At 36.9% G+C, this 144,179-nt stretch overlaps 1 protein-coding gene across 5 annotated transcripts; it reads right to left on the bottom strand.

Moving 5' to 3' along the window:
* Positions 1–69,453: 69,453 nt before the first annotated feature.
* CEP120 (centrosomal protein 120) lies at positions 69,454–143,951 on the bottom strand. Of its 5 annotated transcripts, XM_044780388.2 has the most exons (21): positions 143,811–143,951; positions 143,512–143,589; positions 139,721–139,877; positions 137,984–138,098; positions 135,346–135,487; positions 129,173–129,321; positions 124,196–124,393; positions 122,319–122,546; positions 121,224–121,440; positions 120,058–120,235; positions 117,166–117,315; positions 116,246–116,428; positions 114,281–114,377; positions 114,027–114,179; positions 113,387–113,476; positions 104,931–105,023; positions 103,683–103,844; positions 100,130–100,252; positions 89,673–89,771; positions 75,953–76,098; positions 69,454–71,276 (listed from the first exon to the last, which is right to left on the bottom strand). In XM_044780388.2, the coding sequence occupies exons 2-21, from the start codon at positions 143,558–143,560 to the stop codon at positions 71,042–71,044; spliced, it is 2,964 nt and encodes a 987-aa protein (XP_044636323.1). In that variant the 5' UTR covers positions 143,561–143,589; positions 143,811–143,951; the 3' UTR covers positions 69,454–71,041. The 5 variants fall into 5 exon arrangements, with proteins under 5 accessions (XP_044636323.1, XP_044636322.1, XP_044636325.1 ...); XM_044780387.2 differs by having other exon boundaries at positions 143,512–143,875; XM_044780390.2 differs by lacking the exons at positions 143,512–143,589; positions 143,811–143,951 and adding an exon at positions 140,115–140,135.
* Between the last annotated feature and the right edge of the window lie 228 nt (positions 143,952–144,179).

Genomic DNA, 144,179 nt, shown 5'->3' with positions numbered 1-144,179 from the left:
TAAATTCACTTCTTTTAAAAAGATACACAGGGAAAGAGAGGTTGAATATATCAATCATGAGTAGTGTGGGGACATGGTGATGTTGAAATGCTATCTCCCGCAGAGCCCTTCTGTGGCCCCTCTGTCCACAGCAAGCCATGTGTGGCCCCCTCTCTGCCTCCTTCCGCCCCCTCAGTCAGTGCACTCAGCAGACTGTGTGGTTGGCATTGGTTTTCTTGTCTCTCTTGACTCCCAGGGTGCAAACTCCTTGAGAGCACATACCATATCCATCTCTTAGCACAGAGAAAGTATTAATGCCTGTAATTCCACACAAAAATGGATGGTCGGAAATTCAGGAGTGGATCTCAGGAGACTGGCCAGGGTAGAGACAAACTCAGAAGTCACACAAATGATGCCACCTTTCTCTAGAACATAATAATTAAACAACTGTTTTCATTTTAGTATATATTATCTCTTTTGAGCCTATGAGGTAAGCAAGCATCCTCATAAGCATTTTCTTAGGTACAGAGAGGTGAAGTGGCTTGTTTAATGACATCAGCTAGGAGGTAAAAATGCTGCTAGGAACAAACACATATGGAACACTTTTTATATGGTAGACACTGATCTAAGCAGGTTATTTACATCAACTCCTTTAATCTGCTCACAACTCAATGAGGTTTTACCCCCACTTAACTGCAGAGGGAATGGAGGGGAAGAATGATTAAACAGCTTTCCTCCGGGCCAGAGAACTGGCAGGTGGAATGCGCCTCCAGGGCAGCAGGCTGTGAGGCTTCCTGTAGCTGATTTTGAAGCTGTGCTACCCATGGAGCTGGAATTTTAATCAGGCTCTAAATCCAGTGCTATTTCCGCTAAAGTACGCCATTTTTCCCATCGATCACTTCTGTGCCATTATATGCACACCTCACGCGTTGGGATGAATAAATTCAATAAATGCAAATAAACGTAAAAATATATATAATGCATCATATGCATAGCTCATAGGTTTGGATAAATAAATTAGATAAATACATATAAAATGCTAAGTAGAATACTTTTTACATAGTAAACGCTCAAAAATGTTGGCTGTTGTTTCTGGAGTGTTAGTCATAGGAGTAGATGAGATCTCCAGGAACTTTGTCAATTTGAGAAGAAAGTCGAGAATCTCTTTGGTGGCCTGATTTTTAAATTAGTAATAATAAAAAGCAGCCTTCTTCCCATGATGGGTTGCTGGATGGATAAAACAAGATAATAATTTGGAAGCAATTTGCAAAGTTTGATCTTATATGCAAATATATTATTCAATTATGTCTTAAATGCAATCCAAATTTTCATACTGTGACTTCAGCTCACTTCCTCTTGCTCAATCTTCATAAAAACTGTAAAGTTGATGCTCTGCCCGCTGTTGGGGATCCTGCTCACCATTCTTACCTGGTCACTGGTGAGCAGAAGGGAATACACAAGCTGGGCCTTTGCTTTAGGATCTGTACCAAATGGGAGTTGATTCTCTTCTCTAGCTCGTCTGTGCTTTGGTTCTTTTCATTGCACAAGAAAGAAATTTCAGCAGATCAAGAGACACAGAGGAACTAGGTAAAGGGTTCCATCTGCTTTATTCCATATTAAATGCAACCTCCAAGCAATATTTAGTTATTACCCACATTCCTTTTGGTCCTCTGGCAGAAAGTGGTAAACTTCCCTAGGGCCTGATTCCATGTTTGGGTGAAGGTAGGAGGTAGGAGCTGCCTGATGCCTCCAGGTGAATCTATGCTGAAAGTTCTCACCTCAGCTCCAGCAACTGAGGGAGAGAAGAGAGCCCCATTACTTTATCTAACCGCTCTGGGCCTAGACTGAAATTGTGGCTTTATGAGAAATCAGTTTGGTACCTCCCGGGACTCAATCCTGTTAGACCTTTGAGCAAGTTGTTCCCTAGGAGATACTATTAGACCATAAACCAAAGGGCGTGTCTCTCTCTACATAGATAGAGAAACAGACATTCTCTTGTGCAAGCCAGTGAGAGTTCCAAAAACAAACTCTCCGTTCCGTCAGTATAAACCCACAGATATCTCTTTTGGAAAACTGATGTGCTGATGCCATATCTCACTTAGGAACAATTGCTGCAACATAATATTCTCTATTCAATAAGGAATATTGCATTGCTTGTCTGGCTAGAGGAACTTCAGGTCTCCTGGGGGGATTTTCCCGAAAATCCCCTATATCAGCCTTCCTTTTAAATAACATTTCTCTGTGGGAATTGTAGGCTCAGTCCCATGTCAGCAAATGGTCCCCTAACAAGCCTACATGGCAAAGTTATGACTTATCCCCAAAGAAAAATGCTGCCTAGTGAGCATGTTTTATCGAGGCTGGGAGTCAAGTCATAAAATATCAGCCCTCACATCTGAGTGCCTGTTCGCTAAAACACTATTTATTTGTACATAAATATTTGTCTTTTCTTTGCAGGGGTGCATCTACTTGCATATTCAAGTAGACCATATGTGTAAATTTAAAATGTCCAAAGTGTTATAATGGGAATGTAGATTAGGAGCTGATTATGTCGGCTGCTTGTTTTTCAAATATATTAAACAGCTTCTTGCTTTAACTAAAGAATACATACAAATACAGTTCTCACATTGAAAATCATGTACAACTATAAGTATTAAATTAAAAGATGACAGAGCACACAGCTCTTTATCTTTTTGGCATTTTATGCTGTAAAATAAAGCTTTATACAATATGTGTTAGATTTGTTCCATATAAAAGAAAACAATTAGCTTCTATTCACTTGATATCAGAAAAGCATTATAGTAAATTAAAACTCACATGTAAATATGTAGATTAAGCACTTTAAAATAATGCCTGCTGAAGTTACGAAAGATCCGTAAGTAGTCGTATGTGTCCATCTATCCATCTATCTGCTATCTCAAATGGCCTCTGAATCTCTGTGGTTTTTTTCTAATGCATCTTATAAAATTGTCTTCTCTTTAAATTACCAGAGAAAATAATCAAGCTTGTTCCTGACTCCCATTGATAGAGCCTATGTATTTCCCAAGTCGAAATGCGTCTTATTGCTTCGGCTGAGGACTCAGTTACTTCTTGCACAAAGCTGGAGTGGGTGTTTCCACTTCTCATTTCACTTCTTCTCTAAGGTGTCTGTAGAGTGGAGCTGTTTTTCTCAGGAACTCCTAGTATTGCTAAAGCACCAAGGTAGGTTATGAAAATGATATGCATAGAAAGTAGACGGAAATAATCTATCGTGTGCTTTCATAAGGAAAGATATAAGCCGTCCTGTCAAGAGGGTGTTTGAATATATTCATTCATTACGCTCTTTTCTGTCAGGTGTTGATAACAGGCTCATTACACTTAAGTTTGAGCTTAAACTTGGAATGTAGTATTTGAAAAGAAGGTGCTGAAAGCAATTTTAAAACTTCTTTATGTCTCTGCTAAAAATAATTAAATGGAAGAAAAGAAGAAAAGAAACGCTGTCACCTTTGCGTCAAGTCAGCTTACCGTGGGCTCTGACACAAAATGGAAACCGGAAAGGAAGTGCTGTTTAGCTCCTGAGAGCGAAATAAATTTGGTGTTGGTTCATTCTGCACCCTTTCCAGGGATGTTGACAGAAATTGTATGTGAGATTCTACTGACTAAATGTGAGCTGCAAATAGCTCTCGTTTGGAAAGCCACATGAAATCCACTTACACAAAAAGATGAGTAAATTAAAAGTAAATGTCACAAAATTTGGATTTGATACTTTGGGCCTGAAAATGAAATGAGCTCTCTATGACAAGAAATTATGTTACTGTTACTGTTTACTTATGATTGGTTTTAAAAATAAACAATGATATTGTGGGGCTGGCCTGGTGGCATAGTGGTTAAGTTCGCAAGCTCCGCTTTGGCAGCCCAGGGTTTGCAGGTTCAGATCCTGGGCACAGAACTATGCACCACTCATCAAACCATGCTGTGGCAGCATCCTATATACAAAATAGAGGAAGATGGGCACTAATGTTAGCTCAGAGTTAATCTTCCTCAGCAAAAAAGAGGAAGATTGGCAACAGATGTTAGCTCAGGGCCAATCTTCCTCACCAAAAAAAAAAAGAAGAAGAAGAAGAAGGAGAAAGAAAACAATGATATTGTGCTGAAAGAACAATAAGCACTTCTCACAATTAGAACCTAGGCAATAGAAGTAATCTGAAAGTAAAAATTATATCTAAGGAAGTGATATAATTAAAAATAATACTTAAAAATAATAATATTATTATATTATATACTATAGGGCAGACACAGATGAGTGGTTGCCAGGGGTTGAGGTGTGGGACCTGGGGTTTGACTACAAAAGGTGACACAACTGTTTTGTGTCTTGACTGTGGTGGTGGTTGCCGACTCTGCATTTGTCAAAACTCATTGACCTGTACATCCAGAAGAGTGACTTTTAGTGTATGTAAATTAAATTAGCGAAAAATTCAGCATTAAAATAATCACCTTAACCAAAAGTAGTTTTAAGTTAACATGAAGGTGCAAAAGTTCATCACGATTTCTTTTTTAATCTCTTGACATGATTTCTGATTCAAGGCAAATGGAGGCAAGAAAGATGAGACAGAGGGAAACCACTTGGTGCCTCGAGGTTTGTTTACCCTGAGTTCTTGGCAGAGCCTTTTTTATTATTTTGAAAAAAAGTTAAAGTATTTTGAAAGTAAGGAAAACAAATATAAGAAACATCAGAACAGTCACCACCCGCAATTAACAAACATCAACATTTTGTCATTTTTGCATCAGATTTATATATATAAATAAAATAGATCTTTACAGATAAAGGTGAAGTCCCCTTTATTCTCCTCTCCAGGCATGCTCTATTATCTCCAAAAACGATCTTGAAAAAGAATACAGTAGGCCAAAACTGTGGGGAAAATTATGAGTGCCTTCCTCAGTAAATGGAATGAGTTCGTCACATTTATCACATAATCACTGGGTTGTGTCTCCACAGTTGGTGCCCTTGGATAGTCAAGATTAACACACACACATTAACATATAAAAGGTACATAAACACATGGTGACTGGCTGCTTACACAGAGCTAAAAGCAATGCTGGGAATGTGCACATTTGCTTTAACAGCGAGGATGGATAAGATTAGTGATCCTGGGCACCCTTTACCAATATCCAGTTTGTTTCAACTTTCTTGGTCACTTCCCCCAAGAACTCTCGCAATAAACTCAGTCCAGTTGAGAAAGCAATAACAAGACACAGCAGGTCTGTACTTAACAGGATTAATAAAGCTTTTAGCTGTAAAGAGTATCAAACCAAAGAGACCACCAGAGAAAACAAATTTGGTGCTAATGCCGAATCTGCCATTTTAATTTAAAAGAAAATAACTGTAGATGGCTTTTCAAATTGCAAAAACTGCCTGAGCTGTCCAAATGTCTCCACTCCCTTTCTGCTGCATGCCGTTCTCTGACAAGAAAATTGCTCGTCTTAATCCGAAATAAAGCAATTACCAAACAGAGATGTGTCATATTTATAGTCTGCCCTGGGTTACAGGAATAACCGGCTTGCAGCATTGAGAAAGTCACTCAAAATTGCTTTCTTAAATGTTTTCAGGAATTAGCAGAGCCCCAGAGTAGCATATTAGCCTAACTTGTTTAATGTGACTCCATTTGTAAAGCACCAAGTAATGTGACTACATGTGGCTGATGTCATTTTGCCATCAGCTACATGAACTGCTGGATTCCCCCAAGACCATCAAGAACAAGGTTTCTTAAGCCCAAATTCTTTTTTTTTCTTTTTGAGGAAGATTAGCCCTGAGCTAACTACTGCCAATCCTCCTCTTTTTGCTGAGAAAGACTGGCCCTGAGCTAACATCCATGCCCATCGTCCTCTACTTTGTATATGGGATGCCTGCCACAGCATGGCATGCCACGCGGTGACATGTCCACACCCGGCATCCGAACCAGCAAACCCCGGGTCCGCTGAGAAGCAGAACGTGCAAACTTAACCGCTGCGCCACCGGGCCGGCCCCAAGCCCAAATTCTTTTAAGTGGCATTTGCAACCCTCTACAACCAGACTCCAACTCTGAGCTCCTACCTGTTTTTTACTATCCTCGAAAGGAGCCTTTGATCCAGCCAAAATTTTTCGTATGAAATGCATCATCAGCATCCTTGGTCTTCTCTCTCCATGTTCACTATCTTGGTGACTTCAGCCAGTCTCACAGCTTTCAGTGCAATCCATGTCTGTAACTCCCCAAATTCTATCTATACCTCTCTCCTGAACTCCAGACGCATATACCCAATTGTCTACTTGACTCCTCCACTCTGATGTCCAATGTCTCATTACTCACAGTGTGATTCTCAGATCAACACCATTGCATTACCTGGAAGCTTGTTAGAGATGCAGGATCTTGGGCTCCATCTTAGGCCGATTGAATCAGAATCCGCATTATAACAAGATCCCCAGATTCGTGTGCACATTAAAGTTTGAGAAGCACTGGTCTATCTCACGACCAGGGATTTAGCATATTCTATCCTTATGATGTTATTTATTTTAGGCAAGTATCAGATTGTAACCCCTGCATGTTTGAGACCAAGACTCATTTTGCTTTATACTTCTAGCACCTAGCAGAGGAGACCCTAACAGAGTAGATAAACAATGTGTTCAATTACACTAAAATGCAAATGAACAAATTTGCATGAAAGCCTACTGCATCTGAGTCTAGGATGGAGGAAAGGTGACTGACTCATGTTACCAGCCATTCACTGGCAGAGGCATCATTGCTTACCACTGTGGCTCTGTAAGCATGCCAAGTGGCACCTCATGGCTGGTTCTAGGAGGGACTATATTATGTTTTAGGACGTCAATTAAAGAATGCTTTTGCAAGAAGTTACGATTAAATGATGCTACAACAATCTCACTCTTTCTCTGGCATATTAAAAATTTGAATTTGTCCAAGGAGCCAATTAGAGTCGCTGCCCCATTTGTCCTGCTTTAACCTGGACATCTATACAATAATTGGGACATGTCTGAGGCTTTTCCTTAAAATATGTGTTTACCAACATCTGCCTGGGCTTACGCCGGATCACACTGGGCCTGTGTTTTTCAGCAGAACAGATGAACATTCGCACTGCGCTCTGAGCTGTGGTGTGTCCTATTCAATTTCCCAGTTTTGTTCCTGTATCTGCTACTCATTTAAGAGGATTTCACAGGACCCATAGGATTTGTGAAAATCAATAGGCAGTAAATTTACCTCTCAGACAACCTCAGAATGGCCCTCATTTACATCAGGAATTGATACAGGGAAATGGAAGTGGTAGCGATGTGACTGCTGAGGTCCGACAACCTCAAAAGGTGGGGCTGCAGGCCTCCTCGCAGCAGGCCAGAGTCAAATCACCTGGGGATGCGCTGCTGTGGAGAGGAAGGCTGGCTTGGAAACAGAACTTCTGCATAAATGGATATGAGCATCAGCTTATTTTTTAAAGTACGTTTTAGGTGCCAATACTTATGGTCCATACAAATAAAGTCTCCAACTAAAACATTATTCCTTATTTTCCAATTTATCTTCTATCTATATTGCTATGTTTTCTGTGGAGCAGTTTCCCAAATGTGCCTGATAATAAGAACCACCCAGGGAACTGGTTAAACACTTGCTTTCCTGAGACCCACCCTACACCTAATCAGGGTTTCCCGAGGACTATCAGGAATGAGCATTTAAAATCAACTCTCCGGGTGATTCTTAACTGAATTACCTTCTATGCAGTGTTTATCTCTGTAAGTATTTTTTCTGAGGCAAATTAGAGAAGCTCCTCTGTTGCTGTTCATTCATCTATTCAAGAATTTTTTGAGTAATTTCTGGATCCTGGGCTCTGGGCTAAGCCCTAGGGAGACAAAGATGAGTAAGATCCAGTCCCTGCCTTCAAGGGGATCAAATCATGAGGGAGACAAGACACAAAATAAGAGAAACAGCACGCAATGTGGTGAGGACTGTGGAGGAATGAGACACAAAGCAAACTCTATAGTTTTATCTGTTTGAAAGAAGTAATCTACATGTTTCAAAAAAGAGTCAAACAAAATTTTCATGGAATTAGCATGTTCCCATTCCACATTAAAATGAGATTTTTTTTTTTAAGACAGAGTCAGAAGAACCTTATGGCTTGCCCAGCACCTGGTACAAAGCTGGCACTGAATAAACGTTTTTTGAACAAATTAATGAATAGGAATGCCGCCAAAATTATGTACTACCGGCAAAGCAAAGGGATTTTTTTCAAACTAGCCGTAAGTGAATAGGACAGGCAGGGCCTCAGAGTGCTTGTTTCGAGTTCACCCGAGGGGTTTCTGACTCTTCACTCTCTCCTTTATGTTCCATCGCTGTCTAATTCCTTGGCTGCCATGGAAAGAAATATTGTCCTTCCCATGGGCCACTTTCTTCTGTTACCATCAGCATGACAGAGAGCAGTTGCCCTTACTCAAGACTTCTGGTTTTTTTGTTTCTTGCTATCCTTTTTTCTTCCAAATGCAAACTATTTAATATGAATGTTATTTTTTCCAAGGAGGGCATAATTTCTAATATTGGGCTTCTACCAGGGGAATACCTTACTAAATAGAGCTTAGTGACATATATTTTTTAGGCCTAGATTTAATTTTCCTGGAAAGAGTTTCTAATCTGCTCTGGAGGGACTTCAGGTTGAAAGCCTGCTTGACAAAAATAAATACATAAATAATAAAGTAAATCTAACTCCAGTTCCTCTGCTATCTACATTCCCATATTCAACCCCAGTTAAACCAGAAATGAATATATGAGTGATATTTGTGTCCTGTCGTATTCTTCCTATTTTTCTAAATAACTGTGTTCTAAGTGTCATCATTCTAGCTGGAAAGCAATTAAAGGGAATGCATGTGATTCCATGGCCAGCTTTGTGGAAGTTGAGATGTAGGTAAGCCGTTCTCACATCAAAGTTTTCTTTCCGTGTCTGAGGGCATCTGGCTCCACTACTCAGGCACTTTGTGAACCAGCATTTCTTAGGCAGGAATGTCATATAACAATTGCGCCCTGGCTCTCTAGGAAATCGTGATAAATTGCTTTAGTCAGTTTCACGGAGCTCTGGCCAGCAGTGTCTAAGTGGCAGCCATGCTGTAGTCAAGCAAATCAGCCATCTTGCATCTGATGTCTCAGGGTGTCCCTGACGTAGTCAGACCTTCCAACAGGAAGACTATCAGCCTGCAAAAAAGTATTTTCCCAGGCTGTGTGGTCATCATACTTATTACCATTATTTTTAAATATCAAAGAAAACCAAAATAATAATGAAAAATCTTGAGAGGATGAAATGACATTGATGATGATGATAGTGGCTGGTATTAAATGTGGCCCAGCACCATGCTACGTACTATACATTTATTATAGTACAAAATCTCATAGACGTGACATTGCACATAAGAAGCAAGACACAAGAGAGTATGACTCCAGCTTTAAACAAAGTTGTAGAACAGGCAAAACTAACCTATGGTGGTCAGAATCAGATCAGTATTGCCCGGGCAGGACATGAGGTAAGAGTGCACCGAGGTTTGAGGGATCTTTTTGGGAGGATGAAAATGTTCTGTGTCTTGGTGGGGATGGGTTGTTAGATGAATTCATTGGGAGACCCAAGTATCCGTGGTTTTCTGATGAACTTTCTGCCCTAACCGTCACACCTCTTACAAGAGTGGTTCTCAGCCTTTATTTTTGCACGGCACCCACCTGGAATGCTTGCTTAAAATGCAGATTTCTGGGCTCTTCTCAGCACCACCAAAAAGGACTCTTTAGGAATGGAACCCTGACACCTGGGCTCTAAACCGTCACCCCCAATTGCTTCTGAAGCAGAAATCAAGGCCTGCACCACCCTGCTAAAGGCAGTCAGGCTTCCTGCGTGTGGCTGGGGGGTGCTGAGGACTAGATGTGTCTATCAGTGGTGCTACAAAAATCCATCCCTGCTCCCAGAGAAACCACTCAGAGCACATGAGAACAATAAGTGGCTGCATTTTTGTGTTTGCAGGAAAGAGTTTTATCTAAAACAAAACAAAAAGAAAACTCCCATGCATCGAAGGGACTAGTAATCACCAGGCCTTTTCTTGAGCCGTGCCTCCTGCCACTTCATTTCATTATTAGTCCTCTTTTCAGGCCCTGGTGATGCTTTTTGTTTACCTGGGGCAACTGGTTTTTAATTGATTTTTTAATAAAGGTATTTCTTCCTCTCTTTCACTCTGATTAAGAACCATAGCATGATCTCATCAGCCAGGACAAGTATTGATGGGCTGGGTATCATGGGGCTAATAAAGAGTGTTATCCAGTATTTTTTAGTGACACATAAAAACTCCCTCATGAAAGATACAAGAGGCAGAGTATAATATAAATGTCATTCTAGAAACAGTGGTATTAGGGCATATATGGGCAGACATTAGTGATTTCATTAATGCACTAAGACAGGTCCCTCCCAGGGATAAGTGGTGGTGAGCGGGCACTGACGGGTCAGAAGAAATGCAAAGGGTAAGCCATCACGAGACAAAGAGTGAGCCCTATGGGTCTCTAGGTTTTTCTAGATAAGCTGCCACAATCTAATGAAATGCTTCAGATGAACAGGAAAAGAAGAACTGAATGCAGCTCTTCATTTATCTATCTTCACCTTTTCTTTTTCCCAAAGCACTGTTTTCAATATTTCAGAAGGAACGAGCTGTTGAAAGCCAGAAGTGCTTTTGGATTTATCTTCTTTTCCTCGTTAAATCTTTAAATTCAGTGTGATCAACTCTACTTCCTGGATTCCTGAGAGGAAGAAGGATGGAGGGTCTGTGAGAGAAATTATTTGGGGCATTCCCAGCTACTGCGTCCCATTCCAGTTAATAAGTATTTTGTGCAGCGAAAAGAAAACTGCCCAGCATTAGCACAGAGCCCCAGCCTCGCCATTAAATGACTGTCTGGCTTTGGAGGGTCCGGGAAACCACACTAGGCAAACAGGCAGGAGAGATTTTAAAGCTTTTATTTCCAGATTAAATATGTGGTTATGGGGCCGGCCGGTGGCGCAGCAGTTAAGTTTGCAAGTTCCACTTTGGTGGCCCGGGGTTCACCGATTTGGATCCCGCGTGCGGACATTGCACTGCTTGGCACGCCATGCTGTGGTAGGCATCCCAAATATAAAAAGTAGAGGAAGATGGGCACAGATGTTAGCTCAGGGCCAGTCTTCCTCAGCAAAAAGAGGAGGATTGGCAGCAGATGTTAGCTCAGGGCTAATCTTCCTCACAAAAAAAAAAAAAAAATGTGGTTATTCTGTGATATGTGCCCACTGCTGACCACCGGCCATGGAAGACAGAAAACATTTAAGACCATCCACCCCCTAACAGGAAGGACACAGATTACATAGGAAGGGAAGCACATTATGCACGTTCACATGCCCTCAGGTTTCAAAGAAGCAAATATGTAATAGCCTTTCCAAAGGATACATTTAGGAAGTTATTTTAAAAGGTTGATATGTTAAAAACCAACTGAGAAGAACTACTTTAAAGACAACAGAACATAATTTTCTTTTTACCTTTGTCTCTACTCTCTCATTGTCCATCGACTTCATTATTTTAAAGGGATTCTGTGTTAAGCAGATAGGGACAAGGGCTAGTGGAATCTGAGTTATTACTGTTACTGTAACTCTATTTGTTCTTACAGGCTGTTAAGGCCTGGGGAAACTCAGGGAGTGTGTGAGTGTGTGTGTATGTGCATGCCCGTGCACACTCATGAGTGTGTTTTCCCACAAAACTGGAATCATACCGTGAGTAGCATTAAGGAGCGTGGATCTTACTCCGTGTACTATCAGTTGCTATGTCATGGACATTCTACCTACAACATTATTTAATTCTTTCAATCACTCAGCAAATAATTTGTTATCATGTGTACCCTTTTCATGTTTCAATTTCTCCCTGACACTTCACTCCTTCAGTTTTCGTTTTATTTTGTATTGCAACTAGAAGCCCAGCTGTAAGAATAACTTGCAAATGGAGAGGTAAAAGTGAAAATCATTCAGGGTCCTAGGTGATGAATAACATAAATATAATAAAGCCATTGACAAAAATCTGATTTATTTTCTCCCTTTCCTCTGCCCTGAACATTAAAAAAAAATTGTTTTCAAAAAGTAATATATGTTTGACGAACAAATTTAGAAAACACAAATAAGAAATAAAATAGAAAATATGAGCGGATAGCCCCGTCATCTCCTCCCAGAGAGAATGGCTGCTCACGCTCTTTCATGTGCCTCCTTCCCGTCCCTTATCCGTACACGTACTATGGGTTTGTACGGAATTTTGCAAACATGAGATTGAGATGTGTGCACAGTTGGAGAACCTGCTTATGTATTTATGTCCTGAGCACCATTCTCTTTGATGGCATTTGAATCCGTCTGAGCAATTATATTTCTTCTACCCTGTGTAAGCGACCATGAGCCTTTGGCTCCTTGTGGTCCATGTCTTTTCTGGGCATGCTTTTCCTACATCAGAAGATAGCAATAGTAATGGCTAACATTTATCGAGTACTGATTATGTGCCAGCCACTTTAATAGAGTTACCCTTGTAATTTTCAAAACAACCCTATGAGGTCCATTTCACAGACGAAGAAATCGAGGCACAAAGATGCTCAGAGTATATAGCTAAAATGTGGTGAAGCCAAAACTGGAATCTAGGCAGTCTGGCTCCATGATCATACGCACTACCCCTACTGCCTGAACGTGTGTTCAGATCTGTCAGATTTGAACAGGATTCAAATCCTCGAACCCAGTCTTAAAGCTGGTGGACAGCTTGAACATCACCTGGTACAGCCCTGTCAGTTTCAGCGGAGGATCTTCAGACAGCGGGGTCCCAATTCACCTTCTGTTCTTTCGACTCTACCACACTGCCTCCAGGCCATCTCACTGTATTTTTCCTCTTCAAAACTCTGTGACTTGAGTGTTTTGGGACATGAAAGATTAATAACCTCGGTCTGGACCAGGCTGACTGTGGGCAGGTCTTGTGAGAACTTTTCCCACACTTTGGTGCCAACAGGTCTCCAGCCTGAACTGCACACCCCTTGTTATTCTTTCTAGCTGTGGGCCTCCCTGGAGCCAACCAGACTCACCGTGACAAACTGAAACGAGGTTTTGAGAGCGAGACCCATGGGACGCTGTTACCCAACTCGTCAAGGAGCCAGCTCTGGACGTCTTTACCTTTATTTGAAAACAAGTGTCAGACCAGAGACATGCTGGAACCTTACCAAGCTGACACTTTAATCTATGTAACTAAATCCATCAGTGAAATACTAATGCTGTCTACATTATTTTTCCTTTCCTAGTCAGTTATTAGCAGCCAGGAAAAGTGTGTCTCAAGGAATTCGTTTCCCCCAGGACCTTATTCAAGTGCCATAGAGTTCAGTGAGAAAAATGTGAGGGCCTATCTCTGGGTCCATGCTGGTGAGCTCAGTGACTGTGGACATGTGGCTTCTCCTCTCTGGCCCCGTCCTTCATCAATAAACCAATTGGCTTGGCTTAAATGAATTCCAAATCTCTTCCAACTTTAAAGTTTCTATGGTCATTGTCAGCCTCGGTCAAACTCTAAGCTTGCATCAATTTTCATTAATTTATGTATTTATTCATTTATTTAAAAATATTTTGGGGGCAGCATGGTGGTTAGTGGTTAAGTTTGGTGTGCTCCGCTTTGGCGGCCCAGCTTTGGTTCCTGGGCTCAGACCTACCTCACTCATCTGTTCATGGCCATGCCATGGCAGCAACTCACATACAAAAGAAAACCCAGGAAAATTGGCAGTGGATGTTAGCTCAGGGCAAAACTTCCTCAGCAAAAAAAATAGATAGATAGATAGATGTTCTTTTTCTTTTTTAAAGTACCTAGCTTGTGTCCAGTCCTTGGGATAGAGTGATTGACAGACATGTAATCAACTCATTTCTGTTGTAATAAGTGCCACCCATGAAAAACACAGGGAGATTTGAGAGAATGTGATAGGGCCTGCCCTCAGCTGGGAGGCCAGGCACGGCCATTGGGATGAAATGGCGTTTCAGCTGGGACCTGAAGGATGTATTGGCATCATCCAGATGACGAAAGATGAAATGAGCTTTTCAGGCAGAGAGAACGTCAGGTTTGGATGACCTTGAGCCAGGAAGGATGTAGAACCATTCAAAGTAACGGAAGAGCTCCAATGGGACTGGAATGTGTAACCAGGGAAGGGAATGTAGTTTCCTACTGCCCTGAGAATAAAGTCCTCCTTCCCTGATCATGGCTACAAAGCCCTGCCTAAATCTCCAACCTCATCTCATGCTACTCTACCTGTGACTCACTCCTCTCCAGCCACAGTGCCCTTCTCTTTCTCTACCATGTCACTTATTTTAGCCTCAAGACTTTGGAGGTACTAAACAGTCTTCCTTCTGCTCCGATAATGCCCAATTCCTCCTCCTACTTCTGGAATAAGTTTAACTGTTACTCTTCCCAGAGGCCTTTCCCAATCACCCCAACTCAGAGATGTTAGCTTTTCCCACCCCATTAGTTTCTATCTCAGAACCTGTTCCTTCTGTCATAGCACTTGTCATGATCCCGGTTATTTTGTTTCTTGTTTATTCCCCTTGGGCGGGTATGGTATGTGTCTTGGTCTCCTCATTAAATACTTGACCCTGGAGTGTAGGCAGATTACAAAAAGCCTTATAAAGCTGACTAAGGAACTTGGGCTTCATCTTGTGAGCAAAGGCATCTGAGGGGTCTCAAGGAGGATGTGATTGTATCTCCATGTTACACATGTAGGAGTGCTTTGTGGAGACCAGCTGGGAAGGAGGCATGAGAAGATATGGGGAGACCAGGTGGAGGTGATTGTGCTGGTCTACTTGAGAGATGAGAATGGCCTAGCCTGGGATCGTGGAATAAAGATGAGCAAGGTGACTGGACTCAAGGGGTATTTAGAAGACAAGAGTCCATAAAATTTGGCCGTGTTTTGGATACGGGAGTGAGGGAGAAGGAAGTGCTGAGGGGGCCTCAGGTTTTTGGCACAAATAGATCCTTTTACCAGGATGGAAAAAGCACTAGAGAGGAGAAGTGGGCTTGTGGAAAGATGAAGGATCAGATTTGGGATATTTTGTGTTTTAGGTGCCTAGGTGACATCCCAGTAGAAGAGCTGTTAAGGGGGTTGTGGAAGACATGGATCTGGAGCTCAGAAGAGAGGTCTGGGCTGGAAGACAAATATATTTGGAAGTCATAGCGGTTAGGAAGTGGCAGTGTCATGAGAGGCAGAGATAGATAGGCCTGATGGGTAGGATCCAAAGGAATAAACTTCCTCTTGGGAGCCCTGATGGGGAAGTCTGGCAAGACAGTCAGGTTTGAGTACAGCACAGAAGTGGAGAGGGCTAATGAGAGAAGACTTTGGGGGTGTAGGAAGCTGTAGGTCAGAGTGGGACAGTTCTGGATGGCAAGTGTAAAAATTTCAGGGGGTGTGGGGAAATGTAGGCGGCTGAGTTAAGGGCCAGAGAGAATTAGAAGAATGAGACTGTGGGAGAGAAAGATGAGCCATGGTTTACAGGGCTAACCTGAGAAATCAGAGGACAGCATGGATTTGAGGCAAGGAGAAATTACATCGTTTTCAAAATGGTCAAGATAAAAAGCTGTTCTTGACGTTTAGTCGAGGCCTCTCAGTGAGACGCCATGGCCAGGGTGCGAGCCCCTGAGAACCTTTGCCTCTTGATTTCAGGTTCTGGGTTAACGGCAGTCTTCATCCCTGGTCTGCTCTTCACTGACCCACCGCTGGTGCATATGTGGATTTTTGTTTTTTAGCTGAAGTCAACTGAGAAAATTTGTATGCTTATTTTATTTTGCTTCAATCGTTTTAAAATGGAAAAAGCCATGCAAGCAATTTGCAGAAAATTTAGATAATAAAGAAAAAACATCTCCCTATAATGCCATCACCAGGTCCCAAACTGTTATAATCTGAGAGCATTCTGCTCCTTTGACTTGTCATATACATTTTTATTATTTTGTAAATTCAGTTTTGTCCCCTGTTTATCACCCAGCATTCTGAACCTTTCCCAGGGTCCTCTAAAACTTTTATAACTGTCACTTTGAGTTTTTGTATTGTAAAAGGAAACATGCTTGTCTGAAGTTATCAGGGCATAAAATTATAGAAAGTAAAAGGTGACCTCCCCCTGACTCTCCCCGCACCACATTGGAGAGCCACGGCTGTCGCCCAGCGTGCCTCTTTCTTCACACCTTCTGAGTGTTTGCAGGCACAGATGAAGGTATTTCTTTTTGCTACACAAAAGAAAATCTTCTGAAAGCTTTTCCCCTTACTTACTACATCACGGACATTATCTCATGCCAGCAAACACAGAGCTATCTCATTTACATTTATGGCTGCATAGTATCCCATTATATAGACATGCCATAATTTATCCAACTAGACCCCAATGATGGTTATTCCCATAATAAGACTGCAGTAATAATCCTTGCACACATATCCTTACGTACCTGGAAAGGTAGCTCTTTCGAATCACCAGCAAAGGAACCCTTGACTGAAAGGGAATGTGCATTTTAAAATTTGAGGGAGATTGTCAAATTGTGCTCTCTAAAGATTTTATGCATTTATGCTTTTACCAAAAGTTCCTTTTTCTTCAAACCCTCTGCTCAGTCCTTGGATCTTTGCCTCCAGGTGAGTGAGACCTGCATCTCATGGTAATTGTAACAGGCGTTTCTTCAATTTTCAGCGCATTTGACATTGTTTCAGATGGTTAGCCATTTATATTTCATTTTCTGTGGATTGCTTTTCCTCCTTGCTCCTTCTTTTATTGAATTACTGGGGGCTTGCTGTTGTTGGTCTGTAAGAGTTTGCTGTATTAAAGAAATTAGCTTTTTGTGTACATGTCACAAAAATTTTATCCAGATTTGTCTGTATTCTGACCTTATGTTTTTCCCTTGTACCAGAATTTAAAACTTTCATGTAAAGAGATATTTCAAGGTTTTTCTTTCTGGTATTCTTGCTAAATGGTTGTAGAATTTTCTAGATGTGTTATAATTTAACTATTTTACCACTAAACATGTATCTGTTGCTTCCAATTTCTAGATACAAATACAATCATGATGAACAACTTTGTACATATAATTTTTTTCATTTTGGGGGCAATAGGATGTTTTTGAAGTGGGAATACAGGTCATGGCTCTGGATAGCACATTGTCAAAATAATTTTCCGAAAAGATAAGGCACCAGCAATTTGTGAGAATACCAGGAAAACTGTCTATGTTTCTAAAAGACTGACACCTGGAGGTCTGACATTCATTTGAAGCATAAAATTTATATAAATGGTCCTTGGGTTTACTTTGTAAGAGGTGGAGGGGAAAAAAGTGGAGGAGGGGGAACAAAAGAGTGGGTGGTAGGGTTAAAGGAGTCTGTTAAGGTTTATTTAAGAAAAACAGGAGCTAAACAGATATAACCAACTCGTATCATACACCACTCGGCCCCATATCCCAGGCTCTAAGGAAACAGCTTGGCTCCTCTCCTCCTGAAGTGTAAACGCTTCCTAAACTTGGAGTGATCTTTGCACATCATAAAACACATAATCCTCCAAAAGTGGGTTCTTAGAGTTTGAGGTCTGTTGTGTTTATCAAGTAACTGAAACAGCTCAGCTGATTTGGGCTGTGGTCAGTGGCTGTGTGAGTCTGTTGGAGAGGAGCAAGCAACAGGCACTCACCTGGCATTTCTGTGCATTAGCAGAAAAGCTGCTATGATCAACTGTCTCCTGTATAAGCTAACATGTCTTTTTTTATAAATTTTTTTTTTTCTTGCAGGGAAAGATTTGCCCTGAGCTGACATCTGTTGCTAATCTTCCCCCTCCCTTTTTTTTTTCTCCCCAAAGCCCCAGTGCGTGGTTGTATATCCTAGTTGTGAGTCCTTCTAGTTCTTCTATGTGAGCCGCTGCCACAGCATGGCAACTGACAGATGAGTGGTACGGTTCCACAACCGGGAAACAGACCAGGACTGCAGAAGTGGTGAAAGTGCTGAACTCTAACCACTAGGACATCAGGGCCGGCTCTATAAAATTTTTTATTATGCAGATGTTCATGGGCATCTATTATGGGCTGAATTGTGTCCGTCTCCCCAAATTCAGATGTTGAAGTCCTAACCCTCAATACCTCTGATGTGACTGTATTTGGAGACAGGGCCTTTGAGGAGGAAATTAAAGTTAGATCAGGTCATTAGGATGGGCTCTAACCCAATATGACTGGTGTGCTTATAAGAAAGGAAAAGACACACCCAAAAGAAAGACCATGTGAAGCTAAAAGGAGAAGACGGTCATCTACAAGCTGCGAGAGAGGCCTCAATGAGAAACCAGCTCTGCTGACACCTTGATCTTGGACTTCCACCTCCAGAACCGTAAGAAATTAAATCTCTATTGTTTAAGCCACTGAAATGTTTAAGCCACTTGTGGTACTTTGTTGTGGCAGCCCTCGGAAACTAATATAGTCCCCCAAAATGATAATAATAGCATAATGAAGCCCATGTACCCAACACTCAGCTTTAACAATGATCAATAGCTTGCTAATAGTGTTTCATTTATCTTCTCTGATGTTTTTTTCAAGAGTATTCTAAAACAAGTCTCAGACATCATATCATTTCACTGACAAATATTTCAGTATGCATCTCTGTTTAAGGACTGTTTTCTTTTTTAACGTATTCACCAGGCCATTACTTTACCTAATGAAACTAATGATAACTTATTATCTATCACACAGACTGTGTTCAAATCTTCCCAATTGCCTCAAAGAAGGTGTTAGTTCATTGATTGGTTTACAGATAGTTTGAATTCAAATCCAATTCGTGTATTTGGTTGTTAGCTGTAAATCTCTTTTATTCTAGAACAAACCTCAGTCTCTACCCTTTTCTGTAGTATAACCTTGTGGAAAAAGCTGGATCATTTGGCCTGTAGAACACCTCACCTTCTGATTTGGCTGATTCCTTCTTCATAGTGTAGTTTAACTCAATCCTTTCTCCTCGGTATTTTCTGTAATTTGGTAATTAGATTTAGAGACTTGATTAGATTCAGGTTCAAAATTTTAGGCAAGATCATTTCACTGAGGGTATAACTTTTAATTTAAAAATGCTGAAATTGGGGCCAGCCTGGTAGTGCAGCAGTTAAGTATGTATGTTCTGCTTCAGTGGCCTGGGGTCCGCCAGTTTGGATCCCAGGTGCGGACATGGCACTGCTTGGCAAGCCATGCTGTCCCAGGTGTCCCACGTATAAGGTAGAGGAGGATGGGCACGGATGTTAGCTCAGGGCCAGTCTTCCTCAGCAAAAAGAGGAGGATTGGCAGCAGATGTTAGCTCAGGGCTAAACTTCCCCAAAAATAAATAAATAAATAAATAAATAAATAACATTTAAAAATGCTGAAATAATTCATTTTCTGAACAACGCATAAAAATTGTCTTGGGTAACTAGTAGAGATAGTGATTTTGCATATTAAACACCAAATAAAAAAGGAAAATCAAATGAGAGAAACAAATGAAGGAGAGGCAAAGATTATCATTTTCACTAAAAATCTGTCCTGGAATAGAACTTCCTGACTCCAAGAATGACGACCACACATTTTTGAGGTCCCGAAGAGTCAAAATATTTTCTTTTTCTCATTTATTTTAAAACCATGCCGGTGTGGCAGCTGCATAGCTGTAAATATGAAGCCTGCAAACAGAAGCGTGCCTCGGCCCTTCCCCTTTCCAGGGCCGCCTCTTCCCATGAGCCTCTGGAAACAGCGCTGCCTCTCTGCTGTGTTACTGCTTTGCTCCCTGCTTTCAAAGGTCTGCCCCTCCCTGGAAATCGGGCTTCAATGAAGGGCTGTTTACAATAGCGGGAGACTGGAAATGCACAGCAAAGGGGGACTTGTTCAACACATTATGGAATACTAAGCAGCCTTTAAAAACATTCTGCAGAGCTGTATATGCTAATAAGACACTGTCCCCAAAATACATGGTGTGGTGAAGAAAGCAAGACTTTAAACTGCGTGTAGAGCTGTCTACCATATGTATAACACAATGTTTATTATGTGCATGGAAGACTATTAAAGAGAAGGCATAAGAAACTAGGAAATTGGAGGACCAAGGGGCTAGTGTAAAACATAAATTTGCTTTTTGTTATAGACCCTTTTGTGCTATTTGAATTTTTAGCTATATGTATAAATTACTTTTTCGAACGATAAATTAAATTAATTAATTCCTTGGAAATTGGGATGGTCTGAGCGGTTGTCAGTGACGTTCAGAGCTGAGGCAGTCGTTCTCAGTTCCCGTCTGTGTTTATCAAGCCCAGGAGATGACAGACAACAGTGGAGTTTTCATTTGAAACACTTTTCAGCTTGCATTTGACCACTTTGAAGAAGGAAACCAAACAGACTTTTGGCACAGTTTTCAAGTATCAAACGTGTTCTGTGTTTCAAAGGGTTTTAACTCACAAGTAGACCTTTCTCTGTGCTGACATTCACTACTTCGAGAAACTAAAACAAGTAGCTTGTACAAAAAAAAAAAATGTATAAATTATGATTGCTTCTGATCAAACATGTAATGTCAAGTCTGGAAGAAAGAAAAAGAAACTTCCAAAATAGAGTCTGTGTTAGTGTTTCCATCAAACATGCCATGTACTATACATTGCAGGGCACCAGCTAAGGAAGTCTATTAATAGAACTGAGAAAACAATAATAGGGGCCGTCAGGGCCTGGGCATTTTTAAAGATATGAGAATGAGCTCTTGGCTTTGTAATTCTAGGGCTGTTAAAACACCTGCCACAGGACTTCTTATTTGTGTGGATTTTTTTTCCATTACACTGTGTGTGGAAAGACATTTTCAAACAAAGTGTAAAAACCATTCAAGAAAACTCCAAGTCCCAGCTATGAAGCTTGATAAAATGGTCCAGAAAAACTGTTTTTACAAATTTGAAAACAGTAACTGACTGCTTTTGTTAACCCTCAAGCTGTGGGGAAGCCTAAGGATGGAGGTAATTTCTACAAAAAGAATTATCAGCAAGTACAAATCAAGTAGAGCAGAAAAAACAAAACACAGGTAGATTTCAAAATAGTTATCATAGATTTAGCTGATCAGAGTCTCAAACATCAACCATCAATGTGACAAAGGTGTGTGGTTACTGAAGGAAATGATTTCTGCCTCTAGGCTTCTGGAATCTCCATGATTTCAGGTACCACCGTCCAGGACTACCCTGGAAGAAGTGACCTCCACCTTGTTTGGCCCTTCATTCTAACGGCTAAGCCCATCCTATATCCCGCCCAAGGATGGGAACATGTTGGTGGTGGGACCTGGGAATCTTCTTGCAATTCTTTTTTTTTTTTAAAGATTTTTTTTATTTTTTCCTTTTTCTCCCCAAAGCCCCCCGGTACATAGTTGTGTATTCTTCGTTGTGGGTTCTTCTAGTTGTGGCATGTGGGACGCTGCCTCAGCGTGGTCTGATGAGCAGTGCCATGTCCGCGCCCAGGATTCGAACTAACGAAACACTGGGCCGCCTGCAGCAGAGCGCGCGAACTTAACCACTCGGCCACGGGGCCAGCCCCCTTCTTGCAATTCTTTTCCCTACTAGCTGATCAAATTCCTCATTCATTCTTTTGGATTCATTCTTTTGGATTCTTTTGGCAGCCTTTAACCACCAGGCTCAGCCCTCTTCCTCTATTCTGGGACACCTTTTACTCTTTTCTTCTCTGCCCATTTCCTGCTTCTTCTCTTCCCAAGAGGAGGAACTATTAATCTGGACAAATTGCAGGGTATTGATTAGGCAATAGTTATTTGGGGGCAGGACCACTGTGTATAAAATAATTACATACCTCTTTCCTGATTCTCAGGGATCCCTGCCCCGCCCCCCACCTCCATGTGTCCTAAAGCAGTGAATGCTTTCCGCTGAACACGCTGTGTGATTGTAGGGTCCCTCCTCTTAAAGTCCCTCTGAGGCCCCAGGTTCTACTACAGGCACTGCAGTGCATAGAAGTGCAATAAATGAAGGGCAGATTGAATAATGCTCTGGCCAGCAGAAACACCATCCTCTTGCTTAAACATGCTTCCACTTGGCATAATGCTAGATGCTGACACTAGCTTTGACATATTTATGATCAAATAGATGAATCGGATATCAGAGCTTTTACCACTTTACCATGTTTTGACATGATTGACCTATAGCAAACAATTAACCCTTTCCAGCAATAGTTTGCCCTTGTTTGAAGAACACGTCCAGGTCTGTTCAGAGGCACCTTGGAACTCAGAATACCTGCTTTTATCCAGGCTGACTGGGATTCAAAATAACAGTGTTTCCCCGTTCAGGGACTAGGGAAGATTACTGTCATCAAAGGCGGGTCCCGAGGTCAGCAAGGCACGTGAAGCAGAATAGCCACTTCACTGGTTGGAGCCAGCAACTGTGGCAGAGCCTCTCGGCTCCCAAGGCGGCTTCCTCCTCCTAGCAACATGCTACTGCTCTCCTGTGTGGCTTTGGGGCTCGTTTTTGCAAGGTCATCCCAGATTCTACTTTTTCAGCCCTCCCAATAGTTCCAAGGAAGCACATAAAAATGTATGCATTTTATAACTGAGAACATTAGCGAGCAGTGAAGAGAATTAGCCATGTCAAAAGACACAGGACAACTCAAAAGTGGAAGTGGCAAAGAGGGTGCAAGTTCTGGGGCTCCTACACTCATATCCTGGGACATGACTGACCTCAGCCTCTCTCTTTCAGTTTTCTTCCAGATTCCCACATGGCTCACCACCTTCCCTCAGGCAGGTCTCTGCTTACATATCAGAGACCTACCCTGACCTCTTATTGGCAATAACTCCTCTTCCCAACCAGCATCTCTCTCTCCTTCCCCAGCTTTGGTTTTCTTCCTAGCACTTCTCACCCCTTGACATGTTATATATTTATGTGCTTACTGCTTGAGAACTCCAACTAGAACACAGTCTCCATGAGAGCAGGGACTTCTCACTATTCTAGCTCAACACCTAAAACAATGCCTGGCACATAGTAGGCAATAAACACTTACTAGATAAAAGAACGACTAGCAGTTAACAATTAGAAACCCCTTCGTCTGTGCTACACATTTTATGTGCATTCATTCATCAAATTCTTATTCCAATCCAGTAAGACACACATTATCATTATCCACATTTTATGAATGAGAAAGCTGCCACTGAGAGAGGTTAAAGAACTTGTCCAAAGCCATACAGTTTATTAAGTGGTGAAACTTAAATACAATAGTGGGGGATTTAACCACAGGCCCCACATTCTTCACCACGCTCTAACGCACATTCAGATTTCACCTTCCCAGCCCTCCTCCTCCGAATCTGCAGCAAAGATAAGTGTAACACTGCCCTTACTTTTGGAAAATATTTAAAATTATCTTTTGCTGATATTTTTTAATTTAAAAATTGCCCCCAAATAAAATAAAAGGATAATATATTAAAATGCTCAAAGAAGCAAAGAGTAAGAAGAGAAATCAGTGACAAGATCTACAAGGTATAGGAGCAGAGCAAAGCTGCCTGAAGACTTTCATTCTTATTTTTGTATTCACTTAAATGACTGCTGAGAAAGGCTTTGAGATGGACAAGCTGACACCTTGAAAAAGCTCAAGCAATTTTAGAGAAATGTTAGATCTTTGATAAACCAGTACCTGTAGGTATATTTGCCCGGGGATGTGATTGCTGGGGTGAGAGGAGGGGAAGGCTCTCTGTACCCTACACCCCACCTCCTCACACCAAATTGCCTCCTGGGCAATATTGTTGGTCCCTGGAATTACAGCATTAGCTATGACTCTCTCTCCTGTTAAAACACATCTCCTGAGGGAGACAACCCTTGAGTCTTCTCAATCTTTTATGTGAATGTATCCAGTTGTTCATAAAACAATCTTTTAACAGGGAAAAAAGTAGAGAACACATGAGGACCTGCATTCCTGAGGGAGAACAGGGATCAAGAAGGAGGGAGAAGCGAAAACGAATCAGCAGGCGCCCCTTACTTGGCACATCTCAAGTAAGCGTTTAAATGCATCCGGTAACAAAAATAAAAATACTTAATTCTATTTAAAAGTGCGTCTTTGGGGGCTGGCCCCTTGGCCGAGTGGTTAAGTTCACGCGCTCCGCTGCAGGCGGCCCAGTGTTTCGTTGGTTCGAATCCTGGGCGCGGACATGGCACTGCTCATCAGACCACGCTGAGGCAGCGTCCCACATGCCACAACTAAAAGGACCCACAACAAAGAATATACAACTATGTACCAGGGGGCTTTGGGGAGAAAAAGGGGAAAAAATAAAATCTTAAAAAAAAAAAGTGCTTCTTTGTTAAAAGAAACTGTTAAAAGATAAACTGGGGCGTATTAAAAATTTTAAGAGTTTATTTGAGCGAAAATTGATTTGAATCAGGCATCATTCAATCTAGCAGATAGAAAGGCTCTCCGAGGAGACATACAAAATGAAAGACTTTTATGGGCAGAAGAGAGCAGGGACAACAAAGTTATACTGGGCAAGAAGGAGGGTTGATTATTGCATTCCTTTGGGGATGGTAGGGTTCTATCAGGCAGATTCCCTGACTCGTGCTGATAGGCCATTCCTGATTAACTGGTTTAAGAGTCCATTTCTGGGAGACCCGAAACTGTCATTAAGTCTCGGTTTGGTGACGTAGGGCTTAGCGTAAGTGACTCCATTTTGGGCCTGTTGTCTTGTTTTTAACAGCACTAAGAGGACGAGGACCGGACCCATTCATTCAGTCTAGACGCTAACACCTCGTAAATGAGCACAGTGCCTGGCATGTAGTCGAACCTCAATAAATATTTGCTGGATGAACACACAGTTCTTAAAGCATGCCTCAGGCTCTTACCTCCCCTCCTCCTGCCTTTCCATCCTTCACGCAAAGTCCTACCTTCTCTCTCCCACCAACCTTCTCCCCAGGAAGTGAATTTCTCCAGCAAATATTGTCCACAGTGAATTTTATGAAGAATTATTTATCTATAGACAGTAAAATCTCTTCAAAAGTTTAGTTGAAAAGTTATTTATATCATCTTTTGTAAAATGTTTCCTATGTTTATATCTTATCTCTGCCTTGGATTATAAGCCTCAGCAAAGCAGAGGCTTCACAGCCTTGCCTCATCAGTGCTTTTAACACAAATATAAATATTGATTGGGTTTTTATAAGAAAACTTCGCCTTTAAATTCAAGGAAACTAAAGGGAAGTGGAAAAACCAAGATACCAGGCACATTATCTTACTGCTTCAGTGTCTCAAAAACAAAATTTGAAAGTGCTGGGTTAGATGAGCATATTTATCATTAATGACACACTGATCTCAACTGAATAATGTAATTGATTTTTTTAAAAAATGAGTTGTTATTTATCTGGATAAGAAAGGTACATCATACACATATGCGCTATGACTTTACCTGGGAAAATTAAGAGAAAAGGTCCATTAACTACAAGTATATAGCATAGCATACTAATAGCCTCACCTGTCTGATGTGGAAGAGCCAATTTGATGGCAGTGAGATTATGAAACAACACCTTCCCTTTGGGTTACATTGACATTTTTATTAATATTCTTACAAAGTGCAGAATTTTAAGATTTTTTTAAGGTTGCATGATAGATTCTTCAGATCTATTTCCTTCCCAAGAATCAGTTCTCATAACTACTGATAAACTATGTTCTCTTCCTATGGACAATTCCTTAGAATGTCTTTGTATCCCTTTGAAACATGTGAGCACAGAGAGCCTGGCTCTGCATAGGCATCTACATAATTAAACTAATTCCCCCCAACACACTGCCTTCTCTACTGAGTTATTGTAGGGTTGACAGTTCATCAAGGTTCCCCCTACCACCCTTCACAATCAAATAAATCATTGAGGAAAAGAAGAAAATCCACCACATCAACCATCAGCAGGATATTGTGAGCTGATTAATGCAGCTTTTAAGATACCGCTGCAGGTCAGACTTTGAGCTCATCAGCGTTGGCAGTGTTCTGTCTGCTAAAGAAATCAGGCTTTATGTGTGGTGGAATGTGTGCCACCATCATGACAACCCACAGCATTAAAGCTCACAATGGCCAAGCTGGTTCCGTGTTGTCCTAAATAAAAGAGGAAAGAATGCACACCTTAAAAGACAGTGCAAACTTGTGAAATAGGGGCTTTCTCTGGCTTCATATATGATGGTTTTGAGGCAATGTGGGAATAGAAGTGTATTTACCCTTCACATTAGAAACAAGTTGAGAATAATTTCGTTCCCTCTCTCCAGGAAACCTGGTCTTCAGTGTCACAGAACAGGGCAACTCTCTTCTCGTCAATCCCTACACATCACCACCTTCTAGTGAAACCACAGCCAAGGTTTTCTTCATGCTGTGTTTGGAGACATGGGGGAGGTCTCTCGCTCCAAAAAGCCAACTCGTTCATTAGGCACCAGGCACTATTTAAGCCCTCCATATGTGTTTAATCTTTGCAACAATTCTCGGAGGCTGGGGCCTTTATCATCATCCCGCTTCACAGATGAGGAGACTGAGGGAAAGAGAGATCTTGCCGGGATTCAGCTGAGAAGTCACAGAGTCAGAATTTAAACCCAGGCAGCCTGAAGTCAGAGCCTGCCCTAGCTCTAAATCCGTGGACACATCCTCTTACTTCATACCTACGTAACAGCAGAGCGGAAGTGCCCCGCCCCCTACAACCAATCCCCACCCAACCCGCACGAATACTCTTATTCTCATTTCTCTTTGTTGGAAGCAAACTTAAGGATGATTTCAACTTGGGTTTTTCACTTCAACTCCAACAGAAAGAAGTCACATTCTTTTCCTCTCTTTAAAACCATCTTAGATTTTTGTGTAACCTGATACCTCAACAAAGAACTGTTAAAAAAATATATATATGTATGTATGTATATCTCAAAGCTGTGTGTTACTGTTGCATTATCCTCTTGGATGCTTTGGTTCTATTTAAGAGCTTATCCTTTCCCCATAAGCCAGTTTGGGGAGGAGGTAATATGTCTTTTGGCTCTTGAATGCTGCTTGCCTCCGAACCTCATTATGGCAAGTCACTTTCCGAAGCTGGGCTGTAGCTCTGGACAAATGATTGTATGAAGTTTTAAATAAACATACAACATTTACGTTATGCTCTTTCTTGAAATGATTTATCATCATTTTCTTCCTTTAGTCCTGCTCTCTGGACATAAAAGACATAAGTTTTTGCTGTTTATACAAACCAAATCCTCTGTTTGCTCTGATTAAGCAGTCCCGGCTCTTTAATACAGCACAGGCTTGAGATTTGGGATTATTCCTTTGGGAGTGATGGAATTAAATACATTAGCCAACAGAGATAAGCGAGGGCACCAGAGTTTAATTGCCATTGAAACAGATATGGTGGGTAACAAAAATAGAAGGAAGGAAAACAGCTTGTATTCTCCTTTTCTGCCATGGTGGATGAAGTTCTATGATCATGTGACTTGCAGCCTCTCAAAGTCCCCAAAGCTAATGGCCTGGAACATATAGGAAAAAGGTGAAAATTGTGCTGAGAGAGAAGTCCGTTCCTGAGTTCCTAAGAAACTTTGTGCCTAGGAAGACATTACTGTGAAGAGGGAACCTCAGCGTTGCCCACTGTGGAAAGACTTCTGCTCTACCTGGACTGGGCACTGTTGGCAATCAGTGGAATACAATTAAATTACCCAAAACTCTCCTGCCTCCCAGAAGGCGTTTTAGAAATGTGGAGAGAGAAGCCACCTTCTTCTGTGGCCCCAACTGGGGACTGGAAGAAAGGACATTTTCATAGGTAATTCTAACTGGCACCTTTTAATTTTTTACTATTTCATAATTGACTGGTCTGTTGGAATTTTCTTTTTTATTCTATTTGTGAATATGCAAATGGATCTTGTCACACTCCCACAGAAGCCAACAACAGTCAGCCGTGACCATGGGATTGGGCCACTTTTCCAGTTAACTCATATGGAACAGATATCATGGAGTGGTTTTTTAAGTATCACTTGAGTCATACGTATTTTCATTTCAATTTAGAAATCTTTAACTTTTCTGGCTTTTTAAGTTTAAAAGCAGAACAGAAGTGCTCCCTTTGAGGGCACATGTACAAAAATTGGAAAAACCAGTTGGGGAAGCAGGGGTGGTTGGACAAAACAAAATAAAGTCTTGCCATTTTGAGCAATGAGAATCAAGAGAAACTTCTCAGAAAATAGAAGTTTATCAGAATGGGGGAAACCTTGAATTAAAAGTATATTGACTGATTCCATTTTATTTAAAATTCTATAAATTTGGCAAATTCGATAAAATGGCAAAACTGATCCATAGTGACAGAAAACAAATCAGAAATTGCATGAGGCCAGGGGCGCAGGGGAACTTTTAGGGGTGTTGGAAATATTCTAGACATTAATTGTAGTAGTTACACAAATTAAACTCATAAAAACGTACACTTAAAGTGAATGCCTTTTATTGTATATAAATTGTACCTCAATAAAGTTTATTTTAAAAATATATACTGGCGTAAGTTACTGAGAAGCCATGGGAAACCCTTCTAAATCATCTTTTATTTTAATACAAAAGAAAATAGTTGAGCTAATACTCCAAGAGCCAATAATGGTAGAATGGATTTTTTTTGCCAAACAAAAATAATATATGTCCATCAGCTTTAAGTGCTGTAGCTGACAGGCTGAGATGTTATTGCCAACTGCTATCTGAGAAGAAGTTTCTGGCTGGCTCTGCCGGCCGAGCTGCGGGAGGCCTGCCGTTCCCGAACCTCACAGAGTTTTCCTTGCTGCACCCGGTGGTGTGTTTCATTCTTGATAATGGACAGAAAGACGCCGAAATTAATTGCAAGACGTGCTTTAATCTCCCACATGAACATGGAAATAAGTATCCATCAACTTTGTGCCCAGTATGTCTTTCTTTTTCACTGCCCACGTGGCAGTTCTAGAACGGTTCTGGAATACTATGTTCTCATTCACTGAGGCCAGTTAGATGTGGGAGCAGGAAGGTGTGCGTGGCAGTCTCAGCTCCTGAAATGCCGTGTAGCCTGCCAGACGAAGGAGGGGCCGCGGTGGGCCTGGCGGGTAGGACTGTGGGGCCGCTGCAGCTGGATCCGAGTTGCGGCCCTGCCCGGGATCCCAGGACCCGGGCGCACCGGCGAGACTGTCTGGGACCCAGCTTGGTGTCAGAGTCGAGCCCTCCCCCACACCCCCTCCTCGCCCTCCTCCTGCACCAGATACTCTCCCCACCGCAGGGCCGCCCCGCCCTTGATGGATGCGGAGAGTTTGGGTTTTGTGATTCAACAGTTGATAGTGAGCATTCCCCCCAGAGAAGCAGCAGCCAGAGCCAAGCCATTTCTCTCTCACTCTGTGGTCCCTCAGGCTCTTGGAGTGTTTACACTAAACTCCAGGCCCGGGAAGAGAATTTACAGCCTTATCGCAGAACGAAAGGCGCTGGCCCGGCGGCTGGGGGGATGTGTGTCTCGCTTGCTAGTTTTCCAGCGGAGACTTTTGGCTTGGTGTAGGGGAGTGGCTGTTTTATTCTCTCTCTCTTCCTCTGCCTGAAGTTCCTCTTTGAAGATTTTCTGTCATGTTTATTGAGATAATGAGGATTTATTTTTCACTTCTATTCCAATATTAATGTCAGGAAATGATCGCTATAGGAAAGTATTCTCTTAAAAACTGCAAATTAGATTTAATCAATATAAAAATTGCCACAGGTCAGTATTTTAAAAACTTAAACAACTATTAAGTTGATATAAAAGAATATTTAAAGTGTGTGTAAGGTATCAAGAATAGTAACACAACGAATACTTCGTGTAAGTTAGGAATGTAACAGTTTCCTCTTCAGATCTTTGAACTCCTCCCTGGTCCCCATCCCCTCCCGTCCTGAATTTTCAGTTAGCAGTCTCTTACCACTTTAATGTGTAATTTTACCATGTGTTTCCGTTTGTGAAAATATTTGTTTTAGATTTCTGCATGTTTTCGAACTTTATATACATAGAATCATATTATACATATTCTTTGCGGCTTGTTTTCAAGTAACATTAAGTTCCTAAGAGTCATTCATTTCCCTGTACGTAGCATACTTTTGTCACTCATATAAGTCACTCATGTTCATTGCCGTATTCATCCATTCTATTGTTGGTGGACATTTGGGCTATTTCCAATATCTTATTTTACAAATAGTGCTGTTGTGAATGTTTTTATACACTTTTCCTGGTCTCCTGATCACTCTAGAACTTTTCTAGTCCTAGGGTATATAGCTGGGAGTGGAATTACTGGGTCATGAGTGTGTGCATCTTTATTTACTGATAATGCCAAATTGTTTTCCCTATGGATTTACTCTCTTTCTAGCAAGATATGTACAGAAATTGTGCAAACCTTCACCGATATTTAATAGTGTCAGATTTTTATTTTTATTTTTTTGCCAATTTAGTGGTAACAAAATAGATGCTTGTTGTGATCTTTACTTACACTTCTCCAATAACTAACGATGTTGCACATCTTTTCATCAGCCATCTGGATCTCTTCTTCTGTGAAGGGCCTGTTCTCTATTGCCCATTTCCGCTTGTTAGTTATATATTTTGCAAATATCTTCTCTTGATTTGTAGCATGTTCTTTCACTGTATTAATGATAAATTTTGATGAACTGAGGTTCTTAGTATTACTCTGGCTTAATTTATCAATCCTTGTCGATATAGTTTGTGGAGTTTTTGTGTCTTATTTAAGAAACCTTCCCCTAATCCCAGGTTAAAAAGATAGTCTCCCGTGTTGTCTTCTAAGAGTTTTATAATTTTACTTTGCACATTTAAGTCTTTCATCCACCTGGAATTGATCTTTATGTGTGTGTGGTGTAAGGTACAGACTCAATTTCTTTTTTTCCATGTGAATATCCAATAATTCCAAGATCATTTATTGAAAAGTCCCTGAAATGCAATGGTTACTGTCATAAACTAAATGTGTGTGTGCGTGTGTGTGTGTGTTTTTTTTTTTGTCTCTCTATTCTGTTCCTTTGATCAATCTGTCTATCCCTAAATTGATACCGTACTGAATCAATTATTACAGTTTCATTATAAATGGTAATATCTATTCAATTAAACTTCTCCCTTGATCTCTTGATTTTCCACATAAATATTAGAATCAGCTTGTTAGTTTCATAGAAAAAAAATTATGGGGATTTTTTTTGGATTTTTATTGGAATCATGTTGAATCTAAATATCAATTTGGGAAACACTGACACCTTGATGTTGAACTTTTCAATCCATGAACATGGTATATGATTTAAGCTTTCTCTAACGTATTTCAAAGAAGCTTTACAGTTTTCTTTGTAGAAATTTTGCACATCTTTTCTTAAATTTATTTATAGAATCTTTTTACTTTTGATGGCATCTTTTTATAAACTATATTTAACTATTCAATGATGGAGTATAGAAATGCAGTTGATTTTTGTACATTGATTTTGTATCCAGCAACTTGTAATTCTTTATCTGTAGATTATTTTCTTCTACATAACGGTTTTTCTGGGAATATAGATAGTTTTGTTACTTTCCAATCCTTATGCTGTTTATTTACTTTTCTTAACTTCACTGGAGAAATGTTAAATAGAATTAATAATAGCACACAGACCTGTCTTATTACTGACTTTAAAGGGAATGCTCTCAACATTTCACCATTAAATGTGATGCTTACTGTAGATACCCTTTAGCAGTGTTCAGTAAGTATAGTTGTATTCCTTCTTTGTGAAGAGGCTTTTATTATGAATGTATATTCAGTTTTGTCGAACACGTTTTCGTTATTGAGATAATCACATGGTTTTTCTCTATTACTGTGATGAATTTCTGTAATTGATTTTCTAATGTTAAATTAACCTTGCAATCTAGAAAAGAATTCAACTTGATTGTGATATATAACTTATTTTACATTGACGGGTTTAGTTTGCTAATATTATTCTTAAAAGTTTTTCATCTAATGTTCCAAGTCCTTATTTCATAGAAGTGAAATAATTTCACCAATCTTTACCCAGTCTCAATGATATGGAATCTTAGAAGAGTTATTAAAACTATATTCCACCTTGTGACCTTGAACTGTATGCTTCCAAATAAAAATCTTTCATAAGCATCCTGGAAGCACCATATAAGGTTGATATTTCACTCCCCAAGTATATTTTACATCTTTTGAATTTTAAACTTTAAATTTATTATTTGAGCAACTTTCCAAGCAGCGTGAAAAGAAACTAAATTTCTTAGATGCCCTAGGGTGATATATGGAGGTATAGTATTTTTACGAGGCTCCTAAGTACAATTTAGTCATAAATAAGCTTCCAGATTTTGTATTTACACGTATGATACAGTCAGTTTATTTTTGTGCTTCCAAGTAACTGTTCTTATTAGATTGCTGTGCTTGCCTGGCCTGTCCTCACAGTTGAACCATAGTTTTTCTAGGACAGTCACTGCAGTGTCTAGTCCTCATGTGTCCTGCCCTAGTGCGCATGCTCTGGCTCTGCCCACAGAGCAGGGTGCACTCATAAATAGGGACCAATTCTGTGCTCCTGGATAAAGATGCCGTGTGGGTGAGTGGTTAAAACCAGAGTGTCTCAGGCCTTCATACTTCTCAACAGTCACTTAAGAATTCACAAACGTTTGCCTGGCTTTGCTGTCAGACTTCCCACAAGGGAGAAAACAACACTGGGTTAAAGATACGTGGTCTGGAAAACAAAGTAGCAGATGCCTCACGTGAATTCCTGAGATAACATGTAGCTCAGAAGATGCATTCAGTCTGAACGCTCCCCCACTGTCTCTCTTTCTACACCTTCTGGTTGACTTTTAAGAGGAATCAAACCTTTCATTTTGTTAGTGATTCCTTTTGGCCTGGGATCCCTTATATGGCAATAAGACTGAGACCCTCCATTTTATTAGAAGTGTCAGTAGACATGGTTGTTTGGAAATGAGAATGATTGAACAGGGCCATTATGTGGAAGAATTTTTGAAAAGTGAGGGCATAGCTAAAACAAACACTATTTTTAAGCCTGGATCTACTGACCTTGGGAACCACAAAATCATTATTTACTAAGTAATGCTTCACAGCTTGCCATTGTTCATCTGAATACTGATGGCAAAACGCAGTACTCACTAGGGACCCCTAATCGGCTTGGCTGGTAATGGGACCCACTGCTCCCAGTCTAAAACCCAGTTCCACGCTTTCTGGTTTCCCACTACAGGGACAGGGTGAACATGGGGGCGAGTGAAAACTCCTGGGCCTGAAAGCATCTCTTCAGGGCTCCATGAGAAGTTCATAGAGTGAGGGGAGAAGGCTATATGTTATTGACATTGTGATTTAAAATAATCTTCTAATAAATGAAAACCTCTAAGATTAGAGACACATATGGACACCCTATATTATGTTGAGTTTAATCAAGCATAAGTGATTATTCTAATATTTTGAGTTTGCTTTAACATACTCCAGCAGAGGTGAAAAAAAAATGTAGGAGTAGGGAATACATGAAATAAGAATGGCGGAATGTAGATCATCATTGAAGCTGGGGGATGGATAGGTGGGAGTTCATTATACAAGTCTCTCCACATTTATGAAGGTTTGAAAATTTCCATACTGAATTATTTTTTAATTCAGTGATTAAAATGGAGAGAAAGATACCAACCTTCATGTTGTTAACACCAGTAAACTTTGGTTCCTATCCATGGTGGATGCTGTGATGCACTACTCAGATCCCATTCAGGAATGAAAGCATGTTCTCCAGCTGCTGGGAGTGCTCCCCTCAGAAAGCTCTCAGCCTCCAGCCCCTCTCATGGGTTGTGTTTGCTGGAGAGAAAGACACTTCATCCAAGGTTACACATTCTTCCCGGGGCCACCTCCTGCAGTGACTCATCGATCTTGGGTGATAAGGTCCGGCCTCCTCACTCCAACATCCCAGCTTCAGCTTCCATCAGGATTGCATCGCAGAACTTTTTCTCCCTCTGGCCAGTCCTGCATCTGTCCCACCCCCTCCACAGATGATGATCCCAAGAGCAGTTCCTAATGAACCTCCTCCAAGCTTATCTCTGATTCACAGTCTACTCTGGGGAGGAACCCAGCCCTGACACTATTAAAAACACAGAATCAGAGCACATTAGTGACGAAAGGGACCTAAGCACTTTCTAAGACAAATCCTTCATTTTACAGGTAAGGAAATTGCACATGAAAGAGGGCCATATGACTTGTCTGGTACCAATCACTTAACTAGTTGATGCCAGAACTGAAATGTGGAAGCCACATGGTGAAACCCTACTGATAGAGTTAGGGGGAATTCCTAACTCCCACAGGCCAGTCCACTGCCCAGTTCCAAACATGTCACTGATTCACATGGGCCCACTTTGAAAATAAGTTAGTTGTTTAGTTGATGTTCTTAGTTAGTTGTTTAGTTGATGCTCTTTGGTCTTGCAGTGTGATGGCCAAGGGACACTAATATATTACATAGTTTTGACTCCTTGCAACTGATTAGTCAGCTAAACGTCATTAGCAGCAAGCACTTTTATTTTCTTGTACACCCAGAAGGTGAGCACAGAAAGATGTCATCAGAAGCCCAGACTCGTTTCATCTCTCTGCTATAATATGTTCAGTACATTGGCTTTTATCCTCAAATCCCAAGAAGGCTGCTATGGCTCCAGGCATCACATTCACCTGCAACAACATCAAGACAGAAAAAAGTATGTGTTAATTATTACTATTATTATTTGTAATTAGTGAGAAAAACCTTTCCCAGAAACCCCTCAGCACACTTCTTGTCAGATGCCTTTGGGTCTTATACCCATGCTCTAGCTATAGGAAGGATGAGGATCTAACTTTTTGGTGTTTGGGGCCTCTCTAGGGAGATGAGCTCTAACAAGGAAAACAGAAGATTGAAAGGTAATTGGTTAGGCAACACAGTGACTACTACATCGGGTTAATTTTCATCCTCTGAAACCACCTGCTCAGCCAAAGAAAGGTCTTTATTGGATATAATATCATCTAATCAGCACTTTTAAGATAGCTCCTCACCTAGGAGACTTAACTGGCCGGATGAAGTGGCCTACATTTAAACCACAAATTTGAAACATGCATTTTTATTTTTAAGACTCTATTTTTTTAGAGCAGTTTTAGGCTTACAACAAAAGTGAGAGTGAGGAGGGATGGGAAGGTTTCTCACTTACCCCCTGCCCCCCACATGCATAGCCTCCCCCATTATCAGCATCACTCACCAGAGTGGTACTTTTTTTTCTTTTCTTTTTTTTTACTAGGGATGAACTTACATTGACACATCATAATTGCCCAAAGTCCGTAGTTTACCTGAGGGCTCACTCTCGGTGCTGTACATTCTGTGGGTTTGGACAAGGGTACAATGACGTACAGCCATCATTCTAATATCACGCCAAGTATTTTCACTGCCCTGAGAATCCTGCGTGCTGCCTCTTCATCTCCTCCCAGCCCTGCCTCTGGCAAATACTGATCGTTTTATTGTCTCCATCATTTGGCTTTTCCAGAATATGCATTTCTTTTTTTACTTCACTGAAACAGAGACCCAATTACTTTAAAACAAGAAAGGATGTATTTTGTACGAACTAATTAAAACACAACTTTACTTTTTCAACGTGAGCTTTTTTACGTTTACAATCATTAGGATATTTTGTTTTTTAAGACTAAGAAAATTGATACTGTGGAAATGATTCAAATTAACTTGTCTGTATCTATAAAACTTTAGGACAAACCATTAGGGGAAAAAATAGCAAATACGATCCAGAACAGGGTAAGAAAAGTAAACTCAGAGTCATTTTACATATTAACAAAATGGTGGACTTGGTGGAGGAGGGGAGACCCAAATACAAACAAATTTGAATTTCTCCATTTTCCTTAATCTGTGACTGGAAGTTCTCCACCGTCAGCCACCAGCAGATGGAACTGGTCTGCTCCCTTTTCAGTACTTATCGCAAGGAGCTTTGGTTTGATACTATGTTATAACTCCCCAACCAGTATGTCCAACAGAGAGAGACTTATTCACTATTGTGTTGTCCAAAATGACAAGTGGAGCTCTTTGTATTAAGGTAAATGTTTATTGATGATTATTTTAGATTCCACAAATACCTAACTAGGCAGTACCCAACTCAATGTAAATTCATGGTGTATATAAACAGTTACCAGTGATTTAGCTGCAATTTAGGGGAAGTTATTTTCCTAAAGTTTTGGTTTTAAGCCCTCTGCTTCTTAGCATTTGTATGACTTAATATAACATGGACATTGGAGTAGAAATCGCGATCCTGGCATTTTAAGATGAGGACAGGTTTAGAATTTAGAGCCATTAATTCAAAAATTCATTGTTACATTCAACAAATCTTTATGAAACACTTGTTCTAAGCCAGGCCCTGTGCTTGCACTTCAAAGATAGTGATGGTGCTTATGGAGCTTCTGTGCTCATAGTGGCTGCACACAGAGGAACACCACTCTCCGTAATAGCAGGCAACAGTCAGAGTGCTGACCACGTGCCCGGCACAGTTTGCATCGGTTTGTGTGTACTGGCTCATTTATTCTCAGCACAGTCATGTGTGGTAGGCACTGCGAATATCTTTATGTGATAGGTGCAGAATCTTAGGACGGGGAAGGACTCCTTACAGTGCCCGATGTTACACAGGTAGCAAGCATCGGCCGGTTCGGAATCCAGGCTCTCTGCCTCCTGAGCTACACTGACTTTCAGTAATCAAATAATCTTATGGATCAGTGGAAAACTCTAACTTTTCTGAGAGCTGAGAAGAGGTTCACGGCACTATTAAGCGTGTCGTGAGAGGAAATTACCCAGGTAAGAGGTCAGGGGAGGCTTCCTGTGGTAGAGGTGGTTAGGAAGGCATCTGAAGGCAGAGTAGGTGTTAGCTAGAGGCTAGAGGAGTATTTTAAGTGAAGGAAACACCTTTTGATGGAAAGGAGAAAGGGGAGATTCCAGAAACTCACTACCAAAACAAAGGGATGGAACAGGAGGAGAGTCTTTAGATTTCTGATTCCATTTTGCAAAGTATTTTCATATTTGCTCTTGCGAAGAATGCTCACAACCACTCAGAGTAGGTTTAAAGACTTAAACAATTTAACCCAGGCCACAGACAGGAAGCAGTAAGTCTGGGACCAGAACCCAGGTCTCCTGACTCCAATTCCCGCAGCCATTCCACCAAATCACACTTCTGCACGTGAAGTCTGGCTGAAAGGACAGGGCACACATGACTCAAAGATGCAGACGGATCAACGGTAATGCTGGTGACACTGATACCTGAGGAAATTATTTTATCTGGGTCTAAAAATGAAGTATAATTCAAAATCGGAACCAAGACATAGTTACTATGAGAACTGACAGACTTCAAAGATCACCTGTAACAGTGACGACAGGACAGGGCCAACAGCTTCAGGAGGGTGTGAAGAACTAGGAAATACTCAGGAGGGAAAGTCCAAGAAATTTGGGTTCTTTTGAAGAAACCTATCAAAGGTTGCTTATCAAAACCATTCTGCAACAAACAATGACCAGCTCAGTCTGTATCATCTCCCAGAAAGCAGAAAGGATTTACACCAGCCTTGCAAACAATTCTCCATTTTCTGGAGGCGGGGAGGGTTGGGGGGAGAGAGAGAGGCACTCTTGGATCAAATGCCCCAAACAACAAAACCGTAAATCATTTCTGCTTGGCTGTGGGATCCTAATGTGATGCTCTTTCCCCTTCCAGATTTGCCTGTTTATCTTTCACCTAATCCAGCCTTAGAGTCATTTTCACATCTTCCAAGCATGTGTCATAATTGTGCCAAGGAAAAGTTAGTCAAAGATTAAAATGAGACAAAAAGACACCATCTAATAAAATAAAGCTGCAGATAATGCATACAGGGGATAATCCTTAGAAAGATAATTTTATCATTCTCTAAAATAATTTTCTAGTTTGTCAAACATTTGATAATATCCAAGCAGTGTTATTACATTTAGCTGTCCAACGTGCATCCCCAGCAGCTGCTCATTTAATGCAGCTACTAATAAGCAGGGCGCCTGTGGTCAAAACTGAGCTGAGGTTATGGGAGGAGACTAGGTATGAACGTTAGCCGGACAGCTCCTCTACCATGTTACAACGCCTTGAGGGAGTTACTCTGTTACAATCATCCTAATGCAAACTGTAGCACCCAGAAGAGGCTCAATACATGGTTGCGACTGGTAATTGTCTTGCCTTTTCTCCTCTGCTCTCTCTCCTACTGAACCTCTCTTTTCATTGTCTTTACTCCACCACTGTAAAAAACGTGTCTTTCCGACTCCTTTTTCTTGTCTTCAACACACACCTTACTACCTGACAGTATACCCACAGGCACCATTTCACCTTCACAGTGACAAGTAGAACTAAGACAGAAAGACATATGTCTTGACTCTCAGGGATGTTAAACCCTGACACAGGTTCATGGGAAAGATTGTAAAATCATTTCCCCAGAAAGTCTTTGAAAACAGAATATCTGGAATGATTCAAGGGTAAAGATCTACATAGGATCTAGTTTAACATTCTTTAAACATATGCATATATACACTATGTATTTTCTTTATTATAGAAGTTGTCTATGTTCATTGCAGAAAATCTGTACAATCTAGGGAAGTGTAAAAAGAAGAAAATAATAATTACCACTCACAATCACGCCATCTAAAAGGAGCTGCAGTTAGTATTTTGGTGTATTTCTACTTTTTAAATATATCTACCCATATACAATCATTCATTCAACAAATTCTCATTAGGTGTCTACCAACATTCTATGGAGAAACAGGTAGTAAACAAGCATCATAATAAAAGGCAAATTATATAGTGTGGTAGAAGGTGTTAAGTGTATGGAAAAAATAGTGCAGTTTCGGTGAGGAGGTTGGTCAGAGATGCTGAGACAGAGTGGAGGGGATGGATTTTTTTTTTTTCAATAGAGTAGAGAAATGGTTTTATTTATGTTATTATATTTTTATTTTTTATTGAGGTATAACTGACATATAACATATTAGTTTCAGATGTACAATGTCATGATTTGATATTTGTATACATTGAGAAATGATCATCAAAATAAGGCTGGTTAATTTCCACCACTATACAGAGTTACAAAATTTTGTTTCTTGCGATGAGAACTTTTAAGATTTACTCTCTTAGTGATTTTCAAATATGCAATGCAGTGTTATTATCTATAGTCACTATGCTGTGCGTTACATCCCTCTGACATGTATTTTATATCTGGAAATTTGTATCTTTTGACTCCTTTCACCCATTTTGCCCACCCCCTACCCCTGTCTCTAGCAACCACCAATTTGTTCTCTCTGCCTATGAGGTATTTTTTTTGGGACACCCCATATAAGTGAGATCATATGATATTTATCTTTCTCTGTCTGACTTATTTCACTTAGCATAATGCCCTCGAGGACCATCCATGTTATTGCAAATGGCAAGATTCCATTCTTTCTTATGGCTGAATAATATTCCATTGTGTGATTCACACAGACACACACACAGACACACACACATATATACACACCACAATTTCTTTATCCATTCATTCGTTGGTGGAAACTTAGATTGTTTCCATGTGTTGTCTATTGCAGATAGCGCTGCAACCAACATAGGGTGCATATATCTTTTTGAGTTAATGTTTTTGTTTTCTTCAGATAAATACTCAGAAGTGGAATTGCTGGATCATATGATATCTATTTGTAATTTTTGAGGAACCTCATACTGTTTCCCATAGTGGCTGCACCAATTTATGTCCCCACCAACAGTACACAAGGGGTCCCTTATTCCACATCCTCACCAACACTTGTTATTTCTTGTCCTTTTGATAATAGTCATTCTAACGGATGTGAGGTGATATCTCATTGTGGTTTTGATTTGCATTTTCCTCATGATTGGTGATATTGAGTGTCTTTTTAGGTACCTGTTGCTCATCTGTATGTCTTCTTTGGGAAAATGTCTATTCAGATCCTCTGCCCGGTTTTTAATCAGATTGTTTGTGTTTTTTGCTATTAAGTTATATGAGTTCTTTATATATTTTGGATATTAAACCCCTTATCAGATACATGATCTCAAAATATTTTCTCCCATTCCATAGGTTGTCTTTTCATTTTGTTGATAATTTCCTTTGCCGTGCAGAAGTTTTTTAGTTTATGTAGTCCCACTTGTTTATTTTTATATTTGTTTCCTTTGCTTTTGGTATCAAATCCAAAAGATCATTGCCAAGACTGACCTCAAGGAGCTTACCCCTTAAGTTTTCCTGTAGAAGTTTTATGGTTTCAGGTCTTACCTTAAGTCTTTAATCTATTTTGAGTTATTTTTTCTGTATGTTATAAGAAAGTTGTCCAGTTTTCTTCTTTTGCATGTGGCTGTCCTGTTTCCCCAACACCATTTATTGAAGAGACTTTCTTTTCCCCATTGTATGTTGTTGACTTCTTTGTCATAAGCTGCTTGACCCTATATGTGTGGGTTTACTTATGGGCTCTCTATTCTGTTCTGTTGATCTATGTGTCTGTTTTTATGCCAATACCATTCTGTTTTGATTACCAGAGCTTTGTAATTTAGTTTGAAGTCAGGGAGCATCATCCCTCCAGCTTTGTTCTTCTTTCTCGAGATGACTTTGCTTATTTGGGTTCCTTTGTGGCTCCATGCAAATTTTAGGATTGTTTGTACTGTTTCTATGAGAAATGCCATTGGAATTTTGGTAGGGATTGCATTGAACCTGTAGATTTCTTTGGGTAGTATGGATATTTTAACAATTCTTCCAATCCACAAGCATGGAAAATCTTTCCACTTATTTGTGTCTTCTTCCACTTCTTTCACTAATGTTTATAGTTTTCAGTGTACAAGTCTTTCACCTCCTTGGTTAATTTTATTCCTAGGTATTTTATTCTTTTTGATGCAGTCATAAATAGGATTGTTTTTCTTAACTTCTCTTTCTGATAGTTTGTTATTAGTGTATATAAATGAAACAGATTTTTGTATATTTATTTTGTCCTGCAACTTTACTGAATGTGTTGATTAGTTCTAACAGTTTTTTGGTGGAATTTTTAGGGTTTTATATATATAATATCATGTCGGCTGCAAATAGTGACAGTTCTACTTTCTCCATTCTGATTTGGATTCCTTTAATCTTTTTTTCCCTTGCCTAGTTGCCCTGGTTAGGACTTCCAATATCATGTCGACAAAAGTGGTAAGAGTGGGCATCCTGGTCTTGTTCCTAATCTTAGAGGAAAAGCTTTCATCATTTCACCGTTAAGCATGATGTTAGCCACAGGTTTGTCATGCATGGCCTTTATTATGTTGAGGTACATTCCCTCTATTTCTACTTTGTTGAGAATTTTTATCATGAAAGGATGTTGAATTTTGTCAAATGCTTTTTCTGCATTTATTGAGATGATCATATGATTTTTGTCCTTCATTTTGTTAATGTGAAGTATCACATTGATTGATTTGTAGATTTTAAACCATCCCTGCATCCCTGGAATAAATCCCACTTGATCATGGTGTATGATTCTTTTAATGTATTGTTGAATTTGGTTTGCTAATATTTTCTTGAGGATTTTTGTATCTATGTTCATCAGGGATATTGGCTTGTAATTTTCTTTTCCTGTGGCATCTTGTCTGGTTTTGATATCAGAGTAATGCTGGCTTTGTAAATGATTTTGGAAGTGTTCCCACCTCTCCTATTTTTTGGAAGACTTTGAGAAGGATTGGTATTAATTCTTTGAATGTTTGGTGGAATTCATCAGTGAAGCTGTCTAGTCTTGGACTTTTGTTTATTGGGAGGTTTTTGTTTACTGATTCAATTTCCTTACTAGTAATTGGTTTGTTCAGATTTTCTTTGATTTGGTCTTGTTAGGTATATGTTTCCAGGAATTTATCCATTTCTTCCAGGTCAGCAAATTTGTTGGTGTGTACTTGTTCATAGTAGTCTCTTATGATCCTTTATATTTCTGTGGTATCAATTGTAATGTCTCCTTTTTCATTTCTGATTTTATTTATTTGAGTCTTCCCTCATTTTCTTGGTGAGTCTAGCTAAAGGTTTGTCAATTTTGTTTATCTTTTCAAAGAACTAGCTCTTAATTTCATTGATCTTTTCTGTTGTCTTTTTAGTCTCAATTTCATTTATTTCCACTCTGATCTTTGTTAGTTCCTTTCTTCTACTAACTTTGGGCTTCCTTTGTTCTTCTTTTTTAGTTTCTCAAGGTGTAAAATTGTTTGAGATTTTTCTTGTTTCTTGATGTAGGCATTTATCCCTATGACCTTCCCTCTTAGAACTGCTTTTATTCACTCCTATAAGTTTTCGTCTTTTGTATTTTCATTTTCTTTGTCTCAAGTTATTTTTTGATTTCTTCTTTGACTCATAGGTTTCAGTAGCATGTTGTTTAATCTCCACATATTTGTGAATTTTCCAATTTTCTTCTTGTAATTGATTTCTAGTTTCATACCACTGTCGTCAGAAAAGATGCTTGATCTGATTTCAATCTTTTTAAGTTTATTAAGACTTGTTTGTTGCCTAACATATGATCTATCCTGGAGAATGTTCCATGTGCACTGGAGAAGAATGTGTGTTCTATTGCTTTTGGCTGAAATGTTCTGTATATATCTGTTAAGTCCAATTGGTCTAATGTGTTGTTTAAGGCCAATGTTTCTTTATTGATTTTTCTGTCTAGATGATCTCTCCATTGATATAAGTGGGGTATTAAAGTGCCCTACTGTTATTGTATTGCTGTATATTTCTTCCTTTAGATCGGTTAATATTTGCTTTATATATTTAGCTACTCTTGTGTTGAGTGCATAAATATTTAAAATGTTTTATCCTCTTGTTGGATTGACCTCTTTATCATTATGTAATGCCCTTCTTTGCCTCTTATTACAGTCTGTCTTTTGAAGTCCGTTTTGTATGAGTATAGCTACCCTAGCTTTCTTTTGGTTTCTGTTTGCATAGAATATCTTTTTCCATCTCTTCACTTTCAATCTGTGTGTGTCTTTACATCTGAAGCAAGCATCAATAAGCAGCATGTAGATGGGTTGGGATTACAATTTTAAATGGAGTGGTCAGAGGAGGCCTTATTGAGAAGGTGATATTTGAACAAAGATATAATTGGGATCATCTCAAACAGACTACTATGCAATTTGTTTTGATCATAACATTGTTCCTTTAAACATGCTTATTTAATAGGTGCACGTCATATTATGAATGCACATTATCATATGAATGAGCATAATTTTATCTAATCTTATGGTTGGACATTTATATCAATTCCATTTATTTTTTCTGTAGCATACATTCTTAAATGCAACATTTGTGGCATCTCTGTTGAAGTATTGCAATTAACAGGAAAAAGGCAAGAGTTAGCTCAGAAAAGACAAGACAGTAAGAAGATAAGAATGTTAACTTTCTGTTAAACACATTGCAATAGTTTTCCCAGACATCAATTACTTTTAATCTGTTTAGGATGTGCTTTTAAAAATAGCATTTCCTGAGATTTTGTTAAAATCTATATATTCATTGTTGAAATTCTGGAGAACACAGAAAAGCAAAAGAAAACTTAAAATACCCATGGTCACATCTTTCAGAGTTAATCATATTTTGTCAAAATATATACTTACTTAAAGTTTGTATCATATTAAACATACTATTATAATTTTCATTTAATTAGAAGTGAACATTTTCTAGGTATTTACCTTTAACTATTTTATAAGTATATTTTAAATATACTGTTTTTAAAATATTCTTTTACAACAATTTTGTGATAAGTGTTTACTGTTCATTTTTTGGCCATTCCGTAAACTATCCTCATTTTATAAACTGAGTTGTCTAATTTATCACTATTATAAAATCCTTTCATGTACATCCTTGCACACAACTCTTACTATTTCCTTCTATAATAAAGACATAAATCTGCCATATGTGTTGCAAATATTTTCCCTAGTTTGTTGCTTTCCTTTTAGTTTTATTTATGTTGTTTTTTAACTTAAAGACGTTACATCTATCAATCCTTTCCTTAAGGGAGTCTTCCTTTGGCTTTATGGTTTAAAGGAACTTTAGCACCCTGAGTTTTGTGGGTCTTTTAAAACTCTTTTCCCCGGTGGGATTTATTTTGGCCTATGATAAGAGTTAGTGAACCGACTTTATTTCTTTTGGAATAGTTATGGCTTGGTTAACCTTCAATAAGCCGTTCTTTTCTTTATTTTGTTATTCTGTCAGTCAGAACTGATCTGAATACTCCTTCAAACCATATGTAAAAGCAAAGCTGGTGCTTCTATTGACATTCCAAGTATTGGTATACTTGGGCATAGGAAACTGATGGATTGAAAAAGAAAAAGAATTGTTTCAAGAAGAAATAAGTACATATTTTAAAATTTTAATGAAACATGTTAGGAAAAGATCTAAATGCATAGTTCCAGAAAAACTCTTTAAATATAACCCTGAACTTTAAAACCTCTTTTCATAGCTTCTTAGCAGTTGTACAAACTGGATTCACAAACTGTAGAATGTTGGTGTACCCATTGGGACTTACATAATGTATCAGGGAGCACTCTCATTGCTGGGAGAATACAAGGAATGTGGTGATAACAAGAGCCACCATTTAGTGGGCACTTACCACATGTAAGGCATTGTACCAAGCACTTCACTTGCGGTGTTTCATCTAATTCTCACAGTGCTCTAGAAGGGAGGTACCGTTATGATCCCTCCTTTACTGATGAGGAAACAGAGGCTTAATGGAGCAGAAGAAAACTTCCATAGTCATACAGCTAGTTGATTGTGTAGAGAGGACTCCTCAACTTTTTCTTAGTAAAATTTAGTCAATGCATTAGTTAAAATAAGAATAGGAGGGAAAGGCGTAATTGAATACATCATATGGTGTGTCCAATTTCCCTTCTCCAGGACATGCTTGGAAAACTTGAGCTAGTTTGAGTCACGCCTGACTAGTAACAACTACATTTGATAATGATTTGTATTTTATAAAGCACATTCACCCAACAGCATAACCCTTTGAAGGAGGCATGGTCTGGGTCACTACCATTTGGACAGCTTGGAAAGCAGAGGTGCTAAGAGGTTAAGTGGTAGTGCTGGGATTTGAAACCATGTCTTCTAACTCTGCCATCTTCCCCTGATCTCCACAGGGCAAGTTTAGAGGGTTTCTCTTTGGAAGTTTATTTGATCCAAACCTCAAAGTATTATGACTTGTTGTTGTTGTTATTACTGCTATTACTTGACCATCTCTGACCTTTTAAGCAACTTATATGCTGTATTTTAAATTCTTGTTACTGTAATGATCTAGGCCATCTGATACTTTATTATACACATTGAATATGAAATATTATAGGTGTTCTTTCATCTAGTCCATCTTTTAGTGAATAAGTCATGCACTTTTAATAAGTCCCAACTTTTCTGTTTAATGTATCTCTTGAGAAGATACAAATGATGTCTTATATGATGTTAATAAATGTATCATTACAGAAATTTATTCTTAAAAAAAGACACCATCTAGATTTAACAAGTATTAACATTTTATGTGTAACTGCATGTTCCATAATGGAATTGGAACTGCTTTATTGAACAGTCTCTACTCAATAAGATATAAGCATGAATCCATTTCACTTTTCTTCACTCTCTTCTTTTACTCTGTGAAATCTTTCCTATACTTAACTACATCATGGATAGATCTCAGAACTTTCCACTCATTGCAGGTTATTAAAAATTCTGTTTAAAATTCTAATTTTGTCCTATTTAAATATTACCTCATATTTTTGTGACACTTTACTAAGATATAATTTACATACAGTAAGATCCACAAATATTAAGGGTAATACTAAGAATATTAAGAATTCCACTCTGCAGTGGAATACACAATACAGTATGTAATTTATATAAATACATTTGTACATATATATTCATTCAAGTGACCACCACTCAGATCCAGACATAGACTATTTTGATCACTTCCAGAAAGTTCCCTTGTGTACTTGTGAGGCACACTTCCCCAAAACGAAATGAAACATATCATCATAGATTCTATCTTGTATCATCTGACGTCTATCATTAGAGATTAATTTTGTCTATTTTTGTATTTCGTATAAATGGAATCACAGTTTTATGTTTGGCTTCTTTCACTCACATAATGTTTTTGAAATTCATCCACATTGTTACATATATTGGAAGTTCATTGTTTTTCTTTTTAGTATTGTTGAGTGGTGTTCTGTTGTGTGAACATTCACAATTTGTCCATTCTCCTGTTGATGGTTTGTCTTATTTCTAACTTTTGGCTATTGTGAATAAAGCAGCCATGAACAACTTGCACAAGTCTTTTAGTGGACATCTGCAGTCAATTTTCCTGTGTAGACGCCTACAAGTGAAACTGCTGAGTCGTAGGATAGTATATGTTTAACTTAGTTATAAACTGCCAAACACTTTTTGAAGGGTAGGACGCTTTTCTAGTCCAAATTTTAATTTTAATTTTAATATGTGTACAAAACATCTGGTGATCTTGTTCAAATGTAAACTCAGATTCAGAAAGTCCAGTTGGGGTCTGAAATGCTGCATTAAAAATTTTTTTGTGGTAAAATACACACAACATGAAATTTACCATCTTAACCATGTTTAAGTGTACAGTCAAGTGACATGAAGTACATTCACATTGTTGTGCAACCATCATCACTATCCGTCTTCAGAACTCTCTTCATCTTGGAAAACTGACACTCTCTACTTGTTAAATAATAACTTTTCATTTCCCCTCCTCCCTGCCCCTGGCAACCAGCGTACCACTTTCTGTCTCTGAATTTGACTCCTCTAGCTACCTCACATAAGTGGAATCATAAAGTGTTTGTCCTTTTGTAACTGGCTTATTTCACTTAACATATTGTCCTCAAGCTTCACCCATGTGGTGATGTATGTGAGAATTTCTTTTCCCAGATAAGGTTAGTATTTAAATTGGTGGACTCAGAAGTAGACTGCTCTCCCAGTGAGGGTGGATATCATCCGATCCATTGAGTTCAACAAAAGGCAAAGAAAAAGAGGAGTTTGCTCCCTTTTTTCCTGTCTCCCTCTTTGAGCTGGGACAGCTCATCTCTCTTCTCCTGCCCTTGGGGTGGTATTTACATCATTTGTTCCCCTAGTTCAGGCCTTCAGACTTGGACTGAATTATACCACCGGTTTTCATGGGTCTCCAGCTTGCAGACAGCAGATAGTGGGACCTCTTAGCCTCCATAACCAAGTGAGCCAATTCCTCATAGTAAATCTCCCATTGTTCTGTTTCTCTGAAGAATTCTATTGTTTCTGTTTCTTTAGAGAACCCTAACACAATATGGTAATTCTATTTTTCATTTTTGAGGAAACATCATACTGTTTTCCGTAGTGGCTCTATCATTTTATATTCCCATAACAGAGCACAAGTGTTCTTATTTCTCCACATTCCTGCCAACGCCCATTATTTTCTAGATTTTTTGTTTGTTTTTGTTTTCTGTAGTGGCCATCCTAATGGGTGTAAGGTGATATTTCATTGTGGTTTTGAATTGAATTTCTGTAATGATTAGAGATGTTGAGGGTCTTTTCATGTGCTTACTGGCCTTTTATATATCTTCTTTAGAGAAATGTCTATTCAAGTCCTTTGCTATTTTTAAATCAGGTTGGTTGTTTTTGTTGTTGTTGAGTTGTGGGAGTTCTTTATATATCTGGATATTAACACTTATCAGATGTATGATTTGCAAATATTTTCTCCCATTCCATGGGTTGCCTTTTCACTCTGTCGTGTCCTTTGCACAGAATCTTTTAATTCTAATGTACTCCAATTTACCTATTTTTTCTTTTGTTGCTTTTGTTTTCGGTATCATGTCCAAAAAATCATTGCAAAATCCAATGTTGAGATTTTCCCTACATTTTCTTCTAAGAGTTTTAGCTCTTAAATTTAGGTCTCTGATAAATTCTGAGTTAATTTTTTATATGGTTGCGGTATAGTTCTATCTTCATTCTTTTGCATGTGAATATCCAGTTTTCCTAACTCCATTTTTGAAAAGATTGTTCTTTCTCCATTGATGATCTTGGTACTCTTGTTGAAAATCATTGGACCATATATGTGAAGGTTTATTTCTAGGCTCTCTATTCTATTCCATTGGTTTATGTCTGTCTTTATGTCAGTACCACACTGTTTTGACAACTGTAATTTTGTAGTAAGTTTTGAAATCAGGAAGTATGAGATCTCCAACTTTGTTCTTTTTCAAGATTGTTTTGGCTATTTAGGGTCTCTTGAGATTCCACATGAATTTTAGGATGCGTTTTTCTATTTCTAGAAAAAAACGTCCTTGGGCTTATGTTGAATCTGCAGAGTGCTTTTAGTAGTATCAGTATCTTAGTAGTATTAAGTCATATAATCCATGAACACCAGATGTCTTTCCACTTATTGGTGTCATCTTTAATTTCTTTCAGCCGCATTTTGTAGTTTTCAGTGTACAAATCTTTACCCTCATTGGTTAAGTTTATTCCTAAGCATTTTTTTTATGTTATTGTAAACGAAACTGTTTTCTTAATTTCCTTTTTGGATCATTTATTTTTACTTTATAGAAACACAGCTGATTTTGCCTGTATATTTTGTATCCTACAACTTTGCTGAATTCATTTATTAGTTACAACAGTGTTTTGTGGAATTTTTAGAGTTTTCTACATAGAAGATAGTGTAATCTGTGAATGGAGATAATTTTACTTCTTCTTTTCCAATTGAAGGCCTTTTATTTCTTTTCATTGCCTAATTGCTCTCACTATGACTTCCAGTACTTTGTTGAACAGAAGTGGTGAAAGCGGGCATCCTTGTCGTGTTCCCAAATTTAAAGGAAAAGCTTTCAATCTTCACCATTGAGTATGATGTTAGCTCTGAGCTTTTCATATGTGAGCTTTTTTATGTTGAAGTAGTTTCCTTCCATACGTAGTTTGTTGAGTGTTTTTGTCATTAAGAGTATTGTATTTAGTCAAATGCTTTTTCGACATCAATTGAGATGATCATGTGGGTTTTCCCTTTCATTCTTCTAAAGTGGTGTACTAACATTGATTGATTTTTGTATGTTGACCCATCATTGCATTCCGGGAATAAATCCCATTTGATCATGGTTTATAATCCTTTTCATATGGCATTGAATTCTGTTTGCTAGTGTTTTATTGAAGATTTTTGCATCAATGTTCATCAGAGATGTTATTTTATAGTTTTCTTGTAGCGTCTTTGTCTGGTTTTGTTATCAGGCTAATGTTGCCTCATAGAATGATGCTAGTTTTCCAACCTTTCCAAGTTTTTGGAAGAGTTTGCAAACAATTGGTCTTCATTCTTTTTTAAATATTTGGTAGAATTCACCAGTGAACCCATCTCATCCTGGGCTTTTCTTTATTGAGAAGGTTTTGATTACTGATTCAACCTCCTTGATAATTAAAGGTCTATTCATATTTTCTATTTGTTCATGATTCAGTCTTGATAGGTTGTGTGTTTCTAGGAATTTGTCTATTTCATCTAGGTTATCTAATTTGTTTGCATACAATTATTTATGTACTCCTTATAGTCCTTTCTATTCCTCTAAAATTAATTGTAATGTCACGCCTTTCATTTCTGACTTTAGTTATTTGTCTTCTCTTTCTTTTTTCATAGTCAATCTAGCTAAAGTTTCATCAGTTTTATTGATCTTTTCAAAGAATCAACTCCTGATTTTGTTGATTTTTCTCTATTGTTTTCTTTATTTTGTTTATCTCTTCTCTAATCTTTGTTATTTCCTTCCTTCTGCTAGCTTTGGATTTAGCTTGCTCTTCTTTTTCTAGTTCCTTAAGGTGTAGAGTTATATTGTTGATTTGAGATCTTTTTTCATTTTTAATGTGTTTACAGCTATAAATTTTCCTCTTAGCACTGCTTTCACTGCATCCCATACCTTTTGGTATGCTGTGTTTTCATTTTCACTTGTCTTAAGATATTTCCTAATTTTTCTTGTGCTTTCTTCTTTGACCCATTGGTTGTTGAAGAGTGTGTTGTTTAATTTCTGCATATTTATGAATTTTCCAGTTTTCTTCTGTTATTGATTTCTAGTTTCATTTCATTGTGATTAGAAAAGATACTTTGTATAATCTCAATCTTCTTGACTTGTGGCCTAATATTTAGTCTATCCTGGAGAATATTCTGCTGTTGTTGGGTGGAGTATTTTATATATGTCTGTTAGGTCCAGCTGGTCTACAGTGTTGTTCAAGTTGTCTATTTCTTTATCGATCTTCTGTCCCATTGTTCTATCCATTATTGAAACTGGATATCTCCTATTATTGTGTCGTTCTCTATCTATCTATTCAGTTCTGTCATAAGTTTGCTTCATACATTTAGGAGCTCTGAGTTCCAGTGCAAAAATATTTACAATTGTTTTATCTTTTTGGTGAATTGACTCTTTCATCATTAAATAATTTATTTGTCTCTTACAATAGTTTTGACTAAAAGTGTATTTTGTCTGATATTAATATAGTCATTCCTACTCTCTTTTGGTTACTATAGGCATGGAGTATTTTTTTATATTCTTTCACTTTCAATCTATGTGTGTCCTTAGATCTAAAGTGAATCTCCTGTAGAGAGCACATAGTTGGTCTTTTTTTTTAATTCATTCTGCCAAACAATGCCTTTGGATTAGGGAGTTTAATTTATTTACATTTAAAGTAATTATCGATAGGGAAAGACTTATTATCATTTTGTTATTTGTTTTCTGCATGTCTTAAAGTTTTTTGTCCTTCATTTCCTTCCACACTGTCTTCCTTTGTATTTAGTTGATTTTTTGTAGTGATACATTTTGATTCTCTTCTCATTTCTTTTTGTGTATATTCTATAGATACTTCTTTGTGGTTATAGTGGGGATTACATATAACATCCTAAAGTTACAATAACATATTTTAAATGATAACAGGTTAACTTTGCATACAAAACTCTATTTCTTTATTTGTCATTGATACCTCAATAAAGCTGGGGGGGGGAGAACTCTACACTTTACAGTGCCCCCCACCCTGCTTTATGTTATTGATGTCACAAATTACAACTTTATTAATTATTACCCATTAATATAGACATGTGATTTTTGTGCTTTTGTCTTTTAAATCCTATGAAAGAATAAAAAGTGTAGTTACATACCAAAATTACAAAAATACTGGTTTTTATATTCGTCTGTGTTTACCTTTACTGGAGAATTTTATATTTTCATATGGCTTCAAGTTACTGTCTGATATCTTTTCATTTCAACTTGAAGAATTCCCTTTAGCATTTCCTATAGGGCAGGTCTGGTGGTATTAGACTCCATCAGCTTTTGTTTACTTGAGAATGGCATAGTTTCTTCTTCATTATTGGAGGATAGTTTTGCAGCATATAGAATTCTTGCTTGACTTTTTTTTCTTTCATCACTACATTTATAATCCCACTGCCTTCTAGCCTATAAGGCTTCTGTTGTGAAATCTGCTAATAATCTTAGGGAGAATCCCTTCTTTGTAATGAGTCACTTTTCTCTTGCTGCTTTCAAGATTATTTCTTTGCCTTTGACTTTCAACAGTTTGATCATAATAGGTTTTTTCTACTTTGAGGTATTTTGCCTTCTTTTTATTTGTATCACTATATGTTTCCCCAAATCTGTAAGTTTTCAGCTATTACTTGTTCAAATAAATTCTCTCTCCCTTTCTCTCGCTTCTTCTTCTGGGACTACCAAGATTAATCTGTTTGATGGTATCCTTAGGCTCTGCTAACTTTTTGCTATTCTTTTTCTCCCTCAGGCTCAATAATTTAAAATGACTTGTCTTTGAGTTTGCTAATTCTTTCTTTTGCCTATTAAAGTTGGTGGTTGAACATTTCTAGTGTATTTTTCAATTCAAGTATTATATTTTCAGCTCTGGCATTTTCTGTTTGTTCTTTTTTTTTTGGAGGATTAGCCTTCAGCTAACATCTGCCACCAATCCTCCTCTTTTTGCTGAGGAAGACAGGCCGGCCCTGAGCTGACATCCACGCCCATCTTCCTCTACTTTATATGTGGGACACTTGCCACAGGATGGCTTGATATGTGGTGCGTATGTCTGCACCTGGGATTAGAACCAGTGAACCCCAGGCCACCAAAGCTGAACATGCAAACTTAACCACTGTGCCACGGGGCTGGCACCACTCTTTTTTTTTTTATAATTTCTCTCTTTGTTGATATTCTCATTATGTTCATTATAGTTTTCTTAAATAACTTCAATTACTTGTTCATGTTCTCCTTTAGCTTTTTAAGCATATTTAATATAATTGTTTTAAAATCTTTGGTAAATCTTAGGCTTATGTTTCTTTAGGGTTGGTTTCTGGAGATTTATTTTGTTCTTCTGAATGGGTCAGGTTTCCTTGTTTCCTCATATGACTTCTGATCTTTTGTTGAAAACTGGGCACTCAGAGAATTAACCACATTTTCCAGTCTTTGCAGATTGGCTCTGTGCAGGGGGAAAACATCACTAATTCACCTCGCCTGAATATTTAAGGTCTTCTCAAGGTTTTTCTGGGCGTACATCTTCCCTGAGACTGCATGTGCTTTTCCCCAATCCTCTGTATACACAGCTACTTTTAAATGTGTTAATTTCCCTGAGTTTCACTGCTGCTTCTTCTTGGGGACTTAGACGTTTTATTGTATTCCTCTGCCCACAGTATCTTGCTGCCAGGCACCCACAGGTCTGCAGTCCCTTGCAGTTTTCCTATGCCATGTGACCCACCACTGCTTTTAGCAACCTCCAACCTGATATCCAAACTACGTCACCATTTCTTGTGAGATGAGAGTCAGGAGAGACAGAAACCAGTCCCTCAGGGTTTTTGAAACAAGCCAAAATATTACAAGCAAGTTCTACTCTTTTCCATCAGTTCTGATGGAGGAACCAGGAATTGGGTGTCTTCCTCCTGACTGCACCACCCCACACTGAGGAGGGAGTGGGATAAATGTGAGCAAAACTGCCACAAAATCCCCTATCATTTTAAGTGCAACTTTTTCTTTATTGAGTTTTCACTTGGTTGCTGCATATCCTTATCTGGTTTCTAGCACTCCCAAAAAGTTCCTTTAGTAAGTTTTTTGTTATTTACTTGATATTTCTGTCAGGGAACAAGGACCTAGAGTTTCCTGGTCTACTGTCTTGCTTATGTCACTATAACATAAATTTTGATAAATGTGTTCATCATTCTTATTTTCTCGAGGTCTTGTAATTTGTATTGATTTTCTTTTCTCTCTGATGCAAGTGTTAAGAGAATGCTTAAATAATTTCTAAGTTGAAGGGTCTTTTTATAATTTGGTTTTCTTATTAACTTCTAGGTTCTTCAAAGAACACACTTTCTATATTTTTAGGATATAATATTTTCTCTGGCATAACATATGCTCAATTTTTCTGCATATTTCAAGTGAACTTTTAAAGGTTTATTTTCTGTTTTCTGTGCATAAAATGCTTATGTACAAATGATGTCTATCTTATTAGTAACAGTTTGGTCTTCTATTACCTTACTTATTTTTCTCTACCCCTTAGAGTAATGAAGGAAGGAGCCTGCAAGCACAGAGTAGCAAAGACGAGAACATACAGAGAGGATCCTAATGGTGTTAATCTCAAGGCCATTCCCATCATTCTTCATTACTGTCATAATTTTTATGTGACAATTATTTCCTCTTTAGTGCTGAAGCAATTTCAAGCTAAATTTTCTGTCATTTACAATAAGATCCTTGATTATGACAATGTCCTTCTCACTAATATTTTTCCTGGCTTTAGTATTTGACAGTCTGTATTTTTTCTCATCTTGATTCCTTTAATCGCCTGTTCTTTTGCTTTTGAATTTAATATAATTATGCAAACTGTCTGAAATCCCTTGTGAAGGGAAGTAAATATAAACCTGTTCATAATATCAAATGACTTCAAATATAGTACTTTTCCACCTCTGCTGCAGCTGTCCTAATGGTAGTCTATGTCATACAGAAAAGATTACTTGGTTTCTGGGTTCTGTTTCAAAAAGCAAAGAATGCTCTGATGCATTAAATAAAGACATCTTTAAAATGGTTAAAATAAGCAATTGCCAGTGTGGCAAATGCTAAGCCTCAGTTATCTGGAAAATCCACTTACATGAAGAAGTATATGCCCTAATATGGCCAAACAGATACGTTATCCCTATACTAAAAAGTCTATTAAAAATGGAATAGAATTCAAAAGACAATCAAGAGTGCCTTAGCAGCTGTTATTTTAGTTTCGGTAATTAAAAAAAATTAAGATTTGTTAAGGCATAATTGACATACAATAAATGGCACATATTTAAGGTATACAATTTTAAAATTTTGACATATGTATAAACCTGTGAAACCATCATCTCAATCAAGATAATGAACATATTCATTACGCCTAAAATTTTCCTTATACCACTTTGTAATTCTTCCATGCTGCCCTTAGTTTGCTCCCCAGTGCTAATGAAACACTGATCTGCTTCCTCTAACTACAATTTTCACTTTATATATATATATATATGCTTTTTTTTTGGTGGACTCCTTTCCCTCTGTGGATATACCCTGTGTAATTATTTTGAGATTTATCCTTGTTGCATACATCAATGACTCATTCCTTTTTATTTTAGAGTAATATTCCATTGTATGCATATGCCATAGTTTATTCATTCTCTTATTGATGAATATTTGGACTATTTCCAGTTTGGCTACAAATAAAGCTTCTATGCACATTCATGTACATGTCATTATATGGACATGTTTTATTTCTTGGGTAAACTAGGAGAAGATGGTCAGTCTATTTAGTCCATTTAATTTTAGCCATTCTAATTGTTGTGTAGTAGTATCTCATTGTGGTTTTAATTTGCATTTTCCTAATCACTAATGATGTTGAGCATCTTTTCATGCACTTATTGGATATCCATACATCATTTTTAGCGAAGTATTTGTTAAAATGTTTTAGCTTTCTAAAAACTGAATGGTTTGCTTTCTTAATATCAACTTGCAAGAATCATTTATATATTCTGGATACAAATCACATATCAGATGTATGATTTGCAAATATTTTCTCACAAGTTGTGTCTTGTTGTTTTCATTTTGAAGAGCAGAGTTTTTAATTTTGATGAAGTTCTACTTATCAATTTATTTGTTTATGGATGGTGCTTTTGATGTTATATGTAAGAAATCTTTGTGTAACCCCAAATCACTAAAGGTTTTCTTCCATGTTTTATTCTAGATGTTTTATAGTTTTAGATTTTTACATTTAGATCTATGGACCATTTTGAGTTAACTTTTTTATATGAAGTGTGGAATGAAGTTCAGTTTTTTACTTATGGACACTCATTTTTTCCAGATCCATTTGTCAAAAAGACAATCCCTTCTTCACTGAATTGCCTTTGCATCTTTGTCAAACATCAGCTGTCCATACATACGTGGGTTCAGGTCTTATCTTCAAGTCTTTGATCCATTTGAGTTTATTTTTGTATATGGCAAAAGATAACGGTCTACTTTCACTCTTTTGCATGTGGCTGTCCAGTTTTCCCGGCACCATTTATTGAAGAGACTGTCCTTTCTCCACTGTATGTTGTTAGCTCCCTTGTCGAAGATTAGCTCTCCATAGACGTGTGGTTTTATTTCTGGGCTTTCAATTCTATTCCATTGATCTGTGTGTCTGTTTTTGTACCACTACCATGCTGTTTTGAGTACTATAGCTTGCAGTACATTTTGAAGTCAGGAATTGTGATGCCTCCAGCTTTGTTCTTTTTTTCTCAGTATTGCTTTAGGTTTTCTGAGTCTTTTGTTGCTCCATATGAATTTTTGTTGCCCAATATGAATCATAAAATTCTTTGTTCTATTTTCATGAAGAATATCCTTGGGATTCTGATGGGGATTGCATTGAATCTGTAGATTGCTTTTGGTAGTACGGACATTTTAACTACGTTTATTCTTCCAATAACGTGCACGAAATATCATTCCATTTCTTTATGTCATCATTGATTTCTTTCATTAATGTCTTATGGTTTTCATTGTATAGGTCTTTCACCTCCTTGGTTAAATTTACTCCTAGATATTTTATTCTTTTTGTTGTGATTGTAAGTGGGATTGTATTTTTGAGTTCTCTGTTAGTTTGTTATTAGAGTATAGGAATGAAGCTGATTTTTGTAAGTGGATGTTGTACCCTGCAACTTTACTGTAGTTATTATTTCTAATAGTTTTCCAATAGATTCTTTAGGCTTTTCTCCATATAAAATCATGCTGTCTGAAAACAGTGAATGTTTCACTTCTTCGTTGTCTATTTGGGTTCCTTCTTTTTTCCTTTTTGCCTAATTGCTCTGGCCAAAACCTCCAGTACAATGTTGAATAAGAGTAGTGAGAGTGGGCACCCTTGTCTTGTTCCTGTTCTCAAAGGTATGGCATTCAGTTTTTCCCCACTGAGTATGATGTTGGCTATGGGTGTGTCATATATGGTCTTTATTATGTTGAGGTACTTTCCTTCCATCCCCGTTTTGTTAAGAGTTTCTATCATAAATGGCTGTTGGATCTTGTCAAATGCTTTCTCTGTGTCTATTGAGATGATCATGTGGTTTTTATCCCTCATTTTGTTAATGTGGTGTTTCACATTTATTGATTTGTGAATGTTGAACCATTCTTGTGTCACTGGTATAAATCCCACTTGACCATGGTGTATGACCTTTTTGATGTATTGTTGTCTTCAGGTTGCCAATATTTTGTTGGGGATTTTTACACCTATGTTCATCAGTGATAGTGACCTGTAGTTTTCTTTTTTTGTGTTGTCTTTGTCAGACTTTGGTATCAGGGTGATGTTGACCTCATAGAATGTCTTAGGAAGTGTTCTGTCTTCTGTAGATTTTTGGAATAGTTTGAGAAGGATAGGTCTTAAATCCTCTTAGAACTTTTGGTGGAATTCACCAGGGAAGCTGTCTGGTCCTGGACTTTTATTTTTGGGGAGGTTTTGATTACCATTTCAATTTCTTTGCTTGGTCTATTCAGATTATCTATTTCTTCTTGACTCAGCTTTGGAGGTTGTAAGAGTCTAAAAATTTATCCATTTCTTCTAAATTGTCCAATTTGTTGGCATATAATTTTTCATAGTATTCTCTTACAATATTTTGTATTTCTGTAGTATCTGTTGTAATGTCTCCTCTTTCATTTCTAATTTTATTTATTTGAGCATTCTCTCTTTTTTGCTTTGTGAGTTTGGCCAAGGGTTTTTCAATTTCACCTATCTCCTCAAAGAACCAGCTCTTTGTTTCATTGACCCTTTCTACTGTCTTTTTGGTTTCGAATTCATTTATATCTGCTCTGATTTTTATTATTTCCCTCCTTCTGCTAATTTTGGGCTTTGTTTGTTCTTTTTCTAATTCTAAGTGTAGTTTGAGATTGCTTATTTGGGATTTTTCTTGTTTGTTAAGGTGAGCCTGTAATGTGATGAACTTCTCTCTTAGGACTGCTTTTCCTACATCCCATATGAGTTGGTATGGTATTTTCATTTTTGTTTGTCACCAGATTTTTTTTTATTATTTCCTTTAATTTCTTCAATGATCCATTGGTTATTCAGTAGCATGTTGTTTAGTTTCCACATCTTTGTCCCTTTCTCAGCTTTTTTATTGTTGTTAATTTCTGGTTTCATAGAATTATGGCTGGAAAAGATGCTTGTTATTATTTCAATCTTCTTAAATTTATTGAGGCTTGCCTTGTTTTCCAGCATTAGGTCTATCCTTGAGAATGTTCCATGCACACTTGAGAAGAATGTGTATTCTGCTGTTTGGGGATGGAGTGTTCTATATATATCTATTGAGTCCATCTGGTCTAGCTTTTCATTTAGTTCCACTGTTTCCTTGTTGGCTTTCTGTCTGGATGATCTATCCATTGATATGAGTGGAGTGTTGAGGTCTCCTACTATTTTGTGTTATTGTTAATATCTCCTTTTAGATTTGTTAATAGTTGCTGTATGTACTTTGGTGCTCCTGTGTTGGGTGCATAGATATTTATAAGTGTTATGTCTTCCTGGTGGAGTGTCCCTTTTATCATTATATACTACCCCTTTTTGTCTCTCTTTACCTGTTTTATATTGAAATCTACTTTGTCCAATATAAGTGTGGCAACACCGGCTTTCTTTTGTTTGCCATTAGCTTGGAGTATCATCTTCCATCCTTTCACTCTGAGCCTGTGTGTGTCATTCATTGGAGCTAAGATGTGTTTCCTGGAGGCTGCATATTGTTGGGTCTTGCTTTTTAATCCATCTCATCACTCTGTCTTTTGATTGGAGAATTAATCTATTTACATTTAGAGTGATTATTGATATATGAGGGCTTAATGCTGCCATTTTATTGCTCGTTTTCTGGTTCTCCTGTATTTCCTTTGTTTCTCATCTTGTGTATTTTGGACTACCAATTCAGTTAGGTAGTTTTCTATGCTGATTTTCTTAGTTTTCTCTTTATTTATTATTTGAGTCTCTGTTATAATTATTTGTTTAGCGGTTACCATCAGGTTTGTGTGAAAAATCTCATAGATGAGATAGTCCATTTTCTGATAACTTCTTATTTCCTTAGACTAAGCAGACTCAATCTCTTTCCTCCTCCCCTCCTAAGTTCTTTTTGTCACATCTTATTCCATCTTGTGTTGTCAGTTTGTGTGTAAAATGACAAGATTAAATTTATTTTTGGTGTTTTCCTCCCTTTATCTCTAATGTTATGCTAGAGTGTTTGCTAACTTGTTCTGATGGATAGCTACAATTTTCTTATTTTGTCTGCCTATTTATCTCCCTACTCAGGGCAGTGTAACTCCTTTCTTCTCTTTTTTTTCAGGTATGAGGGCTTTTTTGAGGATTTCTTGTAGAGGGGTCTTGTGGCGATGAACTCCCTTAGCTTTTGTTTATCTGGGAAAGTTTTTATTTCTCCATATATTTTTGCTGGATAGAGTATTCTTGGCTGAAAGTATTTGTCTTTCAAAGATTTTAATATATCATTCCACTCTCTCCTAGCCTGTAAGGTTTCTGTTGAGAAATCTGCTGAAAGCCTGATAGGGGTTCCTTTGCAAGTTATTTTCCTCTGCCTTGCTGCCCTTAGTATTTTCTCTTTGTCATTGACTTTTCCCAGCTTTACTACTATATGCCTTGCAGTGTCTTTTTACATTGACATAGTTAGGAGATCTGTTGACTTCTTTCACTTGCATTTCCAGCTGCTTTCCCAGGTTTTAGAAGTTCCACTATCATTTCTATGAACAAGCGTTCTGTTCCATTCTCCTTCTCTTCTCCGTCTGGAATACCTATAATCCTTATGTTGCATTTCCTAATTGAGTCAGATATTTCTTGGATAAGTTCTTCATTTCTTTTTAGTTTTGGTCCTCCATCTGAAGAATTTCTATATTTTTTCCCTCGATATTGCTGATTCATTCCTCTATAGCAATCAGCTCTATTGTTCAGGGAATCCATATTCTTCTTTATCTCAGGCATTGTGTTTTTCATCTTGACTCTTCTTTATAGTTTCAGGCTCTTTTGTGAAGTAGCCCCTAAATTCATTGAACTATCTGCATTTTCTTATAACTCGTTGAGTTTTTTCATGATAACCATTTTTCGTTCTCTGTCACTTAAATCATAGATTTGTGTGCCTTCAGGATTGATTTCTGGGTACTTGTCATTTTCCTTCTGGTCTTGAGATTTAATATATTTTTTCATACTGCTGGATAATGTGGATTTGTGCTTCTGCATTGTGGTAGTATTTAATCACCACTTTGACCTGCTGCCACCTGGTGGGGGTCAAGAGCTGTATATTCTAAGCCCACTGCCATCTGCGGCACAGCTCCCAGCTGCTGAACTGGGGTGCTGGGCTGCAGGAAGGGGTGTTTTCTTTCTCCTATGTGATCCTGGGGGCTTCTCACTCTGTTCTTGCTATCTGCTCTCCTGGAGTGTTAGCTTGATGAAGACACCAGTGCAATAGCTATTCACCTCTGTGTGGGGTTTCCTCTGAACTGTGAGGGACCTTAGAGAGCAATGGTGTTCCCATGGAGGGCCACTCCCTCCCCTCTTTCCTTTCACAGCCATGCACAGTCCCTGGATTGCTGCCCTTCATGGAGAAAAGAACATTTCTCTTACCTCATTCCACTCCCTTGGGGTGGAGAGAGGGGGTGCTCCCGCACCTCCACCTTCCAACATATGGCTACATGGGTCCCTCAAACTTCTTTTGTGTTGTGTGGCTGTCCTCTGTTGGAATATGAATGTCCTTTTTGTTGTATCTTAGAGGGGAGAGTTTATGGGGAAACTCATTCCATCATGATGCTGACGTCACTCCCTTCATAATTTTATTTTATTTTATTTTTCTACTCTGATCTTTATTTCCCTCCTTCTGCTACTTTGGGTTATTTGTTCTTCTTTTTCTACTTCCTTGAGGTATAAAATTAGGTTATTTTAAATCTTCCTTTTTTCTTAATATAGGTATTTATTGCTATAAATTTCCCTCTTAGAACTGCTTTTGCTGCATCCCATAAATTTTGGTATTTTGTGTTTCTGTTTTCATTTGTCTCATGATTTTATTTCCCTTTTTATTTCTTCTTTGACTCACTGGTTGTTTAGGAGTGTGTTAATTTCTACATATTTGTGAATTTTCCATCTTTCCTCCAGATATTGACTTTTAGTTTCATACCATTGTGGTTGGAAAAGATATTCAATATGATTTCAGTTTTCTTAAATTTATTAAGACTTGTTTTGGATGGAATGTTTTGTATGTGTCTGTTAGACCCATTTAGTCTAAGGAGTAGTTCAAGTCCAATGTTTCTTTATTGATTTTCTGTCTGAGTAATCTATTCAATAGAGGAGTACAGAAGTCCATTTACATTTGAAGTAATTATTGATAGGTAAGGACTTACTATTGCCATCTTCTTAATTGCCTTCTGGCTGTTTTGTAGTTCCCATATTACCTTCTCCCCCTCTTATTGTCTTCCTTTGTGATTTGATAATTTTCTGTTCTGGTATGCTTTGATTTCCTTTTTTTTAATCTTTTGTGTACATACTGTAAGTTTTTGCTTAGTGGTTACTACCAGGCTTACATAAAACATCTTATAGTTATATCAGTCTATTTTAAGCTGATGACAACTTAATTTTGATCACAGACAAAAACGCAACCCTTTTACTCGCCCCCCAATTTTGTGTTTTTGATGTCATAATTTATATCTTTTTATATTGTGTAAGCGTAAACATTAACCAATTATTGTAGCTATAATTTATTTTTTTTGAGGAAGATTAGCCCTGAGCTAACTGCTGCCAATCCTCCTCTTTTTGGTGAGGAAGACTGGCCCTGAGCTAACATCCGTGCCCATCTTCCTCTACTTTATGTGTGGGATGCCTGCCACAGCATGGCTTGCCAAGCAGTGCCATGTCTGCACCCGGGATCTGAATTGGTGAACCCCGGGTTGCCGAAGCAGAATGTGTGCACTTAACTGCTGCACCACTGGGCCAGCCCCAATTATTTTTAATATTTGTCTTTTAACATTTATGCTAGAGTTAAGTGATTGTGACCACTGTCACAATATTAGATTCTGAATTTGATTATATAGTTATCTTTACTAATGACTTTTATACTTTACTATGCTTTCATGTTACTAATTAGTGTCCCCTCATTTCAACTTGAGGAACTCCCTTTAGCATTTATTGTAGGGCAGGTTTAGTGGTAATGAATTCCTTCAGCTTTTGTCTGGCTGGGAAATTCTTTATCTCCCCTTCACTTCTGAAGGATAACTTTGCCAGATAAAGTATTCTTGGTTCACAGGTTTTTTTTTTCTTTTAGCCCTTTGAATATATCATCCTACTTCATCTTGGCCTGTAGGGTTTCTGCTAAGAAACATGCTCATAGCCTTATAGAAGTTCCATCATATGAGATTAATTTTTTTCTCTTGTTTCTTTCAAAATTCTCTGTCTTTGATTTTTGATAGTTCAACCATAATGTATTTTGGTGATGTCCTCTTTGGGTTGAATCTTTGTGGAGAACTATGAGCTTCATGTATTTGAATGTCCATTTCTTCTCCCAGATTTGGGAAGTTTTCATTGACTATTTCTTTAAATAAGTTTCTGCCCCTTTCTCCTTTCTCCTCCAGGACTATCATAATGAGAATATTGTTTCACTTTATGGTGTCCCATAATTCACATAGGCTTTCTTCACTTTTTTTCTTTTTTCTCCTCTGACCAGATAATTTCAAATGATCTGTCTTCGAATTCACAGATTCCCTCTTCTGTATATAAAGTCTGTTGTTGGTGCTCTGTATTGCATTCTTCATTTCAGTCAGTATAATCATCAGCTCCAGAATATCTGTTTGGTTCTTTTTTAGAATTTCTATCTTTCTGTTGAAATTATTTTGTTCATGTATTGTTTTCCTGATTTTGAGTTGTCTCCCTGTGTTCTCTTGTAGCTTTCTGGGCTTCCTTAAAAGAATTATTTTGAATTCTCTGTCAATTCATAGTTCTTTATTTTTAGGGGCTCAGTTACTGGAAAATTATGGTGTTTCTTTGGTGGTATCATCTTTTCTTGACTTTTCCTGTTTCTTGTAGCCTTGTGTTGATGTCTGTGCATTTGATGGAGTAGTCATCTCTTCTGGACTTAATGGACTGGTTTTGGTGAGGAAAGACCTTCACCTGTGGGTGGGTGCAAGAGCTATGGCTGAGTAACATGTGGTGGTCCTGGCTCCAGAGAAATCCCAGTGATGTGGTCTCCATGCAGCTCTGTCAGCTGAGGTGAGTGCCAGCAAAGATTTGCTGGGGTTTCCAATGGCCAAAGCTGTGGTTGTCTGAAACTATGGTGAGGTCTGCTGGGGTCTTTGGTGGTAAAGGCTGCTGGGGACCTCCTGATCTTTTTTTTCCCACTGGGGATGTCATGGCTAAGGTAATCCCTCTTGGTTCCAGGTCTGGCTTGAAGGTGCCCTCATGGCAGCAGTGGCAATAGTGTCTGATGCACAGGTGCCCATGGAGCAGCCATGGAGTCCAGCTCTGGAGCATGTGTTTACAGAGCAACAGTGGCTCTGGTGTTTGGGGCATTGGCTAGCTTGCAGCAGTGGTTGCTCTGTTGTCTAAGATGCAGGTACATGCCAAGCAACCATGGAGCTTAGGACTGGAGAGAAGGTGCATTTGTAGAGATGAGATGAGATGGATGAGATAACATCCATCAGTGCCCTGGACCCTTTGGAGAGGAGATGCTACAACCTCCCTCCTGCCAGAAAGAGGTGTTGTTACATCATGCTGAGGCCAGGGCTGCCACCTCTCTCCCCAAAGCCCACACATGTCCCAGTCTGGGCTGTCTCTGTGGAGAAAGCTGCTGGTGTTCTCTGTGGAGCAGACTACTGGGATCCATACCAACAAGCACTATGGTGTAGTCTGTGGCTGTCATGGGGATTGTTGAGGTCCTCAGTGACAAAGACTGCCAGGGTGGCATTCACTGCATGGCTGATACTGATAGCCTCTGCCCTTTTTCCTTCCTAGCTGTCCCTAGATGCCTCAGCTATGCCAGTCTCTCCGAAGATCCTTTCTTTGTGGTTACTCTCCATTTTTTGCTCCCCCGTGTTGCTGTAGGTTCTTAATTGTACTCTTGAGTACTCCCAGGGCTATTTTCATTCATGGATAGCTATCTACTTGTTTTTCGTTGGGGGACAAAGGCTTGTATCTCTTACTCCACTATCTTGTTTTTTTCTGTCTTATTTCACTGGCTATCGACCTCCCACACAATATTGAATAGAGATAGTGAGAGCAGATATTATTTTGTTCTTGATCTCTAGGGAAAGCACCCACTGTTTTACCAATAAGTATGTTAGCTGCAGGGTTTTTGTAGATGTCCTTCACCAGGTTGAGGAAGTTCCTTTCTATTCTTAGTTTGCTAGGAGTGTTTATCAGGAATAGATGTTGGATTTTGATAAATGCTTTTTCTCACTTGACCACTACTATCACTTGTACTCAAAACTGGCTATTGTGACATTCTATAGAACGCTTTGAACCCTATGGATTTTAAATCCATCTTAGACTGAGTTTGTCTACCACGCCCTTTTGCTAGCAAAGTTTCTGGAGCACAGGCTTATAAACAGATTTTTTTTTTTTCATTGTCCTCATATGCTTACCTCTGAAGCTTCAGTGTGACTCGTGGCTAATCTCATGTAGTTTATGACATAGATTGTTCCTCTGGTTTGATACCACTTTCAGTATCAAATTTACTATCCAAATACTCTTACTAAACCTGAGAAAAAGTCTATTTTGACATAAAATAATTAAAATGCATTATTAGAACTTTCATTAATAATGCTGGGATTGGAAACTTTTTTATTTACTCTGCATTATAGCAACTGAAGCTATCATAGGAAAGGTAGAATAATGAGTGTAGATAAAGGATGAAGAGAAGGAAAATGCAGAAATGCTATTTTGTTCATTCTTTGCTGTTGATTATATGAAGGGATTAGAAGCCCACTGTCACCTACACAATTCACTAATAACCAGGAAGGATATAATCTCTCTCCAAGATATCATAATAGGAAGAACAATGTTAATACTTTAGTTACAACTATATAGAATTTTACACTAAACAAAGTACTTCCATAAAGTTTATATATATATAATGAAATGAATTCCTTACTTTATTTGATCTCGGTGGAATGGACAGATTATTCTTTTTCATTTGGTAGAGGGTATGCCACTTGGAATTGCTCAATATGTACACACACTGAAGGTAGCATTAAAATGACTCCTGTACATGTGCAGCAAATTTTCAAGTTGGATTCATGCCAGAACATATTAGGTTGACAATTTCTCCTCCTGTGTATGTATACTGCTGGATTCATAGATATGTTCAGATAGATTGGACAATGGCACTGAGGTTCAAATGATAATACATGAGGTGATAATAGCAGAACCAGCGAAACCACCTGACAACTTTACAGACCTTGGAAAGGAAAAGAAAAGGTAGACTAAAGGAAAATTGGGGTGTGAGCTCCTTTCCACTCTTTCTCCTCCTCCTCACTTTTTCTTTTTCTTCCTTTCTTTCCTTCCTTTCCCTACCTCCCCTCCCTCTCTTCCTTCCTTCCTTTTTTTCATCTTTTTTGAGGGTTTTCTAAAGAATCTTTGAAAGATAAATTTGGGGAGTCACTTGTTCCTGGTAAACACTTACACATTCACAGGGAGGTAAGAGAGAAAGAAGTGTGGATTGATAATAGGGAAAGAGATGGTAGGTCAAATATGGGCTGGCAAATACAACTTTTACTGGTGAAAAAAGTCGGTGGGCTAAAGTACTCCTGAGGGCTTTTTATAACACTATTTCCTAGTTGGTACCTTTATTTTCTTTTTGCAAATTTCACAAATTTCAATTAGTTACCTAAATAAACTTCCATCAGAAACCAAGACAAGACCATTGATCTCATCTGCCAACAATGAAGCTAACTGAGGAATTAAAATTTCCTTCCTCGAGGCAACAATCAGGTGAAGACCCCAGTCTGCTATACTATCTCATCCAATCTAAACAGGTTGACTAAAGCTATGTGCCGACTATTAATGCCTCAAATTCTTGATTTGACATACCACCTTCAGGGCATCACATTTTGCACACAATCTGAAGTCAAGTAATGCAATAATAGCGTAGTTTGAAATTCAGAATTTCTCTCAAGAAAACATGAAAATTTCAAGATGCAAATCTTTCTCAATTTTTCACATTATAGAAAGAAGTTGTAGAAATGAAACCAGTTCTTTAATGTTTTTCTTCCTATTCAATCTATTCACCAATATGAGAATCTGCGAGAGAATTGAGTAATATATTTCAAACCTACTAGGCATAAACTCTCTCACCACTGAGTTGGCATTCACTAAAATGTACAATAATGTCAAAGTGGGATTTTGCAGTAATATTTTCTTTGCTCTTGCCAAGTTTTAATCTAAAATAGTGAGGGAAATTCAGCACTCATCCAATGTATCTGCATGCTTTTGACTAGTGAACATGTTAATCAAGAAAAGGGCTGTGCTGCCCAATTATTAGATAAGTTATTTGGAAGAGAAAAAATATTTGTCTATGAATTTGTGGATGAAATGTTTCCAAGAAGAAATTATAAATGGACCCTATTTTAGTTCTCTCCTATTACGAGTGACGGGTTTAACATTCTTAGAAACCTTAAGAATATAATGACTACATCTTTAGAAGCCTCCAGGGATTATTGTACATTAATGTAGCAGAGTCAGTAAATTATTTACCTATAAATTAATCTTTCTAAACAGATTTCCACCCCCCTTCAATTTGAAAGCTAAACTTCTGAGTCTCCACTTCAGCAACTTTACATGTGAAGAGCCTACATCTGTAAAAACATTTCTAATGAAAACACAAAGACAACCCCCAGAGAAGCAAATAAAATGAGATTTAAGCATATAGCAGCCTTTCTACAGTTACATTCCTAACAATAGTGTCTTCTAATTTGATGCCAAATAGAGGTTATATAACAAAATCAGTGAGCACTCTAGTTTTTTTGGTTTCGGTGAAAAATTTAGGTGCTTAAACAATTCTGCCTGTATTTCCCCATTTACACTAAGATAGATGAGTTACATCTTTGTCTCCCGAGTCATGGAAGCAGAGGGCCCATCAGATAGGAAGAAGCAGAATGATTGTGCTCCAGCGCAGGTGGCAGAAAAAGTGCATGTTGAAAAGTCTGGGCTCCAAGACCTATGCTACAGTTGCCAAAAAACAAAGAGAGATGCATTTATATTTTCAGGTCATAACATATTAAAAATTATTCAACCAGACTTTATCCAGCACTCCCACACAAATCACTCTATCAGTTAATAAGACCACCAACTAACAATAAGGCTACCACCAACAAAAAGATACTAAGCCTAATTTAGGAGACGTAATCTGTTGTGAAAAATTATCTAATTTGTGTTCACAGTCTGGACTACCTCCTAAATTAAACAACCAGTGTTTTTATGTTTTGATTTTGTTGTCATTATTCTTTTCCTAAGGGATAAGAAGATCTTAATTTTATAAAACATGAAGTTATTACAATTCCAAGTTTCAAGAATCCTCCAGTTTACCTTTAGAAGTCAGGATGAAAAAAGCAGCCGTTAATTTTCACTAATTTCAAATTTTATTAACAAAGGTGCTACAAACATATAATGACGTATCTAATCCATTCCTACAATCAAGGAATGAGAAGATAGTGTCTTCAAGAATGGCTTGATAGGTAGCTCATGTGCAGAAAACTTTCAGCATGAAAACACTGGCTAGGAAGACGTGAGGCAGAGTTTGAAGCAAACATTTTTTTTTTAATTGTGGTAAAATATAGATGACATAAAATTTTGACCATTTTTAAGTGTACAATTCAGTGGCATTAAACATATTCACAATGCTGTGCAACCATTTCCACTGTCCATAATCCAGAACTCTTTCATCATCGCAAACAGAAACTCCGTTTGTAACTCCCCATTCAACCGTTAACTCCCCACTCCCACTCCCCCTGCCGCTGGTAACCTCTATTCTACTTTCTGTCTTACATGCATTTGAAACAAACTTTTTAAAAGCAAAACAATACAACAAACACAACCTCTCAACTTCAAAAGGTCCCGGGCAGTGAGGCCAGGAGAGCCCACTTCCCCAGCAGCTCAGTCATCAGTAATTTTTTATGTCTATTTTGACTGGCAGACCATACACAATCTTTTCTTCATTTCGAAGGCAGCAAATATTGAGTGCCTTCTTGTGGCAGGCACTATTTTAGTCCTGGAATATAGCAGAAAGTAAAATAGACCTGACCTCTGTCCTCATAGACCCATGTTCTGGGTAACTATACTTCTCGTTATCCCCAAACTCTATACAACGTGGAAAAGCGTGCAATTTTGATAAGACAACCAATGGCAGGACACACGTGTTGTATCAATAATACATGTCCAGCACCAGAGGACTGCTCAGAGATGTTACAGCAGAATGTTATCTACCTTTCACTATTATTTTTGGTCACTGCTTTAACAGGTAATGGACAATAAAACAGTTGAGCTATATTCTTAACTGGCTGATGGATGTTATATCCTTATGTTGACCTTCTGAATCGCTATATCATTTAATTCAACATCTGATAAAACGTTGTATACCACAGAAACTCGTTATAGAAAAATAGGTTTTCCAATATTTCCAACTTTTTTCTTTTTTTGAGGAAGATTAGCTCTGAGCTAACATCTGCTGCCAGTCGTCCTCTTTTTGCTGAGGAAAATTGGCCGTGAGCTAATATCCATGTCCATCTTTCTCTACTTTTTATATGTGGGACGCCTACCACAGCGTGGCTTGACAAGCAGTGCTAGGTCCACACCTGAGATCCAAACTGGCTGCTGAAGCGGAACATGCAAACTTAACCATTGCACTACCGGGCCAGCCCCCTCTAATATTTCCAATTTTAAATATCAAACTTGGGATTCCATTTACATGAAATGTCCAGAATAGGCAAATCCACAGAGACAGAAAGTAGATTAGTGGTTGCCAGGAGCTGAGGGGAGGAGAGAAAAGACAGTGATTGCTGATAAGTATGGGGTTTCTTTAGGGGATGATGAAAATGTTCCAGAATTAGATAATAGTGATGGTTGCACAACCATATGAATATACTAAAACCCACTGAATCGTATACTTTAAAATGGTGAATTTTATGCTATGTGAATTACATCAATCAAACAAAAAATCAAGTTAGGTGTCCAGTCAAGCTGGACACAATGGTAATGAGAGGCCAAATTTTTAGTCCATACATAGCTACCAGAGGGCCCTTCTCCAGACTGCAAAAATCAGGTCAGTCCATTCTGAGGTGGCTGAGGACAAGCAACATGTACTGGGGCAATCTGAGAACTCAGATTCAGGCTGGGCAGTATCCAGACAGAGCAGTAAGTGGATGAGAGAGTCATCTCGTTATACTCTACTGTTCTACTCTGAAGTTGTGCAGTGGCCCCGATATGTCCTTAAATCATACTCAAATTCACACATCTGCTGGAAGCAGCAGGAATCCAGGTCTAGAAAGAAATCACTGGGATACCCCTGAAAAGGAACTCTTCAAGTTTATACAGATATGGTATGATGTATACCTGGCAGACATGACGCACCCCTCCCATGCAGGATGTGCCAGCCTTAGATGTGGAGACCAGACTTTCTCCATGAAAAAGAATCACAAACATTTTAAAGGTAAATTTTATTTCACATTAATATTAAAATATTATATGTAGTAATGAGGAAACATTCACTCACCCACCCACCCACTCACTTGCTCATTCATTCCTCTACTGTGGTCACACTTGACTCCCCGGCACTGACAATAATTTAGTAATCAGTCTAAGTATGTTAAATGCCACTCGCAAATTAAACAGCTGTTGCTGAAGGACTACGAAAAGGTGTTAAAATTTCAGACTCTCCAAATCTTAAGACATATAAAAGTATATGCAATGTAAGCACTTAAAAACCAAAAATACAAAGTGACTTGAAACAGGAAGTGCCAAGCACTTACTTGCCCACTCGATTTAGAAACAAAAGTAACAGACTGCTTAGGAAGTCAAAGATACAAACAATTATGATTTTATTTGTTAAATCCCATAGCCAAAAGATTGCTTTACAGAAGGCGAAATAAACCACACATCCATTTTAGAAAAGTCCTTTTTGTTTCTTTAAATCTAAGGCCCCCTCTAGTGTTTAAAAGCAGTCACACACAGCACACAATGCAATTGAAGGCACAGTCACCATCGTTTACCCCAGACCTTCTGAAACGAAAAGAATACTTCTGTTTCATTCATGTGGCACGAAAATCAATGCGAGAAAATGTCTAACCATAATTAATATTTCAAATTCCTGCTATGATTCACATATTCATTATTCTCTCATTCAGTAATTTGTTATTTATTGCTTGGTTGTCTTTAGAAGATTAATACTTTGTTAATAAGGAAAGAAAATCATATAATGTGTGAAGGGACTTTAATTTCCCAAACAAAGAAATAGACCTCTTTGGAAAACAACAGAAAATTAATGTTACCAATAGCCTATTCTGCTTTTATGGAAGCTATCAGTAAATAGTACACACTTCCTAAAGTAGATACCTAAATTTATTATATTTGGGAATCAGAAGTTTTAAACTACATATATTTTAAGACTCACCTAATCTGTGAATTTGCTAATAAACCTTTTCAGGGTGCAGTAAAAGGCGATGGAAGGGCAAACGTTGGCTCTGAAGAATACGATGTAAAGGAATTCTTCAAAGTTTATACAGACATGGCACTACATAAATCCAAGGACTTAATCTCATATTAAAATTAGAGGAGTAAAAACCAGCTTTTCCAGCTGAAGACTTTGTGTGTCTGTTTCCATGTTATATTACAGAGAGTTTGAGTTAACAACTAGTATTACCATTACTGGAAAATGAAAAGAAATCTCTATTTTGAGCAAAAGAAAACAATGTAATTTTGAGCAAGAGGCTGACAAAGATGACCTTATTAAGTTATTACTTCATATTCTTAAAAGTTAAGGGTATACTAAAAATTCAAAACTTCAATAGCTCTTGAAAAAAGTTTAATCTTGTATTAACTTTAAATAAATGACTAGTTTGTCATTCAATGTATCATATGGTTTCTCTGCATTGATCCCGCTTTCTGTTTTCAAACTTGCCACTTGCAAGTATTACAAGTTAAAGACAGGTCATCTAAGATAAGATAAATAAAACTGGTTACATTTACAATAGGTCTCAAATTTTAAGATATGTATATTCAAATGAAGAGGGCACAGCATTTTTAAAGTGCAACATATACTCTTTTGGCTCAACATGAAAGGTTCTACAACTGGAAATTACTGTAGTCACTGCTCCTAGAACAAACTGAGGGAAAAGCTGTTTTGAAAGGTAGCCCTGAAATTATGAGAACCACTGAAAAGTCATTTAAAATGAGTATATAAAATGCAATTACAAATAAAACCAGCATGGGAGAGGTAGCATAAAGTAAGTAAAATCAAATAAATACTATACAATAACATACAAAATTCTGCTCATAAAAAATTGAAAACTGCATTTTAAAACATCCATTTTCCCTTCTTTTGAGGGTTTTACAACGAAATTAAAATTTAGACCTGGAGTCTCTGTAAAGATTTTCCAAATGTTATTAATTGCTGGCACTGTTCTTTGCCAAAACCTCTCTGATCTGTCGGTCGAGTTCACTTATTATTCGATCCTCGTGATTATACACACCCGTCCTCATCAAAGTGTCCCTTTCTTCTATTAGTCGAGTCAAATAGTCATCTAAACCTTCTTCCAGCGCATTGCCATGTAGGCTGTCCATTTTTCCACTTGCAATCTCTCTGGAATCCTGGTACTGTTTTTGTTCTTGTTGCCTTAACCTGAGAAATCAAGAACAAAACCACTCTAGCAGGCAACAAATACTGTTTTGGTTTTCCTAACACCACCATTTAAAAACAAAATGATTTAACGGTGAAATATGTTTTAGTAATATTTTCAGGAAGGAACAAAAACCAGTCCTCCACTTGGCTAGTCAGAGTTAGCAAACTTACAAAAGACAGTTTTAAAAATAATATTTGTTTTTCTAATTATAAAATACATGAAAACTAGAAATTTTGGAAATGTGTAAAAAAACAAAAGCATTGTAAACTTATTCAGAGACAATAAATCAGAGTAACACTTTTCTGTATTTCTTTTCAATGGAAAGTATGCATATATATTTTAAGTACCTATTTTTCTAAAAAATTAATGATACCATATGCAATGTACTATTTTTTTCACATTCATATCATGAAAGTTTTCCTACATCATTAAATAAATAGCTTCATAGCCTCCCACTATTTGGCTGTGTCATTATTTGATCGTCCTTTATTGTTGATCTTTAGGCTGTTATTAAATTTTTGTTATTATTGTTGTTTTGAACATAAAAATTCTTTCTAAGTTCATTCAACAAATATTTAGTTGTACCACACAGTGCTGGGCTGTGGGGATACTGCAGTGAAATCAGGGAGAAAAGTCCCTACTATTATGGAGTTTATATGACTAACTAATCACAGAAGGTGAAATTCTATACACGTGAATGCCTGGTTAGAAGGGCACGTACATTTTAAGACTGTATGGATATCTTCAAGTAATGTTGGTGCCGATCTCATCTAGGAGATGAAGAAAGGAGAGCAGGTGCTAGCCTGGGATTTGGGCGTTTGCAATAGAATATCATTAATCTCACTGCCTTGAAAATGGAGAGTATACTTACTAAGTGATAGCAGCGCTAAGACTGAACAAGAAGGATGTTTTAATTTACAGTCATGCGTCACATAATGATGGGGATATGTTCTGAGAAATGTGTCATTAGGTTATTTTGTCGTTGTGCAAACATCATAGAGTGTACTGAAGGGGAACAAAACTTGACACCCCAAAATGCTGTCTCTTTAACATGAGGATTACTTTAGGCTGATTATTTTTAAAAAATAAAAGACTCAGTTTTTCTTGTCATCTCCCCCTTAACTGCCTAAAAGAATTCAGACTAAAACACCTGTCTCAGGAAGCAAGCTACCAACTTAGCATAACATGAACTAGGTGGTAGACGGGGAGGAACCTAGAAAAGCCTTCTTGTTAGGCTCCTTTCTGTGTTCTTCTGTTTCCGTGTGGCCAAATACTTGTTTTTTAAACTTTTGCTCCTTTTCACTACCTGTGAATTGCCTAACTTTCCCTCAGAGTCCCTGATTCTCCCCACCCCAACATCTTCTTTTGTCTTTAACTGAGGATGGTATTTAAGGTAAAGGCCTGGGCCACTGTGTCAAGTTACTCAATTTTCCTGGGTTTTTCCCATGTATAGACGTTATTGAACTTTTGTTTGTTTTTCTCCTGTTAATCTGTCTCATGTCAATTTAATTCTTAGACCAGCCGGAAGAATCCAGAAGGTAGAGGAAAATTTCTCGCTCCCCTACAGTACTTACACCAACCTAAATGCTATAGCCTACTACACATTCAGGCTGTATGGTACTAATCTTCTGTGACCATCATCATATATGTGGTCCTTCATTATGTGGCACATGCCTGTAATTTAATTTACAATTTAAACTAAGAGAGAACTTTATACTCCTCTATGTAACTGGGTACAAAAATGCTTAAATTTGCAACTACTCCTAAATTTGGTCTTTATAAATAAGATAAGGCAGTTGAGTCTAAGCCCCTGCTTCTAGATGGTCTTTAGAGTAAGGAAGCCAATGAGAATCAAATCCACTTCTGAATTTACATATGGAGTGAGGGAGAGGGAAGAAAAGCCAGTAAGGAGATAGTCCTGCTCTGACAGACAAGGAGGACCCCATAAAGGAGCAGGACTGTTCGTAGGATACAGTTTTGTTTGTACAGACAACCCTCTGAAACTCAAATTGACTCCTAAGATTCCCCACAAAAGAACAGGAAACTAAAGTATACAGTCCAAAAAGGACACCAAATATCTCCATCTGTTCTAACAAAACAAGCCTAAATAGTGAGGGCACTGTGCTTTGAGACCGGAGTGGAAATCAAGTGGTTAATGGGATACTGGTACCAATTTGATCAATTCATGTGGATGGGTAAAGAAAGACTTCCAAACAGTTGTTTCCCCTACCCTAATTCTTATAGCTCTCTTGGAGGAAGAGGTTCTCTAGGTAAATTAATGACACACAACACCAAAGTATGTACCAGAGAGTTCAACCATTTTCCTTATTCTTCTATTTATACATGAAAGACAAACAGAATTTTTACACAACTGATAGATGATTCCTACCAAATCTTTACTAAAATGCAAATCATCAACTATAACCACAAGAGGATTTTAGAATCTTGTAGCTGACAAAGCCTAAAAAGTTATCAAAGGAAACTTTACTTCCCTGACAACCACTATATCTGGACTCCACTAACACACTTCCTGTCACCAGGAACCTACTGCTTTGTAGAACTGCTTTGTTAGAAAGTTCCTTCTTATATTGAACTCAGTATGCATCCTTATACTTTCCAGTAAATTTCTGATTCTGTTCAAGAGGATAACCTACATGCTTCTGTTTAATATGGCAGCCCTCCGGATATTTGAAGATAGCTATCTAATAGTTTGCCTGCAGGTTCTCTTCGAGTTCAATATCCCTCACTCTCCAAACCACTTTTGGTCACATTCCATTGGAAACTCTCTAGGGTAGCTGATTTCCCGTCAAGTGTTTTGCACATTGGTAAGAACACCCCAGAAGTGATTTTACCAGTGCTGAGTACTGACCACTACTTCTATGACGATCCCTAACTGCACTGGCTCTTTGGCAGCCAAGGCACACTGTTATTACTGGCCACTTAAATCCTCCTAGGTTTCCTCACATGAACTATTTTATTATGTCTTGCCCATCACTTCACAGATTTTTCTTATAATTTATACAGAGGACTCAGCTTTGTCTCGAATATATTTAATCTTGTTGGTTTCAGTTCCATCTGATTCCTAATTTATTAAGATATTAATGATAAGATTCAATTTTGTATGATCTACAAATTTGATAGGCAAATGGTTATCTTTATTTAAGCCACCAAAACAGTGCTTAGCAAACAGTAGAGGCTAAATATATATTTGCTACACCGAAACCAAAAAAGTGCTACATATTGACAGCAAAATTTGGGAAGGCAAGGATCATATTATAATTAATTAATTTGTAATATCTTCCAAGTCTACAACATAGACATCAAATAAATATTTGCTGAATAAAAAGAGAATAGCATGAATTGAGCTCTGTAGCATAGAACTATAGACCTTGACCTTTTCTAACTGATATTTATCCATTAATATTCTAAATGCAGTGATTTAATTCAGCTCTGAACCCACCTAATATAGTAACTGAATATTCCCAGCTCATACATGGAGATGTCATGGGATATACTGTCAAATGTATGTGCTATGGACTAAATTGTGTCCCCCCCCAAATTCATATGCTGCAGCCCTAACCCCCATTGTATTTGGAGACAGGGCTTTTGGGAGGTGACTGGGTTTCCATGAGATCTTAAGGGTGGGGACCTCATGATGAGATTGGTGCCCTTATTAGAAGGGCTCTCAGAGAGCTTGCTCTCTGCCTGCCACGTGAAGACACAGTGGGAAACAAGCTGTCTACAAGCCAAGAGAGTCCTCACCAGAAACCAACCATGCTGGCACACTGATCTAGAATTTCCAGCCTCCATAACTGTGAGATAATACACTTCTGTTGCTTAAGCCACCCAATCTATGGTATTTAGTTATGGCAGCCCAAGCTAAGACAGTATGCTTTGTTAAAACAAAAGTACTAGTTCCTTGATAAACTAAGTTAAAATGTCTTCCTTCAAACTCCCCGCCAAAAGGACTATACTTTGTTCTTATGCTGCTTCCTCATGATGAATTTTCTAACATGAAATACTGTTGAAATTGTAACTAAGATGAATGTGACACTACAGAGACGTCCAGTGTAGCACAGTAGTTAAAAATATGGGCTCTGGAATCAGATTTGAACTCTGGCTCCATGATTTACTAGCTGTGTGACCTTGAAACAGGTACTTAAATTTTCTTTAATTCTTGGTTTCTTCATTTCTAAAATGGGGATAATATCTTCCTTAAAAAGTTGCTTGAAGATTTAAAAAAAAAATGAGATAGGCATGTGAGGCATTTAAAATAGCTGCTGACATAGTAAGGGCTCAGTAAATTAAAATACAACTAAACTTGAAATTTCTTATATTTTATGTAATTAAATATTCAGTATAACCAATTACCTTGAAATAGTAGCAATAATCCTGAAATAGTCACACAAAAATAAAATTTCAAGTATGCTATCAACGGAAGCAAAAAAGCTACATAGATTTGCTACAGCTGCATTCAAAGCAAAAAATCTGACTGTAATAGCCTTTGGCATAGACTTTCTACTTTATAAGTCAGCTACACTTTATATATGATCTAGTTTATTCTTGAAAGACCTGACATTGTCCTTTTCCCAGACCAATGACCAACTAAAAGGTTGTCCTGTTAGAACTTTTGTTTTTGTATGAAAAAAGAAATGTAATTTTCTGGTTATTATACCTGTTCAATTCATTTCTTATATCCAACAATTCTTGTCGCTCTGTTTTTACTGTATCTTTTTCCTCAGCAGCCAGGTAACGTAGTCTCATCTGTTCCAATTCTTCTTGCTGTTTTTTGAGACGAGCCATTTGACTTTCTTGCTCTCGCTTGAAAGAAAGAAATAAGCCAGATCACTAATATTAGGAATAAATATATTTCATATGACTTTGGCTTGTGATTATAATCCTTTTTGACAGTACCCATGATAAAGCCATGTACTGCCAATTCTATGGGTCACATATTATCCAGAAACGCCCAGGTTCTCTTTAAAACTCTTTCCATTACTTCTCTTCTTGCTATAAGCCATAATCATTTATGGTCCAATCAGTGGCTGCAGTTAGCTGAATATCATAATATAACAGAAGTTGAAGGCAAGAAAGAGTCTACTGTCAACACAATGAGTTGCCACAAGGACCAGCAGAAAGAGCAGCATCTAAGAAATGGTTAACAAAGGTGTATCAAGAAAAACTCAGTAACTGGCTGCACTGGCTACTAATTCTACTCCCAGCTCAGGTAATAATATGCATTTCCACTCTTTTCTCCAGGCTCATACAAAAATTTATGTACATATAAAATTTCTTTAAAATAAATGTGTAACATTACACAGAATGGATACTCCGTGATTTATTCAACAACACTCTCAATAATGTACACTTTTGGTACTACACACAATGCTGCGATAAAACACCCTACCATCTAACATAGTTAGTTCACAAATCTTTTTACATATTTCTTTAGGGAGAGGTGCTTTTCTTCCTATAGGACAGAATCCAAAAATGGGAGAGCTGGATCAATAGGCTATGTGTTATCTGCTTTTTAAAAAAATAAACCTTTATTGAATAATAACAGAAAACTGCCAAATCATAAGTGTACATTTTGACAAAATTTCACAAAGTGAACCATTCACACAACCACTATCCAGATCAAGAAACAGAAGATTATCAGAACTCAAGAAGTCCCTCTGTGTTTCTTCCCAGTCACTACCCACTCATCCTTTCCCAAAGATAACTACTACACTAATTTCTAACACCACAAATAGGTTGACTGCTTTAAATTTTATATAAATGGAATTGTACAGTATATATTACTTTATGTTGGCTTCTTTCACTCAACATTGTTTTTCAGATTCATTTTTATTGTGTGTACTTGATGCACATTACTATATAACATTCCATAAGATGAGTATACAACTTAGTCATTCCACTGCTGAGGAACATTTGGGTTAGTTTTCAGCTTTGTATTATAAAGCTGATGTGAACATTATTGTACATGCCTTTTGGCACATATTTGTATGCATTTCTCTTGGTTATATTCCTAGGGTTCAAACTGCTGGGTCATAAGATATAAGAGTTTCAGTATTAGTAAATATTGTCAAGCAGTCTTCAAAGTAGTACTAATTTTTACTTTTATGTGCACATTCCGGTGTTCCTGAGGAAGATTGGCCCTGAGCTAACATCTGTGCCCTATCTTCCTCTATTTTATATGTGGGATGCTTGCCTCAGTATGGCTTGATAAGTGGTGCATAGGTCTGCATCCAGAATCTGAACTGGCAAACCCCGGCCTGTGAAAGTGGAGCACACAAACTTAACTGCCACCGGGCCAGCCCCCCATTGTTCTATATTCTTGTCAACATTTGGTAATGCCATTTTTTTTTATTTAAACTATTCTGATAGATTATGTAGTGATATCTCATTCTGATCTCATTTTGCATTTTTTTCAAAGACTGAAGTTGAACATGTTTTAATATTTTTAATGGCATTTGGATATCTTCTTTTGTAAAGTTCTTGTACGACCGTTTGGCACTTTGTCTTACTTGGCTATCTCTCTTTCCTTATTGATATGTTTGCTCTTTATACATAGTGGATAAGTCCTTTTTCAGTTATTTAAATTGCAAATATCTTCCACTAGTCTTTGTCTTCCCTTTTCACTGCTTTAATGGTGTTTTTGACTTAATTTTAATATAGCCCAAATTTATCTCTCTATACCTTTTTGGCTAGTGCTCTCTACGTTCAGTTTAAGAAGATTTTTGCCTGCCTCAGTCTTCAAGAGTCTCTTTTACGTTACCCTCTTGGAGCATCATTTAGATCAATAATTCGCATGCAGTTGGTTTTTTGGATGGTGTAAGATCAAGTTTCTTCTTCTCCCCATATAGAGCTCCCACTGTCCCAGCAACATTTCCTGGAAAACATCATTTTCACCCACTGCTTGGTAACATACATCACCTCTGTTCATATATGTATGGGTTCGTTTCTGGATTCCCTACTCTGATCTAGTTCTCTATCCTTGCATTAAACTATACTGTCTTAATTACTGTAACTCTTTGATAATATTTCTTGATATCTGATAGTATAAGTCTTCTACTTTGGCTGTTCTTCAAAATTCTCTTAAGCTAGTCTTGACTCCTGCATTTTCACATAAATCTCAATTTCTAGGGCTAAAAAAAAAAGGCCTGCTGGGATTGGGATTTGATGATGATTATGTTGAATCTACAGATCAGTCAAAACCCCTATCTTTACAATATTGGCTCTTTAATCAGTGGACATGGTTTATCTTTAGGTCTTCTTTAATTTTAGGTCTTCTTTAATTTTAATATTTTATACTTCTCTAAATACTAACATCTTTCTTTGAATGTGCTCCTAGGTATTCAATGTTTTTAGATGCTATTGTAAACGGCAGTTTTAAATTTTTCATTTTCTAATTATTTCTAGGATAGAGAACTGAAACTGATATTTATATACTGACTTTGTTTCCAGCAAACCTGGTAAACTCACTTATTAATTCTAGTAGGTCAATGTCATCTGCAAATAAGGGCAGTTTCATGTTTTCCTTTGCAGCTGATATACCCTTTCTGTCTCTTGGCCTATTACACTGGTTAGAACCTCTAGGACAATGTTGATAAGAAATGGTGATAGAAGGCATCTTTCTCTCATTCCTGATCTCAGGGAAAAACTTTCATTATTTTAAGAAAGACTTTTTTGTAGGTTTTATGTAAATATCCTTTATTAGATTAAAAAATTTTCCTTACATTCTTAGTTCGCTAAGAATCGTTATTACGAACGAGTATTGACTTTTTCCTGCATTTTTGATATAATCACGATTTTTTTCTCCTTTTTTATTTTTTTAAACTGTTATTTTTTTTTCTTATTTTAAACGCTGGCACTTGAGTTAACAAGAGTTGCTAATTTTCTTTTTTTCTTCTTTTTTCTCCCCAAAGCCCCCAAGTCCATAGTTGTATATTCTAGTTGTGAGTGCCTCTGGTTGTGGGATGTGGGACATCACCTCAGCATGGCCCGATGAGGGGTGCCAGGTCCATGCCTGGGATCCGAACTTGCAAAACCCTGGGCCGCTGAAGCAGAGCACTCGAACTTAACCACTCAGCCACAGGGCCGGCCCCTCTCCTTTATTTTTTTAAGGTGGGAAATAGCCAACTTTGCCATTGTTTAATAAACTTATTTGTGATGCTTATAAGCCTAATGTCTATGTTCATGAGATTGATTGGCCAAATTAACTTTGTTCTTATAATGTCCTTGTCAGACTTTAAGATCAAGGTTATGTTGATCTCACTGAAAAAAAAGTGAGAAGTGTTCTCTCTTCCTAGTTTCTGAAACAGTTTCTGTATTATTAGTATTATTTCTTTCTAAATGTTTACTAAAATTCAAATGTGAAGCCATCTAGGTCTGGAGACTTCTTTGCGTGAAGATTTTTCATTACAGATTCAATTTATCCAATAGCTATACAATTGCTTACCTTTTCTTTTCTTCTTGTGTCAGTTTTGTAGGTTTTGTTTCTCAAATTCACATAAAATTTTTCAAAAAATATTTCTTTAAATGTCCATGGGATCTGGAGACCTTTTTTTTTTTTTAACTCCCAGTATTGGGAATTCGTGCCTACTCTTTTTGTCTTTGAACATTCTTTGCCAAGGGGGAGGTTCCTTTCAAAGAACTTTTGCCTTTGTTGATTTTGTTGTACACTTTCCCTCTATTTCATTAGTTGTTACTTATCTTGATTATTTCCTTCCTTCTAACTTCAATTTCTTGTTCTTTTACTAACTGTTTAGAAGGGATATTTAGAGAACAGATTTTACGCTTTTCTTATTTTTAAGAGCACTTGAGGTTATAAATTTGCCCTAAGCACAGCTTTCATTAAATCTCATGTCTTAATACATTATATTTTCATTATTTTTCAGTTAAAAACATTTTCTAATTTCACGTATTCTCTAGTTTAGCCATGGGTCATTAGAGGTATACTACTTAATTTTCAATCTTTGGAGATATTTATCTTTTTATTAATTTCCAGTTTAATCTCGCTGTGGTCAGAGAACATATTCTGAATTACAATCTTCTGAAATTTGTTGAGAATTATATGATCCTGGATATGAGCAATTTGGCTAAATGTTCCATGTACACTAGAAAATAATTCGCATCCTAGACTTGTTTGATGAAGTGTTCTATATATACCAATGGTTGCGTTGTTTACATCTTCTAAACCTTTACTGATTTTCTGTTGCTTGCTCTATCAGTTCTGGAGAATTATGGTAAAATCTACCATTATTATCAATTTGTCTATTTCTCCTTTCAGTTCTATTGATTTTTTGCTTTATATAAATTTGTGGCTGTTACCAGGTATACCCAGATTTAAAGTTCTTATCATCTTTCAGGTGAATTGACCTTTTTATGATTATGAAAACTCTGTTTATCTAAAGTAGTGCCTCTTACTCTAAAGTCTACATTGCCTGGTATGAGTATTGCTAGACCAGCTTTCTTTTGGTTAGAATTAATGTAGTATATTTTTTTCTGTTTTTAAATTATTATATTGAAGGTGTACCCCTTATCAGTAGCATACTTTTTTTTTTTTTTTAATTCTGGTTTAATTTAATACTTGTCTTTAATGGAAGTATTTAGTCCATTTATATTTAAAGCAATTTGTGATATATACGGGTTTAAATCTTTACATATTACTATTTTCTACTTGTTCCATATTTTCTGTTCTGTCTTCTCTCTGCTTGTGTTTTTTTTAGGTCTAATATTTTACATCATTCAATTCTCCCCCTCCCCAATTGTTATTCATTTTCACTCTCCTTTTGGAAATAATAAGTAGAACTTTTATAATTCCACAGATTTTGGAACTACTTTAAACTTTTTAACTCTATTTACCACTTTTTATCTTTTATAATATTTTTGTCACAAATTTTAATTCTATGTATATTTTAACCCAACAAATACTGATTGTTGTTTTTCTACAATCAACATCCATTTATACTTTAATCAGATATTTATTTCCATTGCTCTTTATTTTCCTGCTTTCATTTGGGATCATTTTCCTTCTGCCTGAAGAACATCTTTTAGTATTTCTTTTACTTCAGGTTTGCCATGACAAATTCTCCCAATTTTTGTTAGACTGAGAAGTTTTAAGTCACTTTCATTCATGAAGGACATTTTCACTGAGTAGAGTTAAGGTGGCAATTATTTTCTTTCAGTACTTTAAGGATGTTATTCCATTGTCTTATGAATTCCTTCACTTTGGTTGAAAAGTCACCTGTCAGTCTTATTGTTGCTCCTATGAAAGCAATGTCTCCCTTTACCCCCAATAGCTTTTAAGATTTTCTTTGGTTTTTGGCAATTTTACTATGATGCTTCTAAGTTATAGGCTGAATGCTCTTTGTGTCTCCCCAAAATTCATATGTTGAAAGCTGATCCCCAATGTGATGGCGCTAGGGAATGGGGACTTTCGGAGGTGATTACATCATGAGGGTGGAGCCCTCATGAATGAGATTAGTGACCTTACAAAAGAGGGCTGACAAAGTTCTCTAACCCCTTTCTGCCATGTGAAGACTGCCATTTATGAACTGGGAAGCAGGCTTTCACCAGACACAGAACCTGTCTATGCATTGCACGCTTATCTTGGACTTCCAGGCTCCAGAACTGTGAGAAACAAATTTTTTGTTTATAAGCCACTGAGTCTGTGGTATTTTGTTATCGCAGCCCAAACGGACTAAGACGGGGTCTGTGGTTACACAGAAGGTAAGTCATCTCACATACTCTATCCCAGATGTCGCTTATGTTCTTTGCTGTATTTTCCATCTTTTTTCCCCTCTGTTTCAGTTTGGATATTTTTTATTGACTTATCTTCAGTTCATACATCCTTGCTTCTGCTATGTCTAATCTGCTGTTAACTCATCTACTGAATTCTTATTTTACTTGCAATACTTTGCAGTTCCAGAATTTATGATTTAAAAGGTTCCACTTCTCCAATACACTTCTCTATCCTATCGCCTATTTTCTAGAACACAGTGATAGTAATTTCAAACTTTGTGTCTAGCAACTCGAAAACCTGGATTTACTTCCGTTGAGCAAAATATATAAAAAGGCATTCCACAGTGAAGAAATGCAGGGGGCTAATAAACATATGTAAAGATACTCAAAGTCACTAATCAGGGAAATTAAATTTTAAGCCACAAAGTGACACTATTTCAGACTCACCAAATTGGAAAAAATTAATACATCTGATAACAGCCAAGTGTTGGACATGGTATGAAGAATAACAACTATACACCACTCTTGGGAACTACAGATTTGTATAACCACTTTAGAAAGTAATTTGGCAATATTTAGTGAAGCATAAGAAATGAGTGAATGCTATTACTAAAAATTCCACTTTTAGATGTAAACACTAGAGAAACTCTCACACGTCTCTTACACATACAAAAATTTTCAGTGTTGTCTTATTGTAAGAAAACTTGGAAAAAATATGTCCACTGAAAGAAGCTTGGATAAATAAATTCTGGTATATTCATATGTTTAAGTTTTATAAAGCAATAAAAATGAACTACAGCTACTTGCATCAATATAGCTCAATCTCAAACAATTTTTAAGCACAAAGGGTGTTCACAGAAGAATGATTCAAAAGTGAGCAGTGTTATTTACCAATATTTTAAACATAATAAAATCATAAAGAAAAGTAAAGGAATAATAAATACCAAATTCAGCAGAGTAGTTACCTCTGGAGAGGGTGCAGTTAACAAAAGGCACAAGGGCTTCCAAATCATTGATAATGCTCTGTTTCTTCAACTAGAAGGCAGGGGTTGGGGTATATAAAAGTATTTTTTTTCTCTTTGGAATGTATGATGTATACATTTAAAAGGTAATTATTAAAAAAAGAAAGAAAGGAAAAGAAATTTGGACAAAAATACATCAAACTGTTATCTCTGGCTGGGGAGGGGATAAGGTTACTGATGATTTTTATTTTCTATGTTATATGGTGCTGCAAAAGTTGCATTTTTTTTTACACTGAGCAAATATAATTGCAAGCAGAAAAAATAATAAAAAGTTGATTAATTTTAAGTAACTTTGCAACACTGTAACTTTATAAAACTTGAAACATTTTAATTCTAAAACATCTAAGAAAAGCCTGTAAATGCCTTGAATTTTTAATCAAGTATACAGCATTAATAACAATCACATATGCATACACAAAAATTAGAGGTTAGTGAAAGAAATCCTCTCTGCTGCCAGGTGCTCTAGGTTAAAGGCTCCTCAATCAAGTGAGTATAATCTTTATTTTGCCTTGGCTGCCTATAAATCCCGAGAGGAGATGTAAACATACATACACCAGACTAAACAGCGGCTAAAAAGTGGCCACTACTTACTCTCCCACTCACACATACCATGTAAGTCTGTGGGAAAAACTTACAACTAAACTAAGGAACTCAAGTAAAGTTTTCTGAAAATAACCCAGAGCTGACAAGTCAGTAGGAGGGCCTGGATGGTTTCAAGACACAGTTTTTAACCAAGACTTGGACCTCCAACTGTTTTCTTAAACAAAGATTTACATCCCATCCTTGGCTAAATTACTTATAAATTAATCAAATTAATTACTCTGAGTGGATAAGCAGGAGGCTGGACAAGATAGTACTGATGTCAGCCAATGAAGTCTGTGTTGTTTTAACTAAATATATCAGCTTAGTTTTAAACAGATCTACTGTGCACAAATATGGTAAGGGACCCAGATCCTACCCAAAATCTTAGTTCTGTTTCCTGTTCTTGGAACAAACATACCTAGTTTTAATACATCTGACATAAAATTGTTAAATTTTCTACAACAACAAATTCATCTCTCTTAACAATGATACATTATTTTTAAAAAGTAGTGGCTTTTATTCTTCCTACATAACTATATTCTACAGCGTCAAGAAATGTTTTTAAGTAAATATGTTACTTAGAACGCAAGGTATTAAGTGACAATCTTGACCCGGGTATTTGTAGAACAATTTGATTCAAGTATTTGTTTCAGTTTAAAAATATTTCTATAGTATATCTTCATGGAGATGGGAAAAAAGTAAACTAAATTATCCCTAAAATGTCTGACAACTAGAGCTTTTTAAAGTCAGTGTTACACATTGTCCCACAGACAGCAAATCCAGAATGTATGGGTATCATTTCCTTGTTTTCTAACATAGGACACATTTTATACTTATTTATATTTTACAGCTGTCGCCTACCCACTTAACAAAGAACAAAAAAGTGTACAACTTGGAAACACAGACTTTTATGGTTGTGAATCAGAAGAAAAGATTTTTTTCTAAGTAATTAGAAGATTACGATTTTCTAATTCACAAATTGACTATACTAGGTCACCTTTGAGTAATGGAAATCTCTGTTTAAACATTCTTTTGGCAATAGGCACCAAGCATTAGATCTTATTTCCAAACTTTACCAGCTGGGTTTTGTCATTAACATTTATTAACAATCTAAGATACAGCTTTCCACGTCTAATCTGTACTACACAAATGTTTTGTATGGCCCTCCAGAGGATTTTGCTGTGACAAATTACTGGCAGAGATTATAGCCCCGTGGCTATTCACCAGAGGCAATGTAAAATTAACATGGTACTAATCCAATTTAAACAAAAAGTTGCACAAACAATCCTCTGAACAAAAGCAGATAGAGGATTCCAATTTCATATTCAAACACAATAAACGTGTTTTTAATAAAAAGTTTTAGAAAAAAATTGAAGTAACTTTCACACATATGAATTGTGCCTATTTGATGAAGTTGTTAATTTTAATCTTCTGAAAATAGTTAGTGGCAGAGTGCAATTCACTATGGTAATCTCAAGGTCTATTACATTTCTCCTTAAAGAGTTGAATCTCAAATGTGGTCTGCAGAACATCACTGATTCCTAGTGACCTTGAAACCTGTTTACAGTGTTGTTTCTAAAGCAGAAAGTTTGTGGAATAAGGAGTAGAATTGCTCTGCAATGAAGATCACTGCACTCAAAGAATGAGACTATTGTCTTTCAAGAAGTACAAGTTTAGAGTTGAGCCAGTAATTTAACACTGTTTTCTCTTCTTCTTAATACACTTATAGTAACTCAAGAGAAAGGAGGCATCTGAACTTTTGTGATACCCTCTCTGTTATTAGGAAAAGCTAAAATTACTTTGCCAATGGCTTGGGGGCAAAAGGGTAGAAAATACACAGGAAGAAAGAGTAAACAGAAAATAGTGGGTTAAATGGAAAGATTCAGAAGATAGCAAAAGTGTATGAGGATGCATGTATTATGATGGAGGGGGCCTTGGTGGGAGCTTTTTACACTGAATCTCCTTTTAAAGGAGACTACCTCAATATTTCAGTGTTAACACTAACAGAGAGCCATGAACTTAGAGGATTCTCTTCAGAACATCATTTGTTTACTTTCTTGTATTTTACAAGGCACTTCAGTGAAAACAATGTCCTCTGTCAATATACACATGTGAACATAATTTACTCAAAGTAAAAAGTTCTTGCAGGGATATTTCTTAATAAGAACACAATTATAATTAAATTATATTTTAATAATTAATAATTACTTATTTCTTCAAAGGAAATACCCTAGTCAACAGCTACCACTTTCCCATCTTTTCCTTACTGATTTTGGTAATGCCTTATAATGAATTACCATTGCACTAGTCTCTTATCCTTCACTCTGCAACTTCTTCAATGGCAGGTACTATCTTCCACTTCTTCCCCATCTACTATCTATTTTAAAATGTGAAATGATTTCAAATCTAACAGTGATATTTGAAACACTGTCTTCGAAATATTACTCCCTTAGCTTTGGGTGACAAAATAACCCCGCTGTCCTCTTGTTTTTCTAGTACTTACTTTCTATTATTTTTGTCGACTTCACTTGCATTGCTCACCACCCTGCTCTATTCCTGTTCAGCAGTCCTCCCAGCTGAACTTTAAGTTCCATGGAAGAGCACTGCTGTATCTAGAGCACCTACCACCGTGCAAGGTGCAGAGCAAGGTCTCAGTCAGCACTTGCTGACACATGAAAGAAGGAAGAAAGGAAATAGCCATAGATGTTTCCTCAGACTCACTGCTCTTCATCACTTTATACCCAAACTTTAGGAAGTTCACCTACTGATACTCTTGCGTATCTGCACATGTAGCCCTTACGTCTGTTTTTTTCCTTCCATCGTTTTCTACAGAACATCTATTAAAACTACCATCCAAAGGACTGTTGTTACTCAAACTATATCCTACCTGACTTCCCTATTGCTGTTACTATATAACAACATCCTCCTGTTCTCTAGACTTAAAAATTTTAAATTATTGTTGGTGCCTATCAGTTCTCTGAACAGCGAGCCAGTCACAGATCCCTCCAATATTTGTTCTGTTCACTGACATCCAAAGCTACCATCTAATTAGGTCTCTGTTGACTGAAACCAAGAACACTATACAATAGCTTTATGGCTCATCTCCTTTTAACAACAGTTACCATTTATTGAGCACATACTGTGTACCAAACACTGTACTAAATGCTTTACAGACAGCTCATTTAATTCTTCGAACCACCTGTGAGGAAAAATTTCGCTATACAAATGAGAAGACTAATCAGAAAAATTAAATTACCCAAGTCGCAGAGATAGTTAAGAGGCAGAGCCAGGATACAACCCAGCTCTTTTGACTCCAAGGCCATGTTCTAAACTACTACATATGCTGCCTTTGATAGAATTTGTATCCTGTTATTTTTAACAGCTACTTTTATCACATTATTTCCTCGCTTCTAATTACACAGGGACTCCTCCCTATTGTACTGTATGTAACCTAAATATCTTGGCATCATGACTTTATATTAGCCTCTTCTCTATCAAGTCACTTTAACCCTCATTATCAGAGCTAGTCTATCTAACAGTCAATGATGCTATTTTCCGTGCTAGGATATGTCAAATCATGACTTCCTCTGCCTCAATACTGTCAGAAATCCCTAAAGTCTTCCATGGCTTGCTTTCTTCTCCTTGAAATTCGTTCATTATCTGGCTTCTATGGAATGAAACCATAACATTATAAAGGGGAAAGAGCCTGGGCCTAGACTCTGGTCAAATGGTTTCAATCCTGGTTCTATCAATGAGTACCTGTGTGATCATGAGCAACTTACTTCACTTGTCTAAGTCTCAGTTTCTTTATCTATAAAATGAGAATGATATTACCTGCTATATAGCGATCTTGGTTAGGACTAAATGGAAAGATACGTCATATCTTAATCTTTTATTTATTTATTTTTCCCCCCTTTTTCTCCCCAAAGCCCCCCGGTACACAGTTGTATATTCTAGTTGTGGGTCCTTCTAGTTGTGACATGTGGGACGTCACCTCAGCATGGCTTGTCGAGCGGTGCCATGTCCGCGCCCAGGATCCGAAACAGTGAAACCCTGGGCCGCCGAAGCAGAGGGCGCAAACCTAACCACAATGGGGCCAACCCCGATCTTAATCTTAAAAGAAAAGATATGAAGCACAACACCTGGTATATAGCAAGCCTTTGATTCATGCTAACTGCTCTATCACTATCATTATAATAATCTTCCTTTCTTTCTAGTAGCTGTTTCCATTATCAGTTTTCCGTTCTCCTCCTTAAACACAAAAATTCTAAATTCTATCTGTCACAGCTTCAATTATCACCTCTGAAAAGGATTCCTTCATCTGTTTTTAAGCCCAATCATTCTCCCAACATCAGATCCATATTTCTAACCGCTTGCTGAATTTCTTTCTGTAAAATTAAAATACCCCAATTTGCAAGTCTTATGCCCTTCCTGCACACCAATGAGCTTCTCGTCTTAATAACCAAATTTCTGATACTGGAAAACTCGCTTTCCAGACACTAAGACTTAAGCTCTTGGCATCATCTTTGACTTTCTACTCTGTCTTCCAATCAGGTAAATTGTGCTAGAATCTACCAAATATAGAATCTACCAAAACTACGTCTTTTAAAAGAATCTTCTTGTCATGTGTTCACGGCTACCACTTAAGTTCCGGTCCTTATCACTTGAAATTACCTCTAAAATGAGCCCTCCTCTGTTCTTCAACTAAAGTCAACACTTTCTGACTTCATGCCTCTTTGCTATAATCATTCTATATTCATTATATTTACAACATCCTCTGTGCCCTACTTTCCTAAATCACAACCAATTCCTCAGAGGTCCATCTCAAATACCTCCTCTTCTATGACACCTTTCTGAAGTCCTATTACATAAATGTCCTTTCCCCTCCTGAGTACTCTGTATGGTTCTCTTCAGCACTCTTACTATTAGGAAGTAAATGTTATGTTTATAGTTTTTCTTCCCTATTACTAAATCGCAAGCTCTCTGAGGGAAAGACCTATGTTTTATTTATATCTATAAATCTCTTGAATACAGGAGGTCCCGAGCACTATATATGATTATTCACTCATCTATACTTAGTCCTGTGAGCATATATAAAATATTTACTTTGTGTAATATTATTTTATACTTATTTTTATCATCTCAACTCATCTACAAGCTATGTTAGCACTGTTTGCCTCATCTATTCTCATGCAGTCTAGTACCAACTCCTCTATGAAGGTGGTACGCATTTAGTACAATACCACGAAGATATTTAATAACATTTGATGGTTATGGAGACATATTATTAAGAAAAACACAAATCTGAAAGACCCTATGTATCAAATTTCATTCAGAATAAAACTGACACATTAAAGAAAGCAAAACTTAGAATAAAGTAACCATTACTGATCCTTAAAACTTTTAGGTCAAGTATATTAGAGTCAAAATAAAAATCTTGCTCATATTTTATTTGATCTTAAGATAGATTTCTCATGAAGCTAACATCATTTGTTTAGTATCACAAAGAAAAAAAAAAGTAACATAAGAAGAAGCTGGAAAATGACTATCACTTTTAAACACCTAGAAAGTTATGCAAAAATTTCCTGTGATTTCTTTTCTTAACTGAATAAATTACTGGGTCTTCCTGGGAATAACATTTCAAATGTGTTCTTACATTCGAGGGCATGTTAAATTTTTTAAGTTATCCTTAAAGTTCTCCCCCAAAAGTCACTCCCAATGGAAAGAAATTAATACTAAAAGGAGGAAAAGAACGGTAGTTTTATAAGGAAAAGTAAAAGAAATTATTCCCAATTTCTTCTGAGGAAGAGAATTGTTGGCAATTAACAAAAAAGGACCTAAAAGTTTTAGTTTTTAATTAAGAAAAAGAAGAATCTTATATATAACATATTAAAAAAAGAGATGCTCTAATCTCAAAAATTGCACTGGAGATTCAAATGCAGACATCTGAACATAACAGTTGTTGCCAAATATGCAAACTTGTAAAGAATCAAGGGAAAAAAGACATAAAAAAGAATAATCCATCATCAGCTATAAACTACATACCTGTTTAAGTCTGGCAAGTTCCTTCAAAGCTCGTCCCCACTGCTGCTTGTAATGCAGTTTAGACTTAGTTGCAGACTCCAACTTTCTTTCAAGTTCAACCTAACAGTGATTAAAATCATATCAAGTGAAACACTATACCACTGTGTACAATCACTGAAAGATAATATATACAAAGAGTCTGGCTTAAGAAAAGAGTTTATATAGTGTAACATACGACATCATTTAAAACTGTTATATAATTTACTATAAATATTATGGCACATGAACATTTTCTTGTTTAAAATATAGTCGTATTTTTACTGCCTAACAGCCTATGCTAAAAGAAACTGAATTAGTCTTAACCTCCAGACAGTTACTATAAATGTATTTAAAACATGTATATTACATAAAGATCATAGAATGAAAAATACATTCATTTTTTTACAAAAAGCAGTTCTAACTGTTAGCATTCCAATTTAGCTGACACTCTAAATCTTGGAAACAAAATTATTCCTTTTGGAGGCCTATCATTATGTGGAATTTTGTCTTAAAAAGAAGAGAACTAGTAGAGATACTTTCAAAACTCTATTTTGGCAAAAATCATAGAATGTTGAAAAGAGTGAAATGTTTTATCAGAAAGCAGTTTACTAGGAAAGAGTACAAAGTAAAAAATATTTTAAGAATGTTAAAATAAACCCAAGAATAAGAAAAATAATGCTCCTAATAACACTCATCTAACTTTTATTTTCTATTTTTCCTCAAATATATGAAGAAAAACATGAAAGTGATTCAATTAAAAAAATACGGTTATTTATACTTGCAGCAGGCAATCTGTTTGCATGAACTGAGGCCAACTTGGCTATGTTTTGGAATGTACTCTTTCAACGTTTCAAACTAAGTACCAAACAAATTCATGTAGCCAACAGAAAGTTTTACTATTTAAGTGATAATGTAATAATGTGCCTGAATTATAGTAAAATACTGTTATTCTAAACTGGTCTAATTTTTTTATATCAAGTCTACTTTTTCCCATACACACAACTCCCAATGTTTTGCAGGAAAATAAAAACAAAGACATTATCCAAAAATTCAAACTTCAGAAAACTCATATGAAAATAAATGAAAAGAAAAGCAGATTGCCAAATTCCTTTCACAGAAGACCAGAACATTCTCTGCAGTAATATATGACTTCATGGAGTCAAGGTCTTTTCTGCTTTACAAATCCCTAGTGCTTGGATTTAAATGTGTTGACATTTCACAACTAGACTCATACGTCTTAAATTGAATAATACTCTGAGATTATCAAAGATGATCTCTTCCACTTATACCCCAAGGATTTATACACATTACTTGGTAATTTAACAATAGGACATATGTCAGAGGAATAGGAAAAATCTTTTTCTAGCTGTGAGGTAAAAGAGTAGTATTCAGTTACAAAAGTGATCATGTCCATGGGTCTTGAAGAAAGTCTATTATTCTGGACGAGCCCAAGGATGAGGGTTAGGACAGGGACAAACCTAGAGAGGTTGCTTATACCCAAAGAACTCACTCCATCAGAAAAAGCTATCTGGCAGTTACATCAGTTTTGCCATGATTATCAAAATAATTCACAACTGTACAGTTATTCACACTAATTTAAAACATACGTATAGGCAATACATATAGTTTCTTTATTCTTAATAAATAAAAAACTGTAGCTATCAAATCTGAGAGACAAACCTCATTTTTCTAATTGATTCCTATTACCAAATCAATGAGTCCTAATTTTCTTATTTTTTTAAGGATATAGATGTTTCTATATCACTTCCTATAGTGAGTCTAAAGAAATATATGAACCCAATTCCCAGAAAAATGCACACAACCAAAGTTTTGATGTAATTTCAGGGCACTCAAAGACTCTGAGTTATGAGCACTTATTGTAAACAGATTTGAGACATGGGGAAGCCTTGGCACTTATATCATAAGCCAATTTATAGATGAAACAAAAACTCGGCTCAGGACATAGAGTCGATTTAGAGGCTAGTGAAGACTGAAAGCACAGACTAGCGTTCACTGGTTCTCAATTTCCCTGTTTCTCCCCTCGATACACCTACAACTCTAATTCTCTACTAGAGGTTTGGCATTGTCTTCATCTCTAATCCCCTATTCCCCAGTGCTAATCTTCGCAAGGAACTATTGATTTCTCTGTTGAAATACTTTCTAGTTTTATTCCTTTACACGTCTACTGCCATTTCCTTAGCTCAGGCTCTCCTCATCTTCTCTTGTCTCCTGGGCCTCAAACCTATTCTATCTACAAATTCTACAAACCACTATTAGATCAATTCACTCTCTACTAAAAAAATCTACAATAGGTACTTCTTGCCTACAGTACTGAGCCTAAACTCCTCTGCCTAGGCGTCAAAGCACTCCAAATAGAACTTCCATCCGACTTACTCAACCTACTTTCTTGGTATTCCTCAACAGGAAACCCTCTACTCCAACCACCAGGATGGTGTACCCAACACCCTCCTCATTGCCCAAACTACTTCCTAAGCCTGTCATGTTTCAATTTCTTCTCTTCTTACTTGAAACTTTAGGCTCAGCTCAAATTTCACCTCTACATGGAGCTGTCTTAAAACTACTATACTCTGAACAATGATTTCTCTTTTCTGAGTTACAAAAAGTTTCTATCATATTTCCTGGTATTTGATTATGCACAGTCATTTCAAGCTCTCTGAGTCATCTCTCCAATTATATTAAGAACTCTTTAAAAGTGAGGTCTCAGAAGGATAATGTACTTTTGCTTTTACTCTCTTTTCTTGCTTCTCATCTTTCCCTGTATCTTAATGTTAACTTATTTCTGGACCATTTCAGTATAAATGGGAGTATCTGTGTTATACTGAAGAGAATGGGTAATTAGAAAAGAAAAAAAAAGCTCTCAATCAGACAAACCGGAAATTACAGACTAAATCAGATACTTTTTCACTTACATCTTCCTTTTGTGCTTTTATGTCTTTGTTACAACTTAAGAAATAAGCTTCTGCCCTCTTCTGGCTCCAAAAAAATTTACAAAGAATTTTCAGAAGAGCTGAGAAGCCTTGTTTCCTAGGCACTTAAACATGCTGAATGAATTCATTCGGTCAGACACAGAGGTACTTCAGTTGTGTGGTTTTTTTCTCTCTCTCTCGACAAGCTCCTGGTACTATTTATACTTTTTAAATATGTTTAGTGATTTTTATCCTTTGGTAGAAGTGTAGTTAAAAGAAGGAATTTTAAAAGTCACTTTATTTCTATGGTGGATATTATCTAGTCTCTATTCAGAAAAAGATGAATAAGATAATGCTTCTGTTCCAATTTTGAGATATTTTTTCTCTGAATTCCCTCAAGGTAAAAGGGAAATACTCTTTGACTCCTACTGAAGGGAGCTGTGAGAATCAATGAGTTAGACACTGTCTGAGTGCTTCAACTATCTCTGGTAGGTACCACAGAATTCATATTTATAAACACAGAAATACTTTAATACCTGGTTTTGTAAAAAAAAAAAAAAAAAAGCGGTGGGAAATGTCCAACTAGATTAAAGTTTGCTGGCAGAGAAATGCGGAGAAGGCCAAAAATGGCGAAATGAAGAGATTGTCCACATATGTACGAAGCAGAATCAACACGATTTTGCAAATAAATAGATGTGGTGGTAAGAAGAGGAACCAAAGATATCAAGGCAACTGACAGGCAACAGAAACATTTAAAGAGTTCAGAAACACTAGAAGAAACCAGTTAATTAATATCCTCCTCAACTCAAAAGACTTTTTTACCACACTCTTATTCTTGCCTCCAAATGTTTTATATATTCACCCGTTTTGCCTCTTAAACAGTGTTCCTTCTTTCAAAGACTATCTCTTCTAGGCTTCAATCATCCCCTCCTCTCTTAAAGCTCTAGTTTCTCCTTGGTATTTTTTTTCTTTTAAAGATTGGCACCTGAGCTAACATCTGTGGCCAATCTTTTTGTTTTTTCCCTTCATCTCCCCCTCAAAGTCTCCCAGTACATAGTTGTATATTCTAGCTGTAGGTCCCTATGGTTGTGCTATGTAGGACACCGCCTCAGCATGGCTTGATGAGCAGTGCCATATCCGAACCTAGGATCCAAACCGGTGAAACCCTGGGCCACCGAAGCAGAGCACGCGAACTTAACCACTTGGCCCCGGGGCCGGCCCCCTAGTTTCTCATTCTTGAAACTCCTCCTTTTCCCTTGGGCACCACACTAGACTGTTTCTATTACTTCTCTAAAACTTTTTAGCCTCCTTCCTTGACTCTTGCTTTTTGTCCCTGAAGGTGAACTTTCCCATTAAGTTGTTATTTTCAGTTGTCCTTCCTAAATACTCCTTAAGCAATTTCATCTACTTCTAAGGCTGTTACTTTATTCAAATGACTCCTAAATTTGTAAGTATAGCCCTTTTCTCTCTTCCTACTACGTTTTCTCATTTTTTACCACATAGTGAACTTCTCCACTTAGATTATTCTGCTAGCATCTCAAAAGTAATAGATCTAATAATCTTATAAACTTGAGAGTAATCTGACTTTTCTTACTGGATGAAATACGAATTCTGTAACTTAGCATGTAAGGTCTTCCCTCATATGGCCGAAAATTACCTTTATTTCCAGCATTCTCTTATCAGGCCCATTTTTATTTTGAAACTACTACACTGATTAAACTCTAGGTTCTAGTCAAGATGTTATCCAAATATACAATAGACTTTTTAACCTCTGTACTTCTGTCCAATACTTCTTCTTGGAATAACCTCAGTCACATATTTACCTAGTTAAAATTTCATCTATCCTTTAGGTTTCATATCCAATCTCACTTCTTCATTATACTTAATGTGTTGATTTCAGTAAAAGTGACTTTCCTTTCCTTTTGCATTCACAGTGTTTAGTAAGAGAAAGTTAGATTAGACCTGCTATCATTTGCCTTTCACTATAATTATTTAAGTTCCTTGTCTCCTTTTGTAACTTGTTATTTACTTGACTCTATCCTGAACATTTTTGAATCATTCATAATAGCATTTAGCACAGTGTTATAAATAGTACATATCTTTGCTGGATAATGAAAAACCAACTGTATCAATCAGCATCATGACAGGAGAACAGAAATCACTCTAGGTCTTTCCAACAGAGGTATTTTAATACAAGCGACTGGTTATATAAATAATGGAAGAGCAGAAATGCCAAAGAAGATATGGTGAGGCAACCCAGTGATTAGCAGCAGCAGGAATCCCTACCTCTCCTGGGTAGGAGGGATTACAAAAGGAAATACCAGGAAGTAGCAGTTCCTGCTACCAGGAACCCAGAAACTGGGGTTATACAGTAAGCTAGAACCACAGTGAGGATTGCCCAAAGGAAGCTAGAGACAGGGGCTGTCTGGTGGGAGACAGAAACATAAAAAGATGGTATTTTGTACTACCAGAGAACATAAGGGAAGCAGAGAGAGAAAGAGACAGAGAGAGAGAGAGAGAAGAAAGAACTACCCTGGCATCTTCCCAACTCTCACCCACCTCACTTCTGTTAGTGCCCCCTAGTGGCTGAATCTACAGAAGAGAAAGGGCAAGGAAGCCTTCATACAAAGCTAAGTGGGAAAAGACAGGCAAGGGCTGACACAACAATTAAATCCTTAAACTTCTCAAGGTTATTTTCCTGTTTATTATCTATGTTATTTTGCAGTGTATGCTATATCTTTTTAATAATGCCTAAACATTAACAAACTAAAAAATGCAAGAGCACATATTGTCAAACTTTGTCTGTTGGACATTACACATTTTTTAATGCCTAGAACCTGAACATTCTGTTTGTGGGAACTGCCAACATAAACGAGAAGCAGGACCTGGCTTCCAATCATAATTAAAATAGGATGGAGATCTCTTCTTCCAAGCTAAGAGTAGGGTACAGGCCTATGATTAAAATGCTCCTATCTGGGATGCTGAATCTAAAGAGTAAGTAAAATGCAAAGAGAATATGCACAATAGCTATTGCAAAACTGAGAGTTCAACAGTATGACACTAGAATCAGGGGACACTGAATCCACTGGCATGGCAGTGATGGCACCAACAGTAGCACACTGACTGTTTTGTGACAGGATAGGCCATGTCTTGCTTCCCCGGTTCCTGCCCATATTTTGAAACTGGTTCTTCAGCCTTCCCGACAGTTTTGTGAGCCCCTTTATTCCCAGTTAATCAGTTCTGTTGTTTGCAAACAAGGACCCTAATTAGTATAAGCTATTACTGATAAAAGCCAAGAAATTCAAGTACTGACAATGTCATGTGCCTTGAATTCTCTGATGTGTTCTTACTTGGTATCAGAATAGTACAGTGAAATATTATTATATTGTATATGCAAGTATCATTTATTGATTTTATAAATTGATCATTAAGACTAGCTAAGTTCATGGGGCTGGCCCCGTGGCCAAGTAGTTAAGTTCGCGTGCTTCGCTGCGGAGGCCCAAGGTTTCGCTGGTTTGGATCTTGGCCACAGACATGGCACCGCTCGTCGGGCCACAGTGAGGCGGCATCCCACATGCCACAACTAGAGGCACTCACAACGAGAATATACAACTATATACTGGGAAGATTTGGGGGAGATAAAGCAGAAAAAAAAAACACTCATGGTAAATCCTTAAAAAAAAGACTAGTTAACCAATCAAAAGACACAGAGTGGCAGGATGGATCAAAGAACAAGATCCAACAATATGCTGCCTCCAGGAAACACACCTCAGCCCCAAAGACAAACACAGACTCAGAGTGAAGGGATGGAGAACAATACTCCAAGCTAATAATGAACAAAAGAAAGCAGGTGTCACTATACTAATATCAGACAAGGTGGATTTCAAAGCAAAACAGATAAAGAAAGATAAAGAGGGACAGTATATAATGATAAAAGGGACTCTCCACCAAAAAGACATAATACTTATAAATATATACGCGCTCAACACAGGAGCACCAAAATTTGTAAAGCACCTCTTAATAGAACTAAAAGAAGACATCAACAACAATACAATAATAGTAGGGGACCTCAACACACCATTAACACCAATGGACAGAACATCCAGACAGAAAATCAACAAGGAAATAATAGAATTAAATGAAAAATTAGACCAGATGGACTCAATAGATATATATAGAACACTTCATCCAAAAACAGCAGGTTACACATTCTTCTCAAGTGCACATGGAACATTCTCAAGGATTGACCATATTTTGGGAACCAAAGCAAACATCAATAAATACAAGAGAGTTGAAATAATATCAAGCATCTTTTCTGATCATAATGCTATTAAACTAGAAATCAACTACAAGAAAAAGGCAGAGAAAGGTGCAAAAATGTGGAGACTAAACAACACGCTTCTCAACAAACAATGGATCATTGAAGAAATTAAAGAAGAAATCAAATTTTATCTGGAGACTAATGAAAATGAGAACACGACATACCAAATCATTTGGGATGCAGCAAAAGCAGTCCTAAGAGGGAAATTCATCGCAATACAGGCTTACCTCACTAAACAAGAAAAAGCTCACATAAGCAACCTCAAACGACACCTAACAGAACTAGAAAAAGAAGAACAAACAAAGCCCAGAGTCAGTAGAAGGAGGGAAATAATAAAAATAAGAGCAGAAATAAACGATATTGAAACAAAAAAGACAATAGAAATGATCAATGAAACAAAGAGTTGGTTCTTCGAAAGAATTAACAAAATTGACAAACCCCTAGCCAGACTCACCAAGAAAAGAAGAGAGAAATCGCAAATTAATAAAATTAGGAATGACAGAGGAGAAATCACAACAGATACCAATGAAATACAAGAGATCATAAGAGAATACTATGAAAAACTATATGCCAACAAATTGAACAACCTGGAAGAAATGGACAAATTCCTAGACTCCTACAATCTCCCCAAACTGAATCAGGAAGAAATGGAGAATCTGAATAGGCCAATCACAAGTAAGGAAATAGAAACGGTAACCAAAAACCTCCCCAAAAATAAGAGTCCAGGACCAGACGGCTTCTCTGGAGAATTCTACCAAACATTCAAAGAAGACTTAATACCTATTCTCCTCAAACTGTTCCAGAAAATTGACAAAGATGGAGAACTCCCTAACACATTCTATGAAGCCAACATCACTCTGATCCCCAAACCTGACAAGGACAACACAAAGAAGGAGAACTACAGGCCGATATCACTGATGAACATAGATGCAAAAATCCTCAACAAAATTTTGGCAAACCGAATACAGCAATACATCAAAAAGATTATACACCATGATCAAGTGGGATTTATACCAGGGACACAGGGATGGTTCAACATCCGCAAGTCAATCAACGTGATACACTACATCAACAAAATGAAAAACAAAAACCACATGATCATCTCAATAGACGCAGAGAAAGCATTCGACAAGATCCAACACCCATTTATTATAAAAACCCTCAGTAAAATGGGTATAGAAGGAAAGTACCTCAACATAATAAAGGCCATATATGATAGACCCACAGTCAACATCATACTCAATGGGGAAAAACTGAAAGCCATCCCTCTGAGGACAGGAACAAGACAAGGGTGCCCACTTTCACCACTCCTATTCAACATAGTACTGGAGGTGCTGGCCAGAGCAATTCGGCAGGAAAAAGAAATAAAAGGAATCCAAATAGGTAACGAAGAAGTAAAACTCTCGCTGTTTGCAGATGACATGATCCTATATATAGAAAACCCCAAAGAATCCATAGAAAAACTATTAGAAATAATCAACAACTACAGCAAAGTAGCAGGGTATAAAATTAACGTGCATAAATCAGTAGCATTTCTATACACTAACAATGAACTAACAGAAAAAGAACTCAAGAACTCAATCCCATTCACAATCGCAACGAAAAGAATAAAATACCCTGGGATAAACTTAACCAAGGAAGTGAAGGATCTATACAATGAAAACTACAAGACTTTCTTGAAAGAAATTGACGATGACATAAAGAGATGGAAAGACATTCCTTGCACATGGATTGGAAGAATAAACATAGTTAAAATGTCCATACTACCTAAAGCAATATACAGATTCAATGCTATCCCAATCAGAATCCCAAGAACATTCTTCACAGAAATTGAACAAACAATCCTAAAATTCATATGGGGCAACAAAAGACCGCGAATTGCTAAAGCAATCCTGAGCAAAAACAAAGCCGGCGGAATCACAATCCCCGATTTCAAAACATACTACAAAGCTACAGTGATCAAAACAGCATGGTACTGGTACAAAAAACAGGTCCACAGATCAATGGAACAGAATTGAAAGCCCAGAGATAAAACCACACATCTATGGCAAAAACATCCAAAACCAAGAGTGACAAATGTTGGAGAGGATGTGGAGAAAAAGGAACCCTCATACACTGTTGGTGGGAATGCAAACTGGTACAGCCACTATGGAAAACAGTATGGAGATTTCTCAAAAAGTTAAAAATAGAAATACCCTATGACCCAGCCATCCCATTACTGGGTATCTATCCTAAGAACCTGATATCAGAAATCTCAAGAGTCCGTTGCACCCCTATGCTCATCACAGCATTATTTACAATAGCCAAGATGTGGAACCAGCCTACATGCCCAGAAACTGATGATTGGATAAAGAAGATGTGGTATATATACACAATGGAATACTACTCAGCCATAAAAAAAGACAAAATTGGCCCATTCACAACAACGTGGATGGACCTCGAGGGTATTATGTTAAGTGAAATAAGCCAGTCAGAGAAAGACGAACTCTATATGACTCCACTCATAGGTGGAAGTTAGTATATTGATAAGGAGATCTGATCGGTGGTTACCAGGGAAAAGGGGGGGTGGGGGGAGGGCACAGAGGGGGAAGTGGTGTAACCACAACATGACTAACAAAAATGTACAACTGAAATCTCACAAGGTTGTAATCTATCATAACATTATTTAAAAAAAAAAAAATTTGACATTGTCTTCTGACCTGCGGCAAGAGAAATGATGGAACAATCACTGTCAATGTCAGTTCCAGGTCATTAAATTGGTGCTGGTTTCGGCAAGAGCCTCTTTCTCTTAGCTGGCATACCATGAGCAGGCATTCCAAAGCGGTCTGAGGCTGGTTTGAAATTTTAAGGATTCTCTTAAGCAGTTACCTAATCAGCTGAAATACTTCAGCCTTAAATTCCAGGAGGCATGGGGCAACAAGAATTTAAAGCAGAAAAAGAAAGCACATTATTTGTGGACATTACCCAAATTTGTGCTCAAATAAAAAAAACTTTAAAATTTGCTTCTTCTTATGTTTCATTTGAGTCACTATGTTAAAGAAAAATAACATTAATTGTTCATTTCTTCCTTTGCTAATCATTCTTATCTGGTGTTTTTTTCAACAAATAAAAATGAGAAAAATCACAAAAAAAAAAAAAAAAAAAAGACAAGTTGCCACAAATTGACATGGGTCAACTGACACGGGTCTTACCTTTTCCAAGGTGAGAAGATTTATTTCAGATTGTAGACGGATTTCTGGTTTGTTGCTTTGCTGATCCTTGAACTGCTGGAACTCTTTTTCTAAAATTTTATACTTATTTTCAGCATCATTAAGCTGTGTTAAAAAAAAATTATAGCCATTTTAAAACAATAGTATGCAAAATTTAATATTACAGAATTCAAGAGTCAATTTTTTCTTATTCTAAAGCATGCTCATAGCAGAAAAATTAGAAAATACATAAAGTAAATGAGGAAATCCTAAAAGTTTAGCAAATGAACTGATAATACACAAAAAATTTTAATTTAAGAGTATGAAATTTCTTATAAAATCAGTATCATGAGAACATTTCTGTTAAATTTTAGATGGTAAATGAAAAAGTCACCTCGCAATATAATACTTTATACTTTTCTTAAGATGTCATATACAAGAAAGGATAGAGCATTACAGATATATCAGATTATTAGCAATAAAAACTTTTCATTTTAATGCAGTATTTATTCTTATAATTTGATACTGTATGAGTTTCATAATTCAAATACTATTACAACTTAAGACAATTTAAAGATGATTTGGCCCAATCTCTTCATATTTATAGGTAAGAAAATTGAGGGTCAAAGAGGTAAATAACTGAGGCACTGCCAAATAGCTAGTGAGTTAGTCAGCAGCAGAGGCACGAAGAGAATTCAGATCTTTTCATCCCCTAGAATAACGCTCTAATGAAAGCAGGCAACACTTGCTCAAATTAAAAACAAAAAAATAGAGACAGACTGCTATGACTACACACTCTATAATTTCCATTAAAATAGTTTCAAAGTACCAAAAAAAGGGGAAAATATAAAGATGTTCTTTTCAAATCTGGAATTTTTTTTTATCAAATGCAAACAAGTACTGTTAAAGATGCTCTCCAAAAACATACCAATATGACTATGCATCACTTAGATAAACCAATTACCTCTTTACTAAGACATAAGACTTAACTAAATTTGAAATACTGAGAAAATTTGTGGCAAAAATGGAACTTAAATTATCAATAATAATAAATTCTTGTTTTATGCCAATAAATACAAATAATTCTAATCAGGATTTATCTAACATCTTTAGGCAATGAGGTATTCCATATCTCAAGCATAAAAACATTCCAAACAACTAAACTACCTCTTTGAACATCCAAACTTTTATTTTTAAAGTTGAGTAGAAACCTGTCTAAACAATCTCTCTCTCTTTTCTGTTTTAAACAAAAGCTGATAAACTTAACATTTGGTATTTTTTCCACCATTCAGGGAAATTATTATGAACAAGTATTATAGTTACAATCAGGCTGTAAAGTTATTAGGCATACTGGGCTCTTTCTCTTTTGCTAAGTGGCCATCAGCTATGCTTATTTTTTGAGTTCTGGTAACTGCTTTAACATATTTGAATATAGATACTTTCTCTTTATCAGTTTTCCCTGATGGTATGTCTATCTGTCCCTTCTACCTGTCTACTTAGACACGTGTGTACAGTACCTGTAGCCTGGTTCAGAGCAAGGACCTTAAAAGTTTTCTTACACAGAAAATGTGAAATGTTTATAGTCACAGGCTTAGCAATTTGGGTATCCCAGAAACTTCCACTGTCCCCACACCACCACAGTTTTTGTTCCAGGTCTTAGATTATGTTTTAGCAGTGCCCTGGGTAATTTTTCCAAAATACCAGTTCTTCCTACAAAGGTTCTTCCCACAAAGACGTAAGCTGAGGCTGGGGACAGAGAGAGGGGATTTTTCTAAGAGCTGCCCTGGTGATGTTGGAAGTCTTTGTTCTAGACGGCTGAATCTTTCTAAGTGGAAGAAGAAAAGCCATTACTGGTGATTCCCATCACAACTGCCACTTCTACAACTTTATTTTCCATATTTTAAATGAGACCTCTATAATAACAATCAAATTCATACTGCCAACCACCTAAATAATGTGCCTTAACTGACCCTGAACTGCTGTGGAAACTATTCTTCATGCTAGAATTTACTGAAGACTTTGGAGGCATTCACCATACATATCTAACCTACACTGAAATTTTTCAAGAAAGATAGGCTTAATTTTTAATAGATTGATCCTTCTTTTTTTCAACAAATATTTATTAAAACCCTATTACATGTTGAAGACTGGCTAGGGTCCAGGCACACAGATATAAATGAAAACAGTTTTATGGAGCTAACAATCTGACACTGATCAAATTATCACTCAAAGAAATAAAAACAAACTGCTATGACATATCATAAAGAAAAAGAATAGGAGAATACTATCCCATGAAAACATATAAAAAAAAACTTGACCTAGACTTGGGGAGGAGTCAGGGAATATTTCTTGGGGTAAGTGATGCTTCAGCCGAAAACTCAAGGATAAGTATAGTTCACTAGGCCCAGAAAAAGTAGCACACACAAAGATCCTATGGGTGAAGCAAGCACGGTATGCTTGCAGATCTGAAGGAAAACCAGCATGGGTGGAGAGTATACAGCAGAGGTGAAAGACTGGGAGATGAGGTGTGAGAGGTAGGCTGGGTCCAAACTATGCAGAGGCTTGTAGGGCAAGGTAATGATTCGATCTTTAGCCTATGAGCACTAAGGCGACATTGAAAGGTTTTAGAGGAGGGAGTCATGATTCCCAAATTTCAAAAACATCACTCTGGCTGCAGCAGGACAAACAGATTAGAGGGGTCCATTACTGAAATAAAAAACACTTACAGGAAGGTCAGGTATGAATAGGAGGATCATGTTGGGTTGTAAATGCCTTTAAGACATCCAAGTAGAGGCGTCAAAAAGGCAATTAGATACAGGGGTCTAGAGTGCAAAGGAAAGGTCTGGGATATAAATGTGAAGTCATGGGCATGAATGAGACTGTTTAGTACAGAGTAAGTCTGGAGCTTGGAGGAAGTCTAACATTTAATGGCTAAAGGAAAATAAGCCTGCAAAAGAGCCTCAGGGACGGCCAGAAAAGCAGAGGAAAACAAGGAGAGTGGTGTTACAGAAGTTGAGAGAAGAGAATATAGAAAAACAAGTACAATAAGTTTGAGTAAGATGAGAAATGAAAAATACCCAGTGAACTCGGTGACTTAGCCATTGGCAGCTTCTCCAACAACTGGGGCAGGTGGGAGTAATGGGGACAAAAGCAGAGTGGGAATGGTTGTGAGGTGAGTGTAAGGTGAGGAAATGGAGGGAAGCATAGACAATTCTCTCATGAAATTTGGTTCTTAAAGGAATTTAGTCCAGTGATACAAGAAATATATCTATGTTTACTAAAAGATTTATCAGAAAAGGATTTTAAGTTGAGAGTTATCTGAAATACAGTACAATCTCACGTAAATAATTATAAGGGAAGGAAAATTATTCCAATATAGTGTTAGCTTTGATTAGGACAAGATCCAACTTAAAGTATATTTGAATCTCAGTGCAATAAATATGATTAATAGTCCAAATTACTGAGAATTTTTAGAACTCTTTAGTGAACTATCACTATTATTTCCAGAATGCAAATAAACTCTAAGTGTAAAGAGATGACAGGTATTTTTTCTAACCTGCTGGTGAAGTCGGTGTTTTTCCTCTTCTAGCTGCTTGATCTTTAACCTTTCTAGGTCTACTTGGTGAACACAATCTTCTTTGGCCCTGCGAATAGAGTCCTGAAGTTCTTGCAGGTTCCGCTCACGTTCTGATTTTAGCTCCTTTCTTTCTCTTTGAAGCTTAAAACAAGTGCATTTTTAAGAGGTTGGCCTATTACTATTTGTATTATACTGTTCAGTATTCTATTATTCTCATACACAGTCAAATGTTCAGAATATTTACAAGTTTCCATATCTCTTTCAGTTACTAAACATTTAAGTACACTGAATTATAAATTTTAATCCATCATCATTTAATTCCAAATACAAAGAATATACAAAAATCCATATACAACTTCTATAAATTCATTTGAAAAGGCCCTAATCACTTAAAATTCCGGTTTGAATAAAACCAATTTTATTAACATAAGCAAATTTTAGAAACTTCTTATGTTCTGCCTAATCACATAGAAGATGACAGAGTCTTACTATTAGGAACAAATATCCATTATATTTAAGTTTAAACATCTAAATCAATTTAGAAATGCCAGAAAATGCATAAAGAAAAGGGTAGGGTGATACGCTGAGAAAATTTTTTTAGAAACGCATTTGAGTAGGGAAGGGATATATAAATTTAATGTGGCATAAATTCTGATTATTTTGAAATGGAAGGGACATACAAATTTAATGTGGAAGAAATCCTATTTTGAAATGAACTTTATAGTAATTTTAAAAAGTATTCAGGGTAAAATTTCAAAAGACTTAACAAAAAATGCTAACTAGGCATATTACTAACATAAGTTTTCATCTGTTTTTGGAATCTAATCTTTAATGGGCAAGAAAAAGGAATATGTCCTTCTTACTGAAAACAAAATCAGGATTCTAGGCCCCTGAGCCTGTGCTACTTTTTCTCTTTTCTCTAAGTAGTGCAACTATCCATTCCTTTCACATAATGGGAAAGTTAAGCAATAATCTCCACTATCACAGAAGTCAGCCAAAGCTGGTTGCATAATAGCCATTTCAAATAACAAACACTATCCTACCTCTTTCTCACATTCTAACATAGAAAATACACTTTTTTCAGCTGAACAGCAGTTTTCTCCATAATGTCTGAAAGAATTTCCATGAAATATATTTAATATAAGAACAAAGGAAAAAGAAATGAATGGTATGAACTTAAGATATGGATTCTGTGAAATGAAGATACATGATAGATGAATACAGTACCTCTGATTCTGCAATGACAAGCTGCTGCTCTCGCTTCTCTAAGTCAATTAGGGTTTTTTGAAGTTTTCCTTCTAGAATAGTATATTCAGCTACCTAAAAAATAACAAAAGAAAAGTTACCTTATCTTTGCCTCAAATTCACAACACACAAATTCAAAAATGCATATATTATAATTTCACTGAAACAGAGGATCTGCAAATAAGAATTACACCCACCAATTCAAAGCAGAAGTTCTTTCTACTGTATTCTCAGGAAGAAAGACTGTCCAGCTTCTGCTTGGCTATCTCTAGTAATATTCAGTCTCCTGAGGAAGCCCATTGTCCCACTGGGTGGTTAGACTACTAGGAAAATCTTGTGTTGAGTCAAAACCTAGCTCCTTAAAATCTGCTTTGCTCAATACTCCAGTACTCCTCTCAATCCCTTTTCGTCACTTATGCTCTTTCCCTGGAACTAATCTTGTTGCTAGATCAGCTAGTCAGTTTCAAGTCAGTCCTCATATTGGCTCAGATCTGACCCTTTATTACAGTTCCAATAACTGAGTCCTTCATTGCTTCCGAAGCCAGAGTCCCTGCTTGGGCCCTTAGCCCAGTACCCCAATTTCTATCAGCAGTCCTGCTCTGATCTGTCTGTAAGGATGTCTCATTCAGGATAAGAGGTCTACCTGCTCAGCCTGTACAGGATGTAGGACTTCCATAGTCTTCTATCTTTCAGTTTAGACTGATCACTCTTACCAGGACTTTCTGAACCAATTTTTCCGTCCTCTTCACCAACTAGCCTCCAGGTCCCAGGCCCCATCCTGACTGTCTCTTCCCTACTGCTGAGAAAGCCCTGGTTTGATGCTCCTTAGTAGCCCACCCTTTAATACTATTGCTACTCCTTGGACAAAGAAAAAAAAATGTATCTTCACATATTTGAGTCTGGTGATAGCCATTATATCTTCTTCTAGTCTTTTTTCTTCTCCAAGATAAATGTAAGTTTCAACTATTATTCACACATTAAGATTTCTATATCTTATCTCAGATTTAATCTAGAGTCTAGATTCTAGACTAACTTCTTCCAAAAATATGGTACCCAGATGTGACTTCATCAGTACAGGGACCAAAGAATATGTACTGCCAAAGACTAGGGCACCACATATCTTTTAAATTAGTCTAAAATTACATTTGCTACTTCAGAATGCTAGTCACACTGTTATGTCAAAGAAAATCTCTAAGGTTTTTGTTTTTAAACCTGGGATAACCATACCCATTGCCCAAGTGACTGTTTTAACCTGACAACAGAATTTGACATTTGACCTTGTTAAACTTCACTTTCATGATTTAAGCCCAGCATAGCAACCGATCAAAATTATTTATAAATTGTTAATGCTACCATCTAGTTTTGGTTCATCTAAAGATATGTTAAGCATGCCTTCCTTCCTTTACCAAATCACTAATATAAATGTGTCAAATTCTGAGGGCTACACATAAAAAAGTCTTACAGAAAGAGACAGGCAAACAGGATGGTGAGGGATATTCAAACTGTGTGTTCTTCCTCCTCTGCCAACCCAAACACCTGTGTTCCGAGAGCTCTGTCTAAGGATGTCTTTTCTTGTCATACTATATGAGCTCCTTGGGTGATCTCATCTACCTACTATCACATATACTAAGAACTCCCAAATTTATATTGCAAGGTCAAACCTCCCTCCAGAGTTTCAGACCTATAAACCCAAATACCTGCTGAATATGCCAATATTCCCACATATCTCGAACTCAAAAATGTATAAAAACCTGAAGTAACAATCCTTCTGGTTTTCACAAATATTTATTGTATACTTAGCTGACCCTGGGCAAAACAAAGTCCTGTGGAACCTATATTCTGAGGGACGATAGACTATAAACAAAGAATTGGGTATTTAATGCAATAACAGGTAAATGCTATGAAGAAAATAAAGCAGAATGAGGGGACAGTTAGTGCCTGGGGGTGGGGGAAGAGGGCACTACTTTGGATACAGTGATCAGAGAAGGCCTCACTCAGATTATTCTGAGCAGAGATCAGAGATCAGAAACTATCTCTGAAAGAAGAGCCTTCTATATATCCTGAGGAGGGAAGTGGCCTAGTACGTTTGAGGAACTACAAGGAGGCCAGTGTGGTTTAGAACAGGCTGTGTAAACAGAAGTCTGACAGAAAATGAGGTCATAGAGGAAGGTAGGGGACAGATCATTTTAAGGCCTTGTAGGTCCAGTAAGAACTTCAAGTTTTATTCTAAATATGATGAGCAGTATGATGGGTTTTGAGCAGAGGAGTACATAATCTGACTTATATTTTAAAAGCCTCACTCTTGGCTGATATGGATATAATAAGCTAAGGGGCCAGGAATGAAGGAAGGGATACCAAGTTAAGAAGTAACAGCAGTAATCTAGGAGAGAGATCATGATTGCTTAAACTGGTGAAGTAGCAATGGAAGTGGTTGAAAGTGGTTAGTTTCCAGGATACATTCTGAATGTGGAGCCCAGAGGATTTACTAATGAACTAGAATGTGGAATGAAACAGTAAAGGACGACTTAGCTTACAGCCTGAACAACCGAGTAAAAGGTATTGCTATTTATTAAGATGGGGAATCAATAGGAGCAAATGTATGTAGGATGGAGACAGTTTCTTTTTATACAAATTACATTTGAGAAGCATATTAGACAGCCAATTGGCAGTGTAGTATAGGCAGGTGAACAGCCAAGTGAAGAGTCCAGGGAAGAGGAAGTAGACAGACATTTTATATATATGTGTGTGTGTGTGTGTGTGTGTGTTTACAATCTATATATCACTTGTATATAATGGCAAGAGAACAGATGAGATCACCCAAAGAGCAAATGTGAAAAGATATTCAAATTCTGGCCCTTGGGGAAAGCCAATAAAGCCAGTAGAGGTTGGGATAAAGAGAAGAATCTAGTATGAAAACTGGGAAGGAGAGACCAGCAAAGATAGTAGAAGACCAGGATAGTATAGTAAAGAAAGTCAAGCAGAGGAAATGTTTTAGAAAGGGAGAAAGCAAATTGAGTGAGGATGAGGGAGAATCATTTGATAAGAGAAAAACAGTGTGAATGAACTATTCTGGAGAGTATGAGGATTAATTGATTAGGGAAAGCAGTAGGGTCATAGGGTAGCACTGAAGGTCCATTAAGGCTTGAGATCTTAAACCTCCTTAAGATCATTTCTTTAGCACCCACTCCCCTTTTCTCCATGATCTTATCACTACTGTTAGTTTTCAGCCATCGTTTTCTTTATACATATTATTGCTTTCCTGGTCTCCCTGACTTTAGTTTCACATTCCTCTACTCCACCCACTATACTTCCATCAGAATAATTATTCTAAAATGAAAATCTGATTTCCTTATTCCCTTATATAAAAATCTTCATTAAAAAAATAGTTTCTCAAGTTTCTATCGTTCTCCAAGCAGGGTTTATCATCTGAACCACAGAAAATGTAAAATAATATGAGTGATTATTTTCTCTATCTTCTCCTAAAATGGTACATAACTCTACTACTGTTGATGCATAGAAGGGAGTTCATCTACTACCAACAACGGATGCCTTTGGGCAGTAAGGCTTAATTCTCTCAGGAAACCCTAGCTGAGAAAGTCTACAGGATCAAGTCTAAACTCCTCAAAATGGAATACAAAAGCAGTCACATTCTGTTGACCTCTCCTATCTTATTTCGTGAGGCACACCCTCTCCTCCCCTCTTCTCACACCAAGCTACATACAATTTTCTTCATGTCTAGCCTATTTCAAACTTTGTTTGGGTCCACCTGGCAATACCTTCTAATCTTTACCAAAGTGAAAGCATGGTCTTATCTATGAAACACTTCTTCATGCTCCCTTATATAGAACTGATGTCTTCATTCTTTGTGGGTACATGACAGCTATGTTCAGCTTTCTGAAGGGAAGTCATAAGGAAGATAGAATAAACTTTATCTCAGCTATTCAGAAGGCAGAACAGGATCAGAATGTTGTAATCATAAATCAGTTTAAGATAAATTCATTAGTTAACAATCATTGGGTTTAGCAGGATCATCCATACAACCAGGTCATTATAAAAAGCAAACCGTAAAAGGAGAAAAAAATTACCAATACACTGGTTTCTGGAAATAAAGGTTTGGTATAGTTGTAAATATTACACTCCACCCCAGAGGCCCCAAATGAATGTTATAATAATATCCACTTCAAAGTTAACCAAGGCTTCATTTATTTGGGAAAAAATTTATGTATAACTCAAGAGGATGCATGATTTTATCAAACAGAAAAATTTACACAAAAACAATCTGCTCTTTTTCAGGACACAGAATAATCCCTCCAAAATGGTCTCAAAAGGGGACCCAATAAGCCTGATAGATTAAAAAACCAAATCAGTCACAATGAGATACATATATAACTTTCGGTGCAGATCATATGCATGAAGTATTCATTTACTATTACGAAATTCATTTCAGTTCTAACTTGACATAATTTATCTACTCTATAGACTAGTTCACCATTTCACCTTGAAGTGATAGGCTATTAACTAGTTAATATCTTTTTTGAAGGTAGGACAAAGCTCCTCATAATAAGTAGATAAGCTTTAATTTACGATTAGTTCATTATTTTGTGCAGAATAGCAGAAATAAAAATAAAATGATTGCATAATGTTCCACCAGTATTACACAGACTCCTTCAGGTAACTTTCAAAGTATTGAAGAAATCACACATTATTTTAAAAAAGCTTTAGATGAATAAAACAAGAATAAATTAGCAGAAAAGCCTCATACATTATACACATAAAAAACACTGTGAGATTCTCACAGCACTCAGCTCTAAAAGATTTCATCATATTGAGGAAAAACTGCTTTTTTTCTTCCCAATGACTCAATTTTACAGTGGCTTATAAAATTTTTAAAACCCCATCACACATTAGCACATCTTAGTTCACAATATTCTTTCAAGATAGGATACATTAAGATAAACGAGTTGTTACTCTCAAAATGTACTTAGGTTGAAAGAAAATGGCAAACTCAAATCTACCTTTTTGACATGACTAATTCAAATAAACAGTTCAGCCAAGTAGATAAGCATCATATTCCATTTTCTGACTGGAGTTATTTTCAACTACTCAGGATCTTGTCAATTTGAGCTGAAATGGTGGAAGAAGTTGTAAACATGGAAACCAACTAAAAATTTTCAACTGGAGAGATGATTACTACCAAAATGACAACCAACAAAAATTTATTTGATGAGGTTTGTTTTTCAACTCATTACACTTAAACTGATTTTTTTCTTTTTTTTGGGCAATAAAAAGTTCAATTATGGCATAAGTTGTATTTGTCACAATTCTAGTAATTTTATTAACTTTTCATGATTTGAATTTTGCAAACCTCAACAAAAACTCTTCAATGGCATGAAAAAATGGTTCAAGGATAAACTAATCTTATTTTAAAAGCTAAATAAAAGATTAAAATATTTTCTAGCTCACTCAGATTCAATTAATATATGATACTTGAGAACTGTAAATATAACTTTTATATTAGTCACTTTTAAGTAAAGCTAGTATAATGTTTAAATACATGTGAAGGCTTCTAGTTATTATAATTTTGGTTATTTGAACACTTAAGAATAGAGGCTTTGGAGTAGTCATGTTATATTTTTCTTCTTTTAGCTTTTTTAAAGCACACTAGTCTTTCAAGTTTTTAATGCTTGAGAATTAAGTTGGACAAAGTTGAAACAGCTATTTTAAAGTCAAAGGCCCAGGGGACTTCTGCTTCCACCTATAACAAGACTAACTGCTCTCCTCTATAAACACATAGTGAATAACATAAATGAAACAACTGTTTTCAGACACTGGACAACAACAGCACAGAACTGTAATCCCTGACAGAGAAAACAAATGAGCCAAGTCCTACAACAACTTTAGCTTACTGCCTGGGTGCAGTTTCCAGACTGTAGCTCAGGGAAGGGGAACCAAAACAGAGCCTAGCGATCTTGCTGAGTTGAAGAAACAGACTGGAGAGGCTGAGGCAAATAAAATTTGTGAGGAGAGGAGGGAGATGCATAGAGAGTGAGCAGTGGAGATCTGCATAATAGTATCCTCAAATCTGTGGCTGAATACTGATCTATGTATGCCTGAGGTGAAACTCTATGAGGCTGGAGAAATTACGAATGGAAAGAAAAAGGCTGAACAACTCCCAGAACTCAGACAGGTCTGAGAATAGTACAGATTCCTACCAGCCAGAGTGGAGGGATCTTCTGATGAACTAGGAAGCAGGTAGAGTCGTCAGGAGAATATTGCTAAATAGCCCAACACTAAAGGATGCTCTAGACTCAGTCTAACATAGCTTAAAAGGATCAAACTCATCCCAAGTAACTTAACTATACACCAGAACAAAATCCAACACTCTTTAAAGAAATATAACAAAATCTAGCAATCAAGAAGGTAAAATTCACAATTTCTGGCATCTAATAAAAAAATCAGGCATGCAAAGCAGTAGAATGATGTAACCTATAACCATGAGAAAAAAAAACAACAAAAACTGACCTCAAAATAATATTCATGTTGGAACTAGCATAAATATATTCAAGATATTCAAGAACATAATGGAAAACACAAACATGATGAAAAGTAGAATATGTTTTTTTAAAAAAACCCAAATGAACCTTCCAGGGATGAAAAATACAGTGTATGAAATATTATGCTGGGTGGGATTAATGGCTAATTAGACCCTTCAGAAGGAAAGATCAGTGAAGCTGAAGTCACAGCAATAGAAAATATCCAAAATGAAGCATTGAGAGGAAAAAAAAAGACAAATAATACAGTTACCTATGGGACAATATCAAACAGTCTAACATACATATAAATTGGAATCTAAGAATGAGAAAAGAGAGGAAAAATGTTTGAGAAACAAAAGCCCAAAATGTTCCAAGCTTGATGAAGACTAAAAGAAAAACAAACAAAAAAACTACAATCAAAGAAGCTCAAAGAATCCAAGTATGACAAACACACACACACACACACACACACACACACACACACACACACACAGAACAAGGTCCATGATACAGCTGAAAACCAGTGATAAAAAAATCTTAAAAGCAGTGAGAGGGAAAAAAAAAAGACACATTATTACACATAGAGGACCAAAGACACCAATGACAGCAGATTTTCCATCAGGAATACAAGTCAAAATACAAATGGATTTGAAAGAAAAAACAGTCAATCAAGAATTCTATACCTGGTAAAAATATCTTTTTAAATAATGAAGGTAAGATAAAGACTTTCTCAAACAAAAGCTGACAGCATTTACAGCAGGCCCATACTACAAGAAATGTATATATATAGTTAATATAAAAAACATTATTGCCTCAAAGTTTAATTTCTTTTAAAAGTAAATGTTTAAAGCAAAAATAACAATGTTATGGGGTTTGTAACATATGTAGGAAGCAAAATATATGACAATAACACCACAAGGGATGGAAGGGAAGAAATGGATGTACACTGTTGTAAAGTTCTTATACTATACATGAAATAGAATAAGATCATTTGAAGGTATACTGTATAAGTTGAGGATGTATATTGTAAACCCTAGAGCAAACAGTTAAACAATCAAACAGAGGCATAGCTAATAAGGCAATAGTAGAAACAAAATGGAATCATAAAGTCAATGAATCCAAAAGAAAGAAGAAAAAGAGAGAAAAAAGGAACAAAGAATACATGGGATAAATAGAAAACCAAGAGCAAGATAACGGATTTAAACCCAAGCACATCAATAATTACATTAAATGTAAATGGTCTAAAGTCAGAGACCTGAAAATAACTTTAAAGAGTTTTCTAGTCCATACCTTACTTCTATCTCTTGGCCCAGTGGAGCAAACCACCCTGCCATGGGTTATCTTTTCCCTTTTACAGACACTTCATTAACCACTAATACCAGAGTATTTTAAAGACTTACATTTGGAATATTTGAAATAAGCCTAATTGTCACAGCTATTTTATTCAATAACTTGAGTGTAACTAGATAGATATTAGATTTTGGCTTTCCAGAATAAGATTAAGATCAGATGGTCTCATGCTATCATTTTTAAAGATGTGATTTATTTTATGATTCATTTCTTAAAAACAGCTTAAAAGTTTTTGATGCTTTTTATTAACTTACAGATTGTCATTTTTATATATACTTAAATGTGCTATTTTCTTTTTCTCTAGAGTATTCATTTTTCATAGTTATACAATTTTTGAACAGGTAACACATTTGCAGGGTTCCAAATCCAAAAAGCACAAAACACCTTACAATGAAAATCCCTTCTTCTACCCCTGACCCATCCCTTCACTTTATCCAGGCCAACAGACAACCACTATAATGAGTTATTCCTTCAAGAGACTTTCTTTAATGCATATAAAAGAAACTATCACTAATATTCTTCCTTTCTTCCTTCAAATTCTATGCAAGTAATTACCTTTTTCTTTACTAGTGATTCTCTCTCTCGATCCCTTTTTTTCCATTCTTCTGCAAGAGCTTGCATATGAGCCAGTTCTTTCTGCTTTAGCTGCAAAAGTCATGAAAAAATCCTAAATATTTTAAATAAACAAATCGGTTGTTTTCAGCTAAAAAATTAATACTGATCACTGATATGTTTCTTTCAGGCATTCTATTTCATTCTTGAAAAAAAACAGAGGTTGCCTGAAGCAAGAAATACCCATATAAGTATAATTCAGGAGAATATAAAGCTGATGGTAACTTCTGTTTTCTAACTCTCTGGTTTAGAGACTGATGATTCCAGATTCCAGAGGGAATGCTGAATGAGGACCTGAAATTAAAAGAAATCTTCAAGTTCTTAACCTCTGAACTCTAACCTTCATTCCTAATTTTGCCCAAGAATCATGGACAAAGTTTAGGGGGATCCTTCTGAGTGGTTCCTGCAAATCTATCACATTGAGTATTTTTTTATTCTCAGTTTTTCTTTAAGCGTAAGGCATTCTTGATATTCAAAAGGACTAGATGGGGTACTCATGGAACATAGAAAAGCCTACTACGGAGAAGGAAAAATATACTAAGTAGACAAAAACAGAGATTTTAAGTAACATTTTAAAAGTAACCTGATTTTCAAAAATGTCTTCTTGCATCTCTTTCCACATTTCTAGCTCAAGTGCTGCTTTGTATTCTAAGGTTTCACGAGGCTCTGTCTGGATTTCTGAAGGACAAGGTGCTGGAGGAAGAGAAGACGGCTTCTGTTCTATAGCAGATACACCCTGAGATATGAATTCAAAAAAGCATATTGAAACAAACATACACATGCACACAACAGATCCATTTTAATAAGAACTGTTTAATAATATTCAATGATATTTACCTGAGATGAGTCAGAGACAAAAATCTCACGCATTTTAACTAGTCCATAGTCTTCCAGAGTCACTGTGTAAGAAAGATCTATTATCCTGTTATTTGACCTATAAATGAAATCATAAATATCTTAAAATTCATGACAACACTTTTATATTATTTTTCCTTTTATTTCCCCAACGCTATAGCATTGAGTAGGCAACATTCCTTGCACCTGACACTTGCTGGTGAAACTGCAGCAGCCTCTATAGGCTTCAATACCTTCCAACACATGATTTTATTTCATCACAAACACTCTATTAAGTACACACCTACATTTAATATAAAATACCAACAGCTGTAGATCATTTATAAAAATTGAAAAGTATAAAGGAGAAATTTTAAATCTCACAGCCCACAGGAAATTACTACTAAAGTTTAGATTATTTCCTTCATCTCTGTTTTATGTATATGTTGATAGACAGGCACTCATGCATGTTACGATTACACAGTTTTGTCCTTTTTTTCCTATGTACATCAGGAGCATTTTCTCACATCATAAACATTAATTCAAAATGTAATTTTTAATGCCTGTAAAACATACTAAAGAATTTATGTGGTAAAATAAAAAATTTAATCTCCCTATTCTTGAATGTAGATAGGTTATTCTAAATACTTTTTCTACTTTTTCTGGGATGAACACACTCTTACATAAATCTTTTACTGGATATGAGCATTGCCTAAGGGTAATTTCTAAAGTAGAATAATTGTTATTTTTATCATAATGAGTACCTCTCTGTATCATAGAACTGCATGTAGCATTTATCATTAAATAAATAATAACAAAATGTTAGAGAAAAATAAAATCTTAGCAACAAAAAAACCATGGCTTTGTCTAAATCAAATATATTCCATAAACTCTTGGTCAAACAAAACTTTAATGAATGGGTCCCACACAATTAGAACTCAATTCACCAAGTTCTACATTTTCTTCTTCTAATCTCACAGATTTTAGAAGAAATTAATATAGTAAAGTGAAACACTACTATTTTCGAAGTTTTCACTTAGGTAAATCTCCTAAAACTTCTCTGTCTACAGAGCAGGGCAATAAAAGTTAGTATTTGTAACATACAAAAAGCATTAAAATAACTTCAACTAGCAATGATTATTTTCATTATGTTCTACTTATGATGACAGAAACAAATGCTAATTTTTAAGAGAGATTTTCAATAACAGGAGCTGTGAAAAAAATTTTTTTCAGTTAACTAGAATATCTGATTCTCTAAAACACCTCGTCCCAACTCTTCTAAGTGAGTAAGTTGTTACTAAACCCTTGACTCTCTGGAAGTGGCCACGGATGGGAAAGAGTAAGGCAAGAAATTTCAACAATACTTTTAGATCTCAGCATTTTACCAAGCCTGATTTCCTTCTACATTCTTACTACATTTTAAAAATAAAGGCATGTGATATATAGTCAAATTGAATTTAAATTTCTATTGTTAAAGTTAAAAAGATCATTCAATAAATACATTATTTTGTCTAAAATACGTGAACTCAATTTTAGGGCAAAAAAAGTCATTTTTTAAAGTGCCAAACATTTGTAACATTCTCAGAGTTTAGATCTGAGGCAAAAGTTGAGATATTCTTTAAGTAGAAAAACAGATACGGTCATTCCCAATGCAAAATAATGTAAAAATACATTATAAATTTGACATTAAGTTACTAAATAAAAAAAGAGATCCTGAATTTAAAATTGTCAGGCTAAAGAGAGGGGAGGGAAATATTTACTCAACAGTCTATGAGTATTACAGTATTATAGTGGCATACATTCCTCACTTTACGAGTATAGTGGTTATCAAAAAGCTAAAGAACAAACTAGGATATAGCCCCTACAGGTCAAAGAAAGATCAGAAAGAGATGATACGAAAGGATAAGGTTGTAGCTAGCTAATCAGAACAAAAAGCAAAGCTCAGACCCATTATGAGAAATGCATTACCCTTGTGCTGCGATAACAGGCACACTTTCACTGTAAGTCTGACGCCAACACTGTTCACCATTAGAACCTAAAAAGCGAGTTTTTTCTGAAGACAAGATGTTAGAAAGCTGGATTCTGGCAATTCCCAGAAGTAAATCTTTACTCATTTTATCCTTGTGCCATAATTCAACCAGCAATGGAATCCTATGGAAGAGAAAAATATGTATTCATATCTATCAGTTCTGATCTAAGTCTTTTCTAGACTATAATCTTTGAATTCCCTTCTGTAGTGAACAATGTTTTTGTTACCTGGAATGTGAAGGCTCAATTCCACAGGTAACAAATAGGAAATACTATTACATTTTCTACACCTCTTTCCATGCAATAAAGAAAACACTTTAAACACTATTATTCCCACAGATGGTCAATTTGTAGTTACTCTTCATTCTTCCTTTTAAAATAATATACAAATTTGAACTGTGATACTCTGAGAAAGCAAAAAGATTTTCACAAATTTCATTTTTTATTCACAAATTCATTTCAGATAGCTGGATTAACAATGTCCATTTTATACAGATGAAAAAATAGAAAAAGAAAATAATACACTGCAGTCATTCAAAGAATCAATAACAAAAACTAAATATTTAGCATTTATCCTCACATATTGTATTAGGAAAAGGCAAGACTACTTTTCAAAGCTTCTTCATTACTCATAGATTGTTTTAACAAAGTTCTAATAACCAAACTCAAGCAAGTAAGATATAAAAATCTGAAAAGAGCCTTTATAACCACAAAAAACTTTGTGGTCGACGCACAAATGCCACAGACATTATTAGTATATTTGTTTCTAGACTCTCAAATGTATAAACTGCTGTGAATTTAAACCTATAGGAATTCCTTGTTTACAAGACACAAATTCTCAAGAGTTGTGTATACATTACCTTAAGAAGGTATCTTGCAGCTGATGAGGCATAGTTGCAAAATCAAATGCACAGTAAGATTGGGGAAGAAAAACTTCCATGTTTTTCCGAACTTCTACAGGAGGATTAGTCATAATAGGAGCTGCACTTCCAAAGAATGGATATGAGTACCTAAAATTTAAGAAAAACAAAATCTTATAATACGATTTACAGATAAGATTTATAGTCTATTAAAAAAAGTATAATATGAATATCATGAGCAAATCGAATTTTTAAATAAATAAAGGATACAAATACACTATGGTTTTATTCTTATCATTAACTTTAAAAATTACACAAATATTTTCAATGTTGATATAAAAATTACAGAAATTATACAGAAAATGCATTCTTTGCATAGTACTTGTTCTCGAAGTTGCTTCATAGGTAAACTTTCAATGACTCTGGGGAAGGAGGAGAATTCTGGTATTTTGAAGCCATGAAACCAAATAAGGAAGAGATGGTCATTCTGATAGACTCCGAATCAGACAAGATTTAAGAACGAAAATGACTCCACTAAACAAAGACCAAGCTGCCATCTGTTTAAGAGTTCCACAAGGGCACAAGTCCTGTCTTTTTCATCTTTGCACTCCCAGGAATAAACAAGCAATTTCCTCTATATAGTAAACACTCAAGAAATGCTTGCTGAATTTAATTTCTAAACCTGTTTTCCTTTATACAATAATGTCCTGATCTTTTATGAGCTAAAAAGCCCTTAGTCAACTCCAAAAGGATGCATGTATGGTATCCATGTCTTTGAACAGAGAATCAAGGACAAAGGCATCTCAAATATACTACAGATGAATCAGAGTGACATAATATTACTGTATTTCTTCCTTTCATCACAGAAACCACACCAGATTAAAAAGGAAGAATGCCTGACTACTGCTGGACTTATTTTGTATTTAAAGTCAAATATAAAGATTTTTATAATGCTCACTTAAATTTTATTTTATATCTTGTTATTCACTACAAAAATTAGAATTTAAACTCTACTAGTAAAAATTGCTTTCCCTACAAGAAGAATCCTGTGCATTCACTCAATTCCTATTTAATTACACATCCATTGAAATCAGGTCATCTCAGAGAGTTCATGCCCTAGAAATTCAACCCCCTACCGCCCCACTATAGGATGGAGTGATTAAAAAACAAACCAAATACAAACTTTTTCCAATACCAGTGTTACCTCACAAATTCCATTACATAGTCGCAAACTACAATTTCCTACCAATGCAAAGCGTGATAACATAAAGTTTATCAAATAAAAAAATAGCTTGCATTTTTAATAATGACTTAAAATGAATCAAAGACAAAATCAGTAGTCCTTATCATCAAGTGAGTTCTATGTAGAGTGTTAAGTGGATCATAACTATTTTCTCAGTTTAGAATATTGTTCCCTTTTCTTTGCCAAGTGAATTACTAGCCTCCCTCATATACTGACTTATTTCTGAATCTGTCTTCTTCACTAGTTCGAACTCTTTGTTTATAAAGCCCACGTACCCCTAATAGCAGGCACACTGCTGGCATACTGTAGGCACTTAAACAAATGGCCCTTACGGCAGGAAGGGAATGCAAGAACTAGCATTAGTGCTTTCTCAGTGGGCTTGTACAAGGCTTCCCCCTCACAGCAACTAATTTTAGATCGTCCCTTGTTTCTATGCTTCTGGCCAACATCCTCTCTAGGTATCCGAAGATCAGATTCTGCAGTAGCAGCTACAGAGAGATCGCAGCTAAGAGATCTCAGCTAAAGGAGTAGGTAGAGGAAGGAAAAAGACAAAAACCTGAAGCAGAGAATAGGTAATAATTCTATATCTAAAAACAATTTTAAGAGATGTTATACAAACCCTTTGAGGAAAGCTATGTCTGCCAGAGAAAACCTTTTTTTGACCTTTTATTTTCAAATAAAAAAACACTTTAGTAATAATTCTCAACCTCTAACATGAGGCAAAATGCAGAACTTAAGCTGCAATGGAGTATTCTATGAATTCACGATCACACTCAGTGTTGTGTCCCTTTGATTTTCTCCATTATTCACACCAGAGCTCAGAGGATTTTGGAGACAACTTGATAAGGAATCAAAGAATTGAAAAGTTAGATGCAAGTATGAATTGCTTTCTGTATATGAAAGGTAGGTATGTCTCAAATAACAGCAGGAAGCAACGTGCGGTTGCTGACGTTCCTGGAAATGGCAATCTAAGGGGACAGAAAGATTTTCTCACTTTAATCACATCAAGACCAGCAACTTTATTACAAATGCTAATGCTTGCTCCAAAGAAATTTATCAGAAACTAAATACTCCAAACTAAAACACATTATTGTATTACATTTAATTTTTACCTCAAGCACAAGTCTACGAAAATGTAGTATTATTAAAAACTATTGTGTAAAGCCATTTAACAGATATATATCATTCTTTATATTGAAAAGCATTGACACATTACAGTTACAGTTCATTAAGTGTGGTTTTAGATTCACAGCTATAAGATATAGGTGTTAGGAATATAACCTCCCATTTTAATAAAGTCTTACATAGAAAAATAAGATACTACACTTCCATTATTTTGACCTGTGGCACTTTTCCAGAAACAACACATTTTAAGTGTAAAAGTCACTGCATTTTAAATAAGAGCATTAATAAATTATTATAAATATTTATAATTATTCTACCTTAATAGGTAGGACTGTTACTTTTCATACCACCAACACCACTCTACTTTAAGTTCAAATTCATTAGGACATAGCCTTAGCCCCTTTAAGTCCACTGATTTAAATGTTCTAACATTTTTCGTGACATTTCTCTCTCTGCAACTCCCCCAACAGAAGAAAGGCATTTCTCCTCAGAAAATAATACTCTGAAACAAAATCAAATCACACCTTAATATACAGTTGATTGGAAAACCAACTTCCAAGTCATGGACACTCCTTAAGTCTATTGAAAAGCAAAAATGATGCGATGTTGCTGGCACAGCAATCTTCTGTCCTGAAGCTGTTTCTGAAACATTTGTTGTAGTCACTGGCTGGGCCAGTGAAGCAGGTACAGAAGAACTGACGGCTAAAATAAACATAAAATTTTTTTTTTTAATTCCATTTGCTGACAGTTTCTCTTAAGTTATTGAGATAATTTAAAGATACCATCTCATTTATCTTCAAGCAAGGAATTTGACTATTTGGTTTTATAAACATATGGACTGAGACAAACATCTTAATGTGACTAGCCCAAAATGATATAGGCTTTAATTCCCATTACAGAATTGTGTAAAAAAAGAGCTTACTCTCAACATATATTGCAAAACACAAAAGCACATGGTACCACTGCAGCTGTGCCTGACAGCAGCCTGGCGGGCACTAACTTACGTCCAAGAGGTAGGTGAATGTAACAATCAAAGGGTTCTCATTTCAGACTCAGTGCAGACATAATTACATCACTTTTTTAAAAGTAGCTTTGGTTATTTTAGGCATATATGACAGTCTAAAAAATCCTGTTATAGACCAGAGACGTTTTAGTGAGTGGCCCAAGTCATCCAGCTACTCAGTGACAGAGCTACAACTCACACCCAAACATCTAACTCCGAAAGCCACCACCACTCCAATTACTTACACTACTAAGTATAACTAGTTATAATGGAAAGATTTTATAAAGCCAGATAAACATGCATTCTCAGACTCTCTCAATTTTAGGATCAAAAATGATTATGAGTTTATTATTAGAGGCAGTTAGTAGCTCTTTCCTCTAAAATTCTAATGTAGTCAAGATATTCGAGAGTTTACTACTTGAAAATCCATTTGAAAGAACTATACCCTTTAATTTCTTTTGAAGAGGCTACAATTTGTAGTGCAAAAGTAAAAGAATTTTCTTACCTTTTAGCAAATTCGATAAAGAAGTTAAGTAGATTACAATTACTTTAAATTTTTTTACATCACCACACACTGGTTCTTAAAAAACTCGCAATTTTTACTTGGAATGCATGAAAACTCTCATAGTCATTTATTAGATGGCTGCAAAATCTATACCTAAAAGATCTGTAGAAAGACCATCTTACCCTTCGGATTTGGTTTCATGTCCTTATCATACTGTAAGCTTTCCACTTCACTTTCTGTTGCATCATCTTTTGTAGGAGGTGACTGGTTGTGAGGTGGAACAGGAGACACGCTTGGTGATTTTGGCCCAGCAAGTGTCTTCTCCTTTATGGGGGTTAAAACTTTCTTCTTTGAATGCTGTGGCTCATGTTCATTCTGGGTCTTTAATTCAATTAAAGACTAAAAACAATTTTTAAGTAAAGTATAATTTGCAAAGAACTTTCCTTCATAATTAAGCAAAAAACTTGACGTTTTTAAAAAATATAAGCTTCCTTTCCCAGTTTGGATATTCCTAGTCTATTTTCTTCATAATTTGCAAATTTTCTTATAGCATCTAGGACCAGAAAAAGGAAGATGAACAGAAAGAAAATAGGATATCCAGAGCTAAGTACCAAAACGCATCCTAATGGGTAAGAAGGGATATTCAATAAAAGTGATTTTGTTTCTCTCTTTTGCTCTACTACCTTCTAAAAATATATGCATACATATTTTTTAAACTCTCACTTCAGTTTTTCTATCTTTAATTCATAACCTACACAAAGATCAGTTCTTTAAAAGAACAGGACACAAGTTAATTGTGTCAAAAAACATATACTTTGAAATAAATGCCCATCTCTGTTGCCTAAAGAGAGTATGAGGACTATAAAGCACTAATGAACCAAGAACCTTATCTCAGCTAAGTTGAGTCGACCAAAAAAGATGCCATTAATGCAGATGCCCACAAACTAGGTCTAAAAATGTTCTCTTTTACCAGTGCTGCTTTTCTGCCATAGTGAATGACTATGAGTTGAGGGTGGGGTGAAGAGAATGGTTTCCACTACATTAGAAGACTACACCAAAAGGCTCTGGAATACAGTCACTCATAAACTACAGAAGAGGAAGTCACAGCGCTCTTCAGAAAGGTCTTTTCGGAGAGGAGGTATCATGTAGTAAGGGCCACTAATTAAGAGTAATACATGCTGTCTAATGCTAGGTAATTTTTTTGAAGCTCAACTTTTGTGAGTAACCATGAGTGACATCAGAGAAACTGGAGGAGGGGAGGGAGGGTCACTACTTGCCTGGGCGTCTATGCCTTCTCTCTGCAGAGCCACAGACACTCCCACAGTTGGGGCCAGCTCCACAGGAATAGGAGCAAGCTTTTGTTTGGCTCGGTTTGGAGGGTCGAGGGTAAAAGCACCCTCGACTGTGACCGGGCGCTGGTTGATTTCTGCGCCACCTTTTTTCAGCAATCCCGTTAAGGGTATTTCTGTACTTCCAAGTGACTGGTCTCCACAGCAGAGATGGATCTAAGGTGAAAGGGAGAATCGTGACAGGACTTGACATTTTCTCCTTTCTCCTAAACACAGTAAACAAAAAGTTATAAAATGATCCCTAGAAGGAAAGTTTAATGCAAGCTACCTGACTGACCTGCAGTGACTAAGTAATAGAGTCTCCCACAGGATGTTAAAACTGTTGATGAAGCACGAAGTTTACCAAGAACTCAATAAGAAAGCTATTCTGTTTCATTTTTCCTTTTGGTACTGATACTCATATGTTACCACCCTTTTCTCTATTCCGTCTCTTTGGTGAGCCATGGTTACTTCAATATTTTACTATGCTACATCACATATGCAAATTGTATCGTGAATATGAATTTAAAGAGAAAACAAACACCTCAAACATTTTTTTCCATTTCCATTTCAACATTAAACACATTTCTAAAAAATAAGTTGGTGGATCCAGCCCTATTTAGAAATTAAAGAACCTCAAATATTTTTGTTTTATTCACCCATAAAACACCTTAAGTCTTTCTTTCTCTCTTTTCTTAATTTTCAGACTTTACACATAAAACAGGGTGCTTAACAATAAAAGGTTAAAGAGAATACTTCTGGGGTGGTATATACTGTTAATCACTGATACCTACTCAGAACGTCAATATTACCACCTTTTGCAACTACAAAATAAAAAAACAAAAAACAGGCTGGTCCAGCTATTTGTTATATAACTATTATTTTCCTTTACTATATTCAAGCCTTGGCAAACTCAATATTCATATGAACAATAAGCAATCACATTATGAAAATATTTTTAGTTCTAATATCATCAATGACCTATAACTTAGTCTTAATGTTATTAGGTGTGATATTTTTAATGCACTGGAAAGAAAGGGTTTTTATGACTTAAATGTCCATGAGAATCAAACTAATAAATAAGCCAGTACCTTTGGTAAGGACTGATATGATAAATAGAGAACAAAATTCAAAGTGCTTTTTTCCTCACATCCCATCATTTTCTATAGTCTTCAGCTTTCCAAATATCTTGGATTCAGAACCACCTCTAAAATTTAGCTCTACTAAAATTTCTTAATGTCTCTTCTCACCTCCCACCCAAAATGCAAGCAAAGTCTAATGAGTGATCACTTTAAACAAATGACTACCTAGCCCTATACCATTTCAGTCTGATTAAAAGCAATAGTAATAAAAAACAGAATAGCAATATTTGCTAGGTAAGGTTCACTGTTAAATAGAATCCAATTTAAAATTAGTTCACAAAAAATACTCAATTCAAGGGCAGGTTTTAGATAGCTGTGTTCTCTCTTTGCTTTTAATAGCAATAAGGTGTATAAATTCTGCAATCTAGAGTACACCTACAGCTACTCACTCCACTAACCACAACAAAACCTTCCCTGCGCCCACAGCTTTAGGCTCCAGGTACAATTGTTTCTTATAAAGGACTGATAACTGATATACCTCTTTCCACACTAACAAGGTATGGACGTGCATCTCCTAAAATTCTGAAGTAGCTGTTACATTACTTTACACGTAAGGATAATTCCTAAAAATTAAAAGATGTAGCAGAAAGACGACTTCTACTACCAAAATAAGATAGAGTTTAGGTACTCTCTAATGCTTAAAAAAATCATCTCTAATAAAAAACAACTTTCTGCAGTACTTACTTGTAGTTTAGATTGAAGAGCCAAGTAAACACGAAGAATTTCTATACTGCTACGGATTCGAACAGATGCTCTCTCCGGCTCAAAGTTCGGGTTGATCAAATCATTGAAGGGTTCATTTGTAACGTCATTTCCCAGTAAAGAATAGTAAAAGAAAAACTCAGGCTGTCTTTCTGGAAGTTTCATGGTACATGGAATTAACTGAACATTTAAGGAAAAAGAAACGAGTATTACTTTGTTTTGTTTACATAAATTTTTTTTTTAAGATAGGCCCTGAGCTAACATGTTGCCAATCTTTCTTTTTCTTCTTCTCCCCAAAACCCCCCGTACATAGCTGTATAATCTACTTGCAGGTCCTTCCAGTTCTACTATGTGAGGCGCTGCCTCAGCATGGCCTGACAAGCAATGCTAGGTCTGCGCCCAGGATCCGAAATGGCGAAACCCTGGGCCGCCAAAGCAGAGCACATGAACTTCACCACTCGGCCACGGGGTCGGCCCAAGAGTTACTACTTTGTAAACTACTAAACATGCTTATAAATGTCTGACGAACTCCAGAAACATTTGCTAAAATGTTGATAATTTTTCAAGTCTTAAAATTAATCATTCGAAATTTCTAAATCTCTGCCAAATTACTAGTTTGATTAATTTTTAAAGGTTTATCTTAGAAAAGTACAGAGAGACTAAAATATTTTTACAGATTTGTTATTTTAGAGTTTACATTTCATTCAACTGGTCCATGAATGAATACGTGAAAGTTCTTTTAGAAAAAAGTGGTCAAATATTTTAAACTGAGCTTTCCTTATTTCCACATACCTTATTTCATCTTATCCTTACTTTGCCATCCTCTTCATAAATGAGAGAAGGTTTTCAAAAAATCTTAATCCAGGCTATTTAATATAATACCTTAGTCCAGGCCTTTTGATAAAAAAGCTTTTTAGCTTCTCTGTCAAAATTTGGAGACCTATAAATTAACAGTTGCAAAAGGATACCTTCTGTACTAGGAGTGTTACTTCTCAAAGTTGGTAGTTTCATGGCCACGTATGATGAAGACATAGGATTCTTGTCCCAAAAAATATAAAATAAAACATCTTCTAATAGATCCTTAATGTTTGCTACCATGTTGTTAAAAATAACAATAAATTATAAACAACTGGCGTGTTTATCAATAGGAAATGGCTTAAGTATATTATAGTTATCATACAGTATGGAGGCTAAATAATGATATACTGACATGAAAGTTATTTAAGACATATCGTTAGGTAAAAAAAAGTTTTTATAGTGTATGAAAATAAAAGGACTAACCACTTAGATCAAAATAGCCCAGTACTGAGCACATAGTAAATTTCAATAGTTATTATTTTATGTAAAGTTTAAGTAAAACAGCACAGAGTAAATAATAGTTATCTGTTATTTCATACAAAGCATAGTGTTATATATAAAGTAAGTTATTACTTTAATCCTATACTTTAAAATGTATTTGTTTAATTGAGAAGATTTTAATCATGTAAACTTATATATATTGGGAGGGAGCATGTATACACCTACAGTTGTTAAGAGCACAAATTCTGGAGTAAGCTCCAACCACTAACCCTGGTTCCATCAATGGCTTGCTGTGAAACCTTGGACAAATTACTTAATAACTCTGTACCTCCATTTCTTTTAGGGTTGTTGGAAGGATTAAAAGAGATAATACATGTCCAATTCTACAACTGCCTAGTACATAGTCGGCTGTTGTTATGTGAATGGGAAAATCAGGAAAAAATATACTACCCTTAACAGTGATTATTTCTGAGTTTTATTAGAAGAGACTTTCATTTTCTTTTAACTTCTTCCATAATCAGAAAACAATAAAAAATTTAAGAAAAAAAGAATTAAATTATATATTTCATAATACATTTATTCTAAGTAATTCCCACTAAGAGAAAGAGATTCTTTTAAAAATTCTTTATTATCCTTGGCTTTAAAAACTATGTGTTTTTTTACCCTTAACTTCCAATATTTAAGAAAAGGAAGCAAGATTATCACCATTCAGTCTTTGTACTCCAAACTCATTCCTCCATTCTATTACAAGTTTATAGCATCATATTCTAAGTCACTGATTTGCATCTGAAAACGTATGTGTTAGTTTATTTATTGCTAGATGCTTTCTGACATTGCCTTTAACTAGCTTGAAACGAAAAAACTAAATGGCTAATTTTTAAAATCCTTGGCTTGTCTGTAAAGAATGAAAAAAGCAAACAAGAAATATTAAGTAATATCAAGAGATGAATAAACTATTGCGCCTAATTTTGTGTATTTTTTTAAATTATTACAAAATACACATAACAGAAAAATTATCATTTTAATCATTAAAAAGTCTACAATTCAGTAACATTAAGTACATTCACAATGTTGTGCAACCATCACCACTATCTAGTTCCAGAACTTTTTCATCACCCCAAACACCAGCACCATAACTGTGAAGCAGTCACTCTCCATTCCTTGCTTTCTCCAGCCCCTGGACACCATAAATCTGCTTTTTGTCTCTACAAATTTGTCTACTCTGGATATTTTCTATAAATGGAATCACACAATATGTGGCCTTTTGTGTCTGGCTTCTTTCACTCAGCATATTTTCAACATTCATCCCTGTTGTAGCCTTATCAGTACTTCATTGCTTTCACAGTTAAATAATATTCCATTGCATCTATATAAATTTTGTTTATCCATTCATCCATCAATGGACATTTGGGGGTTGTTTCTACCTTTTGTATATTGTGAACAGTGCTGCTGTGAACATTTGCATACAAGTTTTTATGTGAACACTTGTTTTCAATTCTTTTGATATATACCTAGGAGTGAAATTGTTGGGTCCTATGGTAATTCTGTTTAATGTTTTGAGGAACTTATTTGACTTTATTTTTAATGGAGATAGCAAATAGCTTGCCAGACATAAATCTGAGATAAGTCACACATAAATTAAACTGAGTGATTTGTCCCAGTAAGTCAGCTAGTATTACCAAGAACTGTATTAGTTTTAGTTGTGAATTCAATAAGTCAATATCCCACAACAAGCTTTTACCATACATACAAATATAGCTTTGCACATATAAACTACATGCTAGGCCCTTTCTTAGTATTATTTCATTTCCCATGCACATTTGCAAAACTGGTAGTATCACCACTACACAACTGAGAAAATTCCACTCTCAGAAAGGTTTAGTAAGTTGCCTAAGCTAAAGGAGCCAGTAAGTAGTGAGAATGAGAATCCAGCTGAAATCCACCTTACTCCAAAACCCCATAAAAGGCAAGAGAGCATAATATGGAGACAACAGAATGTGGAAAGTGGCATATGGCCAAAAATACGTAGGCTATTTACTAGCTGTAAAACCTTCCTAAGACTCAGTTTCCTCATCTCAAAAATGCAAATAACAATCCCCTGAAGTTGTGTAAGATTAAATGCAACATATGCAAAGTAGTTAGTATAATGCCTGTTTCACAGAACGTAATACAGTAAGTGATTTATAAATATTAACAATTATGCCTCCTTACGGAGTTGAAAAATACTAAAAATAGAGTGGCAAATTAAAATGCTTTGCAGATATTTAATAACAGTAAAAATACAGTAGACTCATTATCTAATGTGTGTTCTGATGTGGTTAATGAAAAGACAGTGGACATCTGCCTTTCCCCCCAACTAGAGTGGTGTATTAAGTAAAGCAATCCACTAGCAGAGCTTTATGGACAGAAGTAAGGAAATTGATGGAAAAAGACAAAAGCACATATATAAAGTGTCAACGAGGAAATGACAGTACCAAATTAAGAGAGAAAGAGTAAACCTCAAAGAATACATACATAAAAAGTGATTTTTATAGTGGGCATGAATTTAGTGTAACAAAGTGAAACATATTTCCTGAGAAAAATCTTTACTTAAGTCTTAGCAGTCAAATAAATATGTGGGCACTAACTCATATTTCACTTGTGAATGTAGACTATGTGGGAATTTTGTACCCCTAAGAAAGTGGATAGTCTGATAAAAATTTTAGAGTCATAAGTCATATTCCCTATTTTTGAAAATATTAATTAATTTTAGTTGCTATAGACCAACATAATATCGAGAAAACTGGACTTGATCCTGAAAAGGACAATGAAATAACAGCTAATTTTGTGTTGAGCCGTTCTTGGGAAAAGGCAATCTGCCATGGGCCCTGAGCATCCCTCACATTCTTGCTGAGTGTGCCAAGACTGTGAGGCCCTAACCACTCTCACCCAGGCCATTTCCAGGCTTGTTAATGCACCTGGTAAGCCTAAGAGATAAGGTAACATGTCTTTCCAGACAAAGATCAAGACTTATTACAATATAAGTGGTGTATTCCCCAAGTTGTGTGTTCCTCAGCTTGACACAAACCCAACATGTGTCGGGCAACCACCCGGGCCCCTCTGTGTCACCCCCATGGGACTTGGGATAAGGGAAACTGAAGGAAATATACTGATATTCATGTTTCTTGCTGTGCTGAGAGTTACACAGTCCTTTGTCCCTGACCCAAGAATCTTCCGTCTTCTGGCTGCATGCAAGAAACAGTAACAGGCTAAGCTGTCAGTTTGTAAATAAGGTAAAATCTAATCCTAGATCTGACAGCTATTAAGGTATAACTGAAACAAAGTGTTCCCAACACTGCATATTTCTCCTAAAAGTAAATTACTCAATGCTTTGAAAAAAATCCCTTCATATCAGTCCTTACAAAGCCACCTAGTACAATTAATGATGGTCTTTCTTCTAAATCCTGAGAGATTTACTCTCTTACTACCAAGATCATTCCAATTTATTATTTTCCTAAAGCAAAACTGCTTTCTGACATGAAAGAAAACATTCTTCTAAATTATTTTTAAAAAGTAAAAAAAGTCCACTTGCAAATCTTATTTTAATACCTAAAAGGCAGACTTAAAAAATAAAATGTTTGCAGGTTCTTCATGAATCACTAACCTGAGGGAAAGTCTCACCTGCTCCAGCTGGGTGGCGAATGCTATGGTCACTGACATAATGAAGTAGTCAGTACAATACTCTGCTGGTCCGATCTGATGGTAGCCTTCCTCCTCATTCAGCACTGCCACAACGTCCTTGGGATCAAGTCCAGAGAGGCTGGCAGGTACTTTACAGAGAAAAATACAATTAAACTACATTGCAGTTTGCCATAAACCGTTATAAGATTTTGAAAGCTGGTTATACTTTTTAATTTGCTTGGCAGTTTTCATGGATACAGTTAATATCTCACACACTCTCCAAAGAAACTTTATATAATCACCATTTTCTTTCTGCACATAAAAGCCATGTTTTGAAATAAGATAACATTTTTACAACTTCAATTTAATAAACCACATAGAAAAGGCATCAGGTTTCCTGAAAGAAGTGAATCTAAACTAGAAACTGAAAAACAAGCAAAATTCAGCTAAAAAGAGAAAAAGACTGAGTGAAAAAGAGTGTTCTAGGCAGAAGGAAAAATATGTACAAAGACTCAGAAGAAAGAAAAAGCATGTGGTTAGGGAACTGAAATAGGTGTGGTGTGCTGGATCACAGAGCAAGGACTGATAGAACGAGGCGAGGCAGAGGGCATATCATAAAGGGCCTTCTTGAACACCATGTTGAAAATATTCGGATAGTTTTCTAACAATAAGAGAAAATCACGAAATAATTTGGGAAGGGAACTGATATAATCAAATAGGCTTTGGAATGAAGAAACTGTAGAGAGACAAGGGTTTTTCAAATTAAGGAAAAAATCAAAACTACACACAACTAAAATAATAGACCACATTCAGTATTAGGGAGAACGCAGGAAAGTGGGCACTCTCCATGTTGGTAGGTATAGACTTTCTGGAGGGTAATAAATCAGGGCTTATCAAAATTTTATATATGCATATTCTATAAACAAGCAATCCTTCCTGCAGTTAATCCTGAAGAAATATGTTTACTGCAGCACTGACTAAAATATTATAATAGTTATAAGTACAGACACTAGAGTCACACTGACCAAGGTTCCAATCCCCGTTCTGCCTTTTAGTAGTTGTATGACCAAACTATATGGTCTCCTTTAGTCTCCATTTTTTCTTCTGCAAAGCTTTTATAGTGTTACTGAGAAGATCAAATTAAATAATGAAAGTAAAGCACTTAGCACAGTATCTGACAAATACTTTAATAAGGCAGCCATTAAATAGTAAGGTCAGTAGAGCTTAGAAGTCAAAATAATAACTATGACAGCTGTCTCACTGTCAGGTAGCCACAAGTATGGAAAGGAGGAACACTAGGATAAATCTTGTGGTGTAGGATTGGAAGGATTGCAGGTGTCAATGTGAAGGCATGCTGTTCAATGTATGTAGTGACAAACAGAAATATAAAGGTGTATAGGTATATATACCTGTGTGTGTGTATATCCATGTGAATGTACACATATCTGTGTGTATGTATACATACATGCACAAATTCCCTAACTTTTCCACTGAAAGGGCCTGGAAGCAGGAACAGCAATGGACATACCTAGCACTTGGATCTTGACTTCTAAACATCATTTTTCACTAAAAGGAAGCAGGGCTCCTTAAAGAAATGGCTGAATCCAGGGCCGAGACAGGGAAAGTATAAGATGAGCCTGAACCATCTTTTTGTAGAAGGAAACAAGAAAAAGCTCAAAGAATTATAGAGACAGTCAAAAGGAAACAAAAGAAGCTTGAAGAGGCTCCCAATGCCCAACTCTGAGACAAATAATGATAGCTCAAGGTTGTAACCCACTAAATAAAAAGAGAAAACTATAGGTCCATACCTATATAATATAAATAAATGAATAAATTGAAGGTTTAACGAGGAATCAATGTTTTCACATTTTTCTAATTCTGCCTCACAATAAATTTATTAATTATAAAGGAAAACAAGAGTAAATTTATAGCTGAGAACACACACACACACCACCTTAATCAAGTAATCAAAGTGAACATCATCAGTAATGAGAAAAATCAAAATTGTACACCACCTGGTAAGATGCAATGAGAAGAACAGAGCATCACTTGTGTGACATTCCTGCCAAAGACGTATAACCTAATCAAATATAATATAATCAATCTAATATCAGACCAATCCAAACAGTTCAGGGGCACAAGCTCACTGAAAGACTGAGACCTAATCATAGGACTAAAAAACGCTTCCCCTCCGCCCACACCTTACCACTATATTACTAAAGGCCTATTTTCCTTTTATCCAGTATATCATGTCTACCTTTCAACAAAAAATTACAAGGCACACTAAAAGGCAAAAAAGAAATCAATAATCTAAGCTTCCATTTCAGGAAAATAGAAAAATAGGGGCAAATTAAATTCAAAGCAAGCAGAGAAGAGAAATAAAAACTACAGCAGAGATCAGTGAAACTGAAAACAGAAAATCAATGGAGAAAATCAAAGAAATCAAGAGCTGGCTCTCTGGAAAGAGGAATAAAATCAACAAGCATCCAGCCAGCCTAACTAAGAGAAAAAGAGAGAGGACACAAATTACTACTATCAGAAATGAAAGAGGGAACATTGCTCCAGATCCCATGGACATTAAAAGGAAAATAAAGGAATACTATGAACAATTGTATGCCCACAAATTTGATAACCTAGATGACACGGACCAATTCCTTTGAAAGACGCATAAAACTCATACAAGAAGAAACAATCTGAATAGGCCTGTATCATTTAATGAAATTGAATCAATAATAACTTTACAAAACAGAAAATACTCGACCCAGTTGGGTTCACTGGTAAATTCTACCAAACACTCAAGGAAGAAATTATACCAATTCTCTACAATCTTCTTCAGAATATAGAAGCAGAGGTAATAACGTCCTAACTCGTTCTATGAGGCCAGCATTACCCTAATATGAAAACCAGACAAAAACACTACAAGAGAGGAAAACAACAGATCAGTATCTCTCATGAACATAGACACAAAAATCCTCAACAAAACACTAGCCAATCAAATCCAATAATGTATAAAAAGAACCATACAGCATGATGAAATGAGATTTATCCCAGGTGAGCAAGGCTGGTTCAACATTCGAAAATCCATTAATGTAATCCACCACATCAACAGGCTAAAGAAGAAAAATCACATGATCATATCAATAGATGCCGAAAAAACATTGACAAAATCCAACCCCCATTCACGATCGAAAACTCAGCAAACCAGAAATAGAGCAACTCCCTCAACTTGATAAAAAACATCTACAAAAAACTTACAGCTAACATCACACTTAATGGTGAGCAGCTTTCTCACTAAGATCAGGAACAAGGCAAGGATGTCTCCTTTCACCAGTGCTTTTCAATATCATACTAGAAGTCCTAGCTACACAGTAACACAAAGTAAAGGAAAGAAAGGCATGCAGTTTGGGAAGGAAGATGTAAAATTGTCTGTTTGCAGATGACATAACTATGGTAGACTATCCATCTATGGAAAAATTCAACCAAAAAACTCCTGAAACTAATAATGTGATTATTGCAAGGTAGCAGGATACAAGGTTAATATACAATAGCCAATCACTTTCCTAAATACCAGTAATGAACAAGTAGAATTTGAAATTTAAAAAAAAAATACCATTTACATCAGTACCCAAAACAGTTAAATTCTTAGGAATAAATCTAACAAAATATGTATAAGATCTATTTGAGGAAAACCACAAAACTCTGATGAACAAAATCAAAGAAGAACTAAATAAATGGAGAGATATTCCCTGCTCATGGCTTAGACAACTCAGTATGTCAAGATGTCAGTTCTTCCTAACTTGATCTATAGATTCAATGCAATCAAAAGCCCAGCAAGCTAGTCTGTGGATACCAACAGAATGATTCTAAAGATGACACAGAGAAGCAAAAGACCCAGGATAGCCAACTCTACACTGAAGAAGAAGAACAAGGTTGGAGGACTGTTACTATTCAACTTCAAGATTTACTATAAAGATACAGTAATCAAGACAGTGTAGTACTGGTGAAAAAAGAGACACATAGATCAATGGAACAGAATAGAGAGCCCAGAAATAGACCCACATATATACAGTCAACCATTCTTTGACAAAGGAGAAAAGACAATACAATGGAGCAAAGGTAGTCTTCTCAACAAATGGTGGTGGAACAAATGGACATCCACATGTTAAAAAAAAAAAATGAATCTAGAGGCTGGCCCAGTGGCATAGTGGTTAAGTTCGCATGCTCTGCTTCAGTGGCCTGAGGTCTGCGGGTTTGGTTCCTGGGCGCAGACCTACACACTGCTCATCAAGCCGTGCTGTGGAGGCCTCCCACATACAAAATAGAGGAAGACTGGCACAGATGTTAGCTCAGTGACAATCTCTCTCAAGCAAAAAGAGGAAGATTGGCGACAGATCTTAGCCCAGGGCCAATCTTCCTCACCAAAAAAAAAAAAAAAAAAAAAACAAGAATATAGACACAGACCTTACAGCCTTCACAAAAAGTAACTCAAAATGGATCATAGACCTAAGTGGAAAACACAAACCTATAAAACTGCTAGAAGATAACACAGGAGAAACCCAGATGACCCTGGGTATGGTGACGACTTGTTAGATACAATACCAAAGGCATGATCCATAAAAGAATTGATGAGCTGGACTTCATTAAAATTTTAAAAAGTTCCTCTCTACTAAAGACAACATCAAGAGAATGAGAAGACAAGTCACAAACTGAGAAAAAATATTTGTAAAAGGCACATCTGATAAAGGACTGTTATCCAAAATATATGAACAAGTCTTTTAAAATGGAACAATAACAAGACAATTGACCAATTAAAAAATGGGCAAAAGATCTGAACAGACAGCTCACCAGAGAAGATATACAGGTAGTAAGTAAACATATATGAAAAGATGTTAACATCATATATCATTAGGGAATTGCAAATTAAAACAACGAGATACCACTATACATCTCTCAGAATGGCCAAAATCCCAAACACTGACAACATCAAATGCCAGCAAGGAAGTAAAGCCACAGGAACTCTCATTTATTGCTGGTGGGAATGCAAAACGGTACACCCACTTTGGAAGTCAGTTTGGCAGTTTCTAATAAAACTAAACACATTCTTACTATATGATCCAGTAATCATGCTCCTTGGTATTTACCCAAACACACTGAAAATATGTCCACACAAAAAAATGCACAGGGATGTTTATAACAGCTTTATTCCTAATTGCCAAAACTTGGCATGTCCTTGGTGAATAGATAAATAAACTGTGGTACATCCAGACAATGGAATATTATTCACTGCTAAAAAGAAATGAGCTATGTAGCCATGAAAAGACATGGAAGAACCTTAAGTGGATATTACTAAGTGAAAGAAGCCAATCTGAAAAAGGTATATACTGTGTGATTCCAACAACGTGACATCCTGGAAAAGACAAAACCATGGAGACAGTAAAAAGATCAGTGGTTGCCAATGGTTAGGGGGAGGGAGGGATGAACAAACAGAGCGCAGAGGACTTTTATAGCAGTGAAATTATTCTGTAGATATACAATCATGGATATATGTCATTACAAATTAGTTAAAACCTACAGAATGTACAACACCAAGAATGAACCCTAATATAAACTACGGACTTTGGGTGCTAATGATGTGTCAATGTAGGTTCATCAATTTTAACAAACGTTCCACTCTGGTGAGGGATGTTGACAGTGGGAGAGGTTGTGTGTGTGGTGGAAAAGCGTATGTGGGAACACTGCACTTTCCACTCAATTTTGCTGTGAACCTAAAACTGTTCAAAAAAATAAAGTTTATTAATTAAAAAAAAAAAGAAAAATATGAAGGTTTTGTTAAACTACAGTTAAGAGAGAACATCATAATCATTTTTGGTTTTCCTGCACTCACCCTAGAAGAAAATTTTCCTAAGCAGCAAATTTGAAAAACAATACAAATTTCTACTTTGTTCTGTTATATATCAAATAAAGAAAATAAAATCTTTCCCTATTTCTTAGTTTTGTAAACAAGAGCTAAGAGCAACAAATGTTGCGTGTGCAACAATGTCATATTTGCCAGATGCACTGGAGTAAGATCAGTTTATACCCCGGCATATACCTCCTTATAAACCCACCAGCTTCCTAAAGCTCTAGTCCAGATATGGCTTCTCAGAGAATATTCTCAGAGATGACACACAAACCTTTTCCATCTCGAGGAGGGGCTCCCTTTGCTTTAAAACTATCCACTGGTGCTTTTGTATCTGTTTCCAAAGCAATGCTTATCTGTATCTCAGACTTGAACTTGGAGTATTTATTACTCAGCAACTGGTACCATTTTGGTGCCTAGAGAATAACAGCAAAACAAAAAAAACAAAACACCTTAACAGTTAATAAGAAATACACAGTGGGGAATGTTCTATAAGGTTCTAAATATATTTCCTGTAGTTTCTGAGTACTTTCTTCTCTTTTAAAATATTTTTTTTCACGTTTCCCTCAAAAGAAATTAATCCTGCTTAAGAAGCTAAGTGAATTTCCTCTTGAGAAAATTCAGCAGAAGTTCAGACTGTCTTCCTTGTTTCTATTGCTATGTTTCAACAGGTACTATATTAAAGAGAAGAAAACACAATATATTTCTCTCCATCTTTATTCTTATGTCCCTAATCTCACTTCATCCCTTAAACAATAAAAGACTAACAATTTTCCACTGCCTTAACCCCTAATTTTTCACTTTTTCTGTTATACCTTTTCTGCCTGCCACATTTGTTTTGTTCTGTTTATGTGAAATAAGGAAAAGAAAAGTTTAGTGTTAATAAAAATATTAAAGTAAAGGCCTAATGGTAGAGTTTTGGGTTATGAACCAAGATTTGACTGATATTGAAATATAAAGGCTTTCTCACAGAATGAAGTATCCTAAATTACCTGAATATCCCCCCCAAAGTAACCTCAGAAATTCTAGTACCCAAAGCAGTTTGCAAAATCTCCTGGCCCAGGACCACATGTATCATTACTGCAGAGGCACCATTTCAACACCTGGAAACAGCCTTCTTACTCTGACCACTGCTATACAAAGGCAGGGAACTGGTACCTATACTGACCCAAACCAAAAACCTGCTGTTTTATATTCAAGTTATGTTTGATAAGTAAAATAGGCTTAACTAGGCCATAGGTTTAAAAGAAAAATCCAAACCAAGTTTTTTTAAAAGGCAAAAATTCATAATATAGTTTGTTGCTGCATTTCTTATGAGAAATATCTTCTAATTTTAAGTATAAGCCTGAAAAAAAGATTTTTAGCTACCTGCACAATTTATGATATATTTTTCATATGTAACAGATGATATATTTTTCTGAATATATATTTTTCTGTTATGTAACTCAGAAAAATAAAGCTAGGTTTTTCTCTGTTAATGTTTATTTACAGAAAATCAATTTATTGCCAACTTCAAATATTCTACTGGCCAACTTCAAATATTTCTGATGGCAAACAGAAGGGAATAAGCAAGACAACATTTAGTTTTCTTAAAACTAATGTAATTTGGAAAGATTTCTCCTTAACTTTGCTCACAAATATGATGACGAACTGTCCTGAAGGACGAGACAAGGGAAAAGGCAGGCCGAGAGCCTTTAGAGGTGTGATCTCCTCTCAGTTATCCCCCTCCTAAGAGGATCTGCCTTCTCTGTGACTCCAGAAGTGTCTTACAGACTCATGCAAGTTGCAGCAGAGAGGCCGCTAAGAGAAACGTCAGGGGCAGTCATGGCTCTTGGTTGAGGGTCTAAGACCAAAGAAGAAAAGGTTTTTCAGGACGTAGGGGCAGAGAGGTGATGAGTACCCAAGGACAGAGGAGAAACGAGTCCTCTTGCAAAGCAACTAAAATTTCAGTTTCTTTTGAATAACTCCAAATTTGGGCCAGGCTGACTGGCTCATTTGCAAATATCACTGCTATCAGCAGCAAAAACATTAGTAACAGATACATTCTCTTCATAGAATTCTAATTTAAGATTCAAATCAAGAATAGAGAACTTTAATACAAGAATGTTTTTACTTTATTTTCTTAAGAAAGTTGAGACAAAGCAAAGTCATTAAGAAAAACTGAAAGTAAACATTTCTAAAGTCAATAATATACAAAAAATCAGAAGATACTTAAAAAGACATAGGAAGAAACATTTTCAATAACAAAAGGCACTAACACAGGAATCAAAACCTTGAATTCTTTTTTTTTTCCTTTGTTTGTATGGGGTACTGTTCACATAAGTGTGTTTCAATAAGTTCACTTACTCTGACTAGTACACAAGGAATGCAAAGGGCGGGTAGTAGGGAAATCAATTAGAATGTCTTCTGATAGCCACGGTAAAAAATGATGGCAGCTTAGGCTGGGATGGCAGCAGCAAAAGTGCAGAACAGTAGATGGTTCAGGAGGGGAAATTCAACTGGAAAGAGTGGTTATAGAGGCTGGAAAAGAGAGGTGTCGAGGCAGACTTCTGTATTTCTAGTTTACATAACTAGAAGAAGAGTGGTGACCATTCACTGAAGCAAGGAACGCCTGAAGAGGATTACCTATGAAAGCAGTTGCACATGTTAAGCTTGCAGTAACAGCAACCTGAACATGGATTTGAGCTCAGAGAGAAGTTTCCTTGAGAAAGATAGTTCTAGGTCAAAGGAATGACCAAAAAGGCAGGACTTTCTAAATCAAATTCATAAACTAAAACATAAGAACTGTCATATTGGCTCAAACCCATGATCTGTCAGGTCCAGTATCCGATGTCCTTTCCATCAATCTGATACCTTTTGAAAACAATCAACTGTCTAACATAATCAGTAACAAAACATCAAAAGGGCAGTACCTGCTTTGTTTCTTGAGCAGTTCTTAAGTCTAGAACAATGTAACCTATAGTTTCCTTAGCTGAAGATAAAGGATCCAAGGCAAAACACTGGAGTTTGATAGGAGTACGCTGTAGCCTGTAACATAACAATTTATGTGATAAATAAAATAGCTTTTGCTTACTATTGAACTGACTTTCTATTAGCCTTGAAAAAGCTGCCTACTACTACCAACACAATGATAATTTTGTAGGATAACCTATACTAGTCTATTTTTCCTGAAAAACTCTTCAACTGGCATCAACTACTAATTACATCTACTTATCTACATACCAACTAAGTAAAACAAGTCAAAAATCTTAGTCTCTCTCATCTAAGAAGCTATAATCTAGGTGAATGTTTCTCAAGCTTCTGTAATGTACAGAACTCTTTTAAAGTCAAAAATTACCACGAATATTCAAGGTTGACTTTAAATTGTTTTTCTAATACTGTGTCACACTCATAAAACTACAAATACACATATATGCTCACACCTTTGTTACTAAAAAAATGAAATAAACTTAGGAATTAAATACCATAAACTATTAAAATTAAATTAACAATAATTTAATGTAATACATGACAATATTCTGTAAGCATGACCTTGACTGCATTATCATGGGTTCTCTTGAGTCTGGAACCACTAGACTGGCTCATAACAGTACGTTGATTCAATTTTGCCACCACTTCTATCTAATGGAATGACTATGAAACCTGCCCTGGCACAGAATCATCATTTATACATTCGATTTATCTGCATTATTTTCTTAGCCTACAACATTCAGAGTGGTACCACTTGGCACTAACACAACTGTAAACACAACCACCAATGCAGGCACTAATATCTCATATCAGCACCTATCTAAGCAGATATTCCAGAAGCCATTGAGAGGAAACAAAAATTTTGATGTTCTCTAAGAATTTAATACCCTCTCAAATAAATCCATGGACTGATCTAGCAATAGAAGAAAATAAATTTCTCTTTGCTCTGTTTAACTTTTTATTTTTATTTGATTTAGTACTAAAAAAGAGCAAGTATTGAAGTGACTATGTGTTTCCCAGAAGGAAATAGATTTTCAATCCTTTTTTTAAATAAAAGTATCAGTTTTCTTGCCTGCTTCTGATCATCAGAGTTCATGAAATAAATAAGAGGCTATAACTTTGTCTGTTTTATATACTAATAAAATGTTTAAATATCTAAAATCAAGTGTAAAATTAATTAGAAAGAGTCTCTCATATAATTACTACGTATATCTCTACATATCCTTGGCAAGCCAGGTAAAATATACAATAAATGAATTAAAAGAAATTACAATGAATTGCAACACATGTTTAATATTAAGTAGGCATCATTATGGCATTTCTAGAATATCTATTCTCTCAGACATCAGCAAAAAACAAAGCTAGATGCAGTGGTTAAAAGCTTAGGCTCTGGAGCTGGACTGGCTGGGCCCTACCACTATCCAGCTGACTGACTTAGGGCACGTTACTTAACCTCATAGGCCTCAGTTTTCTCATTTGTAATGTGGGGAAATAATAATACCTCCTTCGTAATGTTGTTCTGATGTTTAAATGAATTATTGTTGCAAAGTACTTTGAAAATTTCCTGGCACATTAAAAAACCACTCAGCAAATATTATTATTACAATCTAATGAGAGATACAAATGTATTTACTTATAATAGCCCAAAAAGAGCAGAACATATTGAAAATAACAATCACCTATGCTGATGAAGTGCCTTCCTGTCAATTTCCCAGGCTAACTCAGTAGCAAATTCTGGCTGGTCAGTATGGTCCACAGGATCTGTAGCCAACTGTTCTCCATCAAACTTTGCTTCTACTACAAGCATATGCTTTGGACGTTTGGGGAAATGGCGACCTGGAAAAGGAAAAAAACAACTATACAGGTTAATCAGAAGTGTACAAATATCAAATATGATCATTTAGCATGTGATTTAAAAATTGATATTATGTTATGAGTGGTTGACTTATCATATATTCCATAAAGTACTTCACTAACACATACTCATATACACACTCATAAGAAACATGAATCAAATTTAAAGCTATAATTTATAATTAGTGCTTCTCAAACATGAATGTCTACATCAATCACCTGAGGACTCTTAAAATGTAGATTCTGCTTCAGCAGGTCTAAGGTGGGCCTGAGAGTCTGCATTTCTATCAAGATCAGGGGTAATGTCAATGCTGTTGTCCTTGGTTCACACTTCGAGCAGCAATGATCTCGATAACATTTAGAATTAAACAGTTAAAATGTGATTACACTAATTTTAGATATTATTATACCAGTACTTAATATAGAACAGTTAAGTCATTTGGAGAGTTGGGAAATAATCAAGCTGCAAGAACAAATTTACCTGCATCTTCCTTTTCCTGTTAACACAGTTAAGAATACTTTGCAAATTACAGAAGAGAAATAGACTCATGTATTCATTGATCCTATTCGTAAGGACATTGTTGCATATTATCAAGAAATATTAAAATATTCTATCTACACATCACTTTTCATTTGTACTGCCTGACTGTTCACTGTTTACTGAAGGCATATTCAGAGTCAAGTATTATGTCAGATTACAGGACACAAAAAGAATAAAACAGAGTACTTGCCCTTGAGGCACTGGGGGTCTAGTGGAAAGAAACAAACTTAAAACACTGAAAACAGGAAGCTTAAGAACTAAGGAAGAAGCACTAAGAATCTGACAGTCAACCTGTTTACAGGTCTGGTGAGGGGGATCTCGCTCAGGGGAGTTTTAACCACTGTTAAGTAAATACATCCCTGCTGCTACTCACTCTGGTACAAGCTACTGGGTTAGGAAGGAAGCTGGTCAGAAAGGCCTTGATTGCAAACCTGTGAGTTTCAGCCTGAGGCTCTACTTGTAAGCCCCTATTTAGGAGTCTTACCAGGTATGGCACGGCTCTCCCAATTAGCACTCACAGACGCCTCTCTCTGGACCTCATTTTCAGCAGCTCTAAAAGATCACTAGGTTCCCCAAATGAATTTCATATATTTCAAAAAAACCTATATTTTCAGTCAGATGATCATAACTATAACCTCCAATAAGCCTGAGAACAGAGGATGTGTAGTGGAACAAACAGGTGCCCGGCTCGTCCCTAAGACAATGAATATCCTGAGAACAGAACCCTGTCTTCTTCATCCTTCGAATCCAATACATAGCCGGAATTTTGCTCATGGTAAAAACCTAATCATTTTCTTTTGAATAAAGAGCATTTCCAGAAATGTAGTCAAGAAACTGCAAGCAGCTCAATACAGCTGAAGGATTGGGACCACATGAACATATGGCAGGAGGGGAGACGAGGCTGGTAGGCAAGAGGTCTACCATAAAGGGCCATATATGCTATTCAAAGCACAGAGACATTATCCTTTAGGGCACCAAAGGATTTTAAGAAAATTAGGTTTGCATTTCAGAAAGATTATCCCCAGACAATAATGTAAACAGTAGATGTTTTCTGGAAAAGAAGAAAACATTTATAAAACAGACTCCTGAAATGATTATTACAATAGATTAGGTGGATAATGAGGGCCCCAAAGCAGGGCACTCATAATGGAAACTCATTCATTTAAAAGTTTACATGAAGCACCTACTATTGTTTTAAACATAAAATCGACAACACTGGGTAACCATTTGGAAGCTGGGGATGGAGAGGGAACCCAGGAAGCAGATGAGGCCCAGGTTCTTGGCTTGAGGCACCAGCCTGGTTACAGCGGATGGAAATGCAAACACAAGAGGAGGGACAGTCTGGAGGGAGGACACACGCTAGTTTTAGATATGTTTGTGGCAACACCTAACTGACATCCCTGACTCCAGCTTCTCCTCCCTGCATGCTGCTCCTAAACTAAACTTGCAAAAGACACTCTCCTACTTCAGAACACTATACGCTGCCTCCCTACTTTTTAGAACATTAAATCTAAACTCTTTGGCTTTCAACAACCTCCGAGGCCTACGCGTTCTAGCTATACAAGCTTATTTCCTACTACAGTATTCCAAAATATTCACCTTCCTCGATCCTGGTCATCTTGCTGACCTCTTCCCTGTTCCACCCACCATGCTCACTCCCACACTGGCCTGTGTTGTCTAACTGCCTGGGATGACTTTCTTCTATCCTCACCTATCTAACGCTTACTTACCACTCAAGGCACTTCAGCCATCTCCCTACCCACCACCCCAATACCTATGTTTACAGCCCGTATCACATCATTTTTTAATATCACATTACATCCCAACATATTGTGTCCTGCACATTATTTTGATCTTTCCAAGGAGACAGAACGCTACAAAGAGAAAGTGCCTGCCTCACAATTCTGTTTCGTCATAGCATGGGGTACAGCTCCAAGTCCAAAAGCTATTATTAACCAAACTATAAGAGGATTTCAGTCCTAAGCCTTTAAACAATCAGTAACCTAACAGTTAAAACTGCCCCAACACTTTATGGCTTCTGGTCAGTCTTTTGTTCCAAAACTCAAAAACCAGGTTTACGTCCTCTTCCCTCCCACCCCCCAAACAGTGCCAAGCTCCGCAAAATACCTCCCATAGGGGCTGGGGGGAAAGCCACTCATCCCTCTGGCCCACTCAGATGCCTCCTGCTTCATGTAAATCCCAATCTACCCTCACTTCACCTCTCCCCTCCTGTGCCCTCCACTTTCCTGCAGTCTGCTCTCCCACCGCACTGAACTGAAGCAATCGCAGAACACACCTTGCTTTTCCACACCTTAAGTGCTTTTTGTGCCTCCCTTTGCCTAGAATGCCTTCCTTCCTTTTTTGACCTGACAAATTCCTAATCATCTTTTAGGACCCAAATAAATGTCACCTCCTCTGGGAAACCTTCCCCAGCTCCCCCAGACAGAGGTGGACATTCCCTCTTCCACACCCTGATGAATTATGTGTTAGCTTTTAGAACCAGGGCTGTTTTATTCTTACATTCCCATCTCAGTGTCTGACACTCGACGAGTCTCCAACAAAGAGATGTCACTCATTCAACCAACCAAACTTCAAGGCATGTATAATAGACCCTCTTGACACCCAGTCTTCTAAATTCCCCCTCAGGACTTGTAAAGGGAAAGGCCTCCGCGCTACTTCTGAAATTGCAGGAAACACTTATTGGAGTCAAAGCGAAGTTCTTACAAATGGTATTACCCGGAGGCCACTGAACAGAACGTGCTTTCCAGGCACACTTCCAGCTCGTATATAAAAGTCATCGACGTGCTGCTTCTGATGGAAATCGTTTTTTCCTATATTCTCTGGGGCTACGGCTATCACGCTAAATACCACCTATCCCTAATAGCTCTCACACTCCCCCGAGAGATTTTTAAATCAATTGCCTAACAGATCTCACTACATTCAACTCTGAACAAGTCTTTGGGGACTGCAAAAGCAGGATGACAGGGTTCTTAAGGTTAACAAAGCCCCGGTCCGACACTCCTCTGTTAAAACTCCGGAAGCAGCAGCTGCAAAAGCAAGTCCCGGGCCGCTCACCTTCTAGGATGGACACGACAATGAGGAGCTGGTCGGACTTGGAGACCATGGTCGCGGCCGGCGGCCCGCAGGCGGGGTCTGCTGGGGGGAAGAGCGAACCGGGCGAGTTGCGGTAGCCCGCGGCTCCCGGGGGCTCCCACTGCCCGGCCCCGGCTCTGAGGCCCGGGCCCGCCGCCGCAGCCTGCAAGTCCCCGGCCCCGGGCCGCCAGCCCCCACCCTTAACCAGCCCCGACTCAAGGCAAAAGCCGCTCGGCCACTCGGCCCGGCCGGAGGTAGAGGCGAGCCCGCCGCCTCAGGACCTTTTGCCGCCTGTGGAGCCGCTTTTCAAACGCCCAGGCAGCCGCCGCGGCCGCCGCCGCGCCCCGCTTCTGCCTAGCAACCAGGCCCGCAGGCCCAGTGCCCCGGGGAGGCTGGAGGACAAAGGGTGATAGAGATCAGAGCAGTCGAGGATAGAACGCCGCTCAGCCCGCTTCGCCTGCTGCCCTTTTACGCTACGTTCCAGAGCCATAGGGAGAAGACTAGTCCATTACCTCACAGCGCCCCCTGCTAGCCGGACTGGGGAAGGCGGGCGATTTGTTGGGGAGCAACTGCGCAAGCGCACTACTGCAGTAAACGCTTCCTGAAGTTCCCTTTTAAGGAGTGTGGGTGCTGTCTCTGCTTTGTGCCCC

The sequence above is a fragment of the Equus asinus genome, chromosome 9, assembly GCF_041296235.1.
Source record: "Equus asinus isolate D_3611 breed Donkey chromosome 9, EquAss-T2T_v2, whole genome shotgun sequence".
In the NCBI taxonomy this organism is placed as follows: Eukaryota; Metazoa; Chordata; class Mammalia; order Perissodactyla; family Equidae; genus Equus; species Equus asinus.
This window is presented reverse-complemented; position numbering and strand designations above follow the sequence as displayed.

Bases quoted from the DNA above. Each gene is read 5' to 3' on its own strand.
- CEP120 (XM_044780388.2), bottom strand. From the start codon at position 143,560: ATGGTCTCCAAGTCCGACCAGCTCCTCATTGTCGTGTCCATCCTAGAA. The intron at 135,488-137,983 runs GTACTGCCCTTT...GTTATTCTCTAG, and splicing joins CTGCTCAAGAAACAAAGCAG to GCACCAAAATGGTACCAGTT. The intron at 71,277-75,952 runs GTATAATAACCA...TTGATTTCTCAG, and splicing joins ATAAGAAATGAATTGAACAG to GTTAAGGCAACAAGAACAAA.